Genomic DNA, 144,179 nt, shown 5'->3' on the forward strand with positions numbered 1-144,179 from the left:
GAATAGACTTGAGAATATAGACCAATGTTTAATTCATAATGGATTGAAGGGTCATGGGAGATCGGGCAAGAAACTGGAGTGGAGGCTGAGATAAGAACAAATGGTGAACTAGGCTCACGGGCCTGAATTGCCGACTCCTAATTCTTGTGACCGGCTTTCAATTTTGTTATACCGTTATGAATCACCTTTTGCCACTTCTTCCTGTTATTAGCATCACGGTCCTGTTGTCAGTTGAGATGTAACTTTAAAAATTAGCATTGAGTCATGTTAAGATCTCTAGATTGGATTGCAGGCATTTGCAAAATTTCATTCTGCTACAGAATGATATTTAGGTGGCCCAACATAAAAGCATTTGAAAAAAGTAATCCAGTCCACTTGTATGAAAGGTATAACAAACTCTGTCTTGAATTGTTTCTCTTCAGCCAATGTCTGGAGTCTTTTACATATACTTGAAAGGACAGAGGGGATCTAGATTTAACATCACGTGAAAGAAAGCACCTCTAATACACTATCCCCTTAGTACAGAAATAAAAAAATCAGCTTTGAGTCCGTGCTAAAGTCTCTAAACCTGATATTGTACCTTCCAATATCAGTTGCAGTTCAAAGTTCCTCAGACATCAATGATTAGGATGATCAAAAATCAGAAGTGGTGAAACAAATTCATAGATCCTAATCCTTTTACAGTCAACTACACAAGTTCAAAATGCAAGTTAAAATAAGTAGTCAACATTAAGTTAGGATTTTTTGATCAAGGTACAGAGATCTCTTAAAGTTGCACTTGGTAAGATCTTCATAAAACCTTTACCTGTGGGTGCACTTCTCACGTGAGGTATTTCTGACCTCCTAGGTTACCCAGTGCAAAATTTTACATTACAATAAAGGCAGTGCACAGAAAAACTCCAGGAACAGAGAATTTTGATCCACAGTAGTAATTATTCTTTCAATGAAATCATCCAATTAGATTTGGCAGCTGTAAAGAAACACCAATAATATGGCAGTGAAACCCTTTTTACATAAGTGTACCCTTTGAAGTCTGGTTGAAGATTTGTAGCTCGGGTGTCCGTTGTTGTGGTTCTGTTCGCCGAGCTGGAAGTTTTTGCTGCAAACGTTTCGTTCCCTGGCTAGGGACAGCTGAAACTGACACCCGGAAGCGGCAAGAACATCCATCAACAGACACATCGACCTGGACCCCACATACAAACTACTACAGCTGAAACTGACACCCGGAAGCAGCAAGAACAAACCACTATAAATACTGGAAGAAAAATCACAGCAGCGCTTCACAGGAGGCTCCAATAGCACTGATGATGTTCCCTAGCCAGGGAACGAAACGTTTGCAGCAAAAACTTCCAGCTCAGCGAACAGAACCACAACAATGTACCCTTTGACTGAAGCAGCACAGGTGACTTGCAAATGTCAAGTTAGCTCACAGTCAAGAATAATTTTATCAAGTTTATAAAATATATTGTAATAATTTTTATTATGTAGATTGCTTTGAAACTATAATACAACAGATTTGCTCAGACAAATTTTATTATCTTGCTGATAAAGAAACGTGTTAACATTTCACGAACAAATAAGGTGATATGATACATTCAGTTCCATGTTCCTATTCCTTTGTTTTTATTAAGTAATAAATTCAGGCCATGGATTTGAAAGATGATAGCAGGTCCACCCTTGGATCCCCAGTGAGATCATTCAGGAAGCCCCTTTGGTCCTCATTTTAGTCAATAACATTTCATTTATATGACATTCCTGCAAAGTAAAGTAAATTAAATAGTATAAAAAGGTTCTTGAGCAGAGAAGGTAACCATAAGAAAATAGATGATTTTGTATTTGACAAACTGGCTGCTTGAAAAAAATCATTTGAAAGTGATTGTTCAGCATCCACCATGGTTTTGGTGGACTGCACAGCAATAATTTTGCAGATAAATGTAATGTTGCAGTGTGTGGTAATCACAGACTGCAAAACTGTAGTAGTTAGTGATAGCACAGATAAAGTTGAATTATTAGGCAATTTAGTTAAATTTACATAATTTGATTGAATAATGTAACGCATAAATCAAATTGAGTTTAGCACAAATCAATGTTGATTCTACAATTACCAAACATGAGAATCCTTGCTCCTGACCAAACCATTAGGCCATATCAAAGGCCTAGTTTCCTGCAGTACTATATTCTAGCCAAACTGTTCCTTTTAACTCACTGACCTAGAGACCCCTTTCTCCTATTGCTGCCAAATATACCAGTTTACAAACCACCTACATCTGGTAACCAAGAGTCTAACTCCCAGCAAGAGGGAAATGGGGAGGCAAGAGAAGAGATAGAAACTACAGAAAAAGAGATTAAACAAAAGAACAAGCATTTGTAAATAGAAATACAAAAACAAGAGTGTGGAAGAAAACAAAATTACAAAGGAAGCAGCAAACAGGTTAGAATAGACAATTTAGAATCAACGTTGAACAAATATCAGTCTTGGTGCTTTTACGTTAAGGCAATCGTTTGGTTCCATGTAATTACTGAAGTCGTTCCCTCTCCTCTAATTAATATAAGCAAAAAGACATTACATCTCTGAAGTTTTAACAAGAGCTGATATTTATTTCTTTTCTATACTATTTTCCCCTGTCCCCTTTAGACATTTTCCAGAATTAGTCAGCTGGGTGCTTTGGTTCTCTCTCATTGGCAGATGCTACAACACATCTACAGTTTCACCACGCAATAATTCCTGGGCAATGACTCACATCTGCTGTTCCATGGCTGCATGGTCGTGCATCAAACACGAACTAGGATTTCTGCCTAATTAACTTAAAGCATACTAAAAAATCTGATTGTTAAGCGCTAAAGATTTTCTTTCAGTCTCCTTCTCATTTGTCCTTTCCTCCCATAATTCTCAAAGCATACCACTCTAAACTACAAATGACATGCAATATTTAGCCCTGCAAATTTTAACCTTTCACGAGTGACAAAAATGCATTACCTCTTTAAACTCTTTAACAGTTTTAAAGTACAGACGCTGTTTCTCTAACAGTTCAAGGTACTCATCATTCAGCTGGTCACGTCTCATTTTGTTTTCTTGCTTTTTCTTCTCCAACTTTTGGTTGGGGTGGAAGACAGGGTACAAGAAAGACCAACAAAATTAAAAGAGTGCAGAAATATGAAAGCACTAGTAAACAACTTGCAATTAGGATTTTATTATTTACAGCTGCAGGAGTTTAATTTAGATAACTGTGAGGTGTGGCAGTTTGGAAAGACAAATCAAGGTAGGACTTATACAGTTAAAGGTAAGGTCCTAGGGAGTGTTGCTGATCAAAGAGAGCACAAGTACAGGTTCATAGTTTCTTGAAAGTGGAGTCGCAGGTAGACAGGATAGTGAGGGTGGTATTTGGAATGCTTTTCTTTATTGGTCAGAGTATTGAGTACAGGAGTTGGGAGGTCATGTTGCAGCTGTACAGGACACTGGTTAGGCCACTTTTGGAATACTGTGAGAGAGATTCTGGTCTCCCACCATAGGAAGGATGTTGTGAAACTTGACAGGATTCAGAGAAGATTTATAAGGATGCTGGAGGATTTGAGTAACAGGGAGAGGCTGAATAGGAGGGGCCATTTTCTCTAGAATGTAGAAAGCTGAGCGATGACCTTATAGAGGTTTATAAAATCATGAGGGGTTTGGATATGGTAAATAGACAGGGTATTTTCCCTGTGGTGGGGAGAGTCCAGAACAAGAGAGCATAGGTTTAGGGTGAGAGGCAAAGATATAAAAGGGACCTAAAGGGCAACTTTTTCATGCAGAGGGCGGCACATACATGGAATGAATTGCCAGAGGAATAGTGGAGGCTGGTACAATTACAGCATTTAAAAGGCATCTGGATGAGCACATGAAAAGGAAGGGTTTAGAGGGATATGGGCCAAGTGCTGGAAATGTGACTAGATTAATTTAGGGTATCTGGTCAGTATAGACAAGTTAGACCAAAGGGTCTGTTTCTGTGATGTACATCTCTGTGACTCCAAAAGTATCAGTAGTGTTATGAATAATACAAGGAATACGTTGCCTTACACTTTCGATAATTGGAGGTGCTGAGTTTTGGGCAAAATATCAAATAGCTAGGCTAGCTCAGTAGGTAATACACTATCTGGATAGGAGCAGGTTCAAGTGTCCTGTCCATCATTTATACCTCAACTAGCATTACAAAATACATATCAAATGGTCATTCACCTCATTTCTAATTTTTGGGATCTTGACAAATGCAAACTGACTGGGAACAATTAAGGCATTTCAAAAAGTAATTAAATAGTGGTGAAGGATTCTGGGGCATTGATGAGGAAGTATTAATAAAATATAAGCTTTAGTCCTTTCTGGTGTCTAATGTGGAAGAAATTAGATCCACATAATTGGGTTACTGAAAAGTGACATGGACTCAGCTGGCTAAATGACTACCGTTGGTGCTGTAATGGGTTCATGACAATACTTCCTCCAGAATTCAAAGCAGCATTTTATTTGGCTCAGTTGGTTGCTACAGTTTCAATCATTTACTTTATTTGTAGAACTAATCTTACCTTTTCTTTAAAAAAAATACAATCACTACACTCTGCACTCTGGGTTTGCAACTTTGTTTCTACCCTTACCTCTAACACTGTTGAAACCTTTTCAATTCCATCATCATTCCATACTAACTGGCTTGGGTTTCTCTATTCCCTTTCTAACATTCATTTTTTTCCCCCAAATGAAAATTAGGGTGACCAATAGTTTCATATAGTATGACATAAATGAAATTTATTACCTTCATGCGATTTTGCTTAATACCTTCCACAATCTGTTCCATCTGCCGTAAAAACTGGTCTCGAGAAGCTGTAGCAGCCATAGCCCTGAAACATTTCAGAATAGACATTTATGAAAGCATTCCACAGTGCAAACAAGTGAGAGAACAGGTTCCAGATGCACGTTTAATGCTATTGGCTAATCTGACAGTTTCCTGTTGAAGGGCAAAGAATTAAGCTTTGTTCCTATTCTTCTTCACATGTAGATATTGTATTATTCTCCATATTTGTGCATCCAAAGAAAATAGGCAGATATTATATTACACCATCACTTGCTGCACTAGTAATACTAAACCACAATGTCCCGCAGGTTCTCCAATTTATCATTGTAAGGAATGTAGAAGGTTGACCTATACCAAGTTTAGAAGACTGGGGGTAATCTTATTCAAAGATACAAGATTCTGTAAGGATTGGATGAGGCAGCTGTCAACGTGTTTCCTCAGGAAGGTCTAGAGCTAGAGAGCACTGTTTAAAAATTGGTCTTCAATTGCTCAAGAATTGTTTTTCTCAGAGTGACTAGTTTTTGAAATTATCTTCCCCTAAAAAAGCAGAGACTGTGTTATTGACAATTTTTTTTAATCAGTAAGGGAGTCAAGGGATATGGCATGGCAGACAGGACATTGCAGTTACAGTAACTGGTAGGTCGTCATAACTTTCTTGAATGGGAGGGCAACCTTGAGGGGCTGAATGACTTACTGTTGCTGCTATTTCTTACCATCTTATGGGAATTCCTGAGATCAGAATCTTAGTAAGGAAATGTTAAAAAATATAGATCGGAAAAGAAAAACCACAAAGTATAGCATTGTCAATAAGGGGAGACTGGACAGCATTCCCATGGCCAGTTTTGCATTACTTAGAGGCAGCTAAACAGCACATTTTGGATGGATCTTTTCTTAATTGAACATGCTTCTGCCTTCTTTGTATTTGGTTCGTAACGACTCAGCTCAGTCACACAGTAAGTCGCCCAAGCATCTTGTCTAACCATTTAGCTTCATAGAACAATACAGCACAGAACAAGCCCTTCGGCCCACGACGTTGTGCCGAACATTTGTCCTAGCTTAAGCACCTATTCATGTATCTAGTTAAATGATTGCTGGCAAGTGCTGCTAAAAGCTTCTATTCTTAAAACAAAAACAGTTCACCAGCACATAACTAAAAACACAAAACTTTTACTTACTCAAGTTCCCAAAAAAGCCTATTAATTTTTTCATAATGCTTTTCATAGTTTTAGGGTAAAATTTTTCTGTTGATTAAATAGATTTCTTCATGCTTCCATTTGGAGCATATAAAGGACAGACAGGTCTAAGAATGCAGCATAATTAAGAAATGAGTGCTTATATCCTCAGTACAAAACAGTATCCTCATAGTGCATTCAATTTGCACAGTACTTACTGTTGGAAGTTATCATGAATGGAATTCAACAAGTTAACCTGGCAAAAAAGAAAGCTAAATCAGTTGTTCTGGCAAGGACTGTTAAAACATTCATGCAGAGTTCACAATTCTATTAAAGTTTTTAGTCCTTAATGAGCTTCATATTTTGTGATCAACAAACTTGCTCGCACCAAAGTAAAACACAGGTACAACTAATGTTAACTAAAATCCTCACAAAAAGAAAAGGTGCAGCAGTGGAAGCCCATCAAATAGCAGCTAGTCAACTATTTGTGAGCATTGTGAGGATGAAAACAATTAAACAACTTTGCCACTAATCTAAATCAGTCAACGCTCTAATATTTGTGGATGTAGGTTTGCTCGCTGAGATGGAAGGTTCATTTTCAGATGTTTTGTCACCATACTATGTAACATCTTCAGTGAGCCTCTGGGTGAAGAAACATCATTGATGTTACATAGTATGGTGACAAAACGTCCGAACTGAACCTTCCAGCTCAGCGAGCAAACCTACATCCAGAACCTCAACCTGAGCTACAAATCTTCTCAAAACTCACTCTAATATTTGTTTGAGTACTTTTGTAATATGAAAGCATACACCTACATTTATGATAGCCATTTAAACAATTTCAACAGCTATTAGGTTAGTGCAACTCCAGTTGTCAAGATGAGAGAAACAACTGGTCAAGCCCAACAAAATGAATTTTACTGAGCACTATGCAGTGCAGAACTTATAACGTAGTTTTCAATTTTCATTAATAATCTTGTCCCAGGGGCCCTCGTGCTACAGTGGTAGCATTCCTACCCGAGTCAGGAGGCCTGGGTTCAAGTCTCACCTACTCCAGAGGTGTGTAGTAACATTTCTCTCAACAAGTTAACCTGAAAAATAGGTTTTAAAAAAAACTTGTTGGTTGACTAAGTTCAAACCCCAAGGAGCAGGTGAATCGACGTTTCGGGCATAAGCCCTTCTTCAGGGCTTATGCCTGAAATGTCGATTCTCCTGCTCCTTGGATGCGGCCTGCTGTGTTTTTCCAGCACCACATTTTTCAACTCTGGTACTCCAGCATCTGCAATCCTCACTTTCTCCTTGAAATAGGGGTTAGCAGATCAACTTTCTGCAGGCAACATTTTTTCATGACAGCATATGTAAATTAACTACATTATTGCTAATGTTTAAGGTAGATATTCAGCAAATCTGAGAGGGGTTTGAACTTAGGAGGAGTGCAGATGCTGGAGATCAGAGTAAAAAAAAGCGTGGCGCTGAAAAAGCACAGCATGTCAGGCAGCAGCCGAGGAGCAGGAGAGTTGACATTTTGATGGACATTCCTGATGAACGGCTTATGCATGAAATGTTGATGCTCCTGCCCCTCGATGCTGCCTGACCAGCTATGCTTTCCAGCACTTTTTGACTCTAACCCCTACTTGAAGGTAAAGTTTCTAAATCAAGCTTAGAGACACACCACACAGAAGAGAAGCATTTAAACCATCATGTCTACTTTGGCAAAAAATAAAGAATGAGGAGGCTGGAACTTTGAAACAAATAGCTGAAGAAACTCAAGATCTGGCAGCATTTGTGAAGAGAAAACAATGTTTCCAGTCCAGTGAGCTTTCTTCCGAATAGATTGCATCTCGGAAAAGATTGGTTTTTATGCTGAAGTTTGGGGGGGCTTGCAGAGGGAGAGGAGTAAACAATAGATGGAGCCCAGAGGGAGAGAGAACGACATTTGGGCTGACAAAAGAATGGAGAATGCTTAGAACTGGGGAAAAGGAAAGCTAGTAACGGTCCCCATGTCGTGACATGTCTAATCAGGTTGATTAAAAATATCCACAACAGCATGATGTAGCTGCACAAGCAGTAAAATTGCTCTCAGTGCAGTGATAGCATTTCCAACTTCCAGCCAGAAGACCTGGATTCAAGTTTCACCCATGTCATAACACATCTGAATAGATCAATTACAAATGTCTAATATGAGGAATTTGTAGGGTCTTTGTAATGTGGTGGTTGCGTCCCTACCTTTGAGCCAGGTGGCACTGGTTCAATTCCACACTCCACAGATAACATCTTTGAACTGGCTGATTAGAAAATATCTACCCTGACGAACTCCTGCAGAAATATCCTAGAACTGAGATGATAGATCTCCAACAACCACAACAAACCTCTTTGTGGCAGGTATGACTTTAACCAGATATACTTTTCCCTTTGACTCCAAGCGATTCCAGTTTTGTTAGGGATCCTTGATGCCACACTATGTAAAACACAGACTTGATGATAAGGGCAGTCACTCTCATGTCACCTCTGGAATTCAGCTCCTTTGTCAATGTTTGAATCAAAGTTGTCATGAGGTCAGAAGCTGAGTGGCTTTGGTGGAACTGAAAGGAAGGATTTGTGAGCAAGTGAGCAAATACTGCTTCATAGCACTGTGATATGAACGATCATTCAGTGATGACTAATGGAGCACTAACTGGTCATATCAGATATGTCTTGCTTTTTATTTACATACCTGGGCAATTTCCTGCATAGTTGGGTAAATGCCAGCATTGTAGCGTATTGGAACAGTGTGGCTAGAGGGGCAGCAAGATATGGAGCATATATTTTTAATACAATTGCTTAATGTTGTCAGAGCCCACAGACTTTGCAGTATTCAGTGTTTCTAGTCTTTTACGGATATCACACGGAATGAACTGAATCGATTGACAACCGGTAATGTTGAGGTATGGAGGAGGCCAAGATGCATCATCCACCTGGCACTTCTGGCTGTAGATTGTTGAGAATACTTCAGCCTTATCTTTTCCATTGAAAGGCTGGGCTCCCCCATCAATTAAAATGGGAATATTTTTGGAGCCAGCTCCTCCAATTTCACTGGCTGAACGGATAATTTGAAATGTAGAACAGCACCAATAATATGGATTCAATTCCCACATCAGCTGAGGTCACCATGAAGGATTCTACTTCTCAACTTCTTCCCTCACCTGAGTCATGACGATCCTCCAGTTAAACTACCAGTCATTTTTCTCTAATGAGAGAACAGCCCCATGGTCCACTAGGACTATGGCAACTTTACCTTTATGACCAGACAATGAATTTAATCTTAAAAGTTTTGAATTAAAATTAAAAGTATCATTAGTAAACCTTTCTCAAAAAAATGTTTAATATTCCTACACACAGACCGTAACTGAAAATAATACATCACTAGATACATTATTAGGTGGTGTTTTATGGCTCCCAAAACACTTAATATTTATCTGCAGTCAGTATTCTATGCCAAATTCTTTTAATTCTTTGAAGGAATTTTCTTTTCCAAAGAATTAGCTGCTGGGGAAAAAAAAAGTAACATCACAGGAAAATGGTGAGATGATAGTATGGTAAGGAACTACCATTAGGGATGTCTTGAATAACAGTAGCTGATGATTAACTCAGAAGGGAAAGGCAGCATCCAAGGAATAGGAAATTCGATGTTTCGGGCATAAGCCCTTCATCAGGCTTATGCCCGAAACATCGAATTTCCTATTCCTTGGATGCTGCCTAACCTGCTGTGCTTTAACCAGCAACACATTTTCAGCTCTGATCTCCAGCATCTGCAGACCTCATTTTTTACCCAAAGATTAACTCAGAAGGACCAGGAATAAGTAGAAGTCAGAGACAGTATGATATCCTATTATTATTTATCACAGTTTAAGCATGTCAAAGTAGAATAAGAGAAAGGGAGAATAAAGTTAGGGAACTATCCTTAAGCAATTAGAAAAGTGAGCAAACAAGGCTAGGTCAGGTAGGTGCCTTTAGTAATAAGGCAGGGCCAGTGAGGTCAGCCAAATGCCAAGTACACCTGTCATACGTGAGAAGTTACAGATCCTACTAGCACCCTCGATGACTAGATATATGCAAGAAATGCTTCCAACTGCAGAAACCTAGAGCTCCAGGTTTCAGACCTTAAGCTGTGGCTGGATATACCAAGGTGCACCCGCGAGGCTTAATCTCAAATGGATAGCATACTCTGAGAAGTTGTCATCCTGCTGCTCAAGGGATTGGAGGAAAAGAGGGAATGGGTGACCATCAGGCAAGCCAAGAGAAATGAGCAGGTACTGCAGGACTCCCTGGGGTCCTGCTCACGCAAATAGGCGTTTGAATTTGGAAGCTGAAGGCACTACCAGTTTCTCAAGGGAGTGCAAACAGAACCAAGCTGCTGGAACCACAAGCAGACTGACTGTATATGGAGAAAGGAAAGAGGAGCAATAGTGAGAGGGAGTTTATGGTTAGGGGAACAGACAGGGGTATCTGTGGCTGCAGATGTAATTCTATGATAGCATATGGCTCCCTGGAGGCAAAATCAGTGATGTCACTGAAAGATTGCAAGGCATCTTGAGGAAAGGATGGGAAGACAGGGGTCGTGGTACACATTATTTTACCGATATGGGTAAAATAAGAAATAGTGTCTTGCATCAAGACTTTAGGGAGCTAGGTCAGTGCTAAAAAGCAGGACCACAAAAATTGTAATCTCAGGATTACTCCCAGTGCCACATGCTAGCAAATACAGAAATAGAATAGAGTGGATAAATGTGTGGCTCAAGGGTTGGCATAAGGAAGAACTTTAGATTCCCGGATCACTGGGACCCTTTCTGGGGGAGGTGCACCTGAACCAGAATGGACCAATATCTTTGAGGATGAGTTTGCCAGTCCTGTTGGGAGTAGTTCAAACTAGTTTGGCAAGGTAAGGGAACACAGAGCATTAGTACAATATAGATACAGCATATTAAAGAAACCAATGCAGAGAGTTTAGCCATGGTGAATTTCAAGGGAGTAAGACCCAAGTTCAATGGCCCCCGCTTTAATGAGTATCATAGGTGAAATAGATGAGTTAAGGATGTGGATTGACATGTGGAATTGTGATGTTGTTGCCATTAAAGATGTGGTTGAGGGAGGGGTAGAACTGATAATTCAACATTCCAAGGTATGTAATCTTTAGATGAGGCAGGGGAAAGTGTTGCATTACTGATTGAACAAACCATTACTGCAGTAAGCAGGGACAACATTTTGGAAATGTCTTCGAATGAAGCTTTGAGTGTCAAACTAGGAATAAAAAAAAAGGGGGCAGTCACACTGCTCAGAGCATAGAACAGGCGAGCAAAAGAGCAGGTATGTAGACCATTCACTGGAGGGTGCAAAAATAACACTAGGTTAATTAGCACATGCTACATAGGAATGGTGGAAAATACAAATAAATTGTGATTTGTATACGTGTGGGTAAATGCATAACTGGTGCAGTTCTTCTAAGTCAAGATCAGACGGTCTTAGAGTTGATGCCCTTTACAGAAAGGGAACATTTCAGTATTAAAACTGAGCTTAGCACCACTGGTTCAAAGATTAAGACTAAAAAATAAATCAGCTAGCATTCTGGTGGTGTATAACTGAAAGCTGCAAATGTGTTGCTGGTCAAAGCACAGCAGGCCAGGCAGCATCTCAGGAATAGAGAATTCGACGTTTCGAGCATAAGCCCTTCATCAGGAATAGAAACTATTCCTGATGAAGGGCTTATGCTCGAAACGTCGAATTCTCTATTCCTGAGATGCTGCCTGGCCTGCTGTGCTTTGACCAGCAACACATTTGCAGCTGTGATCTCCAGCATCTGCAGACCTCATTTTTTACTCGTGTATAACTGAAAGCCAAGGACAGGATTAGATGCAGCAGTGCTGGCCAGCATGAACAAACAGTTTTCCAAAGAGGTTATCGCTGTGTAAATTGATATAACCAGATCATAGCTGAAAATGTGTTGCTGGTTAAAGCACAGCAGGTCAGGCAGCATCCAAGGAACAGGAAATTCGACGTTTCGGGCCAGAGCCCTTCATCACTCGAAGATTATAACCAGATCATAGCAGAATTAAACTTTAGCAGTATTTTAGGTGACAAGTCAGAATTGGATGGGAAGGGTAAAAGGGAAGACATAGGACATCTAATGACCATAGTTCAGATTATGGAATTTCCAGTTTCTTTGCAACTACCTGCTGTCTCAACATGCTCTCAAACTTGCTTCATGTAATAATGTGGAAAATCTCATTTTAATGTAAAAACAATTACCTTTTAATTGCTTTACACGATGGTGAGGTGTTCAAGATGCTCTGCAAATCTGATATATGCAAATGAACTAGTGTGTGCATTTTCTTTCCTCATCCCCTTTTCTATGTTAGTGATAAGCTATGCATGGTTGAGATAGACCTCAGCTTTGTGCATGCTTATGCATACATTTAACTTTTGTAATATTAGAGGTCTTCTGCATGTGCAATCTTAACCTGGCAATTTCGGCAATAATATTTTTAGAAATTCATTTTTGGAATGTGGCATTGAAGCCAAGGCTAGAATTTATTGCCTATCTGCAACTGTTCTTCAGGTGTTGGTGATTCTTGAAGCACTGAAGTTCATGTAGTGTAAAAACACAATTCTGTTAAGTAGGGAATTCCAAGATTTTGATCCAGTGATAGCATGATAATGGTTCCAAGGCCCATAATATGTTTTGTAAGGAAACTTGCAGGTGGCAGCATTTCCCATGCACCTGCTGCAGTGAAGGTTTGAGGTTTGGAAAATGGCGAAACCTTAAGTTACTGCAGGGCATTTTGTAAATAGCACACTTGCCACTACGCTCTGGTAGTGAGAATAAATGTTTCAGGTTTAAATGATAACACCACCACCAACTTGTTTTCTCTCAAACTAAAAAAAAGTGTTTTCATATTAGCTCTGAATAACACAAACAAGAAAACATTAGTAACATAATTTTAGATTGGTGACTAATCTCTTAGGCATTTTATTATTTTTCACCTCCCAATGCACAGCATTCGCAGTACTTTGTTTTCTCATTGGATATAACTTTTAATTAACTTTGGATGAGCTTATTTGTCACAATTACTTGTGTTAAACCAACAAATAAAGTATGAAGCAAAGGTTGGTTTTGATTTCCTTACCTCTTTTTCCAAGTACACTTTTTTATCATCAAGTGTATTATAGAGTGTGAAGAATTGCTTTGTTTCCTTGTGAGTTGCTGCAACTACAATAGAACAAATTGGCACCAACAATAGATTCAAGGCTAACCGCATCAATTCCTACACGAGAGGAAATTACAATAGACTTAAAACTTCTAAATGCAAATTACTACTAAATGTAATCTACTGGTGAGATCTTTTAAAATGTTACTGGAAAGCTTTCTATAAACAAACATACAGGGAAGAGTAAGGAGACAATTCAATACTATAAAAATTCTAAATCATCAACCACATTTATATATATATAGTTTTAAGATTTTCTTAAACCATTTGAAACAAGCCAACTACAATTTTTTAAAAAAAAAGTTTAGATTTTAAAAGTTCCATTTTTGATTGGCTGAGGCATTGCCAAGGAGAATAGATAGTGAATGACTATACTTCAAGATTTTGTTTAAATTTGTGAAAAGCAAGTTCTCTTTGATTTGAAGACACATTCAAACAGGGAATGCACCTGAGAACAATTGAGCTCCAACTGAAGAGCTCCAATACCTGAACATGTTCTTTCTGCTTGCAGGAAGCACTTTGCATGCATGTACATAACTCTTAACAAGCATACATGAGCCATGTTGTAAACCGAACAGACAAACCTCAAATCACGGTTGTTCAGCAAAGGATGATGGTAGAAACACATTCTGATTTGATGTTCGAGTCTTGCAAACACAGGCTAGTTAATTATGCTTGGAAGAACATTTAACGTCAGAATGCTATTAGTGAAAAATACCACTGTGTTGGTACTATACAGAAGTAGTGTTAAATAGCTTATACCATGTCTTGAACAAATGTTCGAGACAATTTAAAACTTTATGAACAAAAGCTTGGGGAATTTTTTTTCCCTGGTGCATTCTCCATTGTAACAATTTGAGCACAATTTACTTTCCAATGAATCAGCACACTAATTTTTTTTAAAATACAGTATACACTGTTGTTCCCTTTGAAATCTGCATTTTTGCATCTGACCAGTTCAGTGCAAGACTAAGAGTTTTGACAGCATGTCTTTTATGGCTGCAATATTCAAACTTTGTACTATTAAGAAGTTTCACACTTCTTTGGATGAGCAGGATTTTAAAATAAAGTCCATATCCCTTCCTCACTCCACCTAAACTTTTTTCTTCCATAAAACTGACTATCTGCTTCCTTGAATCCCTTCTTTCCACAAACCACTCTAGCTAATTAAACACGATCACCATCAGCTATCTAAGCTCCATAATTGGCTTTACTCAATCATTTTTAAAACTTAACATACTTTCCAATATTTAAGTATTTACTCTTCATGTAACACAGATACCAAATAGCTAATAGGTAAGGTTGTAAGTTTGCTCACTGAGCTGGTAGGTTTGTTCTCAGCTGTTTCGTCACCATACCAGGTATCATCATCAGTGAGGCTCCGGTGAAGTGTTGGTGTTCTGTCCTGCTTTTTATTTGTGTGTCTTGGTCTCTTAAGGTGGGTGACATCACTTCCGGCTCTTTTTCTCAGAGATCGGTAAATGGGGTCCAAATCAATGTGTTTATGGATGGAGTTCTGGTCTGAATGCCAAGCATCTAGGAATTCCTATGTGTCTCCGTTTAGCCGGTCCTAGGATGGATGTGTTGGCCCAGGCGAAGTGGTGTCTTCTTCGTCCGTGTGTAAAACTATGAGCGAAAGTTGGTCATGTCTTTCGGTGGCTGGTTGGTGTTCATGTATCCTGGTGGCTAGTTTCCTACCTGTCTGTCCAATGCTGTGTTGGTTGTGGTCCTTGTAGGGTATTTTATAAACAAGTTACATCTAACAGAAAGGCAGGAAACTAGCCACCAGGATACATGAATATTAACTAGCCACCGAAAGACATGACCAGCTATCACTAGTATCTTTACACACAGACGAAGGAGGATATCACTTTGACTAGGACAACACATCCTTCTTAGGACAAGCTTAACAAAGACATGCACATGAATCCCTAGAGGCCTGGCATTCAAACAAGAACTCCATCAATAAACACATCGATTTGGATCCATTTAACCATCTCAGGAAAAGTATTGGAAATGATATCATTCACATAAATAGAAAGTGGGGAAAAACACAAGCACTTCACCAGAGGCTCACTGATGTTACCTCCCATGCTGACGAAACACCTTAGAACAAACCTACCTGCTCAGCAAGCAAACTTACAACCTGAACCTCAACCCGAGCTACAAATCTTCTCAAAAATCACAGGTAATAGGTAAATTAGTTAGTAATATCCTTGTGACTGTAACTGTAGCATAGGATAGCTTCCTCACTTTTGGATTTATCGGCCCTCTTCAAATAAATCAAATCACTCTAAACTACTCAAACATCTTCGTCTACAGTTTAATGTTGTAGAACTGTTCCTATCCTATGGCACTTTCATGCTATGCCCTATTGTTGCATTTCCTCAGATAGGGATCTTTCAAGGAGAGACTGTGATGTGCAAGTCTCAAAGGTTTTCAAAGCTACTTTCAGGAGTGCATTTTAAGAATCCCAGCCATTGTTTGGGAGGTTAAGTGTCAAGGACTTAGATGGGGCAGAGGTTTTGTTAGGTGCATCCAGGAAGGTTTCTTTAAACAATATGTAGATAGTCCAACGAGGAAATGGCCATATTAAACCTTAATTTGGGGAATGAATCTGGTCATGTGATCGAAGTTTCAGTGGGGGAGCATTTTGGGAATAGTGATAATAATTCAATAACTTAAGATAGTTATGGATAAGGATAAGAGTGGTAATTGAATGAAAGTGCTAAATTGGGGAAGGCTAATTACTACACTATTAGAGAAATTTAATTGGACCAGCTGTTTGAGAGTAAATCCACATCTGACACATGGGAACCTTTTAAATGCCAGTACATTATAGTTCAGGACCAGCATGTTTCTATGAGGATGAAAGATAAGGATGGCAAGATTTGGGAACCTTGGACAGCAAGATATTGAAAACAGAAACTGAAAAGCACTGGGAACATTGGAAATCAAAAACAAAAACAAAAACAAAAACAAATTGCTGGAAGAGCTCAACAGCACTGGCAGCATCTGTGGACAGAAATCAGAGTTCAAGTTTCAGGTTCAGTGACCCTTCCTCAGAACTGCTGGTCACTCTCTCTCTTTGAGCTCTATTTCCATCTATCATTTACTCCTTACACCTTTACCCCAACTCCATCTTCTGCATAAAAATCAACATTTTCCTTGCTACCATTAGTTCTGTGAAAGAGACATTTAACTCAAAGTTAAGTCTGATTTCTCTCCACAGATGCTGCCAGATGTGCTGAGCTTTTCCAGCAATTCTTGTTTTTGTCAAAGATGTTGAAAGTTTTATCAAAAAGAAAATGTGAAACATATATAAGGTTTAGAAACTGAATCGAACTAGGCCCCTGAGTATAAATGAAGCAAAAAAAACTTAAGAAAATAGGAGAGTTAAAAGAAGCAATGAAACATTCTTGACAAGTAGGATTAAGGAAAATATGATCGCATTTTGCATATACTTTAGGAGCGAGTGGGTAACTAGGGATAGGGTAGATCCACTCAAGGAGAAAGGAGGGAATTTTACACTGAGGCAGAGAAAGTGAGTCCTTGACATTGGTAATCACTGAAAAGGGCATAGATGATGTTAAATTTAGAGGGTCATGCTGATATTAAGGAAAAATATGAAAGCAGGTTAGTCCCCAGGGCCTGATGGGATCTATTGCAGAATATTGAAGGAGGCAGGGAGAAAATTGCTGAACCTTGACAGAGAGCTTTGTATTTTTTTTAGCCACAAGTGAGGTCTCAGAAGACTGGAGAATAGCCCATGTTGTCTCTTTGACTAAGAAAAGAAACAGGGTCAATCCAAGAATTATAGGCCAGTCAGCCTTACTTCAGTGTTGGGAAATTATTGGAGAAGATTCTTCAAGATAGAATTTGCAGAAGCATGGTCTGTTACAAATCATTAGCATGGCTTCATAGAAGGGAGGTCTTGTCTCAGACTTTTGAGGCAGTGACAAAGTTGATTGATGAGGTTTGGGCGATGAATGTATTCTACATGGACGAAAGTATTTGACAAGGTCCTTCATGGTAGCTTATCTAAAAGATTAAGTTGAATGTGAGCACAAAATTGGAACACAAAATTGGCTTGAAGACAGAGGGTAATTGTGAAAGGGTGCTTTACTGACTGGAGGTCAGTGAAGTGCTTGGACCTCTTGTTTGTTACGTATACACAAATGATTTGGATGAAAATGTAGGTGGCATGCAAACAACATGACAGACGGTGGTGAAGTGCTTGGAACACACTGCCATGAAAGGTGATGGAAGCAGATATATTAGTAAGGTTTGAGAGGCATTTAGATAGTCACATGATCAGGCAGGGAAGAGAGGGATGCAAACCATGTGCAGACAGATCGGATTAGTTTAAAATGGCATCATGGCACAGACATGGTTGAATGAATGGCTTGTTCCTGTGCTGTACTGTTTGGTCTATGTTCTGTAATTCGGACTTCAAAAACCTATTTACAATATTTTGCAATTCTATCAACATGGGCAAAGGGATGCAAAACCTTTCAAAAGCATCCTTTGTATCAAAAGCATTAGAAAAGTGCAAATTATTGTAAATATTAATTTCTAATTGTTAGTTGTTGGTCCAAATTATTTGATTTCCTTTAGACAAGTACATTGGATGAAGCACATTATTCTAAATGGTTGAAAACATGTTAAGTTTAAACACATACCTTGATTATAGAGTTCAATAAAGCGTTTCTGATACTGGGTCAATTCTGCTCTGCTTGGTACTTCATCAATTTTTCGTTGCAAAACAGCAATTTCCCTATTGCGTCGGGCCTGAAGGCAAGGAAACGTTGTTGAAAATTAACCTGGATTACAAATCTCAAAACTAGACACCCTACACAGTTACACAATAAGCAAATGTATACTTTGAACCAGTAGTTCAATGCCTGCTACTTTGAGACAACAGTGAAATCAGTAATCGGCAAAATTGACTTTGTTGAATTCCAAGAACACATCCTGAATTCTAGCTTGGACATACCATTTAGAAATTAGTCTTCTCAAATATCGAAGTTTAATATTATAACAAGTCAATATGTTGTGTGTGTGTGTGTGTGTGTGTGTGTGTGTGTGTGTGTGTGTGTGTGCGCGCGCGCGCGGGGTGGGGGGGAAGCAGATAACCAAAAACGGTCTACACTTCACACAGCTGATCTGATCTGTTCTGTGTATCTAGAAATTTCAGATTTCCAGAACTGACAATATTTCATTTTTATTTTCAGAACTTGTTTTGTGCTGTCTATCGCAACCAGCACCTTTCGGTTCATTATTTTCCTATGACTATGCTGTTTGTAAAAACCGGTGCTGCACTGATGTGACACTGGTCACTACATTACAAAGTGTCATGCTGTATGCGAAGCACATATGCCTGACAATTCAAAATTGTTTTCCTTACATTTCCAAACCTCCGTTTGGCTATGGTATGTTGGAAATTAAATTATGTCTTCCATCATTGCAGAGGTAATGTGGTAAAACTTTAACTTAATGCACAACAATACAATATGCATTGTTAAAACAATTGTAACTGACCTTTTTACGTGGAAGCTATGAAATATGAATATTTTTTGAATATACAACTATGCCAGAAAATTTGTCAACTGTCCATCAGGGAAGACAAAGAAAATTCCATGCTTGAGATGAAGTGAGTCAAATATTTATAGGAGGGGAACATCTTGCTTATTCTCAAACTAGGTCTTTTTGCAATATAGCAATTTTGTTTTGCAGCAGAATGTGCTAGATTAGTTTATACAAACTAAATTTTCTGAGAGGGATGAGACAAATTATGGCCTAGTGGCATCTTATGTAGGAATTAATTGATAATATCATAATTTAAGTGGCATATCCATCTTTAACTATCTGCTCCATTAAAGGGCAGCTATTTTGTCATTTCATTTTCACAACTATTCCACAAACACACTCTATAAGAGCATCTACACACCAAAAAAAATCATTAACTTTGAATCCTGATGGACATTTGATAATGTGGTTTCTCAGTTTGTTCATTTTTAGACTGTGGTGTTTGTGACTACTTACCAGCAATAGTCGTATTTTCTGTAATTTTTCCCTGTCTCCTTTATATTGTTCCTCTATAAGTTCACTATGTTCCTATTTAAAATTAAAACCAACTGGTTAAAGCAAATTCCAACAGGTTTAATATGCAGATCAGCCTGACACACCTGACCCTGTAGACTGATTATGATTCCTACACTGCTCCTCCACAGTGTGGTCCAGATTGTAACAGGTTTTATTCTACCTTCTTGTTTCTGTGGTTCTTTTTGTCAGTTACTGACCATTCAGCCACAGGAAGCAGTTTCTTCTCACTTAATCCACTAAAATCCTTAAATAATTTTGAACTCCATAAAAACCCTTTATGATTTTGAACACCTCTATCAAATTCCCTCCTAGATCTTCTCTGCTCAAAAGCGAGAACACCGTCAATATAACTGAAATATTTCATTCTTCCTATTATTTTAATTAGCCGCTGTATGAAGGGCCTTTGCATCCTTTCTATAAGGTTTGATTCCTAGAATTAGCCATACCAATAGATATTCACTAGGCCCCACCTGGATTAAAAATTCAGCACAAATTATGCTTCTGTTATTAATACTAAATTTTCTCTCAGTAATCAGATTGGTCAAGCTATGCACAAACCAGCATGGATCTGACAACTGTTTTAGAATTCCAGTAGAACCGGAGAGATCAATTCTGGTATCCTTTCATCTCCACAATCAAGTCCATAAGATGTTGGAGCAGAGGTGTGCCATTCAGCCCTTTGAGACTACACTGCCATTCAATGAGATCATGCTGACTTGATAACTCTCAACTCCACTTTCCTATCATTTCCCGATAACCCTTGATTCCCTGCTTGAAAAGCTGTTTCAGTCTTGACTTAGCAAACCAGCCTCAACTACACAGATTCACTATCCTTCAAGAAGAAACTCTTCAAGATCTCAGCCTTAAAGTGTAATATTCTGACATTACAGGAGAGGAGAAACAATCTTTCTGCATCAACCTGTCAAATTCCCTGAGAACGTGGTGTGTTGCCATAAGGTTGCCTCTTACTCTTGTATACCCCAAACGAGTACAGGCCCCTGTCTCAACCTGCCCTGACAAAGACAACCCTTCCACACCTGGTATCAGCCAAGTGAACCTTATAGGATTGCCACCAGTGCCAATATACCTGCCCTAAATAGGGGCTCAAAACTGGTCACAACATTCCAGCTGTGGTCCGACTCGTGCCTTGTGTAGTTTTAGCAAGACATCCCTAGTTTCATATTCCATTCCCTTTGAAATAAGAGCCAACTTCCAATTGCCTTCTCTATTATCTCGTGAATTTTGATGCTAGATTTTAGTGATTCATGGATAAGGATGCCAGAAACCCCCCTCTAATATTTAAATGATATTCAGCTCCTCTACTTGCCAAAGTGCATAACTTCACACTCATTCTACCAAGATTTAACCCACTCACTCAACTCACCTATATCCCTCTGTAGATACACCCTCACTACTTGCATTCCCACCTCATGTCATCTGCAAACTCAACTGTAGTACATTCACTTCCATTTTTGGTGCAATTGTAATATTTTCCCTCAACTTTACTGATCTCACCATAGGTATCTACAAGCAGCTTTGAACAGCTTTTGTTGCTAATCTGTCAGTTTTCTCCAATGTTTGTTGTATACTTCAAATTCATGATGCCTTCTCACTGGCACAATAATTGAACTCCCAGTCCAATTCAACTCTTCCCTTTTTCTGAGTTAACATCGATCACAGTCATATATTGGTCATGAATTTAGGAACAGTGCAGAAAGTTATTAGAATTTTAGCAAGAACAAAAATTCAGCTACTCTCCCAACTCCTTAGAAATATTATTGTTTTCCCTACTTGAAAAGAAGAGTGTACTGGTTGAAATATGGTACTATACAATATATTCTTAGCTAAAATAATTTGAAGCATAATCATTAATACAAAAGGAATGCTGTACAGTTAGTTACATTTCTTGGCAGAAAGATTCAAAACACATTAAGTTGAAATAATGCATATTCTATTAAGAAGAAATGCAATTTAAATGCAAGGGCTGCAAATACATGCTACAATTAGACTCATCTGTTAAAGATTTAATTGACTAGGTTCCATCTCATGGCAGAAGATTTGTGCAGGTAGAACCACCTGCAGCAACCAGCTCCTGCCACTTAAGAGTCAAGGGCTTTACTAGAACACAGCAAAGCCAAGAGAGAAGTAGACATTGGATAACCTTGAAATGCAAGAAAATACAACTAGGGAAGGAGCCATACTATATCTGGTATGGGGAATAGCCCAACCAGACTATCAAAGTTTCAATCGGGGAGCATTTCAGGAACAGTGACCACAATTCCGCAAGTTACTTATGGATAAGGAAGGAGTAGTCCTCCAGTGAAAATTGGGGTAAGGCTAACTACAGCAATATTGGGCAGGAACTAGGGCATGTAAATTGGAGACTGCTGCTTGAGGATAAACCACATTTGTCATATGGGAATCTTTTAATGGCCAGTTGATTAACATTCAGGACCAGTATGTTCCTGTTGTAAAAATAGAATAAGGCAGGCAAGATTCGGGAAACTTAGATAGCAAGAGAAATTGTGAGCCCAGTCAAAATGAAAAATGAGGCATACATAAGGTTTTAGGAAACTGAAAACACAAAGATCACTCGAAAAAAAAAACAAGAACTTAAAAACAGAGTTAGGAAGGTTTAATGGAGTTATGAAATGTCCTTGGCAAACAGAATCAAGAAAAATCCCAAGGTGTTTTGTACATATATAAAAAGCAGAAGGGTAGTTAGGGAAACGTAGCTCACTTAAGGATAAAGGAGAGATTTTATACATGGTGCCAGATGAACAGTGAGAGATCCTTAATGAATATATTGCTTTGGTATTTACAAAGGAGAAGGACATGGTGGAGAGTGAGACTAGAGAGGGGTATAGTGATAATTTAGTGCATGTTGACATAAAAGGTGATTTTGGGTGCTTTGCAAAGCATTAAGGTGGCCAAGTCCCTATGACCTGATAGTATTCTGAGACAGAACCTGAGGGAGGCAAGGGAAAACACTTTTGGTGCCTTGTACAAAATCTTTGTATTCTCATTTGTTCAACTGGGGAGCAATGGACAATCCAGGAGATTACAGGCCAATCAGCCTTATGTCAACAGCGGGGAAAATACTGAAGATTCTTAGAGCCAGGATTTACTCTCAGTTGGAACGGAATAGACCTATTAGCTATAGGGCAGCATAGCCTCGCGAGGGAAAGCTGTGACACAGTTTTTTTGAGAAAATGATAAAGACGATTGATGAAGGCAGGTGGTAGATGTTGTATACACTGACTTTAGCAAGACTTTTGACAATGTCTCTCACGACAGGCTGACAAAAAAGGCCTGTTTCCACACTGTAGTAATCTAATCTAATCTAAACCAAACAGAGAACAGCCAGGGAATTCCTCGAGGCATGGCACTTCTCGACAGATTCAAATGAATAAGCACATCGACCTGGACCCAATATACCGGCCACTGCAACGGACAGCTGGAACTGACAACCCGAAGTGGCAGATTCAAACCACTACAAATGCCGGAGGAAAGATCACAGAAGTGCTTCACAGGAGGTTCCCAACCACTGACGATGTCACCTAGACAGGGGAATAAATGTCTGCAACACAAATTCCCAGCTCGGCGAACAGAACCACAACATTTTCCCAGATGTCGTCCCACGTTTCTGAAGGGATTTACAAACCCAATTCCTGATTCCATGCTTTGGACAATTGTTCCATGTCTTTTGATACTTCATTGTGTAATGAGTGATAAAGAATGCTGACCGAGGGTGGACCCATTGGCCATAACACTCTTCTTTCCCTGTCCAATTTATAAGAGCTTTCTAATAATGTGGTCTTCTATGTATAATCTCGAATTTGGAAATATCGAAAAAGGTCTCCATTAAGTGCAAATTTGAATCATGGGAAAAGTACCTTCACAGCAGGTTAGCCACAGAACAAGAAATCTGTGACAAAAAACTTTCAAATAAAACTCAATGTCAAATAAATAGTCACCATTTTGTTGAAGATGGTAAATATTTAATTTGACTAAGTCATCTTTAAGCAGGGACTTACTGCAATTGTGTCTCTTTTTCAAATAGGAGGAGGCATAATGAACTAAATAACTCACTCATTCCAAGGCTATACAACTGCCAATAATTTAACAGATACCGATGCTGTAATTACATTGACAAAGGAGTCCTGGAGTGCAGTTTTTGGAGTTCAGGGGAGCGTAGGTCCAGCAAAGAAAGGTGAGTAACCAGAACAGGAGCAGGCATTGAGCTAGTCCATGTCAGAGTGCTGTTTAAGAGGCAGTTTCAGGGTCTGGGTGAAGAATGATGAAGAAAGAAAGAACGAATGGTGAAGAAAGAACGAACGAATGGTGAAGCAGCACTGTAGCTCAGCGGTTAGCACTGTTGCCTCTCAGCACCAGGGCCCCAGGTTCGATTCCATCCTCGGGTGACTTGTCTGTGTGGAGTTTGCACATTCTCCCAATGCCTACGTGGGTTTCCACTGGGTTCTCCGGTTTCCTCCCACAACTGGCCATGCTATATTGCCAGTAATGTTAGGTGCATTAGTCAGAGGGAAATGGGTCTGGGTGGGTTACTCTTCGGAAGGTCGGTGTGGACTTGTTGGGCCGAAGGGCCTGTTTCTGCATTATACAGAATCTAATCTAATCTAAGCCTGAAGTTCAATGAGACTTGATATTAACATCTTTGAGGTGGATGGAGGCAGGGACAGGAGAAAGAAGATTTGTTGAGAAGTCTTTGGGATCTGTTTAATGTATGCTGAGAGTCTTCAATCAGTTCATTATCCACCTTTATCACATGAATCCTGGGCATAACAAGTAAGTTTCACATATGTTGGGACATTGTGCTACTATTTTAATGTTGGAAAGTAAGGTTTACTGTTTATTCAAAAGTGAAAAGCTTTGTTTTTTTTTTAAAAGCAAGCACTCTGTATCACACACTTTACCCAGCTTAAAATAAAGAAGTTACTAGTCCCTTAGATTGTATTTAATAGACTGTAATATAATTTTAGCAGTCTGGTTTGGGATTGTAACAATTTCCAGGCCTTTTCTGATTCATGGTTCTTTTCAAAAGCAAGACAGGGGAGTACTTGGATAGGTTTTTTTTTCAACATCATCTACAAACATGCTGTGCTGTAAATTCTGCAATTCTGCAGATTTTTTCAATTATTTCCTAGCATAAAGAAGTGCAAGGATTGATAAAGATACTACAACCTACTCTGGGCTGTGTTAATTTCAGCACTTACTTAAAGGAAAGGAAAATGAATGAAGACGCTGAATTAGATATTATCATTTTCCAATCAAAGAACCTATTTAGATTGGTAAAGACAAGCAGCTCAAAACACAATTCATTTATACAGTACCACTTACCTTCTCTTCAGCATCCTCAGTCCCTGCTACACTCTTGAGATTTTTGATAACCTGCTGCAACCGAGCCATTTCTTCCTGAAAATAAACAGCTTCATAATGACACAAAGCAATCAAGGTGAAAAATCCTTTGTACCAAGTCATTCTTTGTGTCCATTGGTATCACCGGAAATTTTAGTTATCTAAATGTTACGTACACTTTAAACACTCAAATGAATTGTAAATAAAATACTGTCGTAACCTATGCTTTTGGCTTAATGTTAGATTATGGGCTTGAATCAGACACCCAAAAATCCTGAACAGCAGAGATGGAGGTTTCAGTCCATGAATACTGGATATACCTCAAACAAGGCAATAGTGCTATGCCGATGGGAGAAGACGAAGAGATGACCTTCTAACAGAAGAAATAATATGACTGTACAGAAGATCATGAAAGCTACTCAAACTAAGCATTGCTTATTTCTACAAAAAAGATAGAAGTTTAAAAATGACTTATTCTGCAAATTTTTGACTTCATAAATTGACATTTAATAAAGTGTATAACAAACTAACATACAACATTACATTACTGCAAATAAAAAGACCAGACTTTTATAATGAAAAATGTTTAGAAATGTACGGGTGCAGTAAGATACCTTCAATATGTCTTTGAATCTTAAGGTATTTGGTAACTGTCAATAGGTTATGACTGTATGCTAGGCTGCACAGGGCTAATGACATCAGATCATTAATTTTGTAGCAGATTACCAAGATTAAGTGATTGAAATGCATAGACTGATATAACAACTTTTAGAATAAGACAAATTACAACAATTTAAAATAGAGCCACCTGAACTATAACCTTAATACTTGATAACTCGCGGGCAGAATTTCAAATCTGAAAAAAGTTAGTTGCCATTTTTTTGTTGGGCGGGGTTGCAAAGGGAAAACAGGGAAGAGATTAAGAGTATTATATGTGTCCTGCATTTCTTGTGCAAAGCCAGTTGGATTGGTGTAAGATTAGCAAAGAAAAATACCTTTTAGTAAAAACTTCAAGGACCCGATATACATGGGATAGTTAAACCAATTTAAAGCTTTGGTCACAGAAACATAGAAAATAGGAGTTGACGACCCAGCCCTTCAAGCATGCTCTGCCATTCAGGATGATCATGGCTGATAACCCAATTCAGCACCCTGTTCCTGCTTTCTCCCCGTATCCTTTCATCTCTCTGAACGATATTCAACTCCTTTCTGAAAACATTAAATGTTTTGGCCTCAACCTCTTTCTGTGGTAGAGAATTCCACAAATTCACCACTCTCTGGGTGATGGAATTTCTTCTTATCTCAGTCATAAATGGTCTACTCCTTATCCATAGGCTCTGACCCATGGTTCTGGAGTCCCTGGTCATCAGGAACATCCTTCCTGTATTTGCCCTCTAGTCTGTTAAAAGTTTATAGATTTCTATCAGATCCTCTCTCATTCTTCTTAAGCACTGTGAAAATAGTCTGATCTGGTCCAGTTTTCTCCACGTCAGGTATGCTAATCTGAACAACCATACAAAACAGAACATTTTGAACACTTACCCGGCAATGATTCCTAAACTGCTGCTCCTGATCCTTTAGTCCCTCATTCATTGTGACCAACGCTCTCAACTTCTCCAGTATGCTAATTAGGAATAAAGTTTTATATTATACCAGTAATATATAAAATAATAAAAACAGAAGAAGCTCTAAGAATATAGTAGTCAGGCAGCTTCTGCAGAAAGAGAAACAAAGTTACCACTGGCTCTGATGAAAGCTGACCAACGTGAAATATCAAAATTGATTTCTCACTCTGCAGATGCTGCCTGATCTGAAGAATACTTCCAGTATTTTCTGTTTATATTGCAGATCTTCAGCATTCATGCTATTTTGCTTTGTGTTAAAAACACAAGCTAGAAAAAAAATGCCATTAACTTAAAATCACAGTTGTGGATCTTTATCAACTACAGTGGCTTGCTGTGTTTGTAAGGATGAAGGAAAAACTTTAGGTAACCCAAGAAAACAAAACTGTAACATTTATGTAACTACAACATAAAACAAGAATGAGAAGAAATGCAATCAAGGAGCTTCTGATATTAGGTTCGCTGCTCTTTAATTTGTGGTGTTCTTAAGTTCTCAATTGTTTCTTTTAAGTTTGAATAATTCACTCAGGCAGTGAAGAACACCGATTACCATAATGCAGATCATTGGTTAAAGCTAATTTTGGAATATGCTGTGCGTTTGTCATCTTCAAAAGGAACCTAGGCATACTGAATAATTATAAGACCACAGTTAGAAATGGAATACATTATTGGTTTCCACATTCGGGCAAAGATATTAAGGCTCTAAACAAAGTACAATATTGAAACATTAGGATATTGTCCAATATTTACAAATATTAGATTATTTACAGTGTGGAAACAGGCCCTTCGGCCCAACAAGTCCACACTGACCCGCCGAAGCGCAACCCACCCATACCCCTACATTTACCCCTTACTTAACACTACGGGCAATTTAGCATGGCCAATTCACCTGACCTGCACATCTTTGGACTGTGGGAGGAAACCGGAGCACCTGGAGGAAACCCACGCAGACATGGGGAGAACGTGCAAACTCCACACAGTCTGTCGCCTGAGTCGGGAATTGAACCCGGGTCTCAGGCGCTGTGAGGCAGCAGTGCTAACCACTGTGCCACCATGCCGCCGGGAAATATAAACCTGAAGATATATTTTTAAATCTAACTTGGTACAAAACAAAGTAGTAAGGTTGTTTTGAAAAATCTTCTAACTGGGAGAGGATGGGATTGGTTACATAAATGCAGATCATTTGTGTGGAGGAGGAGGAGGAGGAGATCTGAAAGAGGGCAGGCATATCTTCATGGAATTTTGATGCTGTGAATTTAATTTCTAAGGTTAATGACTCAGGCAGAAACCACATCACCAAACTAAATTGAATAGCTAGAAGAAAAATGGTTTGGAGTGCTATGGAAACAGTATGAGTAAAGTGATTTGCTCATGCAAACAACAAACGCCGACTGGATAGGTCAATATCCTGTTTTTGCGTTGTAATTTCTTTGCAAGAATGACTTCAAAGACTTTCAAGTCATTATTTGAAAATTAAATTTGAGCAGTAAAAAAATGATACAATCAAGCTCTTCATTCAAATTAAATAGCTTCACAGCTGAACTAATACAAGAAACACGAATAGGAAATTAAGTACCAATCTAACAGAACAGAAGGAATTCAAAATATTAAGAATTTCTGTTACAAAGTGGTGTCCATGTGAAATACACTAAATTGGAACATTAAAACACTACATGAATAATTACCTTCATTTTTGTAACATCTAACTTAAATTAATAACCTCTCAAGGGCAACCTGGAATTGGCAGCTGGCCTGGCCAGTGATTTTTCACATCCCAGAAATGAATAAAAAGATGTGCATAGATTATCAATTAACATATTTTAAAAGGTAAAAGCATGTTTGCTTAGGAGCAAAATTCAAGTACATCAGAATTAAAAGATTAAATAATTGAATAGCACAGCTAATATGCTTGCAGATGAAAGGGCATCAAACTAAGATGTTAATAGTTAACACTCCACAGGTGCTACCTCAGCTGCAGTGCTTTCTAACAGTCTGTTTTTATTTCCAACTTACACAGCAAAGCCAAATAATTCCTAACCTGCTACTACTGTGGGAATATAAGCACAGGAAGATAAACAAACATGGAAATCCTTAATTCACAAGGATAAAGCAAAACATGAAAACATTGAAAACTAAATGATATGGAAAGAGTACAATTTGTACTATACAATCTTAGATAAATTGGGTTGTTGGAAATGACTGACAATGCTTCACACTTGTGGTCATTATTCTCCAGCTCTCAGGCACAACTTCATAACTTTTTCAGGCCATAAGATGTACAAGTTCTAAAAAAAAGTTAAACTGTATTGATTCAATTATATCCAGGATTCTAATCATGATCCAGATGACTCATTTGTATTTGTTTCCTTTTAACACAAAATATGATGTATATATTGGGCAGCATGGTGGCTCAGTGGTTAACACAGCTGCCTCACAATGCCAGGAGATCCATTCCCAGCTCAGAACTGTCTGTGTGGAGTTTGCACATTCTCCCCATGTCTGTGTAGGTTTCCTCCAGGTGTTCCGGTTTCCTCCCACAATCCAAAGATGTGCAGGTCAGGAGAATTGGCCATGCTAAATTGTCCATGGTGTGAGGTGCATTATTCAGGGGTAAATATAGGGTAGGGAACTGGTTCTTGTTGGGTTACTCTTCAGAGGGTCGACGCGGATTTGTTGGGTCGAAGGGCCTGTTTCCATACTGTACGGAATCTAATCATATGCATTGGACAAAGTTGTTGCTAGAACTGGTTTTTTTTGCCCAGTCACAACTTTGTTGGACAAGGCTGAAGATAACAGGAAAATAACAGGAACTGGTATAAGCCTAAAACAGGGCTGCTACGTGAATGGAATTATACTGAGTCAGTCAGATCTGCTAAGAGTTAAAACTGCAGGCTCTATCAGGTAGGGTATAAATTTGGACAAAATGGTTGAGATTGCTCACATGTATGGATAAGTCCAAAGAAGGCATACATTTAGACAAAATGTTCAGATGGAGGTATGCATGCACATGACCAATGTAAAGTATGTATTTGGAACAGAGACTTATGCATAAAAAACCTGAAGAAACTCCTGGTTCAACAATACTTCAAAGACTAACATTGCAAGAAGGTATGCGAAAGGACTGCAGATGCTGGAGATAGAGTCAAGATTAGAGTGGTGCTGGAAAAATACAGTAGGTCAGGCAGCATCCAAGGAACAGGAAAATCAACCATTTTGGGCAGAAGCCCTTTATCAGGGATGGTTCCTGCCTGAAATGTCTATTTTCCTGCTCCTTGAATGCTGCCTACCCTGCTGTGCTTTTCCAGCACCACTCTAATCTTGATTATAAGAAGGTACCCTACGTCAGGAGGTGTGGTGAAGACGTTATATGGTTTTAACTGGCCACCTACAAACTGCCCCATGTAATAATGATTGGGTTTAGTTACAGAAATCAACGTATTGATAGATAGTGATTGAGACATTTCTAGTAGTTAGAAGTACTTAATAAATATTCTGTCGTTTTATAGAGCTCCAAGTTTCCACTGTATCTTTGTGGAAGAGTCGCTTCTCAGATAGGGGCAACAAACTTGTAAATGCAATCTTCTAACAGTTTTAATTCCACTGGCCTGCAACTACGGTATTAAGCCTTACCTGTCATGCATCATATGGATAACAAAAAGCTTTGAATTTTTCTGCAACCTACATGTCACATGTCCATTTTCTTCTTTTACAATTTTCTGAATTTATTTCCAAATTATTTACCAACGCTATTTGCATAGAAGTTACATTAATCTTTATAGTGTATGAAATTTAGGTATTCTTTTCAGCAGAGAGTCTGGGTTAAATTTTCTGTTAGCGACATATGCAATTCTGGAATTCTGCCTTAGCAGCTTGAGGACGCAAGGACATTGAATGCTTAAGACAGAGGTGGATAAATTCTTCTTCAGCAGGAGAATCAAGCTTATTGAGTGTAGATGAGAATTAGGAACTTGAAACGAAGGTCTGCCATGATCTTACTGAATCAGAACAGACTCAAGGTACTGAATAGTCTACCCCTGCTCCTGTTTTACACGTAAAACACCAATTGAATATATCAGCAGGGTTCTGTCTATGCTGCATGAAATAAAAATTGAAATTGTATTGAAAAGTAAAAGGTGCTTATCTACAAAACATATGAAGACTTAAAATATGCGAATATCACATACCCAGAATCAGCCTGGGATTCTGCAATTTCAACAGCAGACAGTTTTTTATCCAGTTTCTGGCCATAATTCACGACCTGGCAATAGAAAACCTCAGTGAGATGATATGTAAACTAAATACAATGAATGCTGAAAATAGGTCATGCAGTGTCTATGGAGAGAAAACAAGCTGATGGGTTGAAAAGTTGTTTTTTATTCCCCCCCACAAAGACCACAGATCTGCTCCTTTGGTTTTACATATAATCAAATAAACCTTCTAATATTTGTAAAAAATTTGGACAGTACATAAACAATATTGACAAAAATGCAAGCTATAACACGATTTAACATCAATTTTGTGGCATGGACAAATACATTTCCAAATCAGTGCAACTTTGACAGTTTCAATGCCCAACAGAAATTTTAATAAAGTGAACAAACTATCCAACATGCTTCATTATCCTTTCTGCCAACCAGCTTACAAGTTTATCCACTTTTAACCATTGCTTTTGCCAATAGCATAAACATCAGTAATCAGAAGCCCCACAGCACTAACTTGACTGGCAAAAATGACATTACATGTGGGTGAAAACATACATTTTATTTTAAACACAGTGGACTTTTTGGGTATGATTGCCACATGTAACAGAGGTTGTAGTAAGATCTGGTTAGGATGAAGGACTGAATAAATATTTGAACAAAAATAATTGCAGAGACACAGGGAAAGAGCCAGGAAGTGGGACTAAGAGCATTATTTTTCAAACAGACAGCAAAGACTTGACAGGTTGACTGAAAATTACTAGACTCCGTTTCAAGAAGGTAGATATAGCTCTTGTGATGAAAGAAATCAAGGGATATTGGGGAAGAGCAGGACTAGGGTACTGAGCTCAATGATCAGCCATGATCATATTGAACAGGCTCGAGGGGTCAATATGTCCTATATCTGCTCCTACTTTCTATGCTGGTATGTTAGTTACCTAAAACATAGCAATCTTACCTCCACCAGTTTTTTCTTTGCTTCCTCACAGGTAGCCTGAATCCCACTGCATTTCAATTGAAGCTATTTTTAAAATAATAAAAAAGTTCAATAATTTCAGTACATCATGGGGCAATAATATATACAGTGACTATCGTGATTCACGAGTTAACAGCTGCATTCTACATATTTGTAGTGAACACATATACAAATTATTCTGGACATCAATGGTCTTCACCAAAGTACTTTACATCTAACCTAATTTTGAGCTTATATCCCTCTCCTAATTTACCACAACCCACCCAACTCAAGTGGTTTAAAAATTTAGACTGACTAATCCTTCCATTACTTTAAAGACTGAGCAGACCTTGCAGAAGGCCTCAACAGCTCGTGAACTTCCACTAAAGCCTTGTTGCACTGGTAATGAAATGGCAAGCCAAAGAAATCAATGAGTACTTCACTAACTCTGGCAGTACAATCCCAACAGATTGCTTTCAATCAGCAGCTGTGAACTTACAAGCATGCCTGGAGTTTTATCAAAATGTATTATGTCACAATGAGGTCAGTTAACACTGTTGGTCGGATGGTTAGTTGGTGATGCTAACAACATGGGTTCAATTTACACACGAGATGGGAAGTTACCATGAAGGACTCTCCTTCTCAACCTATTCCCTCGCCTGGTTAGTTTATATTAGATTTACATCCAAAACAAAAAAAAAATCAAGTCTCAACTGTGCTTAGCTTTCGTGCAGCATGTTTGTAACAGGCATTTTGAATCCTACTGGCACTGGCTATCAACATTCACTAACTTTGAATCTGCTGTGCAATGTGTCACCTTCTTATTTTAAGTCTACATCATGGACATAACAGCACTTTAGGAAATAGTAACTACAAGTGATAAATGTTCCATTTCATTTTGCCAAAATTTTTTGATCACTTCCAATCTAACTTCCTGGATGCCTGCACACATACCACCCTTATAGCTTCTATCAAAAAAAAATTCCTTCTATTTCTAAAATATCATTTCTGCTTAAAGTTGCTCAAACCCTCATTTCGTGACTTTGTCTAAGTTGCTTCCTGAGCTCCACCCTTTTCCAAATCCAATTTATGTTCTCTTTCCTCTTTAACCTCCAACGGTTTCCATACTTCAACACACAGACTTCAAAAATTCTCATTTCAGTTATAAAATACTTAGCTCTTCTCCTTCCCATTTCTAAATATTCTTGTTTATTCATTTTGCAGTCTTCCTTCACTCTAACATTGATGGTTGACTAATCTAGAACATTCACCTTAAATTCCTGTTTTGCTGCATCTCAATCACCTCAACATCCACAAAGAACAGTTTTAATCTCAAACTAATTGTCATATTAGTCTTCAGCAAGAACTAAAACAAGTTGGGTCAATTTTGCTTTTTATATACAACCTATTAAAACATAAAACATTGATGAATTATATTTATCCTGCTACTATGTCAATTTAAATGGTTTAAAAAAAATCCTAATGCTCGAATTTAAGATGAGAAAAATCCACTTTGAAAATAGAAAACCAATAAGATCGTCCGATCAAGTTATGCACCCTAGTTTAATATAAAGGAATCCAAATCTAACACACATTATCCAAAACTGATTCTGTAATTATCATTTCAGCGTTTTGATCAATATGCAGTAAACTTGTGTCATGAACGAATTCAAATTACAGGAGAATTTCATACAAGGACTGGATTCAACAAACCTACCTCTTCCAGCTGTTTTGACTTCTGCAAGATTTGCTTATTCAGAGATGCGACTTGTCTTCGATGTTGCTGAGCAGCTCCAAGTCGTTCAGGACGATCCTCTGCTGAAAACTCAGATTGCTGCAATTATAAAAATTGCCACTTTACTTCAATACCTACTATCAACATCTGCTTACTTCCAAGTCTCAAAGATGCTGAATTAACTTTTGTCAAATGAAGTGATTGTAATGAATGAAACAAAAAAAAATTACCCAACTGATACTAAGATTTGCTTACAGCAATTCTGAATGTTTCCTGAAGCATAATCCTGCATGGTTTTATAAACTGGGAAAGCTCTATTTATTTTTGAATATATTGGAATCCTTAAGCTCGATAGAAAGTGGGCATTAAAATTGCCTGACAGGCTTCCCACACCTACAGTACTACTTCTTGCATCCATTCATGGCCACCTCCAATATCTCACACATACATGATCCCTCAGTACCATCATCCAAAAACAAGTATGTAGACAACATCCAACTCCAATGTCGATCTTAACACCTCCAGCGTCTCCAAATTAGATTTTATTCCCCAACTATCAGTTGTGTAAATGCAGGAAATCTTCTCCGATAGTGGGGATTCTGAAGCCACTTACTACAAACACTGTACCTAGCTACCAATCCCATCTCTCCCACCTGCAAATGTCAGACACTTTCAACACTGCTGTCAAACTTGACACCCCACTCCAGCAGCATTTAGAATCATAAGTAGAATTCTATCCTGCTCCTGTAACAGCCCAACACTGACTCTGATTCAGTTCATATGTTGCCAAAATCCTCAAACATCAGTCTTCATTATTCAAATGTATTACTAGTTAGTATTCCACATTCTATCCTCTGTAAACCAAAATTCACCCAAAGCTCTGCTGCACAAGTCTTAACAGAGTCTCCATGCAGCCTTCTAAGCTGCATTTACTAAGCTACATTGCTAAACTGTAAAATTTACATTGCTGCCTTCAGTAATAATTTACCCAACCAAGAAATTACCCATTGCAAAAATATAACATTTCTACTTTCCAGTGCAACAATCTTAGACTGACGTATCTTAAAATTACAATGGATTCAATTGTAAGAAATTCAATCAAGACTGTCAAAACAGATTTCACTTCACACCTTTGTTGTGACACGCAGGTGAATCTCCTAATTTGGTTGAAAATAACTACCCTATCATCAAATTCAGTCCATTCGTAGTTTAACTTCATATTTTACAACTTACATTGCCCCAGTGTTCCAACTCCAGGCTTTGCAGAAGAACACTGGAATTACCTCAAAACATCACCATAGCCTTAAATGAAGTAATTAAAAAATCTAGCTCCAGTATTCTCAATGCAAGTTCATTTATTATTCAACCTGAGGCTGTAGTTTTCTTTAAATACTATTTCAGATTATGTGCTAAATCAAATTCTAATCTGTTCATAAACACAGTCCTAAATCTCATGTCATTAACTTGTAGCAATCTGCCAGACTCCCAACCAAACAAAGCCTTAAATAAAAAAACTCTCCATATATCTAAATTTGCCATTTATAGCACTATGTACAGAGCAAATTGCCTATTCAAGACTAATGGCTTAACACTTATGAAATGCATTGGAATGCCCAAAGGATATAATAAGGTACCTTACCTTTTCAGCATATTCTGACGCAATCTGCTTAATCTCTTCTGACTGTAGCCCTACAATGTGACCCACTGTACTAGCAGTCAGTTTTCCCTGAAAGTCATATGGAGCAAGTATGTCAAGTCATGGTCCACAAAGATTCAAAAGATAGTTACAATTAATAAAAATCAACACTTACAAGTGGTAACAAGGGGTAAAACAGTTTTATGCCACTGGGCTACATTCAAACATGAAACATATTTTTATGATTTATACTATATGGCACTGTTAGGATGGAAAGAAAAGGCTACATATTTTACACCAGTCCCAATGGTAAATATTCTTAAGTTTCTAATATAATATCCTGACAGGGACAAAAGTAAATGTATGTGGAGTAACTAACTCCCGGCATTTAACAGGATATTTATTATTAGAATAGATTTCCTGGCTTTCTGTGATCACAGTCAACTGGTGCATTTTCTTTGACGTGGGAGAAAGGCTGAAGAGGCAGATTGGATTAGTACTGGAAGAAATTGCATGTGGCTATATTATTTCCATCAAAATAACATTATGGCACTTTCGAAAGAAAGCTTTCCTTAAAAAGCAGTAGTCCCTTCAATCCTTGGACTAAAAGTAGATCGGTATACTCATTAAAGGATGCAATCATTGAATTCTCCTTACATAATCATTATAGAACATAAAATATTACAGCGCAAAACAGGCCCTTCGGCCTTCGATGTTGCACCAACCTGTGAACTAACCTAAGCCCATCCCCCCTACACTATCCCATTATCATCCACGTGCTCATCCAAGGACTGTTTAAATGCCCCTGTGACGGAGTTAACTCATTGGCAGACAGGGCATTACACGCCCTTACCACTCTCGAAGTAAAGAACCTGCCTGACATCTTAAACCTATCACCCCTCAATTTGCAGCTATGTTCCTCCTATAAACAGACGTAATCATCCTAGGAAAAAGACTCCACTGTCCACCCTATCAATCCTCTGATTACCGTGTATGTCTCCATGAAATCTTCTGTTCGCCTTCTTCTCTCCAATGCGAACAGACCCAAGTACCTCAGCCTTTCCTCATAAGACCTTCCCTCCAGACCAGGCAACATTCTGGTAAGAGTTAGGTTGGAAGCTGAAGAGCAGGAAGGGTAGAGTCATGATCTCAGGTTTGCTACCGTTGTCACGATGAGGAACAGTCAGCGAATGCAGCTTAACACATGGCTGCAAAGCTGGTGCAGGAGGGAGGGCTTCAGATACCTAGACCATTGGGATACCTTCTGGAGAAGATGGGACCTGGACATGAAGGATGGGTTGCATCTGAACTGGAGGGGTACAAATGTCCCGGGTGGGAGATTCGCTCGTGCAATTTGGGAGGGTTTAAACTAGTTTGGCAAGGGGATGGGAATCAGAGCCACATGTCCGAGACGGGGTCAGTTGCAGACAGGACAGTGACAGGATACATTGAATCTATCAGGAAGGTTTCTCACGCGATGAAACAAAGGGACCGGTTAAAGTGCGTCTGCTTTAATGCAAGGAGTGTCCAGAATAAGAGTGATGCACTTAGAGCATGGATCAGTACTTGGGGCTACGATGTTGGGGCCATAACGGAGACGTGGGTTTCACAGGGGCAGGGATGGTTGCTTGGGTTTAGAACGTTTAAAAAGAAAAGGGAGGGTGGAAAACAAAGAGGAGGGGGTGTAGCATTGCTAATCAGAGAGTGCATTACAGCTACAGAAACGAAGGTTGTTGAGGAAAGTCTGTCTACTGAGTCAGTATGGGTGGAAGTTAGGAACAACAAGGGAACAGCCATTACTCTGGGGGTTTTCTACACACCACCTAATAACAGTAGATGGATTGAAGATCTCATAGGTGGGCAGATTCTGGAAAAATCCAAAAGTAGCAGGGTTGTTGCTATGGGGAATTTCAACTTTCCCAATATTGACTGGAACCTCCTAAGTGCAGATGGTTTGAGTGGAGCCGTTTTTGTCAGATGTTCAGGAGGGTTTCCTTACTCAGTATGTAGACAGACCGACGAGGGGAGAGGCCATTTTGGATTTGGTGCTCGACAACAAGCCAGGACAGATGTCAGATCTCACTGTGGGAGAGCACTTTGGTGAAAGTGATTACAACTGCCTCGCATTTACCATAGCCTTGGAGAGTGAAAGGAGCAGTTACCGAGGGAAGAGATTTAATTGGGGAAAAGGAAATTATGGACGCTATCAGACAGCAGTTGGGAAGTACAGACTGGAAGCAATTGTCCCACAGAAAGAGCACAGCAGACATGTGGAGACTACTTCAGGAGCAGCTGTTGCGAGTTATGCACAAATTTGTTCCTCGGAGAAGGGGTAAAATTCAGGAACCTTGGACGATTAGAACAGAGGAACTTCTTGCCAAAAGGAAGAAGGCAGCTTACGTAAGGTGGAGGAAGCAAGGATCTAGCACAGCTTTAGAGGATTACAGGCTTGCTAGAAACGAGCTCAGAAATGGACTGAAGAGCCAGGAAAGGGCACGAGAAGGACTAGGGAGAACCCAAAGTTTTACTCATATGTGAGGAATAAGAGAATGGATCAGGGAGAAGGTAGTGCCGATCAGGGATAGCGGAGGGAACTTGTGTGTGGAGTCTGAGCAGATAGGGGAAGCCCTAAATGAGTTTTCTGCTATGGTTTTCACCAAGGAAAGGGAACTTGTTGTAAATGAAAACTTAGAGGAGCTGGAATACAGTCATGACCAGATCAAGATTGATGAAGTTGATGTGCTAGAAATTTTGGAAAACATTAAGATGGTTAAGTCCCCAGGGCCAGACCAGATGTTTCTTAGGCTGCTCTGAGAAGCGAGAAAGGAGGTTGCTAAGCCGCTGGCGAGGATCTTTGCCTCCTCACTCTCCACGGGAGTCGTACCGGGAGTTTGGAGAGAGGCAAATGTTGTTCCACTTTTCAAGAAGGTTAATAGGGAAATCCCTGGCAATTACAGACCAGTCTTGCGTCTGTAGCCAGCAAAGTTGTGGAAAGAATTCGGAGGGAGAGGATTTAAGACTATTTGGCAAAGCATAGTGAGATTAAAAGCAGTCAGCATGGCTTTGTGAGGGGCAGGTCACTCCTCACAAATCTTATCGAGTTCTTTGAGGTGGTGTCAAAACAGGTCGATGACGGTCAAGCAGTGGATGTGGTGTATATGGATTTCATCAAGACATTTAATCAGGCTTCCCACGATAAGCTCATTCGTAAAATCAAGTAGTAGGGGATACAGAGAGATTTGGCTGGCGGACAGAAGGCAGAGAGTGGTTGTAGATGGAAAGTATTCTTCCTGGAGGACAGTGTTGAGTGGGCTCTGTTCTTCAGCCTCTGCTCTTTGTAGTTTTTATAAATGGCTTGAATGAGGAGGTTGAGGGGTGGGTTAGTAAATTTGCAGGTGACGCAAAGGTTGAGGTGCCATCGATAGTATCGAGGGCTACTGCAGGCTGTAGTTCAACATAGACAGGATACAGAGCTGGACTGAGAAATGGCAGATGGGGTTCAACCTGGATATATGCGAAGTGATGCATTTTGGAAGGTCGAACTCGAATGCTGAATATAGGATTAAAGACAGGATTCTTGGCAGTGAGAATGAACAGAAGGATCTGGTGTGCAACTACATAGATCCCTCAAAGTTGCCACCCAAGTGGATAGGGTTGTTAAGAAAGTATATGGTGTTTTGGTTTTCATTAACAGGGGTATCAAGTTTAAGAGCTGCGAGGTTTTGCTGCAGCCCTACAAGTCCCTGGTGAAACCACACTCAGAATATTGTGTCCAGTTCTGGTCACCCTACTATAGGAAAGATAGAAGCTTTGGAGAAGGTGCAAAGAAGGTTTACCAGGATGCTGCCTGGACTGGAGAGCTTGCCTTATGAAGAGAGGTTGAATAAGCTCGCACTTTTCTCTCTGGAGAGGAGAAGGAAGAGAGGAGACATCATCGAGGTGTAAAAAATAATGAGAGGTATAGATAGAGTGAACAGACAGAGAATTTGCCCAAGGGCAGGATTGACTGTTAGGAGAAGTCATAGTTTGAAGATATTATGAGGAAGGTATAAAAGGAGATAGAGAGTTGAGAATGCATGGAATGCGTTGCCAGCGGTGGTGGTAGAAGCAAAGTCATTGGGGACATTTAAGCGACTGCTGGACGTGCACATGGATAGCAGTGATAGCATTAGGATTAAGTCTCGGAGCAACATCGTGGGCCTAAGGGCCTGTTCTGTACTGTACTTTTCTATGTTCTAAATTTCCTCTGCACCTTTTCCCATGCTTCCGCATACTTCCTGTAATGGGGTGACCAGAACTGTACACAAAATTCCAAGTGTGGCCACACTAGCTTTTTGTATAGTTGCAACATGATATTACAGCCCTTTAAATCATTCCCTCTACCAATAAAACCTAACACATCGTATGCCTTCTTAACAGCACTATCAACCTGGGTGGCGGCTTTCAGGGATCTATGTGCATGGGCACCAAGATCTCTCTGCATATCCACACTAGCAAAATTCTTTCCACTGACCCATTACTCTGCCTTCCGCTATTATTCCTACAGTGAATCACCTCATTCATCTCCACTGAACTCCATTTGCCACCTTTCAGTCCAATTCTGCAGTTTATCCAAGTTCCCTTGCAACCTAAAACATTGTTCCACACTGTCCATCACTCCACCGACTTCAGTCTCATCTGCAAACTTACTAGCCCACCCATCTGAGCCTGCGTCCAAGTCATTGATAAAAATGACACAGCAGTGGTCCCAAAACAGATCCTTGTGGCACACCACAATTAATCGGACTCCAGGCTGAATATTTTCCATCAACCACCACTCGCTGCCTTCTTACAGAAAGCCAGTTTCTAATCTAAACTGCTAAATCACCCAGAATCACCCAAGGGTTAAGAAAACCTTGGTCTTTTGGCTTTCACAAACAGGGGTATCGAGTTTAAGAGCTGCGAGATTTTGCTGCAGCTCTACAAAGACCCTGGTGAGACCACGCTTAGAATATTGTGTCCAATTCTGGTTGCCCTATTATAGGGAAGATACTGAGGCTTTGGAGAGGGTGCAAAGAAGGTTTATCAGGTTGCTACCTGGACTGGAGGGCTTATCTTACGAAGAGAGGTTGACTAAGTTTGGACTTTTCTCTCTGGAGAGGAGGAGGAAGAGGAGTGGCCTGATAAGAGGTATACAAGATAATGAGAGGCATGGATAGAGTCAATAGCTAGAGACTTTTCCCCAGGGCAGGATTGACAAGGGGGTCATAGTTTAAGATATTAGGTGAAAGGTATAGAAGAGACATCAGAGGTAGGCTCTTTACGCAGAGAGTTGTAAATGCATGGAATGCATTGCCAACAGTGGCGGTGGAAGCAGTCATTAGGGACTGCTGGACATGCACATGGACAGCAGCGAATTGAGGGATGCGTAAGTTAGGTTAGAAATAATCTTCGGCACAACATAGTGGGCCGAACGGCTTGTTCTGTGCCGTACTCTCTATGTTCTAATCCCAAGCCTCTGCATTTTCTCCAAAAGCCTACCATGTCAAACCTTATCCAAGGCTTTACTGAAGTCCGCATACACCACGTCAACCTTCATTCATATCCTTGCTCCTCTTATCTGTCTCTTCAAATCCTTCCTAGCTAAACTGTAACTCTCCCTCACCTCATCTGAACTATCTTGTCTCAACGATACATAAACATCCTTCTTCCACCTAAGACATGCAATTTGTTTAGTAAACCACAGTTCCCTTATCTTACCAATTCCTCACTGCCTGACAGGGACATACCTATCAAGGACATGCAATATCTGTTCCTTAAACCAGCTCCACACTTCGATTGCTCCCATCCTCTACATTTTGCTATCTCATTCTATGCATGCTAGGTCTTGTCTGGTCACATTATAATTGCCCTTCCCCCATCGAGAACTCTTGCCCTGGCATATATCTATCCCTTTCCATTGCTAAACTAAACGTAACCGAATTATGGTCACTTTCTCCAAAGTGCTCACCTAAAACTAAATCAAACACCTGGCCTGGTTCATTACCAAGCACCAAAATCCAGTATGGCCTCCCCTCTTGTCTGCCCTTCGACAAACTGTCAGGAACCCTCCTGAACACACTGGACAAAACTGATCCATCTGATGTACTAGAGTTATAGCATTTCCAATCGATGTTGGGGAAGTTTAAGTCCCTCATAACGACCACCCTGTTCCTTTCACTCTTACCCAGAATCGTTTTGTCGATCCTCTCCTCCACAACCCTGGAACTCTGCGGAGCCTATAAAAATCTCCCATCAGTGTAACCTCTCCTCCTGTTTCAAACCTCAGCCCATACCACCTCAGTAGGCAAGTTCTCGTCAGAAGTTCTTTCAGCTACCATTATGATGTCCTTGACTAATAAGGCCACATCTCCCCCTCTTATCACCTTCCCTGTTCTTCATGAAAGATCTAAGCCCTGGAACCTGCAAATCCTAGAAACTTCTGACCCTGCTCTATCCATATCTCCGAAATGGCCATAACATCAAAGTCCCCGGTATCAATCCACGCTGCAAGCTCACCTGCCTTATTCTGGATACTCCTGGCGTTGAAGTAGACATACTTCAAACCAACTCACCGTCTGCCAGCACACCCCTGTGACCATGAAATCCTGTCCCTGTCCTTCTTACTCACATCCTCCTGTGCAGTGGAACTCACCACAGATTCCCATCCTCCTGCTGAGCTAGTTTATATCCACCCAAATAGCACCAGCAAATTTCCCACCCAGGATATTAGTACCCCTCTGGTTCAAGTGAAGATCACCCTGGTCATAGGTACCTGCTTTGCCAGAATGAGCCCCAATTATCCATATATCTGAAACCCTCCCTCCTGCACCATCCCTGCAGCCACACGTTCAGCTGATATCTCTCCTTGCTCCTCGTCTTGTACGAAGAAATAAACAACAGAAACTTATGTTTACAGAGCCAATAAAACCAAGAAACATCCCAAAGGAATTTCAGAACTGGGAGGAAGACCCAAAATTAACTGGACACAACATTAGGAGGCTGGATTGAGGGTGGAATGAGTATTGGATCTAATGGATTAGAGAGATTGGGAGTGGGAGCTGGGGGTTAGTTGGTAACAATGGTCATCAGACCAAACAATCAATCCAGTGAACACACGAATGACAGTTTGAGAATCTGAATACACAGTTTAGAAAAACATCACTTGGTACCACTAGTAGCCATAATAGTGCAATATTTATTTCTTCACTAATACACATTACAGAGGAAAACCTACATCCTTTATTTGTCTCACTCATTTGTGACTCCAGTTCCATTTCAATGTCACAACCTCTTAACTGCTCTCTGAAATGGCCTAGTAATATTACGTATCAGCCAACAGCAACTAAAGATGAACAATAAACACTTTTACTAGCAACAGCCACTTCTCAAGGGTGCATTTGAAAACAAAAAAGGTGTAGACATTGAATGTTAACAAGGATTACAAACTAAATCTGAATTGCTGACAGATCAAATGTTAAAATATTCGACTGAGATTGGGGTGGCAAAAAGTCAGCACAAATGTAGTCTGTAGTATCAGTGATGAACTGGAGTATGAGCAGAATATTTTGAAGTACTGCCTCTAGTAGGCAGTGTTTCTAATCTGATTTTTTTCAGTATTTGTTAACTTTGCAGTGCTGTTTGTTAAATTAATAAATAAAAAAAACTTTAAAAGTATGACAGCCCCAACAATGGTACATGCAGAAGTCTTTGCATCAAATGAGATGAAGCAAGTAGAGTTAACGAACGTAGAAGCAGATAGCTTTTGGGATTGCAAGAATACAGACTGGAAGTTGAACTTGTGTAATAAAGAAGTTTGGGTGTGCAAGCAATTTAGTTCGACCAATAATGCCACAGACTTTGAAAAGCATAAAACAGAAAGCAAGAAATCAAAATATAACTGAAAAATGTTATACATACATAGGTGGTTATGGCAGCAACTGTGGAGATAAACAATTAGCTTTTCAGGTCTATGATCTTTCATCAGAACTGGGAAAAGTCAGAAATATTGTAAGCTTTCAGTAAGGGGTGGGTGGCCTTTGCACCACACCTACCATAATCTGAGTACATACAGGTAGTTTCGGGATAATGCATGTTTCGGTAGTGTGATTTAGCCATAACCACACTGAAGAATTAGGGAATGGTATTTTGAGGAACTTACCTCTGCTGGCAATAGCGCAATTCCAGCAGAAATCTGTTCGTGCGTTTCATTCTGCACATGCACCAATGTCCATGCCATTCTGCACATGTGTGGAATGTGCCATTCTGCACATGCACTGATGTCAGCTGCTGACACAGCAGCTGTAAGAGGTATTGTACAGAGAACAGCTTTCTTACATTTTTTCAATACACTGATAAACTTACTTTTATTTTGTTAAAATATAATTTTAACCTTCATTCAGGTTGAATTATACTGTGTTAAATTTTTGGATGATTTCAGAGCGACTGAGAGTGATAGTGGGGTTGGGGCAAGCAAGCAAAAACTTTTTCCATAGGCCCCATTATTTCTATTAAGCAAGATTTCGCTGGAATATAACAATGGTTTTATAGAAGAACTACCTGCATCACATTTTCTGATTTTCAGTCAGAGACATACTTTGCTTGCAATGATATTTCCAATTATTGGAGGAACTAAATGCATCTCAGTTGTGAAAAGTTATATGAACTAGAGTGGAAGAAGTGCTGACGTGATTTTAATTCAGCAATTTCCTACCCACCTAAATGATTTCATGATCTCAAAAAAAAATAAGACTCAAGACAAAATACAGAACAGGAGAGAAATCTGGAAAATGCAACATGATACAAAAATGAACATCTACTTAACAACAGATTCAAGAAACTATTATTGCAGAATAAGTGTTTAATTAATTATAAAGTACTATTGTAGAAAGATCTGGATTGAATGAATGATGCACTCCTATTCACTGGAAGAAATAAAAGCAAATTAAAAATGGAACACTCTTTGATGAGTACCAGAATAGAAAACAATGATTTTTGTTAGATTTTGTAATGCTACTGTATTGAAAAGAATATGAAGTGCTTCCAAAAACTCACCAATGTCCTAGGGAAACTTACAGGTGAATGAGTTCAGATACAAAAAAAAGGTATTTCAAATTGTCTATATGTAAAACCCCAACAAAGTGGTAAATCAGTTAGCAGTGTACTGATATCAAAAAACAGAAAAATTCTGAATTTTATAAGATAATCAAAATTTGAGATTAAAGGAGTGTAGAATCTTCAGATTCTACAACTACTCTTAGGTTATTTGAAAGAAAACAGATAATTCTTAACCTTGTTAGTTCCAAATATAGCACTGAATTTCTATTTAGCTCCCAACCCCTCTATGTTACCATCAAATGATTTTGTTATGTAGCTTATTTGTAAAAATTTGATGAAGTGATGTAATATACAAAAAAAGTCATTATGTCTAAAAATCAAGGATTAAAAAAAACTCTCTTTCATAATATATACACAGAAGGCATTTTAACACTTAAATCCATTACCTCTTCAGTTGCCATCACTGTCATTCCAGTCATCAGTTTTTTAATGCGAAGCTGTAGAGAAATATTAAAAGTGAATAATTCATCCAGAAATTAATCTGTTAATATTTTCAGCAGTAAGAGGTGTTCTTTTTGTACACGATTCAACTTTTGACCAATCCAAATTCCAAAATCAAATAGTTTACCTAACATTTTTAGCTAGTTACTCTAATCCCACATCAAGTAATTGACTTGTAATGTAGAAGAGCAAACTGCTCTATACATGTTAATTCTGCTTTTTCCGTCTTTGCATCATCTGTGACTGTAACTTTATTCTGCATTGTTCTGTTACCCTGATGCATTTTGTATGGTAGGATCTACCTGTATAGCGTGCAAAACACCACTATTTGCAGTATATCAGTACGTATGACACAATACATAACTCAAAACTTGAACAGTTTGATGACGTCAGATGTATGTTCAAAAACCTCAAACATAAACTGGGGAATGAGAATAGTGGAGACCGATTGGTGTTTCCCCAGGGCTTGAGCAGTCCCAGATTTACCAACCTCGATTAAACTTCTATCCCCTGCTGTTTAGAATGGAAACCCTCCTGTAAAAAATTCATGTTTGCAAATTAATCCAGATGCCCTGGTGCACAAATCATAAAAGATTTGCTGTGGTTCTGTTCGCCAAGCTGGGAATTTGTGTTGCAGACATTTTGTCCCCTGTCTAGGTGACATCCTCAGTACTTGGGAGCCTCCTGTGAAGCGCTGCTGTGATCTTTCCTCCGGCATTTGTAGTGGTTTGAATCTGCCGCTTCCGGTTGTCAGTTCCAGCTGTCCGTTGCAGTGGTTGGTATATTGGGTCCAGGTAGATGTGCTTATTGATTGAATGTGTGGATGAGTGCCATGCCTCTCAGGATTCCCTGGCTGTTCTGTTTGGCTTGTCCTACAATAGTAGTGTTGTCCCAGTTGAATTCATGTTGCTTGTCATCTGCGTGTGTGGCTACTAAGGATAGCTGGTCGTGTCGTTTCGTGGCTAGTTGGTTTTCATGGATGCGGATTGTTAGCTGTCTTCCCGTTTGTCCTATGTAGTGTTTTGTGCAGTCCTTGCATGGGATTTTGTACACTACATTGGTTTTGCTCATGCTGGGTATCGGGTTCTTCGTTGAGAGTGGCTGTTGGTTTGTGTGCTGTTATGAGTCCTAGTCGTTGCAGTAGTCTGGCTGTCAGTTCGGAAATGCTCTTGATGTATGGTAGTGTGGCTAGTCCTTTGGGTTGTGGCATGTCCTCGTTCCATTGTCTTTCCCTTAGGCGTCTGTTGATGAAATTGCGCGGGTATCCGCTTTTGGCGAATACATTGTATAGGTGTTCTTCTTCCTCTTTTTGCAGTTCTGGTGTACTGCAGTGTGTTGTGGCCCTTTTGAATAGTGTCTACACTACAAATGCCGGAGGAAAGAACACAGAAGCGCTTCACAGGAGGCTCCCAAGTACTGAGGATGTCACCTAGACAGGGGACAAAATGTTTGCAACACAAATTCCCAGCTCGGTGAACAGAACCACAACAATGAGCACCCGAGCTACAAATCTTCTCACAAACTTTGAATAAAAAAGATTTGTATGTAGATACAGCACAGAATTCGGAAAGCTAATTCAGTGTTTTCACTTAGTGTGAGGGGAATTGAATTCAAGAGTAGGACGTTATGCTTCAGTTATCCAAGTTACTGTTAAGACCACATCTGAAGTACTGTCCACAGTATTGGTCACCTTCTTTGAGTAGGAATACAAGTATACTGGAAGTAGTTCAGATGGTTTCTGACCAATATCTAGGATGACAGCGTTGTCTTATATCCAAAGGTTGGACAAGCTAGGCTCTTGTCTGCTCAAGTTTGGGTGAGTAAGAGGACGTCAGAAACAAAGATCCTGAGGGGTGTTGACAGTGGAGAGGTGGCGAGGACGTTTCCTTTATGGGAGAATCTAGATTCTGATCACTGTACAGAACTCTTGCACATTTTTAACATAGAGGAAGATGGATTCGTGTTAAGCAAGAGGATGAAAGGTTATTCGAGTAGGCATGAATAATCGATTTGAGATTATAATCATATTAGCCATAATCATTCATTTGTGTAGCAGCCTTAAAAGGGCTGAATGGCCTACTCTTCCTTCTTGAAAATATGCAATCTACTCACTACAAACCAATGAATTTACCTGTTACTAAACCAGCTTAACATGCTAAAAGCTATTAACATAAAGCTAAAACAATTCTAATTTTTTTGAGTGTACAGTCTGGCCCTCAAAGTCAGGCAACACAGTCCAACTTGCACTTTATTTCCTGCTCTACTCTATTTGAATTCCATTGTTCCAGTTTTAAAAAAGTACTATCAACAAAAACTACTATCTAAAATGAGAAAAATGAGAAAAAAAAACAACGTGAATTTGAATTTTATTTGCTGCCTCTGCTTTTAACTGATGGTATAGTTGAAGAACTATGTAAATATATTTGGAAAAATAAAAAGGCAAAAGTTTAAAGATAATTCTCATTACAAGGCTGTACGCACAATAAAGTACCTCTTCATCAGCCTGCAGATGATCTTCCTCAGATACGTCAGTTGCTAGTTCGGTGCCCAGCGCTCCTCTGTTGCTCTCACTCTAAGACAAAATTTTTTTGTGCAAATGAGCAATGTCTCTTCAAAGTGACACGCAGAGAAAGATAAGAATCTGGTCATGTTAGTAATAGAAGATTACCATTTTCCTTTCTGGCAACTTCAATTCAAGCCTGAAGTAAGACACTAGAGTATTTAAGAATACAAATAGTTGATACCCTACTAAGATGATGACACTTTACAAATTAAAAAATTGTCACAAACTAGCACTCCCCAATCTTCAACTAAAATTCAGTGGCACTGGGAAGAAACAAAGATTAAAATTTCCAAAATATCTCTTACTCTGGGAATCTAAGATATAATGAAGAAAACTCAATATTTTAACTGAAAAGAAACTCAAATTAACGGATGGTCTTTTTTATGCTGAACAAAGCAAACAAAATGAAAAATTCTCAAACTACAGTATGTAACATTATGAATAAACATGATACATATTTAATTCTCACCTTTTCAGTTTTTGACTGTTTGCTGAAACCGTACTTACTAAAGAAAGATGGAGAAAAATTATCAATATTAAATAAGGACATTCTTCAGATGATGAAAAACACAATTAGTTGAGTACCATACACTGTATAAGTAGGGTTCTGGAAAGCTCAAGATGTGCAGTATTAGTGTCTCAACCACTGGGACGGGAGATTTGCTCTTAAGAAAAGGTTGATTTAATTAATATAGATCATATTCAGCATTCAAGTGCTGTAACAATCACTGTTATTCTCGCACCATTTAAAAACAACTTCAAAGCCGATCTAACTTTAAACAGTTAAAAAGCAAAACAGCTAATTTACCACCCCCATCCACCCACTGTACTCTTTGTTACCTTCCCCGGCCCTCCTCTCTGACCTATCACCTCCATCTCCACCCCCATTCACCTATAGTACTCTTTGCTACCTTCTTCCCAGCGCCACCCTCCCCCCTTCCCCACCCACCTTTCTCTCACCACCCTGGAAGCACCCTGCCACCATTCCTGACGAAGGGCTTTGGCCCGAAATATCGATTTTCCTGCTCCTCGGATGCTGCCTGATCTGCTGTGTTTTTCCAGACTCTGGTTTCCAGCATCTGCAGTCCTTACTTTTGCCTAGCTAATTTACATAGTCAATTGACCACTTGCCATACCATTGCTTTCAGAGCCAATAACAATCTTGATTACTTATCAATGGAAATATCTGCACACCGAGAGAACCAAGACAACTACAAATGCAAGTGAAAAGTTAAAATAGTATCATATAATCACTGCAGTCAAAGTTAAAAATTTCTGTGGTTCAGTGAATTCAAGCACTAAACTGCATTTACCCAGTAAGCAGAGCTCTGCGCAGTATAGAAACATAAGCAAAATCTCAATGCAATATATTGGCAGGTACAGTGAAGAACATAACTATAAACATAACATAGATCAGTTGCTGGACATATTGAGTACCAGTCAAAAATTAACACATACAAAGATAGATTATTTAAATTTCAAACTTTTAACTGGTGTTTGGAAATCTATTTTAATTTCTTAAAATGGCAGAATAAGGCAAGATTTCTTATATGACAAAATATGACGTTTCATTACTGCTAAGCAACTATGTTCCTTATACTTCCAGGGTACATATCAAAATCTACTGTAACACTGTTGCAAATAATATAGGCTTTTCTTGTAAACTGTGGATAGCTTTATTATTTGAGTCTATTTCCAAATTGAACAGACGACAGTAATAATTTAAATAAGAAATAGCTTTCATTCTGCCAATGATCAAAGTCAAAGTAATAACCTTTGACTCTGATTTTGCCACAATAGTCCTTGCCATGGTCCTCCCAATGTTACTTAACAATACGATATTGGAGTAGAAGGCAGCCATTCAGCCAGTCAAGTCTGCTCCACCATTTGGTGAGATCATGCCAGATATAGAACAAAGAAAATTTACAGCCCAGGAACAGGCCCTTCGGCCCTCCAAGCCTGAGCCAATCCAAACCTACTATCTAAACCTGTCGGTCAATTCCTAAGCATCTGTATCCCTCTGCACCCCAGCTACTCATGCATCTGTCCAGACACATCTTTAATGAATCTACCACGCCTGCCTCTAACACCTCTGCTGGCAAAGCATTCCAAACACCCACCACCCTTTGTGTGAAGTACTTGCCGCGTGTATCCCCCTTAAAAACTTTCCATCTCTCACCTTGAAAGCGTGACCTGTCGTTATAGAATCCTTCACCCTGGGAAAACGCTTTCCTGTCTATACCCTTCATGATTTCGTAAACCTCAATCAGGTCCCCCTTCAATCTCCTTTTTCCTAAAGGAAATAAACTTAGCCTACTCAACCTCTCTTCATAGCTAGCACCTTCCACACCAGGCAATACCCGTGTAAACCTTCTCTGCACTCTCTCCAAAGCGTCCATATCCTTTTGGTAATATGACGACCAGAACTGTACACAGTATTCTAAATGCAGCTGAACCAATGTCTTGTACAATTTTAACATGACTTGCCAGCTCTTATATTCAATACCCCATCAAATGAAGGCAAGTATACTATATGCCTTCTTGACCACTCTATCCACCTGTGCAGCAATCTTCAGGCTACAATGGGCCTGCACTCTCAGATCTCTCTGCCCATCAACTTTTCCCAAGGCTCTTCTGTTCATTGCATAACTTGCTCTAGAATTAATCTTGCCTAAATGCATCACCTCACATTTGTCTGGGTTGAAAACCATCTGCCACTTTTGCATCCAACTCTCCAGTCTATCTATATCCTCCTGTATTCTTTGGTGGAGTAGCAGAAAGCCTCAGGGACTGTCAATCTGCATGTCATCTGCAAACTTGCCAATCATACCAACAGTGCCCTCTTCCAGATCATTTATGTATATTACAAACAATAGTGGACCCTAACACTGACGCCTGTGGAACACCACTGGCCACCTTTCTCCATTTCAAGAAACTCCCTTCAACTACTACACTCTATCTCCTGTTACTCAACTAGTTCTTTATCCACCTAGCGAGAACACACTGCACACCATGTGACTTCACTTTCTCCATTAGTCTACCATGGGGAATGTTATCAAACGCATTCTTAAAGTCCATGTATATGACATCAACAGCCCTTCCTTCATCTATCAACTAGGTCACTTTCTCAAAGAACTAAGATGGTAAGGCACAATCTCCCCCACACAAAATCATGTTGCTTATCACTTATAAGCCCATTCTTTTCTAAATATAAATAGATCCTATCCATCAGCACCCTCTCCAGCAACTTCCCCACCACCGTCAGGCTCTGGTTACCCGGAATATCTCTACCACCCTTCTTGTACAGGGGGACAACATGAGCAACGTTCCAGTCCTCCGGCACCTCACCTGTATTTAAGGATGCCACAAAGATATCTGTCAGGGCCCCAGCTATTTCCTCTCTTGCCCCCCTCAGCAACCCGAGATAGATCCCATCTGGTCCTTGGGATTTGTCCACCTTAATAACCTCTAGCCTACCAAACACATCCTCCCTACTTATGCCAACATGATCCAGACTAATCAAACTTCTATCTCTAATCTTGAGATTCATCATGTTCATCTCCTCAGTGAATCCTGATGCAAAGTAATCATTCAGAATCTCACCCATTCTCAGGTTCGACACACGGCCTTCCTTCATTATCCTTTCTCTAGTAACCCATTTGCTCCTTATATAAAGATAAAATGCTTTGGGATTCTCCTTGCTAAAGCTATTTTATGACCCCTTTTAGCCCATTTGATTCCTCATTTAAAACTTGTCCTGGATATTCCTCCAGGGCCTGTTCTGTTGTTAGCTGCCTAGACTCTATGTACGCTTCCCTTTTCCTTTTGGCTAGTCGTACAATTTCTCCTGTCATCCACGGTTCACGAATCTTGCCCTTCCTATCCTTTGCCTTTAACAGGACATGCCTATCCTGCACCATCTTTGAAAGCCTCCCACATCTCAAATGTGGACTTCACTTCAAGTAGCTGTGTCCAATCGACATTTCCCAACTCCTGCCTAATTTTGATATAACTGGCCTTGGCCCAGTTTAGTACTCTTCCTTTAGGACCACTATTTGCAAGTATTCTAAAATTTAGAATTGTGGTCACTGTTCCCTAAGAAACCCCCCACTGCAACTTCTACCACCTGCCCTGACTCGTTCCCCATTACCAGGTCCAATATGGCCCCTTCCCTCGGATTATTGCAATACTGCTCTCAAAAACTCTTTGTTTATCTATTTGTTCTTCTACCTCATGCTCTCTGTTGGGAGGCCTGTAATACAGCCCCAACAATGTAACTGCACCCTTATTTCTCAGCTCCATCCATAATGCCTCACTACCTAAGATCTCCATAGTGTCCTCCTTTAGCACAGCCGTGATATCGTCCCTGACCAGCAATGCAACTCCACTCCCTCTTTTACTTCCCTCCCGGCCCTGTCTGAAGTGTCTATATGCTGGAACATTTAGTTGCCAATCATCATACCCTTCCTTCAACCAAGTCTCTGTGATTGCAATAACGTCATACTCCCAGGCACCAATTCAAACCCCAAGTTCATCTGTCTTACACAATATACACCTTGCATTAAAGTAGATGTATTTCAAGCCATGTGCCCTTTGCCTACTCTTCCCTTTATTAATGCTATCTTCATAATTCTTCCAGTCTCCACCTCGCTGCCTACTTGTCTTCTCTTCTGGTTCCCAGTCTCCTGCCACATTAGTTTAAAACCTTCCCAACAGCAGTAGCAAAAATTTCCCCAAGGACATTGGCTCCGATCTGGTTCGGATGTCGACTGCCCAGTTTGTAATAGTCTCACCTTCCCCAGAACCGGTCTCAATGTCCAACAAATCTGAATCCCTCCCTCCTACATCATCTCTCAAGCCAAGTGTTCATTCTGCCTTTTTTTTTCCATTTCTACGCTGGCTAGCACGTGGCACTGGTAGTAATCCTGAGATCACTACCTTTGAGGTCCTCCTCTTTAACTTCTCTCCTCGTTCCCTGAATTCTTCTTTCAGGACCTCATCTCGTTTTCTACTTCTATCCTCGGTGCCTATATGTACCAAGACAACTGGCTGCACATCCTCCCCTTTTAGAGTGCTCTGCAAATGATCAGTGACATCCCTGACCTGAGCACCTGGGAGGCAACATACCATCCGGGAGTCCCGTTTTCGGCCAGAGAACCACCTATCTACTCCCCTCACAATAGAATTTCCTATGACTTATGGCCCTAGGAGTCTTTTTCCCACCCTTCTGAACAGCAGTGCCCGCCACAATGCCATGATCTTGACAACTGCTGCCCTCTCCTGGTGAGCCATCTCCCCCAACAGTATCCAAAACTGTTTCGGAGATGACCACAGGGGACACCTGCACTGCCTTCCTACTCTTTTTCTGTCTTTTGGTCACCCATTCACTATCTCCCTCAGCAATTCTAATCTGCGGTGTGACCAGTTCACTAAACGTGCTATCCACGACCTCCTCAGCATCACAGATGCTTCACAGTGAGTCCATCCACAGCTACACAGCCATCGTGGTCAAACAAGAGCTGCAGCTGGACACACTTCTTGCAAGTGTAGGAGTCAGGAACGTCAGACACGTTCCTAAACTCCCACATCAAGCAAGAGGCACATGTCACGGGCCTGAGGATCCCACCCCCCCCCAAAACCACCCCACCATTGTAAGTTTAGCTTTATGTAAACTAACTCAAACCAAGAATGCTCAAATCCTCAACTCCTCTTTTCTGGTCTTTTACCCACACCTCTTGAGTCATTGGGATGAAAACATTGGGATCGGAGTCTTGAACATATTTAGTAATCAAGCATCTGTCGCTCTTGGTGCGAAAAAATGCCAGAGATTCACTACCCTCAGAGAGAACTTCCTCCACTCCCCTCAAGAAAAGCTGTACTCGGGAACAACCTAGTAATCCTTGTGTGGACTGCTTTTAATGACTAAGTCTTTTCTTTGATTAGATGTCCCAAACTGTTCATGATATTCTGTGGTCTAACTAGTATTTATATTGGTTTAGCAAAACTTTTACACTCCATTCCCTTTGAAATAAAGGATATTTTCATGTGCCTTCCATTTAATCTGCTGAATTCACATACTAGATTTTTGTGATTTAATCATAAGGAGCCCGGAATCATGTGGTACAGCTTTCTGCAGCCTCTCTTCAGTTAAAAATTCATTTCCTCAATTCTATCCGCAAGAGCATAACCTATTTTTCCAACATTCTTTTCCATGTGCCAAGATTTTGGTCATTAACAACCTGCCTATAACTCTTTGCATTCCTTGTGCATCCTCACCAGCTGGTCCCTGTGGTGCTCTACAAGTTACAAGCTGCAATCCTGGAAGGGTCCCCCTAACGCTTATCATCACTGCATCTTCTTTCAGTTAGCCAGTCCTTTTTCCATGTTAGTATTCTATCCCAACACTATGGGCTCTTATAAAGTATCCTTGCGCCCCTTTTCTGTACAGTTAAATTGGACTTCTGATTGGTTCCACTCAATTGTCTAGTGGCAGCCAGGAAATCTCCCATAATGGATGTTCTGGAGTCCATTACCTCTTGAATCAAAAATCTGTTTTTAATCCTTCCTTACTTACCATTTAGTTGTAGTCATTCATATGGATTCAGAATCCTCACCAACACACCTTTCAGGCCTTCAATGCTCGTTGTCAAGTCCGTTTTACAAATAAATAATACTGGATGAGCCACAATTTTATCCAAATAATTCAGCAACTGCCTCAGAAGAACTAGACTGTTTTTCTGATTGAACTAGAACCAATAGCTGCTTGGTTTGTTGCAGTTGTACAGGACATTGGTTAGGCCTGTATTAGGGGAATATTGCGTACAATTCTGGTCTCCTTCCTATCGGAAGGATGCTGTGAAACTTGAAAGGGTTCAGGAACAACTTACAAGGATGTTGCCAGGGTTGGAGGATTTGACCCAAAGGGAGAGGTTGAATAAAATATGGCTGTTTTCCCTGGAGTGTCAAAGGGTGACCTTATGAAGGTTTATAAAATGATGAGTGGCATGGATACGATAAATGGACAAAGTTTTTTTTTAAATCTGGGGTGGGCAGTCCAGAACTAGAGGACATAATTTTAGGATGAGAGGGGCAAGATATAAAAGAGACATAAGGGACAACTTTTTCACTCAGAGGGTGGTACATGTATGGAATGAGCTGTCAGAGAAAGTGGTGGAGGCTAGTACAATTGCAACATTTAAAAGGCATCTGGATGGTTATATGAATAGGAAGGGTTTAGAGGGATATGGGCCAAGTGTTGGCAGGTAAGACTAGATTGGGTTGGGATATTTGGTTGGCATGGATGAGTTGGACCAAAGGGTCTGTTTCTGTGCTGTACATCTCTATGACTCTGGCATCTTGATGCATTTAATCAAGCCAAATACCCAGTTAATTTTGAAATCTCCATACATCAATTTCTGGTGGTAGCAATCTCCATACCTGCCTTAGCATATTAGATGCTGTTACACCTACATTTTTTTGCCTCCAGACTTGATATTCAAATATTCACCTGGTCACACTCATCACCCACTTTTCTCAAGGAGGAGTTCATCCAATACTCTCCTGGTAGTACCCTAACCTAACCAAGTGCTGCTGATTAATGTTGGCACCTTGTCCATGAAGTTCTAAAACTTTAAAATTCTCATGCTCAATCATTCATGGCCCTACCTTCCTCTAAAATTGCCTATCCCTAAAATCCTTCGAGAATTGTGCTTTTTCACCTGAAAGTTTTAATACCTCATTTTACCAATGGGAGCCACATGATCTGCATTGAGCACATTAAACCATAAAACTTCCGCTCTTTAAGATAGTCCTATTTGACTAAATTTTAGCTATTGCTCCTAACAGTATCTTGAATTCATGTCGATTCTCAGATGATACTCCTGTGAAGTAGCACAGGACATTTTACAATTTAAAAAAAGGTACTATGTAAAAATGTTAGCTGTTTCAGGCTTATCTTAAATTGAGAAACTAATAGCAAATTCTGATACCAATAATGAATGTAAAGTTTCAAAAATATGTACTAGCATTTTAAGTTTGTGGTAGAGGTAACTTTGAAAAGAAAATTAAAGCTAAATACTCACATGAGGGAATCAGGAAAGCTAAAGAAAATGAAGAATTAAGAAAACAACAAAAGGAGTAAGTAAAGAATAAGAGTTTTAACATAAAGCAGGAAGAATAAATTGTAAGAAATTGAAAGATTTGATAGTCATTCAAAATCAGTAGTTTTGAAATACAAATAAAAATAGTACCAAGGAAAGAAAATACCTCAATATGAAGATAAGCTACAGTTTAAAATAAATTATGTCATTCTAATAGCTGTGAATAGCGCTTTAGTTTTGACAACTGATGCAGGTTAGACATTTTCAAACTGTGACATTACAATTCAGTGGCATGTTTATATGAAGTTAAGGGATTCTCTCTCTTTCCACAGAGTTAACAGTACTCATTGTTATCAAGTGTGAAAGTCTACACTAAGAAAAATCACTTGAATAATAAGTACATTATGTTGAGTTGGTCAACTCCCTGATCATTCCACTGACCAAGAAAAGGTAAAAGTCTAGTAGTCAAGTTTATTTAAATAGTGCACAAGAATAAATTCAATTGGTTTGAAATGCAAAATTTTCAAGTGGTGGATAAGCAACACCAATGTTTTTTAAACAAACAAAGTGTTTCTAACCACCTCACAGGATTTCTTCAGCTGTACTTGCCCAGTGAGTTTAGTTTTTAACCTCTTCATAAAAGAATGATTAGATTAGATTACTTACAGTGTGGAAACAGGCCCTTCGGCCCAACAAGTCCACACCGACCCGCCGAAGCGCAACCCACCCATACCCCTACATTTACCCCTTACCTAACACTACGGGCAATTTAGCATGGCCAATTCACCTGACCCGCACATCTTTGGACTGTGGGAGGAAACCGGAGCACCCGGAGGAAACTCACGCAGACACGGGGAGAACGTGCAAACTCCACACAGCCAGTCGCCTGAGTCCGGAATTGAACCCGGGTCTCAGGCGCTGTGAGGCAGCAGTGCTAACCACTGTGCCACCGTGCCGCTCACAAATGCTTAAAATAGAACTCAGAAAACATTTTCAGTTCATATGCACCTCAATTTAATAAAGTTAATAGTACTCAGACTACCGAATTCAGACACTTCAGATCTGTCCAAGTTTAAAATCAAATTCTGTATGCATATTTTATGGCAAGCATCTTTGTTAAAGCATTTCTTATTGAAAAAAACATTTTAATGAATGTACAAAGTATATTATTCAGATTGCCAAATCACGGTCCCCAAAGAAGAATCATAAGAGCCTATACCTGGAACATTAACTTCTCTTTGCGCCAGATGTAGTCCGACTCAAGCATTTCCAGATTTTGTTTTTACTAACATGTTTTTGGAGCAAATTTTTGTTATTACCATACAAAATCAAAATGATCTATTCTTAATTGCAGCTACCAAGCAAACTGAGAATTAGACAAAAACGTAGCCATTAGATGCACGATAAATGATTTTAAAGTGTTTTCATTTCTGTGATGTCTATATAAGCACACCTTGGTTTAAGTGGGAAGAAAAATATTTCTGCCTGCAAGATCTGGAGTAAAAGAGCCTGTTAATTTAATCTAATATGCAATATGTTTGAACGACACAATAAATAAACAAACTTACTCAAAACATTGACACAGACTGGAAACTGCAGAAATGGGAGAGTATGTATACAAGTACCCGGTACATAGAAAATTTCTTATTACTTATGCTGCCCCAGTGGTTTGTAGCATATACCTCACGCTGTTATTTTGCATTAGTAACGTTTAATCAGAATACTTTTGCACACCTCGGATTCATCATCCGGGCATCCTTGACAATTTAACTACATTGCTACAATTAGCTTTATTGCCTTGCAGATAGTAGCAAATTAAGCAGGTCATTCCTACATTTGCCATCCAGTTAAGGACAATAGGCCATCCTCCTGGAAGTGGAAAGTCCAAGGGCAAATCTGCAAGACCTGTAATCCCATTTAGTGAGGGGCCATTACTGAAAGAGCAAATACTAAGGTATCTCAAACTGAAGAGCTTGTAGGTTTCTAAAAAGTGAAGATGCAGAACTTTAGGACCAGTGTTGAGCAAACTCTTCACAAGAAAATGTTTAACCCCAGCTTCAATGATAGGGCTCTGTGACAGATGCAGACACAGCAGTTGCTAAGGTCCGACTCACCAGTGCAAGACAGCGTCTGATGCCCTGCCAGTTTCCTGAGAGCCTGTATGCCTCTCCTAAGATTTCAATGCTGTGCACAATTAAGGTCAACCTGCCTTGTAATCTGCTCTGATTAGGTAGTTAACAGAGCCAGTCTTAGGGAAGAAAATCCAAGACAAGAATATGGTTGGAAGTGGACCCAAAAGGGCCTCAAAACATTTTTCCATGGCCTTCCTCTTTGAAGGATCCTGAAATATAAAATTTTCAAATGACTTATCCTAGATATGTTCCTAACAATTTCAGCATTTAATATCTATGACTAATTGATTTTGAGAAAACATTGGTTAGCCACCATCTTGACAACTCAGTGGCTTGCTGGCACATTTCAGAAGGTAGTTAAGAATCAATCACATTACTAAAGGCATGGCATTACATGGCAGAACTGAGTAAAGACAGGAGATCTCTTACCCTAAAACAAAAACCAAGTGGGTTTTCCAAGAATTTGATAGTCACATGGTCTCTATTACTTACAATATCTTTCTAATTTATATTTAAATAACTTAATTTTCTAGCTGTGATACAATGTGAAAGCATTTTTAGAAATCAGACCAGGATTGCATTATTAATTCAGTAACCGCTATGTCACTACTGTTAATGTTCAATTATCCACAATACTCTCCATTGCTACTGATGGTTTTGCACAAAATGAAGTAAATTAACAATAGTCCTAAAACTGCTCTGTGAAAATGATTATTCAGGTCTCTGTGTATCCACAAAACCATATTAATGTTCCACTAGTGATGTGAATAGCATTAAACAGCCAGGAAATAAAACTAGGAAGTGAAATTCTGTATTAAAAAATCCAAAATAGACTAAGGATCTCTCAAAGTATTACTGATCCATAATCAGCAACTGTCACAAGCAGTAATCCATGTGAAGAAAAATCAAAACCGTGGTAAAACAATCAATCATAAGCATTCTAGCTCGCAAGTGGAACCATACAAGAAGTGAAGTGCGTATAACTTGTATGCAATGCAATGCAACTAGAGGTGATTTACCAACCCAACTGCAAATGGGCTATGATAGATTGAAATATTAATCTTAAACAGAATTAGAACTAAATTAAAAGTTGAGAAATACTGCAGACATTCCAGGTTATATCCAAGATGGGATTCATAGATGTAATACCATTTGGCGTAATAAACTTATTAGTGAATTCTTTGCTGGAGAAAATGAAACAATCCACCAAGCAGGTTCTCAGTGACTGCTATTGGTCCAGAATTAAACAGGCTGATCTAATTACACCTTATTTCTGTGTGCCTCAGAAAAACTTTGGAATTAGCCAGGTTAAATGAGAGGTTATAAGGATAGGGAGGGGATGCTTGAGGGGCTTGGCACAGACTCAATGGGCTGAATGGCTTCTTTCAACACTAAGGATTCTATGACTCGTAACTTTTCCTTATGAGAACAAGCAGCAAATTTGTTGTACTGGGAATGGCAATTTGCAAACTGGTTGCTTAAAATAATTATAAAAGTGTGACACTGATTAATAAGCAGTAGTTATTGTCTATAGGGAGCTTTACAACACTAAGATTGTGACACTACATTTTTAAAGCCATTTTCCCTCAGGAAAAATGAATGACATCATGATTGATCACTGAAGCAGAGATGTCCATATTTTCTCTGCTGCTGCTGTACAGTTATAGATTCTGACAACCAAAGCAACAATTGACTTTGGCTAAATGTCTCATCTTCTCCATCAAGGATTGAAAGAGTGACTTAGTTTCTATATAAATATGCAAAAATTATTTTACTTGAATTTATTAGTACAAAATTCTTGAAAATAGCAGCAAAATATTGCCACCAGGTGACCAGCTTTAACCCTTTGTTGTAGGTCAGGTGTATGTATCTACCAATACGTTGGTTAATTCAGGTCAATTAAGTGCAAACTTACTATGAGAGAAAGCCATGATGGGTGTAATAGCAAACAATTGTAATAAAATAAGCTGTAATATCAAATTTTAATAAACTTAATTCAGCTTGATTGCACCATTCAGAATTTTTATAAAGGCTGAAGTAAGTGCTACATTGGTAAATCACTTGTCCTCAATTTGAATAAGTTCTAGCTTGAAACTGTTCTGGTTGTCAAACAGAAAATGATTGTTTACCTGACTGCATGAAGATCAACACTAAAAACAGATATTCTGCCATTAAAAACTTAAAATTTCAGGGACGGTATAGTCTGCAAATCTCACCGGCCAAATTCCAAGAGAGTGGAATGGACTCTGGATTCTTCATCCACCAACTCTTCTGCTGCAACCAACCGTTTGTACTTGCGTTGTGGTTTATAAACATCCTTTGAAATTAAAATAATTCAATGTTCTAGTATACATGCAAACAAAACAGCCCAGCTTTCAATGCAATAAAGCTTCAAAAGGTACAACACAGGTTTTATCCAACAAATTTCAACACAGGATATACGATCAAACGTTTGATGAATTACAATAAGTTTACAAGACAAATTTTAAAATGAGAGCTACTGGATGCAGGTTAGGATAAAGGCAATGGAGTGAGCTTAAATTTATGTTGGGTGGACAATGAGAGGTAGATCAGAAAAACAATAGAATACTCAAACCTGGAATCAGCCAAAAGGATTCAGATGGAGTCAGGTGATATGTTGGTGGAAGGAGGTGATCTTAAGCATAGATATATGGTTAGAGACTCATTTTGGATTTAGATACAACACCAAGGTTGAGGACAATCTCATTTAGCCTCAAGCACTTGCCAGAGGGGGATGGAATTGCATGGCTAGAAAATGAGAGTGTTTGTTGTGTGCCAAAAGATTATGGCTTTGGCTCTCCCAATACTTAGTTGGAAGGAATTTCTGTTCAAGCAATGGTGAATGTTGTCTAAATATTGACGATCAAGAGTCTGTGAAAGGACAGGGCAAGTTAAAATGCATGCAAAGTCAAAATGGAAGGAAATTAATGCAATTGATCCTATGTTAATTATTTGATTTCAAGTGATTGAGACAGTCAATGAATTACTCATTTTTCACATGACTGCATCCCAGAGTTCTGATGAAGGTATCTAAGGAGATTATGGAGGCAAGGTTAACATGCAATTCAGTTTGCAAATAGGAAGTCAAATGCAATATCAGCATTTATTTCGAGAGAGCTAGAATACAAATGTAGAGATGCATTGCTGAGGGTGGAAAAGGCTCTGGTCAGACTGCATTTGGAATATTGAGAGCAGTTTTGGGCCTGTATCTAACGAAGGATGCGCTGGCCTTGGAGGAGGTATACAAGAATGGTCCTGGGAATGAAGAGCTTTTCACAGCAGCGGTTGAGGACTCTGCGTCTGTACTTTATGGTGTTTAGAAGGATGAGGGGGAATCTCACTGAAACTTACAGAAAAGGCCCAGGTAGAGTAAATGGGGAAAAGAGGTTTCCATTGATAGGTGCAACTAGGACCCATGGACACAGTTTCATAAGTGAAGGGATGACCCTTTAGAACTGAGTTGAGGAATTTCTTCAGTCAGCAGGTGAAGCACTCAGCCTCCACAGCCTTCTGTGGCAATAAGTATATTTAAGACAGAGATAGATAGGTTCTCGATTAGCAAGGGGATCAAAGGTTGTCGGGAGAAGGCAGGAAAATGTGGTTGAGTAATATATCAGCCTTAATCAAATAGCGGGGCAGACTCAGTGGGACAAATTGCCTAATTCTGCTCTTATATCTTATAGTCAGATCTAAGAACATAACATTAACAAGCTTTGCAACAGAACTCAAAATCTACAATATCCGTTCCCAAAACATCAAGCATATTAGAAAAACCTATTCCTGATGGATATAGCAGTATATTTTAAACACAAAATTAATGCATAAATATTTCCAGCACAACATTTTTACTTTTAAACCAGTTTTCTTTGACAATTCAATCCTATAAGCAATAGGTGGGTGGAGCTGTAAAAGATGTCCTTCACTGCACTGCCTGCTCTTGCTATAGTTTTTATGCTGATTGAAGAGAGCTAGATAAAATTAATAGGTAGGAACAAATTGAACGTTCAAAGGAAACAGTCAGGCAGTTTGCAAAAATAGCATGCTCCAGAAGATTGACTGAAAAAGCAAGTTTTCGGCTTTACTAGCATTGCTAAGATTTGCTTTAGAAAGCAGAGGAAGTTCACAATGTCCCTTTGGAGTTTACATTTGGTAAAGCCTTCAATTATCAGAAGGAAATGTCCTTTTGGAATACAAACCATACAATAGTTTATCTAATACATCTTTCATAACAGCAATTTAAAGTGTAATTCTTGCCTTTACAATAGGCAGATACATCATTAAAATTTATCAAACCACATTTACATTACTCAAGTATCAGTGTGATTATGTCATCTTATAGTTAAGGTTTTCTAGAAACAGAGCTTTATTGGGTCCAAAATCTCTGGTTTCCACGTCGCTCTGCTCCATCACTCCTCTCGTCAATCACCTCTCTTTCACTACCTTCCACACTGCCTATCTACATGAAATTAAAGAACTGTGGATACTGGAAATCACATACAAAAACAAAACAGCGAGACAGACACAGATTTGCAGCATCTGTGGACCGAAAGTAGAAGTAATTTGTGGGGCCCAGGGACCACTCTTCAGAGCCGTTAATTCTGCTTTCTCTCCAGATATGCCAGAGCTGCTGTATTTTCCAGCAATTTCAGTTCTTGTGCCCACCTACATGCGTCTTTATTCAATTATCCTACACGGTTTCTTTTGGGTCATTTGAGAAAACCCCAAAATTACTTCCCCCTTGAGATATCAACTCTTCTTCCCCCTCAACTTTAGAACTAATTATTTTGTCCGATTGTATCGGTCATGATTCAGTGTGTGATTGACTAATCCTTTTAAAGGAATAAATGCAATGCAAGATAAATTACACAAAGAATAGCTGCATAAAGTACACTTGAGTGCGAGGATATCCAAGCAGAATTTGAAAATAAATAAAAAACTTTCCAAATGATAACGGGCACAGTGGTTAGCACTACGGCCTCACAGCGCCAGAGACCCGGGTTTGCTTCCCACCTCAGGCGACTGTGTGGAGTTTGCACATTCTCCCCGTGCCTGCGTGGGTTTCCTCTGGGTGCTCCGATTTCCTCCCACAGTCCAAAAATGTGCAGGTTAGGTGAATTGGCCATGCTAAGTTGCCCGTAATGTTAGGTGAAGGGGTAAATGTAGGGGAATGGGTCTGGGAGGGTTGCGCTTCGGCGGGTCGGTGTGGACTTGTTGGGCTGAAGGGCCTGTTTCCACACTAAGTAATCTGCAAATCTGTAAATAACAGTGATACATTAATTTGCATAATACATTTTTCAGTAACGGAATTGGGAGGGACACAGATGAAAGTCAACTTTTTTAATATAAAAAAAGGAATTTCTACTCACAGAAACTTCGATGACTGTTTTCATAGCCTTGTCTTTGCGCTGCTTAAAGTCATCATCCTATTACAGAAAAATTCAAAAGAAAGTTTTATGGCATGGACTTTAATACAGCTGATGCCAAGCATCTTAAAGTTTCACTAGTTATTTCTAATAATAGAAGCAACTCAACAGTGAGTATTTTGGTGATGAATGTTTTGATCCCTTTTGTTTATTTGGAATTAGTTTCTGAAATCAGCAGACAAACTTTCTACAACTAAATGACGAGTACACAGTCAGCATTTCGGTGCATTCAACAGAAACAGGAAGTTGTTTTGAGCTGGTTGCAAGATGGAGGCAGTCTGTAGTGAAAGGGATTCAGACTGCAACAGTTCAGGAGACTTACGCTGGCATATGTCACTGGTATTGTGTGTGTATGGTGGCGAATGTAAGCAGATCTCTGAAAAGTGTGCAAAGTACTTTATTAAAGTTACTACTTGGCAAAACAGGGACATGGGAACCCACTGGGAATTTGTTAGCAACACTGAACACTTTATTGCAAAGATTTAATTCTGAGAAGAATGTAATGTGATCAGCATAAAGAGGAATGGCCCTCTCTGTAATTCAATGCATGTTACTCACAGAAATAAAACAGTTTACTCAAGGCATTTTTAGTCAATTTGTGCATTAAAGGCTTTAAAATGTGAAAATTCATTCTTATTCTAAGTGCAAGTCAATCGCTTTTCAAAGAAAATTGGTCTTTACAGAAATTTTAACACTTTCAAAGGATAACAGTTTCAAATTTTCCAATGCACATAAGGGAGGAGAGTGGTGGTTTAAAGAAGAATTTGATCCAAGCTGATTTACTAGCAAATATCCTCAAGGGATATAGTTTTACGTTTTAGATAAATTTGGATTTTAGATGAAGGTCTTTATAGAGAACTGATTGAAATAGCTGTTCAAAGGTTCACATACTTAGTACATACAGATTTAAAAGAGTGTAGTTACCAGATTCTCTCTCCTCTATTATTAATGATTTTCAGCACTTATCTCTACTTTTGATTTCAACTTTCTAGTCAAACATTAGAACGTAAAGTGAAAAAAAACAAAACAAATGGGAAAATTTACACATCTTCAAGTGTAAATTTACACTATAACAATAATGTTTAAAAAATGGGAAACTCACCTCAAGCAGACTGTGAGTTTTTTGAAATTGAGAAACTGAAAAAGATCGAATGTAATCTCCCATCTCTTCTCTGGTCTCAATTGCACGTTTTACCAACCACTTGAAAATGAGAATAATGGAGGTGAAGTGTTACTCAGCAAAAATGTAATGTTTTTCTCATTTGCCTCAAAAACTTATCCAAGATTACAAATACAGTAACAGAATTTACAACTGCCAACCCAAAGGTTTCAGCTAATGCAAGTCTACCTTCATAATAGCTGTTTTAGCATAGTGGTAGATTCAGAGAGAGAAAACAGAGAGCGCCAAAAATTGTTCATTTAAAAAAAACACTGAAAATAATGACAACTTGCTGCTGATTGTATGCAAAATCTTGTAGGATAAATGCACTAAGATTATGGGTCTTTAGAAGGATTCTCTAGTGAGATAGTACTCAAAGCAAACAAAGGGATTTAGAATAAAAACCCTTAAATTTTAAAACAGAAACAAAAGCATTCAAAATCAACTAGAACAAATCTAATCTAAATCTATAAATGTAGGGGTATCGGTGGGCTGCGCTTCGGCAGGTCGGTGTGGACTTGTTGGGCCGAAGGGCCTGTTTCCACACTAAGTAATCTAAAAAAATTAGGTATTTCTACAAATTTTGATGAACTCTTCTTTGAAGATACACTAATGCCTCAAGGAATCATGACCGATGATAGAAAGTGAAGCAAAAAGTGATTTAAAATCAACTTACAAATTGGTAGTTTTTGCTACCTAATAGTATGCAAGTGCTTTTAATTTAAAGTAGCACTGGAGTCAATCACAATTTTATATCAGATATATGACAAACATGATTCAATTATGGAGCCACTCGAAATTTCCATGAAAAATGGCTTTTTAATCTTTAAAAGAATGAATCACATTTGTTGAGGTAACAGTAGCAATAGTTTCATGTCAAACATTAAGAAACACAAGTAATTCTTATTTTCTGAAGCATTGGGCTCATTACAAGAATGCTGCAATATTCAGAACAATTAAGTTTTTTAAATTACAGAAATTATCTTTATTAAAACTGACAACTGGTCAGAAACAAAGTCCTTACCTGAACAACAGGGAATATGTGTATGAAATCCAGACCCTGGATCTGATGTGGTTCTAAACGATGTGGACACTTCATAGTTGGCAAAACAGACACAATCTTTTCTGTCAATGCTCTGTGTAAAAACATAATGCAAAAATAACCTTCCAGTCATATTATAAGGTAATTACAAGATAACCGGAGAAAAGGTATCCCATAGAATACTAGCTATTAAGAAAGAGGATTGAGATTTTAAACTATGACATAATTCTGTTTTATAGCATTCATTGAAATCTCATGCAGTCTTTCAGCATACAAATGTGATGTTATCTGAACCCTATATTCATGTCCACAGCCCTCTAATGATGATTAATTCTGTTCCAGCATTTCCGACTAGCTGATAAATCCTAGCTTCCAAGCCCATTTGCTTAACGTAACACTTCACTGTATCTTGTCTAGTCTTTAAAATCATCCTCAAAACCCAAGTAGATGTGTTTTTTTGTCAACTTTTCATTCCTAAGAATATATAAGGCAAAACACATTCTTATGAGCAAAGCATCAAGACATTTTATAACATTCAAATTTTCACAATAAGGCAAGTGATTTTAGTCATTGTTTAAACTTCAGCTATTATATTTCATTCAACCATGAAGATTAATCAAAATATTTTAAGCAACTTACATTTTCTGACCAATTGTAGAATTTTCTTGAAAAAGCAAATCAACATCAATATCAAAGCTGCATGTTGTAATACACCACGTCATCCCACCCACAACCTGTGAAGAAAATGAAAGTCATACTTTTCCCAAAGTTATAAAATGAACAACAAATAACTTTATACACAGATATAATAAGCAAAATTTCTTGATATGGAACAAAATCTATGAAGCAAAGCTTGTGTTCCATTTTATATTTCTGCCCAACATTCAAAAATCCATAAAGTTAAAACAGCAATTTTCAACATAAAAATTGAGCACAGGTACCCCCTCTTTTTCTTTTATGCAGGCATCAATTTTTATCGAATAAAAATAATACTACATTATGACATTTAAATATGAGCTGTGATTGATCATTATGACGTGGCTAGCTGGCAAAAAAAAGTCACATTAACTTATCAATTCCAACACACTTCGACTTCTGGTCACGAATTAGAGTAATGACAACATATTTACAACAGTGAAATTATTAATTTGGTAGGATAGGAAGAGAATTGAATTTACAATTCTCACCTTGTCAAATGGTGATAATCCTTTAATTCTTGCCCTGAAGTATCCAGCAGCAACCAGTAATTCTAAAATTTCTGTCAATTTTATACTTTGCTCCTCATCTTCACGAGTTTCAACCTGTAAAGAGAAAAGTCTGATCATTACTGTGACAAAAATTGCACTTCATCGTCTTAATTTAAAACTCCAGTGTTGTCAATGGACCGGTAATTAAGGTCCTTGTTTCTTGACTGGCTGTGGCATAGACACCCTCAAGTTAAACCCATCTGCAGTCTGCTTTCTCAGAGACCAGCCTATGGTCCTCTGGGAGTAGAGCAGCTTTAATCCAGAGACCCAAACCAACACACTTAGGAGAAAAACTAATTGCTGAAGAAACTCAGCAGGCTTGGCAGCAGTCGTGGAGAGTCTAGATTAGGATGGTGCTGGAAAAGCACAGCAGTTCAGGCAGCATCCGAGGAGCAGTAAAATCGATGTTTCGGGCAAAAGCCCTTCATCAGGAATACAGGCAGACAGCCTGAAGGGTGGAGAGATAAAGAGAGGAAGTTTGAGGAGAGAAAGATTGAACATGGAGGCCAATCCAACTCTTCTTTGGAACTGAAGGAAATTAGAATATTTTATTTTATTTAATCATTCATGGGAAGTGGGCATCTCTGGCTAGGCTAGCATTACCCATCACTAGTTGTTCTTGAGGTGAACTGTCTTCTTGAACTACTGTAGTGAGTTTCAGGACTTTAACCCAGTGACATTAAAAGGAGTGTCAATATATTTCCAAATCAATGTACAGAGTGGCGTGGAGGGGATTACCTCTTATACATTCCCCGAGCCAATGGATCAGTAATCCATGTGGAACGCTAACTAGATGAAACACTGAGGGTGGCAAAGACAGGGAATGTAGCCTGGTGGGGCTGCAATGTTCACTAAAAGGGGTGGTTCAACAGCAACAATGACTGAACTAGATAAGACATACAAGACATCCAGTAAAATCATGGGGAGTCAAATTTAGTTAATATGAAACTCCAGTTGTGGTTACAGATCCTTCCACCCAACAAGCCCATACCGACTCTCCAAAGAGTAACCCGCCCAGACCCATTCTCCTATTATCCTAGATTCACCCCAAATCAATGCACCTAACCTACACATCTCTGAACACTACAGCAATTTAGCATAGACTATTCATCTAACCTACACATCTGAGTTTGGACTGCATCAGTGGCAGCAAGCTACCCAAGCTCAGATTCTAGCAAACCTTTACTTTTCTGGGGTGAGCATGGCACTTGAGGACTGGCCACTTTGTGGTTGGTTGGGTTTGCAGGCAGCAGCAAAAAGGCATCACAGAGTCATTGACAAGGTGGAACCAGCATCAAGACTTGCAATTCTGATGTTGTTTGGTCTGGTACAGGTGACAGAAGAGAATCAGCACAGTGGCAAAAGATAGCATCTGAACAGTGGTGATTTTAATGTTGTTTGGGTCTGGTGTAGACATTGGTGAGGCAGTGGAGAGAGGGAGGGCGACGCAGGCATTGATGAGGTGATGCTGGATCAGGACTGATGCACTTTTAAACTATCTTTCTTTCTTTCTTATTCTTAAAACTATTCAAGCACTGGATCCTGAAAAAGCTTTTACCATTACTAAATTACACACTACCAACATGCTAGTAATCACTGACCAGAAACTGAACTTCATAATACAAGTACTATGGCTACATGTCAGAAACTAGAAATCTTGCAGCAACTGATACAGCAAAGCTTGTCCACTCACAGCAAGGCATAAATCTGAAGTGCGATGGAAAACTCCCCCACTTGCAGCTTTAACACTCAAAGGTGACACCATCTGGGACAAAACAGCTCACTTGATTGGCACCATGTCAACAAACATTTACTCCCTCAATCAATCAGCAGTTGGGTGCACCATCTACAAGATGCATTGTTGAAATTCACCAAGATCCTGTAGACTGCACTTCTGAAACTAATGAACACCAGCACCTAGATGGAGAAGGTGAACAGATACAATTGCAATATTCAAAAGACATTTGGATAAGTGTATGAATAGAAACGGTCTGGAGGGATATGTGCCAGGAACAGGCAAATGGGACTAGTTTAGTTTGAGATCATGCTTGGCATGGACTGGTTGGTATCCATGCTGCATAATTCTGTACAAAACATGCTGGAGAAATACAATAGGTGTAGCAACATGTTTTAGAATTCAGTTCCAAAGAGCCACAAAATGAGCTTGAAACATTAAATTGGTTTCTCTCACCATAGATACTGCCAAGTTTCCAAATGTCCTATTTTCATCCCAGATCCCCATCTTCCACTGTACTATGCTTTTTTGTTTTTTTTCTGCACATAGATTTCAAACAGTATTTTCATATTTTTATTTGCTGTACATTGCTCCTACAATTAAGTTTGCTTGGAACGCAATCATTTAAACCATTCCTCTTCAAAGTGAGCACAGCTAACGGCTGAGCAGACAGATGCATCAGGGTGGGTAAAAACAATGAATGCAGATGCTAGAAACCAGATTTTGGATCAGTGGTGCTGGAAGAGCACAGCAGTTCAGGCAGCATCAGAGGAGCAGCAAAATCAACGTTTTGGGCATCAGAATGGCACGGGTAAAAAATGAGGTCTGCAGATGCTGGAGATCACAGTTGAAAATGTGTTGCTGGTTAAAGCACAGCAGGTCAGGCAGCATCCAAGGAATAGGAAATTCGACGTTTCGGGCATAAGATGCTGCCTGACCTGCTGTGCTTTAACCAGCAACACATTTTCAACATCAGAATGACACTCCTGGTAAACAGGAGAAAGTGAGGACTGCAGATGCTGATGAAGGGCTTATGCCTGAAACGTCGATTCTCCTGCTCCTCGGACGCTGCCTGACCTGCTGTGCTTTTCCAGCACCACACTCGACTCCCCGTAAACAGCCCAGCAAGTGGAAGGGAAGCGTCAGGCCAATGCAAGCTTAGCTAAAAGCTGCCAGCAGACAGCAAGGCCCCTACACTGGGAAAGTAGCATCCTGAGCCTCTTCGGGCGGACTGCATTTCCATTCTCCCAGCCCCAGATAACAACAAGGCGGACCAGCTGCGGGCTACAGCAAAAATAATGCAAATATAGACTCTTCCTGCAGGGCCTCCCGTTGCTGAAGAGGAGAGTTTACCCCCTGGACGTTAGAAAGGAGACTCCGCACCTCGATAACGTTACCCTCCTGGTCGTACTGTGGTCCCAGCTTAGAACCCGTTCGAAGCCGAGAAAAAACCGAAGCAGCCGCCATGTCTGCCGACGCACCACGTGACCTAGCCGCCGCACCGCACTGTGGGATAGCTGGTGGTGTTGATCACGTGAGCGCGACACGTGGGTGGTGACGCGCATGAGCTGACAGGTGGGAGAGTGAGTGCCTGTCCCTGAGCATCCGTCTCGCTGCCCCTGTCTATTTACATGGAGGAAATTTTCTTTGCATTCAAAATTGAACCTTTAAAGTGTAATTAGGTGACGAAAGAAACGATATTCCTTGTGGATGTTTAAATTAGGACCAAGGATGTAAACAGTTGACCTTTGAAATGTTTATTTTTTTACAGTTCTATATTTGGGTACCTCCAGAAAATGCTTACAAAGGATCCTGAGAGAACTGTAAGAGCTTTGTAACTACACCACATAACCCCAGAGTCCAACAAGTGACGATGTTACATGGATGAAAGTCAAAATTGGGCATGGTAGTTTAAACTGCTTAATTGTCCATAGTGTCCAGGGATACATAGGTGAACATAGAACATTACAGCACACTACAGGCCCTTTGGCCTTCAATGTTGCGCCAACCTGTTATACTAATCTGAAGCCCATCTAAATGACACTATTCCATGTACGTCCATATGCTTGTCTAATGATTACTTAAATGTACTTAAAGTTGGCAAATCTACTACCGTTGCAGGCAAAGCATTCCGTACCCTTACTACTCTCTGAGTAAAGAAACTACCTCTGACATCTGTCCTATATCTATCACTCCTCAATTTAAAGCTATGCCCTCTCGTGCTCGCCATCACCATACTTGGAAAAAGACTCTCCCTGTCCACCCTATCTAACCCTCTGATTATGTTATATGTCTCTATTGAGTCACCTCTCAACCTTCTCTCTAACAAAAACAGCCTCAAGTCCCTCAGCCTTTCCTCGTAAGACCTTCCCTCCATACCAGACAACAGTCCTAGTAAATCTCCTCTGCACCCTTTCCAAAGCTTCCACATCCTTCTTATGATGCAGTGACCAGAACTATACATAATACTCCAAGTGCACCTGGACCAGAGTTTTTTTCAGCTGCAGCATAACCACATGGTTCTGGAACTCAATCCCTCTATTAATAAAAGCTAAAACACTGTATGCCTTCTCATGTTGCAGTTGTATAAGACTCTGGTGCGGCCGCATCTGGAGTATTGTGTGCTGTTTTGGTCGCCATACTACAGGAAGGATGCGGAGGCATTGGAATGGGTGCAGAGGAGGTTTACCAGGATGTTGCCTGGTATGGTAGGAAGATCGTATGAGGAAAGGCTGAGGCACTTGGGGCTGTTTTCATTGGCGAAAAGAAGATTTAGGGGTGACTTGATAGAGGCGGACAAGATGATTAGGGGTTTAGATAGGGTTGACCATGAGAACCTTTTTCCACGTATGGAGTCAGCCATTACGAGGGGGCATAGCTTTAACTTAAGGGGTGGTAAGTATAGGACAGATGTTAGGGGTAGATTCATTACTCAGCCAGTCGTGAGTTCATGGAATGCCCTGCCAGTAGCAGTGGTGGACTCTCCTCTTTATGGGCATTTAAACGGGCATTGGATAGACATATGGAGGATGTGGGCTAGTGTAGGTTAGGTGGGCTTGGATCGGCGCAACATCGAGGGCCAAAGGGCCTGTACTGCACTGTATTTTTCCATGTTCTATGTTCTTAACAACCCTGTCAACCTGGGTGGCAACTTTCAAGGATCTGTGTACATGGACACTGAGATCTCTCTGCTCATCTACACTATCCCTGCAGTCGTCAGGGGTAAATGTAGACTAATAAGGTAGGGAAATGGGTTTAGGTGGGATACTCTTTGGAGGGTCGGTGTGGAGTTGTTGGGCTGAAGGACCTGTTTCCACATTGTAGGGATTCTAACTAAGTCTAAAAACATGAAAACTAGAAACTGATATCAAATAAATTAAGTATGTGAAGGTGCACATTGTTAATTTATTACTGAATGGTATGGCATGATAGTCGATACATAGGACTTTGTTCCCGCCTCTGTAACTGGATCCTCGACTTCCTGATCTGCAAATCATAATCAGTCATAGAGATGTACAGCACAGAAACAGACCTGGAAACAAACCTGTCCATGCCAACCAGATATCCTAACCTAATCTAGTCCCAATTGCCAGCACTTGGCCCATATCCCTCTAAATCTTTCCCATTCATATACCCATCTACGTGCCATTTAAATGTTGTAATTGTACCAGCCCCCACCACTTCCTCTGGCAGCACATTTGTCACCACCCTCTGCATGAAAAACCTGTCCCTCAGGTCCCTTTTAATTTTTTCCACTCTTGCTCTAAACCTATGCCCTCTAGTTCTGAACTCCTCCAATCCAGGGAAAAGACCTTGTCTATTTGCCCTATCCATGCCCCTCATGATTTTATAAACCTCTATAAGGTCAGCCCTCATCCTCTGATGCTCCAGGAAAAACAGCCCTAGTCTATTCAGCCTCTCCCTGTAGCTCAAACCCTCCAACTTTGGCAACATCCTTGTAAATCTTTTCTGAACCATTTCAAGTGAAGGAAAGCATATCAAATGCTTTCTTCACTATCCAATCTACCTACAACTCCACTTTGAAAGGACGATGTACCTGCAAGGTCTCTTTGTTCTACAACACTCCCCAGGACCTTACCATTAAGTGGATAAGTCCTGCTCTGATTTGCTTTTCCAAAATGCAGCACTTCATATTTATCTAAATTAAACTCCATATGCCACTTCTCAGCCATTGGTCAAGATCCCATTGTACTTTGAGGTAACCTTTTTTCATTGTCCACTACAGCTCCAATTTTGGTGTCATCTGCAAACTTCCAAATGATATCTCCTATGTTCACATCTAACTCATTTATATAAATGATGAAAAGCAGTGGACCCACCACTGATCCTTGTGGCACACTGCTGCTCACAGGCCACCAGTCTGGAAAGCAACTCTCGACCACCACCCTCTTTCTTCTACCTTCAAGCCAGTTCAGTATCCAAGTGGCTAGTTTCCCCTGTATTCCATGATATCATAGAATCCTTACAGTGTGGAAACTGGCCACTTGGCCCATTAGGTTCACACCAACTCTGAAGAGTAACCCACCCAGACCCATTCCCTTACACTATAACTCTACATTTCTACTGACTAATGCATCTAAACTACACATTCCTGAACACTATGGGACTTTTTAGCATGGCCAATTCACTTAACTTGCACATCTTTGGACTATGGGAGGAAACCAGAGCATCCAGAGGAAACCTATGCAGACACAGGGAAAATGTGCAAACTCGACACAGACAGTCATCTGAGGCTGGAATCGAATCCAAGTCACTGGCACTATGAGGCAACAGTGCTTATCACTGAACCACTATGCACCCATTGTGGCTAACCATTCTACCATAAGGAACTTTATTGAACACCTTACTGATGTCCATATAGATCACATCTACCACTCTGCTCTCATCAATCCTCTTTGTTACTTCTTCAAAAAAACTCAGTCAAGTTTGTGAGACATGGTTTCCCATGCACAAAGCCATGTTGACTATCTCTAATCAGTTCTTGCCTTTCCAAATGCATGTAAAAGCTGTCTCTCAGGGATTCCCTCCAACAACTTGCCCACCACTGATGTTAGGCTCATCGGTCTAATATTTCCCAGCTTTTCTTTACCACCTTTCTTAAATAGTGCCATTGCGTTAGCCAACCTCCACTCTTCTGGCACCTCACCTGTGACTATTAATTAGCCAAATATCTCAGAAGGGGCCCTGCAATCACTTTCCTAGCTTCCCACAGAGTTCTAGGATACATCTGATCGGGTCCTGGGGATTTATCCACTTTAATGCATTTCAAGACCTCTTGAACATTTTTCAAAATGTCATCATCTATTTCCCCACATTCTAAGTCTTCCATGTCCTTGTCCACAATAAATACTGATGTAAAGTACTCATTTAGTATTTCCTCTATCTCCTGTGTTTCCACATATAGGCTGCCCTGCTCTTTGATGGGCCCTATTCTTTCCCTAGTTACCCTTTTGTCCTTAATATATTTGTAAAACAACTTTGGATACTCTTGAACAGTGGCAGTGGGCAGCACGGTGGCACAGTGGGTAGCACTGCTGCCTCACAGTGCCAGAGACCAGGGTTCGATTCCCGACTCAGGAGACTGACTGTGTGGAGTTTGTACATTCTCCCCATGTCTGCGTGGGTTTCCTCCGGTTTTCTCCCACAGTCCAAAAATGTGCAGGTTAGGTGAATTACCTGTAGTGTTAGGGGAATGGGTCTGGGTGGGTCGCACTTCGGCAAGTTGGTGTGGACTTGTTGGGCTGAAGGGCCTATTTCCTCACTGTAAGTTATCTAGTCTAAAAAAATTGTCAAAGCCATCTCATGTCCCCTTCTGATTGCCCTCTTAATTATGCTCCTACTGCCTTTATTCTTTTCTAAGGATTCACTCACTTTCTGCTGTATACATTTGACATATCCTTCCTTTTTCTTAACTAAAACCTCAATTCCCCAGTCATCCAGCACTCCCTACACCTACCCACCTTGCCTTTCACCCTAACAGGAATATACTGTCTCTGGACTCCCGTTATCTCACTTTTGAAGCCTTCCCATTTTCCAGCTGTCCTTTTACTTGCGAACATCTGCCCCCATCAACTTTTAAAAGTTCTTGCCTCATATTGTCAAAATGAGCCTTCCTCCAATTTAGAACTTCAACTTTTAGATTTGATCTATTCTTTTCAGTCACTACTTTAAAACTAATAGAATTATGGTTGCTGGCCCCAAAGTGCTCCCCCACTGACACCTCAGTCACTTGATTTGCCTTATTTCCCAAGAGCACGTCACGTTTTGCAGTTTCTCTGGTAGGTACATCCACACACTGAATCAGAAAAGTTTATTGTACATACTTAACAAATTCCTCTCCATCTAAACCCCTAACACTATGGCAATCCTAGTCTACGTTTGGAAAGTTAAAATCCACTACCACAACCACCCTATTATTCTTACAGATAACTGAGAAATTTGTTCCTCAATTTCCCACTGACTATTGTGGGGTGTATAATTCAGTCCCAATAAGGTGGTCATCCCTTTCCTATTTGTCAGTTCAGGATAGGCGACAACCCATCCTCCACAATTATTCTCAATATCGATGCCCTGCAAGGCTGCTTACTCAGCCCCTTACTACTTGTACACACAACTGTGTGGCCAAATTCAGCCCCTAATTCCATTTACAAATTTGTAATGACACTACCCTAATGGGTCAGATCTCTAACAAGGAGGCAGAGTGTAGGAAAGAGATAGATATCTTAGTGGCATAGTGTAAAGAACAATCTCTGCCTCAATGTCAGCAAAATGAAATCAACTTCACAAAGTGAAATGCAGGACACATCCTTGGTCTGTATCAGTGATGCTGAGGTGGAGGTGGTCAAGAGTTTTATGTTTCTAAGAGTAAACATCATCAATGATCTATCGTGGTCCATTCACGTTGACACTCCAGTCAAGAAAGGACACCAGTGGATGAATTTAAAGCCAGGCTCACCTCTGTTTTACAGTGTCATGGCTCACTCCTACTATACCTGACTATTATTTACAATCTGAAGGTTTCTCAGTTCAGTGAATGGATTGCTTGGTGTCCTCGGGCAAGGCAAGGTATTGTGGTGCCTACCTCCTAATCAACACCTCATGGTGCTCAGATGTGGTGACCCTCAGATGTGATGACCCTCAGATGTGGTGACCACTGCCCGAACAGAGAATGTGTTGCAGTAAAGTGCCATTCCTATTACCTACCATGCAAATTCACCTCAGTTGTCCTGGCAGCGGTCAACATTCACTCCACGTGGAAGTGAAGAGTGCACTTGATGAAGTATACAGCACTACAAACAGTCTTGAGACAGAATACCCAGAGACCTTGTTCATTGTAGCCTTCAATCAGGTCAAACTCAAGAAAGTGTTACAAAATAGCATCAACATGTCTCCTGTCCCATCAGAGGTACAAACATCCTTGATCACTGCAGTACAGCCATCAAAGACACCTACCACTCCATCCCACGCCCACATTTTGGAAAATCAGATAACAATGCTGTGTTCCTCCTTCTGGCTTAGGATCAGAAATTAAAGCATGAAGACCCAGTGCAGAAGGTCATGCAGGGTTGGTCTGAGGCAACAGAAGTGCTTCTATGGGTCTGCTCAGAGTCGATAGAACTCGTCCATATTCAAAGACTTAATGGCCAACCTCAAGAAATATGCCACTATTGTTATAGACTTCATTAGGAAGTGTGTAGATGACTGTGTGCAAAGAAGTTGATCCCAATATTCCCCAACTAGAAACCATGGATGAACTGGGAAATGCATTCCCACTGAAGTCCAAATCTGAGACTTACAAGTCAGGCAAACCTGACCTATACAGGAAATCTGGGTACAACCTTTATAAGGCCATCAGAGATATCAAGAGGCAAAATGAAACTAAGCTTGAAATCCAGACCAATCACACGACAACCATCATCTGTGGCAAGGCTTACACGACATAACAAGCTACAAAGTGAAGTTGAGCATATTTGCGTGCAACAGTACATTCCTACCTGAAAAACTCAATGCATTCTATGTTCACTTTGAACAGAAGGTCAGTGAAACAATGCCACCTATCCCAACAACCTCAGATGCACCTGTACTCACAGTAACAGCCACAGACGTTAGAACCACCTTCTTGAGAGTGAACCCACAGAAAGTGACTGGCTTGGGTGGAGTCCCTAGCTTTGCACTCAGATCCTGTGTAGACCAGCTGACTGCAGTACTAGCAGACACTTTTAATCTTTCCTTCCTACAATTTGAAGCCCCCACCTGATTCAAGAAGACTAACACCTGTCCAGTGCCAAATGAAAAACCATGCAGAATGCCTCAATTATTGAAATTTAGGGGCATGACATGGCATCTTGTAGAAATATTTAAAATTATGAATGGAATAGATAAGATAACAGTAGGGAGATTGCACTGGTGGGTGAAACTAGAACTAGGGAGTATAGCTCCAAAATAAGGAGGAGCAGATGTAGGACTGAGTTGAGGAGGGACTTTTTTACCCAAAAGGTTGTGAATCTATGGAATATCCTGCTCAGTGAAGCAGTTAAGGCAGCCTTCCTGAATGTTGTTTAAGGCAAAGGTAGATTTTCGAACAGTAAAGGAATTAAGTGTTCTGGTTAGTGGGCGGGTAAGTGGAGCTAAGTCCATGAGTAGGTCAGCCATGATCATATTGAATGGAGGAGCAGATGGCCTACTGCTGCTCCTATTTCTTATGTTCTTATGTTAGTACTATGAAGTGCTTTGTCAGGTTAGTCATGGCTTACATCAACTCCAGCCTCCCAAATTGTGTTGACTATTTGCAATTCACTTACAGGTGAAACAGGTTCTTGGCAGATGCCATCTCCCTGGCCCTACACTCATCCCTAGAACATCTGAAGAACAAGGATATCTACATCAGGCCTTGTCCTGCCTTCAACACCATAATTCCAAATAAACTCATCTCTAAGCTCAGAGACCTAGGTCTCAACTCCCCCTTCTATAACTGGATCCTAGACTTCCTGATCCATAGACTGCAATTATGAAGAATAGGTGACAACTTCTCCACCATAATCCTCAACGCTGGTGTCCTACAAAGACTGTGTACTCAGCCCCCTACTGTACTCTTTACGTACTCATGACTATGTGGCCAAGTTCCACCGCAATTCCATTTAAAAGGTTGCTGACAGCACTACTATATAAGTTGGATCTCAAACAACGCTGAGACAGAACAGAAGAAAGAGTTCGAGTATTTAGCAGAATGCTGTAAAGACAACAATCTCTCCATCAATGTCAGGAAAACAAAGTAGCTGGTCATTGACTTCAGAAAGCAGAGTGGAAGGCAACCTCTTGTCTGCATCAATGGTGCTGAGGTGGAGATGGTCAAAAGCGTCAAGTTCCTGGGGTAATGATCATGAACAATTTGTTCTGGTCCACCCACGTCAATGTGATGGTTAAGAAAGCACAACAATGTCTCTACTTCCTTAGGAGGCTAAGGAAATTTGGCATGACACAAGGACTCTTACCAAGATTTATAGATGCAGCCTTCCATCTATTGACTCCCATCTATACTTCCTGCTGCCTCTCAGACACAACCAACATAATCAGAGACCCACCCCACCAAACTCTCTTCCGTCAGGCAAAAGATATAGAAGTTTATATACACGTACAAACAGATTTAAGAACAGCTTCTTCCCTGATGTCTTTCAGATTCATGAATGGACCTTTCATATATTAGAGTTGAACTTTCTCTGCACCTTTTCTGTAGCTATAAATATTCTGCATTCTATTCTATTATCCTGATCCGAACATCCAAAAACCGAAAAGCTCTAAAATCCGAGGGTTTTTTGTGAAGTTTTTCTCTCATTAACAAGGTTAAACTGTCACATTCTGAAAACCGAAGCATTCCGAATTCTGAAAATCGGCTGGTCCCGAGCATTTAAGATAAAGGATCTTGTACCTGTACGTATGTATATATGATTTGTCTGGTTAACACGCAAAACATTACTTCTTGCTGTGTCTTGGTACATGTGACTGTAATAAATCAAATAAAATCAATTGCAAGTTGGAAAATACAGATTCTTCTCTCTCTAATTATATCTCTCCATTACTTTCCTTGACCTGTTTGATAGATTATTTTGACAGACTGTCATCCAATATGAAGTTTTGAAAAAGCTGCAATTTTTCCAGCTAAACAAAGTCACAATTCTTGCCTTTCTTTTTATCCTGGTCACTGTATCAGATTAAATCAGACTTGTCACAACTTCACATCACATTGAGTTATGCATTGAACTTGCATCCTCATTTCCTCTGTCACTCAAAATGACAGCTCTTATTTTCATAACATGGTTCATCTCCACTCCTATATAAGTCCTAACTCAGAGACTGGAGGACACTGCACTGCAAGACCAAGGGAGTACTGCAGTGTCTGAGGCTTTAACCAACGTACAATTTGCTTTTTCAAGTGGGTGTAAAGATCAATGGCATTTTTTTAAGGTTTTGTCCCAGTGTCAATTTTCGTCCCTTAATAGACATCACTAAAAAGAAATTGGTCATTTATTGCTGTTTGAAATATTGCTGTGTGAAAATGGCTATTGCACTATCCTACATTATATCAGTAATTGCAACATTGATTTTTCTTTGCCTCATGAGCAAGGTTGTGCTATTTCATGGACACCACATACATTTATTCCAGTAATGTTCCTCAGTTTGCTTTCTGTTCTCTACATCAAATTCCAAATACTTAATCCTTTAAAACTAAGATAATCAAGATCTCTAAATTAAAACAAAGAATTATATGGATGCTGGAAATCTGAACCAAAAGCAGAAACCACTGCAGATATTAAGCAGGTCTGGCAGCTTTTCTCTGGTGGAGAGAAAGCAGAGTCAGTGTTTTGGGTCCAGTGTCTTATCATCAGAACTGCTTTTGTCAAATCAAATTCTCTGCTGCCTGTATCCCTCCTCCTCTTTCAGCCCTTTTATCACTAACCTACATTAGCTTTCAGTTCCCTGATGCGTGAAATATAAATTTCTCATCTTCATATCGGTGATCATTCATGGCTTGGGTCTTCCCTTTCTTTGAAAAATACAATGGCTTCAGAATCTGCACCACCAAGCCCACTTTAGAACTCTATAATGTGCCTGATTTCCAACCTGGATTAAATGCTATGTTGCATTCTGTGTATCAATGAAGATGTTTAAAAGCCATAGGCCTTATGCCATTTTACACAATAACCTATTGTACCTGTTTAACTTCTGCATTTGAACAATGGTCCAAAGTTATGTAACAGGAGGTAATTTGGAGTGGACAATGGATAGAAGAACATGGAGGTAATTACTTTTGCTGGAATCAGAAAACAAACCTGTTCTTCCTGTATATACAAGAAGGATTTTCAAAATGTATTAATAAAAACTTGAATTTAGTTCCCAACTGTAGTAGCCCCTGAATAACTTGATCTGGCCAGACCTATTGGGAGAGTGGAGTATCATGTGTACTTAAACAATGTGTGGAGCTCTGCTCTGACAATCATAAAATGTCCACTATTTGAAAACCATATCAGTCTTACAATTGGGTCGATAGGAGAGAGAGAGCGAGAGTGAGAGACAGAGGAGGAATGGGAAAGAGAAAGCGGAATCAGAGAAAGAGGGGGGAGGTCAATTCTATCAATATTAATTTTAAGTAGCACGACATTCTCACTGAGGTGGCCTTAGACTCAATTCTGAGCAGGTATTTATTAGTTTGCAGTTGTGCTGCATTCTTGTGTACTTTCCAAAAGTTTTTTGACAATGTAGTTCTGATGTTCATTCTTCTTAGTCAAAAGTGTCATGCTGGAAAAGAACAGCAGGTCAGGTAGCATCAGATGAACAGGAATTCATTTTCCTTAGCCCATAAAAGAGATAACATTTCTTGGGTAAGTATTACATGTCGTGAAATAAAAACAGAATTGGAAAAACAAAGCAGGTCTGGCAGCACCTGGATAAAGTGATAGGTTTAACATATGACACCAAATATGACACCCGCCTCAGGCGACTGACTGTGTGGAGTTTGCACATTCTCCCTGTGTCTGCGTGGGTTTCCTCAGGGTGCTCGGTTTCCTCCCACAGTTCAAAAACATGCAGATTAGGTGAATTGGCCATGCTAAATTGCCCATAGTGTTCGAGGCAGGGGTAAATGTTGGGGAATGGATCAGGGTGGGTTGCACTTCGGCGGGTCGGTGTGGACTTGTTGGGCCGAAGGGCCTGTTTCCACACTGTAAGTAATCTAATCTAATCAAATGTGTATCTCAGGATTTGAAATGTATAACGTTCTTTGGTCTGCTGTTGTTGCTGCATCTCCAATCTCCCTTAACATTTCCTGACCTGTCCTTCTGTTCCATTTGCTGCTCTCCCTTTTTCAACACCATAAAATCCAGAATGTTTTCACCTCCCTTCACTTTGGGCTTGAAATATTAATTGTTTCTGTCTCCGAAGTTGCTGCCAATCTTGCTGAGATTTTCCAGCACTTTCTGTTTGTATTTCAGATCTCTATCGTTCACAGTTTTTTTTTTGCTTTTATTGTATGTAATGACTTATAAATATAAATATTTTGTTTCATTGGTGTTCAATCTTTTTTAAAAAGAAACTTTTGCCTCAGGTAATGTTTTCGATCTTTTATGTGAATGATTACAAAGCTTTCTGTGTGTGAACCTTTGCAGTGATTGACAGAAAATTGCAGCTGAATGGGTAGCAATTTCAGTTAGCATGGGAAGTAATACTTCCCCCAGGATCAAATACTATACCCGACAGTGGACTGCAATGTCAATCAACTTCATCTTTGAAGGTTCAATACAGCAGATGCCACTGCACTTTTATAAAGCAAGTTTATTTCCCAGAACATGTAAATAAAATACAACTTATGATCACTATACTTTAAAACAGATACTCAGTTGTTCTAGGGGTATGATGCTAAATCAGGAAAACCTATCAAACCAGAAATTGCTTTTGATTTTTCCATATTGTCATAATAATGTGATCTCATCATATTTTACCATGTGCCTTGTATATTGGGATTATTACAATTCATGCCTAGAGTGTCAGAGACAGGGCAGCAGTGATTGACATTTTCCCACTGAGACAAAATGCTGTTAAAGAAATCGGTTTTGCTATTTGTCACAAGTGTCAGACAATTTAAAACCCCAGAGAAGAAAAATGCTCGAGGGCAGAGTTATGAGGATCTTACAGGCTGAGTGATAAGGGATTGGACTGCATTCAACTTGTCTTAAATAATATGCAAATACCACAGCTGATGCATATGAGGCACAATGTATAATGCAATAATAATTGGAAAAAGACTGACTACATGGCATTTTCCTGCCCATCTTCTAACATTGACAGAGAAACTGATAACATTCTAGAAAAAATGGTTTAAACAACATTTTGAAATATATGCAGAACAATCCCTTGGAAATTCACTATCCCCCACATTAATCTTACAATTGAAGATGGTGACATTTTCTTATGCACAGATCAAGCAGTGCAGTAAATTCTGGATAGCATATTTAGATTAAGTTATAATATAGACATTTTTGTTGACATAAACCTCATCTCCAAGAAACACTACATAGCGTTGTTTATTTATTTTTATCTATTTATATGATGTAGACGTTACTTGAAAGACCAGCATGTATTATCCATCCCCAGGAGTCATTGAGAAGATGAAATTGAGCTGCCTTCTTGAATTGATGCAGAGTATGTGTTGTAGATACTCTCACAATGATGTTAGGGAGGGAGTTCCAGGATTTTGACCCAGCCATGATGAAAGAAAAATGATATAGTTCCAAGTCAAATGGTGACTGATTCAGACGGAAAGTTGTAGATAGTAGTGTGTGTATGTTTACCCTTTATCATTCAAGATGGTAGAGGATGCAGATCTGAAAAAATATGATTTAAGAAGCCTTAGTGAGTTGCAGCAAAATATCTCATAGTTAGTACACAGTGAGGATGCCAGCAGGGAGTGAATATTTTAGGTGATGAATAGAGTGTCAGTCAGGAGAGTTGCTTTATTCTGGATAATGGTGAGGTACCTGAGTGATGTTTGAACTTCGCTCAACTCAGCAAATAGACAGAATTCCATCACACTCCTGACACGTGGACAGTGCTTTCAGATATTAGACTCTTACCACACTATTCATGGTTACTCCAATTTGGTTTTTGGTCAACAGTGAACAGGATACTCATAGATCCATAGAAAATCTACAGCACAGAAAGAGGCCATTATCCCATCATGTCTGCATCGACTACAGAAACTAGCCTTGCAGTTACAGATCTTCAGATTCAGATCAAGATTCCCCTTAAGTGAATGATGTTTCTATCTTCCCACCATTGGAATCCAGGCTCACCATCCTCTGGGTGAAAACATTTTTCCTTATGTCCCCTCTATTTCTTCTATCATCTACCTTAACTTTGTGCCCCAGGTGATTGAGCCATCAATTTGGGGAAACTGATTTTTATCAAAACCCTTCATTATTTTGTACACCTAAATTCATCATCTTCACCCACCTTTGTTTTAAGAAAAACATAGCCTAATTGATCTTTCCTCATTGCTGCAATTTTCAAGCCCTGGTAACATTCTTGTAACCTCTCTCTGTATTCGAGAGCAATTATACCCTGCAATGCAGTGACCAGACTGTACACAAATTTCAGCTCTATCCTAAAATGTATCTTGTATAGTTCCAGTATTACATACTACTTTTGTATTCAATACCATGCCCAATGAAGGAAAGCATCTGATAGTTCACCAGGGCAGCACCCTTCAGCTACTTCATCAACGATTTCCTTCCATTATAAAGTCAGAAGTGGGGGTGCTCACTTTTGATATTCAGGCTTGAGCTGACAACTGGCAAGTAACATTTGCACCATACAAATGCCAAGCAATGGCCATCTCCAACAAAAGAGATTAACCAGTGCTCCTTGACATTCAATGACATAAGTGTCACTGAATTCCCCACTATTAACATTTGGAAGGTTACTGTTGAACAAAAACTGAACTGGATTAGTCATGTAAGTACTGTGATTACAAGAGCATGTCAAAGGATAGGGACCTTGCAGCAACTAACTCACTTCCTGAAATCCCAAAGGCAGTCCACCATCTACAAGGCACAAGTCAGGACTGTAGTGGAATGCATCTCACTTATCTGAATGAATACGGTTCCAATAACAGTTGACACTCTCCAGGACAAAACAGTGTGCTTGCTTGGCACCGTACACACCCTTTACCACCTACAAGATGCATGGTTGAATTTCACGAAGGGCTCTTTCAATAGGATCTCCAACTCACAAGCACTGCCATATAGATGGACAAGAATAGCAGGTACATGAGAACACCATCATTTATCTGCCTGTTCCCCTGCTATAAATCATTGTTAATTTAATGCCACTGGGTCAAAATTCTGGAACTGCCTCCCTCATGAACCAAAATGGATGGCTAACAGTTCAAGAAAGCAGCTTGCCCAAGCTTCTCAGGGTAAATTAAGAATGGGTAGTAAATGTTGACCCAGCCAGCGACATCCACATCACATGAGTGACTAAAGAAATGTCTCTTTACCAATATGTCTTCCTGTTTTGCCAATTTCAGGGACATGTGGACATCCATTCCAAAGTTTTTCACCTCCTCTAGCCATCTCAATAACCTCTCATTTATTGTGTGCTCCTTGCTTTGTTGGCCATCCTCAATGCATAACTTTTCTATTCTCCATCTTGAATTCAATTTGTAACTTTTCCACCCACTTAACCAAACCATTGATTTCATCTTGTTAATGATAGCATCTGCTTCATGATCAATGTCCTGGTCAATTTTTATGTCGCATGAAAATTTACCAATCATGCTTCCTACATTTAAGTCTAAGTCATTAACATTTGATACAAACAGCAAAGGACCCAAATTTGAGTCTTGTGTAACACCTCTGGAAACCACTTGCCATATGCAAAAAAAAAATTGTTGATCATTAAATTTATTTCCCATCATTAAGCCAATTTAAGATCCCGGTTGACACATACCCTACTTCCCGTGATCTTTAAATTTTCACAATCTACCATATGGGACCTTGTCAAATGTCTTACTGAAATCCATCCACCACAGTACCTTCATTAATCCTCTTTATTACCTACTCAAAATAATAATTTAAGCTAGTAATATCAAGCTTTCCCTTAAAAAATATTGTGGACGATTTCATCGAACCATAGAATCCTACAGTGCGGAGGCAGGTCATTCAGCCCATCAAGTCCACACTGACCCTCCAAGAGCATCCCACCCAGACCCACCTCTCCACCCTATAATTGTAATTCTGCAATTTCCATGGCTAACCCTTGGTTGAGATCAACTCTTTGTACTAGAACACCAACAAATTTCGATTGGATCAAAGAACATCTTTCATGGAGCTGATCATCCTCCATGTGCAGTCATCATTTATCTGGTTGTATGTCCCAAGGAGAAGCTCACAGAGTCCTGTGTCACGGAGCTAATCTGGAGGAACTTTCAACAAAACCAATGTATCTCGCTCCAGACCTTCTTTGCAAAGGCACTCTCCAAAGGAAGATCCATGACAGTCTTTTCTTCCCCCACAATAATTTTCAGGGCAGCATGTGGTGGCGGAGAGATCCGTATGTACATGAAGGATCTCACAGGTAGTGTCCTTCTCACCAACAGCCAAGCCATGTCTTGGAGCTTGTTAGAGAATTCTTTTGATGAGACATTCTGCCAAATGACTTTGACAGTCTTCTCAGGGAGCTACCTGACAGAATCAGCCCTCTTCCTTTCCCACAGTGTCCCAAGGGTGCTACATGCTGACCATTGCTAGATGAACATGTGGTATGTCCCACCTCTCTACTTATAGGTTTTAGTTTCTTAAGGTGGACGATGTCATTTCCAGTTCAAGGGAAGGTAGATGGGATCTAAATTGATGTGTTTATTGATGGAGTTCTGGTTAAAATGCCATGCCTCTAAGAATTCACACGTGTGTCTTTGTTTTGCCTGTCCTAGGATGTGTGTGTTGTCCCAGTCAAAGTGATGTCTTTCTTTATCTGTATGTATGGAAACTAGTGAGAGTGGGTCATGTCTTTCTACATGGTGTCTGTCAGTGCGTGATCAATTTTTGATCTCCAGCTAGAGTGGAAGATTGCTCAGGTGACTGCAGTGGCACAGGTTCGGGAATAGGCCAGACTTGCACCACATACAACAACACTGAGAGCATGTCACACACTATGATCAATTTTTTTTACCCGCAATAGAGAGCAAACAATGCTGTGTTTTGCCCAGTTTCTGCCTCACCTTGGTAATACATTCCTCCTAAGTTTTTGCATGCGCCCAGACCCCTCTGAAACATTTTCCCAGCACCATTAGATAATCTGACCTGACAGTGAAGGAGATAAAGAATTGGTTGGCCCAATTCCCAAAGAACATGGCCTTGCTCTTGCCTTGATTGACCTCAGCACCTGAGGTCAGGTCAAACTGAGCACTAATGCTCATGAGTCTGCACACTGAAAGTGAATCTGAGCAGCAAACACCAATATCATCTATGTACAAGGGGGCTTTGTCCTGCAGACCTCTAATATCTGGAATAATCATCCCTCTCAGGCTCACATTTTTCCTGCTGGATTTAGCAAAAGGCTCAATACAACATGCAAACAAGGTAGGAGAGAGTGGGCAGTCCTGCCTGATTCTATTTCTGATCAGGAAGCTTTCTGATTCCAATCCATTGATTGAGACTACACTACTGATGTTGGCATACAGCAGTTGGATCCAATTGCAGATTATCTCCCCAAAGCCCATTTTGGAGCATATATCCATGTTCTTTGTACAGAGTTCTTTGAAAGTAAGGTCATAGGTGCACAGGATGGTTAAGAAGGGGTTTTGGACCAGATAGCACAGCCTCTGAGAAAGGGGACAACCTACTCAAACTGAGATGAGGAGAAATATCTTCAGCTAGAGGGTGATTAATCAGTGGAGTTCACTGTCATTGAGGGCTGGAGAGGCCAAGACACTAAGTATATTTAAGTCAGAGATAGGGGTGGCACGGTGGCTGAGTGGTTAGCACTGCTACCTCACAGCACAAGGGACTCACGTTCAATTCCAGCCTCAGGTGACTGTGTGGAGTTTGCATGTTCCCCTCATGTCTGCGTGGGTTTCCTCTGTGTGCTCTGATTTCCTCCCACAATTCAAAGCTGTGCAGGTTAGTGAATTGGCCATGGTAAATTGCTCATAATGTTCAGGGATGCATAGGTCAGGTGCATGAGTCAGGGGTAAATGTGGGGGGCTGGGCTTGGGTGGGATACTCTTTGGAGGGTCGATGTAGACTTGTTGGGCCAAAGAGCCTGTTTCCACACAATAGGGATCCTAATAAGTTTTTGATTTGTAAGGGGATCAGGGGTCATGTGGAGAAGGCAAGAGAGTGGAACTGAAAAACATATCAGCCATGATTGAATGGCAGAGCATATTAGATGGACCATATACCCTAATTTTGTTCCTATAACTTAAGGTTTTATGAACAAAGTAAGATCCTCCGTGTTAATTTCCAGGAGTTAATGCTAAATTTGTGTGAGTTTTCTCACAGACTCACCAATTAACAGCCTAACATTGTCACAAATTCTTACCTCTTAGATACAGTCCCACACAGCACCATCACATCCCTGCATATGTCCTTACCTATCAACAGGATCGACAGAACCAAAGTGATAGCTCAGTGTTATACAGTTGGCAAGAAGTTACCCAAGAGTCATTGGCATTTACTGCATGGAAGTTCATGGTATCAGGTCAAATATGGGCAAGAAAAACTACTGCTGATTACCATCTATGCCCCTTTTCTTGGCTGATGAATCGGTGCTGCTCCATATTGAACACCATCTGGAGAAGCACTTGAATGTCCATTAACAAGAGTGGCTTAGCAACACCAGCGAACATAGTTGCTAGTATGGGAGTCAAACTGGTGATGAAGGAACCGACTAGAGGGAAAAAAACATACATGACCTAATCATCTGCCTGCCCCAGCTGTACCTGTCCATGTCAGGATCAGTAAGAGTGATCACTGTACAGTCCTGATAGATACAAAGTCTTGTCTATGCATTGAGAATACCCGACTTTGTGTTACATGGCAGTATCACCAACTTTTAAATGGCATTGACTCAAACATACTCCAACATAGCCTATAACCTCATGACACTGCATATCCCCCACTCTACCACAACTAATAAGCCAGGGCATCAACCTGTTTAATAAAGAATGCAGCACCAGTCCAACCTAAAATTTAGGTCTCATATGAGGAAGCTACAAAACAGGATACAACTTACTGCTTATTCAAATGGTATGCAAGTGATGTACAGAACTAAGTAATTCCACAGCTAACAGATCAGATCTAAGCTTTATAGCCCTGCTACATCTATTCATGACTGTGGTGAACAATTAAACAGCTTGCTGAAGCATGAGGTTCCACAAATATCCTCATTCTCTATGATGGGGAGCCCAGTAAAACAGTGCAAATGATAAAGCAGAAGCATTTGCAGCAATCTTCACCAGAAGTACTAGGTGGATGATCTATCTCAGCTTTCTTCAGAGGCCTACAGCCCTACAGATACCACTTCACATGATATCAAGAAATGGCTGCAGGCACTGGACACTGAAAAAGCTTTGGGCCCTGACAACATTATGGCAATGGAAATGAAGAAGTGTACTTCTAAATCTGATGCATCCGTAGTCAACGTATTCTTGTGCAGTTGCAACACTTGTCATGTAGAGAATTACTCAGATATGTCTTCTACATAAAAACTAGGACAAATCCAACATGATCAATTACTGCCCATGCAATCAGTCTACTCTCAACCTCTGGACATAACAGGAGGCATCATTAACAATGCTATCAAGCCGTGCTTGCTCAGCAATAACCTCACTGATGCCCAGTTTAGGATCTGCAAAGACCACTCAGCTCCTGATGTCGTTACAGCTTAATCCAAAAGTGGAAGAAAGAACCAAATTCCAGAGGTGAGGTGACTGTGACTCACTTTACATCAAGACTACATTTGACTGAGTGTGGCATCAAGGAGCCCTTGCAAAATTGGAATTACTGAGTATTAAGGTTTAAACACCCATTGGCTGGAATCAAAATTGACACAAAGGAAGATGAATATAATAGAATAGCAATTTATTGTCATTTATGTCTATGAAAATACATTGAGATATGTATAAGTTGCCACAATCTGATACCATTTTAATTATAGAAATTATAAGAAGAATTAATCTAGACTAATTTAGGGCAAAGTTAATCTTTTATTCCTGCCACAACTCCTGGGTTTCTAGAGTGGCCATGGGATGCCACCATCGAAGCAGTCCTGAGGCTGCCAAAGCAAGGATTTCCAGAACAGACACACTGCGCCACCACCACTGAAGCAAATACTAAAGCCACTGCATTGCTGCCATAGCAAGGATGGCAGACTGGGCCCAGCCAGTTACAATGTTGAAGCATTTGCCTCTTCAGTTGCTGCCCGAAACCATCACATTGCCATCATAGCCGTAGGAATAAACCAGAACTTCTATAGCCATTGCTGAAACTGCTGCACCACACCAAATGGAACAGACCAGACCCACCAACGATGAAGTCTTTGATAAAGCCGCGATCACTATGGCCATGAGGAATAGACATCTCGATCCACTACACTGTTGCCCCAGCAGCAGACCCTTGAAAAAATATCTAGTACCATTTACACCATGCAAATGCCTGAGAATGACATCTCCAACAAGAGAGAATCTAACTATCACTTTTTGACTTTCAATTGCTTTGCTACCATTGAATTCCTCTCTTTCAATACTCTGGCAGTAATCATTGAGCAGGTAATGATCTGAACTAACCATACAATAAGGGCTACAAGAGCAGGTCTGAGGCAAGGAATTTTGCAGTAAGTAACTCACTTCTTAATTCTCCAAAACCTGTTCACCATCTACAAGACATAAACCAGCAATTTGATGGAATATTCACCATTTGCCTGAATGAGTACAACTTTGTCAATACTCAAGGATCTTGACACTATCAGGGACAAAGCAGTTAATTTAATTGGCACCACATCCACAAACATCCATTCTATTCACCACTGATGGTCTGTAGTAGCAGAGTGTATCATTTACAAGTTACATTACAGAAATTCACCAAGGGTCCTTAAGTAGCACCTTCCAAACCCCTGAACACTATCATCTTCAAGGACAAAGGCAGCAGATACATGGGAACCCTAGAATTTGTACCTTCATGTCCGAGACACTCACTATCCTGAATTGGAAATATATCTTGACTATAGTTGGGTCAAAATCCTGGAATTCCTTATGTAACAGCATTGTATATCTATCTACAGAATATGGTCTGCAGCAGTGTAGAAGGTAGCTCACCAACATCTTCTCAAGGACAATATGAAATGGACAATAAATGCTGGCCCAGTCAGTTATGCCCCATCCATGAATGAATGAAAAAAACAACATGATTTTTTTTAAACAGTTCCTCTAAGAACTACTACTGACCATGCAATCATCTTATGGCATAACTGAGGTTGTCATTGGCAATTCACAACAGGACAAGACAGTAAACCTGCTTGGCTCGGGATTTGATGGAAACCTTTCTGATTCTCAAGTTTAAAATTGTGCTGGTGATGTTTGTTTTGATTTTTGCTTGCTCCAGGTGAATGAGGAAGTGGCCTCCAAAAGACCCACGCACGACACTATGTGCCCTCTGTGCACAGGCAAATTTATCACTGAGCAGTATGCCTGGTCAGGATGGGTTTGCAAGTCTAAAGCACACTTGATTCAATTGGTAATGCCTTTGGACAGAATTTTGTAGTCACATTCAGTAGTGTGAAGGGCCACCAATTTCTAATTCCCACACTTTCTGCCACCATTCACTACTTCTTTCAAATTGCCTATTTCAAGCTCCTCTTCTTGGCTGCTACTTCAGGTGCTGCTGACTGGCTGTCTCAAAGTGTCCACTCACCATTCAGGGCTGGGAAAGCAATCACAAACCCTGTATATTGTTCCTAACCCATACCCAAGCACAGCAGTGCAGCATCCCTACCAGCACAATGGCCCCTGCACTAATCTCTTTGGCACTTCATTGCATACAATTGCTGAACTGAAAATGACCTATTTATCTTGTCTATTTTCTGTTCATTAATCAATACTCTATTTTTGTTCCCAATACAATTAATTCACCAGAAGGTTTAATTTCCATTTCAACGCTTCACTGTAAAAATCAAGTTGAGACTCCAGTTCAGTATCGAACATTTTGAGTGAAATCTAACTTCAGATCTCCATCTGCTTATGTGGCTAGATGCAATTGATTACTGCTTCTCTTTTTCTTGAACACGGTGATTGCATTTGTGGTTTGCTAACAGATTAGATTCCCTACAGTGTGGAAACAGGCCCTTTGGCCCAACAAGTCCACATTGATCATCTTAAAAAAAATCACCCAGATGCATTGCCCTCTGACTAATGCATCTAACACTATGGTCAATTTAGCATGGCCAATTCACCTAACCTGCACATCTTTGGATTGTGCAGTCATAGGAAACTAAGCAGAAAGTGCAAACTCCACACAGACTGTCACCCTTGGCTGGAATCAAACCTGGGTCCCTGGCACTGTGATGCAGCATTATGCCACCTACAACACTTTGAGACATTCCAGAAGATTATTTTGGAAGATTGCCACCAAGTCATCCATTATCTTCCCAGCCTCCTCTTGTAAAAATTTAAAATGCAGGCCATCAGATTCAGGGGACTTGTCAGCCTTTAATCCATTAATTCTCTAACAAGAGTAATTATTTTAAATTCTTTCCTTTCTCTATTGAATCTCCATTATTTTTGTGATACTTTTAGGATCTTCTAAAGACAGACATAGATACTTGCTCAAAATCTCTACCATGCTCTTGTTCTTCATTATTAATTCTTCAATCCCTTTTTCTAAGGCATGAACATTTACTTGGACTATTCCTTTCTCCTTTATTTCCTTGTGGAAGCACCTGTTGTCAGTTTTTACATTTCTTGGTCATTTATTCTCACATTCTAATTTTGTCACCTTTTTTAGTCATACATTGCTGTTTTCTAAAATTTTTCCCAATTTTCTGGCATATATTTGATACCATTCTTAACTTCATTAGGCAGTTACAGACAATTCAAATTTCCTTCTCAATGGAGTTGACTTTTATTGAGTTACAAAGTAACAGTTTTCACTGTTTAACCATAGTCTTCCATATTGATTTTTTTTTCAGTCTATTCAGTCACCGCTGTCTCCAGTCATCTGTAATTATCTTTATTTCTTTGTTGTTCTGTTTCTGATCCCACACCGTTTGGTGCTGGGCCCACTGTTGTTTGTCATTTATGTAAAAGATTTGGATGAGAATATGGGAGGCATGATTCGTAAATTTGCAGCTGATGCCAAACTTTGTGGTATAGTGGACAATTCTCAAGGCTATCTAAGAGCACAATGGTATCTTGATCAACTGGGCCAATGGATCAAGGAATGGCAGATGGAGTTTAATGCAGCTAAATATGAGATGTTGCATCTTGATAAGACAAAAAAGGGTCGAATTTACACTATTAGTGATAGGGCCCTTGGGAGCATTGTCAAACAAGGAGACCTAGGGGTGCAGTTACATAATTCCGTGAAAGTGGCAGGATAGGTAGACAGGGTGGTGAACGAGCCATTTGGCATGCCTACTTTCATCAGTCAGAGCATTGAGTACAGGAGTTGGGACATCATGTTGCGGCTATAAAGACATTGGTAAGGCCACAGTTGGATTACTGTGTACAATTCCGGTCGACCTGCTGGTCTCCCAACCTGCCTCGATCCTCTACAATCTGCCTACTAACATAACAGCTCCACAGCTGACGCCATTTCCCTAACCCTGCATTCATCCCTGGAACAGCTGGACAACAAGGACACCTATGTCAGACTCCTGCTCATTGACTACAGCTCCACCTTCAACACTGTTCTCCCCTCCAGACCGATTTTAAACTCTGAGACCTAGGTGCCTACTAAGGATGAGCTCTCAGCCTCCTTATGTACTCCCTCTACACCAATGACTGTGCTGTCAAATTCCGAACGAATGTCATCTAGAAGTTTGTTGATGATAACGCTATGGTAGGATGGATAACAAACAATGATAATGCAGAATAAACAGGAAACAGAGGGCTTGGTGACATGATGCAATGATAACAACCTCCCTGTCAACGTCAGCAAAACAAAAGAACTGATCATTGACTTCAGAAAGAAAGAAGGAGAACATGTCCCCATCTACATCAACAGAGCTGAGGTTGAAAGGGTTGGGAGCATCAAGTTCCTAAGAGTGATGTTAACCAACAATCTGTCTTGGAGCTCCTGTGTAGATGCAACTGTCAAGAAGTCACAATAATGCTTCTTCTTCCTCAGTCAGCTCAGAAAATTTGTCATGCCCACAAGGAACCTCACCAACATCTACACATGCACCATAGAAAGCATACTGTCCAGGTGCATAACAGCCTTGTATGGCAACTACTCTGCCCAGGACCATGAGAAACTACAGAAGATTGTATGTGCAGACCATCATGTAAGACAACCTTCCATCCATGGACTCCATTTACACATCTTACTGTAGCAGAAAGGCTGCCAATATCAAAGACCCATCCTATCCCAGTAATGATCTCCTACAACCTCTTCCGTCAGGCAGAAGATACAGAAGCTTGAACACATGCACCGGCAGTTCAAAAAAAGCTTCTTCCCGGATGTTATTGGACTGATGAGTTAACTCACTAACCTCAAATAATGCTGATCTTGTTAATGTTGATCTTGCTTAGTGATAACATGTAACCTGTATGCCTCTTTCCAAAATTTTTTTTCACGTTATGATCTGTATGTCCTTGCTTACTATGATCTGCCCGACTTGCTTGTCAGCAGAGCTTTTCACTGTACTTAGGTACATGTGACAATCAATGAAATCAGTCAAAGTAATAAATCAAATCAAAACATCATGGGAATGATGTTATTAGACTGGGGGGATGGATGCAAAACACGATTTACAAGAATGTTGACTGGAAACTTGGGTTAAAAGGAGAGGCTGAATAGGTTGGGACTTTTATCCTGAGAATGTTAGAGGCCAAGGGGAGACCTTAGAGAGGTTTACAAAGTTATACGATGCAGAGATAAAGTGAATAGCGGGGAGGTTGGAGGGCGGCACAAAGTTAGAGAGCACAGGTTTAAGCTGAGAAGGGAAAGATTTAAAAGGCACCTGAGGAGCAATGCTTAAACACACAGAGGGACGTGCAAGTACACAACATAGAACAATAGGGCGCAGAACAGGCCCTTCATCTCTCGATGTTGCGCCGACCTGTCTAAGTGTATAAAACAAGCTGCAGAGGAAGTGGTAGAGACAGGTACAATTACAACATTTAAAAATGATTTGGACAGATAGGGTTCAGAGGGATACGAGCTAAATACATGCAAATGGGACTAGTTCAGTTTAGGAAACATGTTTGGCATGGAGGAGTTGGGCTGAAGGTTCTGTTTCTGTACTGTATAACTCTATGACTTTATGCTCTCTTTACTACAGTGTTGGGAGTTTCATGCTGTACCCTTTTTGTCTCTTCATGTTCCTCTCTTACTTTAAGATATTTTTCAAACAAGATTTTCATCACTATCCCAATATTTTCTCCTCAGCAACTATTCTTGACTTATTACACCTCTGAGAAATTCCTTGAGATGTTCTTCCAAATAAAAGATGTTGCTTAAATGAAAGTTGTTTGACAAGAGATGTTTGAGATGTCATGTTATAGAATTATATAAATTAGAGTATCACACTAAGTTAATTGAAATAGACAGTTTCAACTAGTAAAAAGGTGGGCAGCATGGTGGCACACGCCTCACAGCGCCTGAGACCCAGGTTCAATTCCCGCCTCAGGCGACTGTGTGGAGTTTGCACGTTCTCCCCGTGTCTGCGTGGGCACCCCTCCAGCTGCTCTGGTTTCCTCCCACAGTCCAAAGATGTGCAGGTCAGGTGAATAGGCCATGCTAAATTGCCCGTAGTGTTAGGTAAGGGATATGGGTGGGTTGCGGGTCGATGTGGACTTGTTGGGCCGAAGGGCCTGTTTCCACACTGTAATCTAATCTAAAGGTAATTTTACAAATATCAGGAAATTCTTCTTCACAAAACTAATGAAAAATGTGTGGAACCAAATGATTAATAATTGTTTAAAACACAATTGGAAGGGACATTGTGTGTGATGTTATGGGATTGCTGAATGAATGAATGAATGAATTTCCCCATCTGTTTATTGGACCAGGAAATATGTACCCTGCGGTTACTTGGACCTAACTGTACATCAGGTTGTTCTTTTCTGTAACCACTAGGTGTCACTTCATACCTACTATATCTGCAAAGCTCCAGTGTAAAGTTACCAAAAAAAAGTTTTTTGTTTTGTTTTACACGTCCCATTTTTCAAATACAGAACTGTATTAATTGTGACTTAACAATTAAAGCTAATATGGATCAAAGTGAGGTGGAAGAGCAAAGGGATCTCAGGACACTGACACACAAATCACTACGAGTAGCAAGCAGGTTAAAGCTGTAAAATACAATCACAGGTTGATCTCTGCAGGTTTGAATACAAAAATGAGGATTAATGTTAAGAAGTGATGTACTTGTCTATCATAAAGAAGATATAGAGGGAAGGGCAATATGTAAAAGGAAGATCTTTAAGGTTGATACCAGAAGTGAAAAGTTATACCTATCAGGAATGATTGAAAAAAAACTCTTTACTCTCGAAAAGAGAAAACTGACAGGTGACCTGATAAAAGTCAAATAAAACAAATGTGAAAAATACTCTTATTTAATTTAAACTGAATATATATTTTTCTTTAATCACTTTTACATTTGCAATGACATTATTTTGTATTTTTGTATAATACTGCACTTAATTAGTATGTGAATGTTTAGATTAGATTAGATTAGATTAGATTAGATTACTTACAGTGTGGAAACAGGCCCTTCGGCCCAAAAAGTCCACACCGACCCACCGAAGCGCAACCCACCCATACCCCTACATTTACCCCTTACATAACACTAGGGGCAATTTAGCATGGCCAATTCACCTGACCCGCACATCTTTGGACTGTGGGAGGAAACCGGAGCACCCGGAGGAAACCCACGCAGACACGGGGAGAACGTGCAAACTCCACACAGTCAGTCGCCTGAATTGAATAGATTATTCCTGTAATCAATGGATTATTCAGCCCATCGAGCGTGCATCACCATTCAATATGATCATGGCTTATCGTGCAATCTCAGTATCCCATTCCAACCATTTCCCCATACCTTTTTATACCTTTTGCCGCAAGTGCCATGTCCAGCCCCCTTTTGAAATATCTAATGATTGGCCCCAACAGCCTCCTATGATAGAGGATTTCACAGGTTCAGGTGAATTGGCCATTCCACATTGCCCATAGTGTTAGGTGCAATTGTTATTGGGTAAATATAGGGTAGAGGAATGGGTCTGGATTGATTATTCTTCGGTGGGTGGGTGTGGATCTGTTGGGCCAAAGGGCCTGTTTCCATACTGTAGGGAATCAAATCTAATCTAAATAAAAGGTTCACAACTCTGAGTGAAGAAATTCTTCCTCACCTCAATCCTTAGATTGCGACCTCTTGTTCTGGACTTCCACCACATTGGGAACATTCTTTCCACATCTAGCCTGTCCAGTCCCATCACGATTTTGTATGTTTCTATGAGAATCCCCCCTCATTTTTCTAAGTTCTACAGAATAGGTAAAAACAGATGCTGGAAACCAGATTCTGGATTAGAGTGGTGCTGGAAAAACACAGCAGTTCAGGCAGCATCCGAGGAGCAGGAAAATCCCTGCTCCTCAAATGTTGCCTGAACTGCTGTGCTTTTCTAGCACCACTCTAATTCTAAATTCTACTGAATACAAGCCCAGCTGACCCAGTCTATCCACATAAGTCAGTATTGCTATCCCAGGAATTTGTCTGCTGAATCTTTGCTGGAATCCCTCAATAACAAGAAGTTCTTCCTCAGACTAGGAGATCAAAACTACACACAATACTTCAAGATGTGGCCTCACTAAGGCCCTGCATAATTGCAGCAAGACATCCTTACTCCGATACTCAAATCCTTTTGCTGGAGTGGAGGTGTTTTGCGAAATGGGCACCCAGTCTGTATTTAGTTTCTGCAATGTAGAGTAGGCCATATTGGGTGCAGTGAATACAATACGCAAGATTGGACGAGGTACAGGTGAAATGCTGCTTCACCTGGGAAGACTGTTTAGGCCCTTGGATGGTGACTGAGAGGAGGTGAAGGGGATGGTGTTGGACTTTCTCTGTGGTTACTTGGGAAGGTGCCATGGGAAGAGGGGATGGTGTTGGTGGTCAAGGAATGGATTAATTTGTCTAGGAAAATACAGATGGGGGAATGAGGGGAAGATGTGCTTGGAGGTGGCGTTCTGCTGGAGTTTTCTGAAACGGCATCTAATGATCCTTTGACTGCACAGTCTGGTGGGATGAAAAGTGAGAACAAAGGGGACGCGATTACACTGTTGTGAGTTATGGGAAAGCACATAGGTAGGAACACAGGTGATAGGTTGGATGCAGTTGAGGGCCCTGTCAACTACAGTGGGCAGCAAACCATGGTTATGGAAGAAGGAAGCCATGTCAGCAGGAAGGTAGCATCATCCGAACAATATAACAGTCTGGTCCTGCCACTGTTTTCCAAGTGCTCAGCTACTAAATCTTTTATTACATGTTTTTAATAGTGCATTAACAATCCCACATGATATTCTATTATCAGATTGTGGGAATTCTACATTAGGCCCGATTTGACCCCCCACTAAAAACCAGACAATTTTCCCACTGCCAGAAATTGGATGTGGTACTCCTGCTTAATTTGCCTGACTCTTTGGTAATCATGCAACTCTAGCAGGCTCCATTCAGCTCAATCCCATTTGTATAATTCTGATGCAATTACCTAATATAAAGCATAACTCGTGCATGAATCCAGGACATATGTTGAGAGACTAAATAAATACCTCTGTTTCTGCTTTAGTTGAGTCATCATTGCACACTAGTAGATATATTACACCAACATATTTGGGAGTCTTTCTCGCTAAACCACTTCCGACCTGCTGTTAATGGAAGTATTCAGACAGAATTAATCTGAAGATGTATCTTCAAGGTTTTAAATGAGGAGGAGGACTATTTCTTTTGCCAGCTTATTCCACTATGCAATTGTATTAGGAAGCAAGATTGTTGAAATGCTATCTTAGAAAATAAGTACTTCAGCCAATATTTGTTTTACAATCAACATCACAAAAAAGGTAATCTGATCATTAATACATTGCTGTTTGTGGGAATTTGCTGTGTACAAATTGGCTGCTGCATTTTCAACATTATAATGATAAATAATACCTCAATGGTACTCCATTGGGTGTAAAGAGGTTTGAACTTTATGATAGTCATAGAAATTACAATATAAATTTACGTTTTTCTGATTTAACCTTTGTTAGTTTTCCAATTGTTGCAATGCCTTCTCAATTATGTGCTCTCTAGTTGGCTCAATAGTTGTGAGGACTCTTTGTGACTCTAAGAACATTGAAACACACTAACAGATTAAGTAGTGTCGTGACTACTAACCAATTATGTAATGCTTCTAATTGTTATAAGATATCATTTTTAGGTAGTGAACAAATAGTAAATATAATGTTGTTATTTCTATTTCAATTGCTAACTTTCTTTTAGATGGCTTCACTTTTTTTGTATACAGAAGAGGTAAGCTGCAGACAGGTTATTCGGCTGTGACCAGATTTACCTGAAAATTTTACCCACCAACTGATGTTATACTTTGCCTTGTCTTAAAGTTTCTGGATTTCATCACTTGCAAAACAAAACTAAATGGATTCCAGTGAGATATGCAGTCAACCTGACGCCATGACCTGTGACAAATCCACACCTTTTTTTGAACCTTGACATTGAACAGAGTACTAATCTCAGGGGTGTGATGACATCCTTGTCAATGTGAAATGATAATAAATCAACACATTTAATCAAAGGCCAAATCTGAGACTGAAGCATTGACAGTAGTTTGGCAGATAATAGAAATTCAAGACCATCTGTTGGAGTTACTAACAGAATCAACTGTGCAACCTTATTTTAGATTTCAGTCTTTTTATACTGGGAACTTCAACAAGTGTTCATCCTTCTATGTTCTGTTATCATACTGTACTTGAAACCTTCCTTTTTAAACAAGTTGCTAATATTCTAATTCATAGAATGGTTATGCACAGAGAAATAATGCAAGACTTATTATATAGGTAATAAAAACAATAATGGAGAAAGCTTTCAGCATCAATGGAGAGAGAAACATAACAACTTTAGCAACATTAAAAGTCGACTAAATTAATGTTGGAGGGATGTGCTATAATCATTTTCCTTCAACAGAGAAATATTTGGTTAATGCATATTAGTACTTTTTATAATGATATTTTTATACAATATTAGATAAATTTGAAATATGTGTCATGGTAACATTACAAGAAAGGAGTGAAATTATGTTACAAACAATTCTGAGTAGTTTAATAATATTCCTTCAACTTTATGAAACATTACTTCCTTGGAACATGCGTGAAGTGCAATACCCTTTATAATGTGGAGAAATAATGGTGATTTCTTTCTGTATGCTTTTGTTTGTTAGTGAAATGGGGCAAACCATGAGTTTTAGACTTCAATCAAGCAAATTGATAATGAAACTTGTGCTGAGGTATGATATCAATGACATTTGGGCTCTGTTTTTGTTATAGAAGGTTTTAATAAACAGTATAACATTACATTCACATAATTTTAAAGTACAAATATAAATAAGCAATGTACTTCAGATGTATTACCCTTTTAGTATTAGTATTATGCCTGAAGGGACAAGAACTGGACATTGTTACAGGTAGGTAATGGGCCTACACCTACCAACACTGCAGCCACAGGGAAGAGTCATCCCAGATAATGCGAGATAAAAGTAATTGATCACAGATTATAAGGTTACATTCAGAGTGTAAATTATCATGAGAATATTTTGGTCTAGACTTTAAGACTACATTTTGACATAAAATGGTGCTCTGTTAGACTAGGAAACAGGAAAATTATATAGTCCTGTGTGCTTGTTCTTTGTCTTCCATACCAATTATTTGCTTTTATCTTTATCAACAGTTCCAATATTACATTAAGTATCACAACATTGAAGTATAGTTCAAATAAGTCAGTTAAGTGGCACAAATGCAAACACTTTTGGTTTCTTGGATCATTCCACAGAATGCTGGTATAGTTTGCAATAATTTGATTTTATTAGCATTGAAAGTAGACAGATAAAATATATATAACAATGTTTATGAAAACAATATGAAGTAATAAAATTCACTCTGCACAGTTCTGGAAAGTCCTTCAGGTGCTATAAGAACTTAAAATTACTTACAGGATATGTATTAACATGTTACGTGTCTTTTTTTTGTATCTTCAACAATTTTCTGGATTTTTAAATTGATTCTTGACTGACAATTTCTTAAGGGCATTGATGGTTTCATATCATACAAAATTTGACTTTCACAAGAACTGGATCAGTCGCATGTGAAGACAGCATCTGCGATTATCAGTATCATAGTTTTCCAATTTTCTGTCCAATAAAACATCAAAAATTGTCTCATTACTGTGATTTTACAAAAATTGTCTCTACTGATATACTGCTATGTCCACTTCCAACAAACTTTCAGCCTCTTTGTGGTCTTTACAATTTAGTTCCATGCTCCATTCTTTTTGTTGGTTGCTTCATGGCTGCCATTGTGATCTTTTTTGATCATGGCTTTTTTGTAGCCTAGATTTATCTTATTTAAATGTTCTTTAATTCAAAGTGAGAATTGCAGAGGTTTGAACAATTTATATGCATATGCACATATCTCTACCATTAAATGCTTTTTGCATCTAAGATTAAAATAATATGTGTAGTTGTAGCCATTATAAGCCTATTGGTTTTCCAGTGGGAGAGGTACAAAGCTTATCTAATAATGATTAGATTCCCTACAGTAGGGAAACAGGCCATTTAGCCCAACAAGTTCACACCAGCCCTCCAAAGAGTAACCCACCCAGAACCATTTCATACCCAATATTTACCCTGACTAATGTACTTAACACTATGGGCAATTTAGCATGGCCAATTCACCTGGCCTGCATCTCTTTGGATTGTGGGAGGAAACCAGAGCACCCAGAGGAAACCCATGAAGGCACGGGGAGAATGTACAAACTCCACATAGTTGCTAAGTCTAGAATCAAACCTGGGTTCCTGGTGCTGTGAGGTAGCAGTGCTAACTACTGAGCCACCGTGCCAACCACAATGTGCCAGGCTTCTGTATGTAGTATGTCCAGGTACAAAGACAATAGTTGTGATATTATTGCTGGTGATAAATTAAGAGTATTCAGATTGAATTATTCTATTTTGCTAGAAACATTCAAAACTACATAACAGTATGTAACAGTGAATGGATTTCTTATGAGCTCATGTGAAAATGTCACAAATTGAGATACACACTTTCTTTTCTGTATAAGCCAGTCCATAAAGCAAAAATATATAGTGCTAGAAATGCACAGCTGGTCAGGCAGCATCCAAAGAATAGGATAGTCGACATTTTGGGCATAAGCCCTTCATCAGGAATGACTTGTGGGTTGGGGCTGAGAGATAAATAGAAGAGGGTGGGGACTGGGTGAAGGTAGCTTTGAAAGCGATAGGTGGATGAAGGTGAGGGAGAAGGTGATAGGTCAGAGGGGGGAGTGATGAACAGGTCCAGAGGGTAGTGCCAAATTGGAGGCATGGGACTGGGATAATGTGGGAGGAGGGGAAATGAGGAAGCTGTTGAAATTTACATTTATTCCATGTGGCTGCAGGTTCCCAAGGCAGAGTCTGAGGCATTCCTCCTCCAGGTGTTGGGTAGTAATGGTTTGATGGTGGAGGACGTCCAGGACCTGCATGTCCTTGACGGATTGGGGTGGGGAGGGAGTTGAAGTGTTCAGCCACGGGGCGGTGGGGTTGGTGGGTGCGAGTGTCCCAGAGATATTCTCTGAAATGATCAGCAAGGTGTCCTGTCTCCCTGATATAGAGGAGACCACATTGGGTGCAACGAATGCAATAGATGACATTGGTAGAGGTACAAATGAATTTCTGGTGGATGTGGAAGGATCCTTTGGGGCCTTGGACGGAAGTGAGGAGGGGTGGTGTGGGTGCTGGTTTTGCACTTCCTGTGGTGGCAGGGAAAGGTGCCAGGAGTGGGATATAGGCTGGTGGGGCGTGTGGACCTGACCAGGGAATTGTGGAGGGAATGGTCTTTTCGGAATGCTAATAGGGGTGGGGAGTGAAAACTGGGAGTTTGCTGATACTTTCAAATTTGAGAGTGGAACAGGAGCAACACTGAGGGAATTTCAGCCTCATATTTTAACCACTTCAGTCAGGTTTCCGTGCAGGCTACAAAAGTACAGTGACTCTTGACGCTGATCAAGCTCACATATAATGTCAACTGTGACATTCCCACTTTATTTTAGATTTTGCTGCTGTCTTTCATTTGATTTCTTGTGCTATTCTCCTCCAATGCCTCTCCTGCACTATCCCACTGGAGAATTACGCCGACTTGGTTCTTCATTTCTCAATCCAGGGTATCTTCTGTTCTGGCTTTCCTTTCTGTCCTTGACATAGAAGATAGAACATAGAACATAGAAAAATACAGCGCAGTACAGGCCCTTCGGCCCTCGATGTTGCGCCGACCAAATCCTACCTAACCTACACTAGCCCAATAACTTCCATATGCCTATCCAATGCCTGCTTAAATGACCATAAAGAGGGAGAGTTCACCACTGCTACTGGCAGGGCATTCCATGAACTCACAACCCGCTGAGTAAAGAATCTACCCCTAACATCTGTCCTATACCTACCACCTCTTAATTTAAAGCTGTGTCCCCTAGTAACAGCTGACTCCATTAGCGGTAAAAGGTTCTCAGTGTCTACCCTATCTAAACCCCTAATCATCTTATACACCTCTATCAAATCTCCCCGAACCTTCTTTTCTCCAATGAGAACAGGCCCAAGTGCCTCAGCCTTTCCTCATACGATCTTCCTACCATGCCAGGCAACATCCTGGTAAACCTCCTCTGCACTCGTTCCAATGCCTCCACATCCTTCCTATAGTATGGCGACCAAAACTGCACACAATACTCCAGATGAGGCCGCACCAGAGTCTTATACAACTGCAACATGACCTCAGGACTCCGGAACTCAATTCCTCTACCAATAAAGCCCAGTACAACATATGCCTTCCTCACAGCACTATTTACCTGGGTGGCAACTTTCAGAGATAAAAAGTTGGCATGTTGGCACAAGTGTCTGTGCCTTTGTCACCATCTGAACTTGAACATTCCAATACTGTCCCAAATGTCCTGCACATTTCCATTAACTTTAATTCAACATTCAATAAGTTCCACTCATGCATTATTTCTAACTTCTCCAATTCACATTGGCTCCTAATCCATCAACCCTCCTCTTGTAAATAGTCTCTCACCTCCCAATATCTCCTTTTGTTCAACTATCATTTTCACTTGATTATGCCTCTCTAAAATGCCATGCAATATTATTTCTACAATTAAGACATGATTGATATACATGGTGAGCAAACTCTTTCTACTCCTCTACAGCTATTAGACTCTCACTATAAAGAACAAATTTTCAATGTGACCTTCTCAGATCCAAACTGGAGGACCTCTTTACTCTAAAGAATTCAACATGAGTCAATTAGTTCATTTGGATGGACAGATAACAGTACAGGTTCAATTCCTGCACCAGCTCAAGTTACCAATTAGGACTCTCCTGCTCCACCCTTCCTCTTGCCTGAGGTGTGGTGACCTTCAGGTTAAACCACCACCAGTTTTCACTTTCTCCAATGAGATAGCAGTCTATGATGCACTAGAACTATGTTACCTGTTAGATGATATTGTTCTATCCATTCACTGAGACAGTCTAGGTACCATTGTAACTTCATACTTTAGGGATCATAGGATCCATTTTGCAGGTGAAGAAAGCATAAAAACAGATTTTTGAGCTAAAATCAAGCTGCAAAAGTAAACTACTCATCCAATTTAGAGTTGTAACTGTAAAGAACGACCTGCTGCTATCTATAAACAGATATGACTTTTTCATGTCAAATGATTGTGCCTGACAGTAGATCTGACATCTGTTTGTGTAACATTTTGCCTGATCATACCTAGCTGTCTGCGAGCTAAACATGCTCTTTGGTTTCAAAGTGATAAGTCTAATAAGATCCATGTGATCATGAGAGATTGCCCTCTTCTGTCCATGGTAAAGAGATGCAGTTCTCTTTCTTCTGACCAAAAAGTACCTTGCGTAAGTGATTTTTTTCTTCGCCATTATTAATCCGTTTTGCTTTCTTGCTGTGGAGGAGCTTAAATTGCTTAATAGTTGTTGAGGCGCTGGCAGTACTCTCAATCCATTACAGTTTGTAAGTTTTCGCTAATATTATGGTTTGTTGTTTTTGAACACTGCCCAATGTTCCACAGATGTGGGAGCTATTTGTGTGCCAAATCCACTGCCTTTTCATACTACTTTGATGAGTAACTCAATTCCAGTCTTCCTGAAGCATACTTTGTCAGTTACTTTGTCGCATGCATTTTTGAGCTGTCACTGCCAATAGAAAAAATGTCCACTCATTGAGAAAAAACTAACTGACTCATTTCCAGACCTTTAAGCAGATTTATTTGCATGATATAACTTTGTTTTAAATAAATGACTTAAATGATGCCAGTAGCATTACGTTAGCTTTAGCTGAAGTGAAATATACAGTACTTGGTATTAATTGAGAATAACACTGTCAAATCAGATCCAAACCAGTCACTGAGACACAAATCAAAACACGTTTTTTGGATAGCTACCCAGTGTTATCACTCTGTTTACAAACCAGTCACAGCTGTTCCTTTATATCTGTCCATTACATCTACCAGTCAACTAGGCAATCAATCAATTAATACCAGCTCCTTGCTACTTACAATATTAACAGATTCTCCTATTTAAAACTTTTAAGGCTTACAAAAACAAAATTCTTGATGCTGTTGAGGTGCTATTGTACTGTTCCTACCTCTGGATCACAAGACCAGGTTCAAGTCCAACATGCCTCAGCAGATTGATTAAAATAACTACAAATAATCTGTAAACAAAAAGTGATGGAAATTAAACATTTTCTATGTTTTACCTTGTAATACAACTGAACAGTAACAAAACTGTTTATTATTCATATTCCACGCAGTATAGTCAGCCTTCCATATCACTTTTCAGAGACAAAGAAAATTGAACCACAAATTAATCCATACAAAATTGGATATCTCTTCATATTTTTAGAATTGAATTGAATTTATTGTCACATGTACCGAGCACAGTGAAAAGCTTTGTCTTGCAAGCAATACAGGCAGATCACAGAGTTTTGTAGCATAGTTAAGTAAATAATAGGTAAACAGCGGCAGAAATAAGAACACAAGTACAGGCGAATGTTAAGAGTTTGAGAGTCATGCCACCAACAATTCCTCCTCAACAATTCCAATAATTGCTTGGAACAAGCATCTATTTTATAAATAAATTTGACAACTAGTGACTTGCATCGTCCAACTTGATTTTGGAACAGAAGAAGAAATTTCTTTTCTTTCTAACATTTCACAACTTCTGCATCATAAAACCCTTGCTTCTTGTGATAGCCCCAGTCTGTTCCACAAACCCTGTCCTTAATCTCTACCCACACACTTATCTTGTCTTGGATCTACCAGTACAAGATTCCGCCCTCCTATGATCAGAATTCTTCACAGAAGTTTACACTCTTTTTCAAAGAGCTATGATTCCTTCCAGAACCACTTTCAGATCCAGTACTGTGTTTTCTGGCCTAACACATCTTTACCCTTCATTTTGCCAATCCATTGTCACTCACCAGATATCTATTGAAAGACGAGCAGCCCTAGTGTCCATGCCATATTTAAAAGTCTGCTGTGCACCTGGACAGATATTTGCATTCCATAGCTGCCCTGCTCAGTCAAGGACATTTTTTAAAAAGGTGATGAAGAAGAGTAGGATGATGCTGTGACTCTTCAGTAGGATCCTGGAAGCCCTGGTCAGGGGAGTGTGCAAACGAGACCGTGCCAGCATGTCCTGGCAGCCTCATTCCCTGTTGCACTTGTGCAGAGAATAGTTTGCCAGGATTATGCAGCACAATTTGCTTGGGTTACACTGCAAGGTTCTCAAAGAACAATCTAAACATCAAACATTTACCTTTGGGAGACTTACTGTTTGCTCCAAAATGTCAGTCATGGAAGTATGAACCGATTGTGTCCATGCTCAGCCTCAGTCAGAGGATTACATAACAGAGCCATTAGCCATAATTTGCAGAGAGTAGCCCTTACCTCCCATTGATAATCCTCCTAAAGCACCTGTACCTTAAATGAATCAGGAACCAGCTCTCAAGGATCTCATGGCAGCTCCTAAGGTATGATGTGGTATTGATGGTCATAGATGGCTCACACATTGATGGAATGGAAACCTTTTTTTATTGGTGAAATCAGCTTCACTGTAATATCGCATTTGCAATGCAACTTGTGCACTGTAAATACTACCCTGTAACTGGGGACAGATAGCTATATTGGCAAAGCCTGCTGCCCTGCTGGGGAAACAAGAGGAAGCACTGTGATTGGGAACTATTTACAACCCTGATATATTTGTGGATTGAGCAATGAGAGAGTCCACACAAGTGGAAGCTGCCAGTTACAGTAAGGTTTAGTGCTGCATTCTCCTTGATGGCCACTGAATTAGGATAGTCGCCCATGCCTTTATATTGCAAGTTCTGTTTCAGCAGATGACATAATCGATGACAGTGTCCTGTGACATCTTTTGTTTGTGGCTACTCTGTCTCTCTCATATGGGAGAAATGGCATCCAGGGCAATACACTTGCACCTCCTTCTGAAGGATCTTCAGTAATGACTTGTTCATGTGGAAGTTGTTCAGTATTCACTGCAGGTTAATGCTGGCCCTGAGTTTGCTGGTACATCTGTTTCACTTCAATATCTTTGCATATCCATTGCATTGCAGCCATCATGACAATGACCCCTCCAGTACCTGGACACTTGGTCATGCTTCCAACAGACTCAGAAATGGAATATAAGAAACAGGACAGTTGTCACTTTTAAGATCACTTTGTTTATTTCTCTTTCATAGAAATAAGTCTCTCTAAGCTGCAATGACTACAGCAATATGGACTGTTCACTCTCATCATCCCAAGAATCTGACAGCTGCTTGGTGCCACAGTGGCTCAATGGTTAGCACTGCTGTCTCACAGTGCCAGGGACCTGGGTTTGATTCCAGCTTCGGGCGATTGTCTGTGTCGAGTTTGCACATTCTCCCCATGTCTGTGTGGGTTTCCTCTGGGTGCCATGGTTTCCTCCCATAATCCAAAGATTTGCAGGTTAGGTGAATTGGCCATAATAAATTGCCCATAGTGTTCAGTGATGTGTAGGTTATGGTGGATTAGTCAGGGGTAAAGGTAGAGTAGAAAGTGAGGTCTGCAGATGCTGGAGATCAGAGCTGAAAATGTGTTGCTGGAAAAGCGCAGCAGGTCAGGCAGCATCCAAGGAACAGGAGATTTGACGTTTCGGGCATAAGCCCTTCTTCAGGAATGAGGAAAGTGTGTCTTTCCTCATTCCTGAAGAAGGGCTTATGCCCGAAACGTTGAATCTCTTTCCTTGGATGCTGCCTGGCCTGCTGCGCTTTTCCAGCAACACATTTTCAGTAAAGGTAGAGGAATAGGGTAGGACAATGGGTGTGAGTGGGTCGGTGTGGACTTATTGGGCTGAAAGGCCCATTTCCACATTGTAGTGATTCAATTCTATTCTATGATTAGATCCTGTTCAAGCCCCTGGACTGATAGCAAATTTGCCTTGACTTCCTCTGCCAGCCCCCCCGACTCCAGGTTGCCTGCCTGAGGATTACTGCTCTTTGACTTTGAGTCATGGCCATTTGGAGAAGATCTCAGTGTGGTTGCCATGGAAGCTGCTAGCACATTGTCAAGGTCTGACATTGGCTTAACATGATGTTGCACAGCAGCATATCCACTCCCATGACTGATGGCTGCTCACAACCAGGAAAAACTGCCTGTCAGAGTCAGAGTCAGAGTCAGAGTCACAGAAGCATACAGCATGGAAATAGATCCTATGATCCAACCAGTCCACGCCAACCATGTTCCCAAACTAAATGAGTCCTGTGCTTGGCTCATATCCCCTGAAGCCTTTCCTATTCATCTATTTATCCAAATGTCTTTTAAACATTGTAACTGTACCTGCATCCATCACTTCCTCTGGAAGTCCATTCCACTCACAAACCATTCTCTGTGTAAAAATGTTTCCTCTCATGTCCTTGCTAAATCTTTCTCCTCTCACCTTAAAAAAATGCCCCTTAGTTTTGAAATCCCCCAGCCTAGGGAAAAGACCCTAGCTATTTACCTTATTTATTCCCCCTATGATTTTATAAACTTCTCCAGCGAAAAAAGTCCCAGTCTTTCCAGTCCAATTTTATAACTCAAACCCTCCATTCCTGGCAACATCCTGGTAAATTTTTACAGAACCCTCTGTGAATCTCTCAGCTCTGGCTGAGGAGGCAAACTGCAGAAAGGCAAGATGAGGCAATGCAAAACAAGGCAAGGTAGGGCAAGGCAGAGATGGTGTGAGCAATCAAGTAGGCACAAAGTGAATGAACACTGAGTGCAAATGAGGAGCTCAGCGATTCACTCTGGCTCAGTCAATGAGATTGGTCCCTGTTCATGTTTGTGAAGTGTTTGCAAGAAAGGTGCAGCTGTATTGCAAAATATAGGATTAAAGTGCAGAACAAAATTGTAAATGAGTGGACATGCAGAAAAGCTCATACCTATCTAACAACAGAGGACAGGGGATATGGGCTGCCACTGCCAGTGAGCATGCCCTGAGTTGCTCGTGACTGCTACGACGATAGAAGCCCAGAGGATATACCAACTCTGACTTTCATGTCAGGAATTGTCAACATCTAGTTTCTAACTGAAGGATGCAAGAATGGGCAATTGCATCTAAATAAAACAAGTTTGAGGTATAATGACATGTTAATACTTGCAAATGGATGCAAGTAAGCTTTAGGCTGCTCACAAGCAAGATTTGTGTCTCTTGATTAACACTTGGTTAGACAATTGGACATTTTGCTCTTTACATAAAAAATCTCATAATCATCAATCTCTTTCTAGTTCTCCAACTTTCTCACAAACACCTTTGCATTACAGTGAGTTCAGAATGTTGCCATTTCAAAACCTGAAGCAGGTAGAACACTCAATTTTTAAAAATCTTATTTTGGTTCTTATGATTTGAACAATTTAGGTAATATTTTATCCAAGCTTCTCCACGGACTGGCTGTATATCCACTGTGCAATAACGGGCAATTTTAAACAAATCATTGAGGGGCCGGCTGCTTTGTTGACTGGGCTAGTATCTATTGTCAGCCTGTAACTGCCCTTGAGAAGATAGTAGTGAACTGCCTTTTGAAACTGCAATTAAATAAATCCATGTTTAAAACTCTCATTGCTGGACTGAAGCTTTTGTAGCTAGTATAATTCCCTCTGCCTGATCAATATCATCATCTTCACCATCTGAATCTTCCATGTCTTGCATAATTTTGAAAACCATGTTTTTCTATTTATTTTTCATTCATTGTGTAATGGGATTTCAATTCAAATGTAAACCACGTGTTGACTCCATCATGGGCATTCCTGGGGTTCATTCTTCTCTTGTAGTTCCCTAGTCTGTTGGTAAGGTTAGGATTAAACACCACTAGTTTCTTGCCAAAGTTGCTTTCATGCATTGCAATTGCATGACCCAGCTAAGCTGTTCACCTTTTGCTGTGGTGTGTGTACAAAAAAGGTTGAGTCACAATACACCAGCAGATGGTGCTCATGTTCCACTAACACATCATCAGGTGAAACCTGGCTGATGGAGAACTGACAGCTTGCTTCACACCAGGTTTGATTATTTCTAGCATTGATGTTTCCTGGTTGTCAGTCAGGTTAAATTATCCCCTTAAGAATTCTGGTTTTGGACAAAGATCATTTTTTTTTTGCATATTTCATCTTTTAATAAATAAAAAGACAACACATAAATTATCAAGTACTTTTTAATTTAATCATGAATTACACAAAATACTTTATGATCCACAGTCATCCCTAGCATATATACTTAAGGGGCTTTGTAGTTTAAGCCATAATTTATTGATATTGTATAAAACAAATTAATTGTCCTGGCTTAATTCTGTTTATTTAAATGAATAAAGCTGATTCTCATGTAGCAATTTCATTGAAGTAATCAAGTTTTTGAATCCCATTTTCAGTGTTTGATAAACAAATCACTTCTTTATTAAAATTGAAAAATCTTGCCATCACAATTGCAGACACAATTCTCACTTGGTACTAACAAAAGAACAGTTGCTGCAAGGCAAATGGACTGAAATCGATTATCCAGTTGCTTCCATTTTATAACTGAATAATGGGAACCAAAATGACCAATTTTTCACACATATATTCTGAATATAGAACAGTACAGCACAGGAACAGGCCCTTTGGTGCATTATGTCTGTGCTGATCATGAAGCCATTTTAAACTAATCCCACCTGCCTTCACATGGCCTGTATATGTCTATTCTCTGCTAGTACATGTGTCTATCTAAATATTGATGGGATGGAGGAAAATATCCTCTTCATTGGGCTCAATGTGGGCTACCTACTGGGTCTCCCAGTGGCATTAGCCACTGTTGTGACTAAAGACATCTGCCTTTAAAAAACACCCCTGTCCCAGGGTCAGTGGCACTTGCCTGATTAGCTTCATTATCATCTGACCACCCATAGTTGCAAGGTGTACAAGCTTGCATCCTTTTAGCTGCTACAAAATTAGCAGCTCTCAGTCCCACTAGTACACTCCAGTTGAGGTGACATTGCTTTGAATACTCTGTCTTTGTGTATGCTTTGAAGAGAAAAACACAAAATGTATTTGCAGTTTGGTATACAATCTACAGGAGGGGTAGCTGCTTTTAATCAAGTAGCTCTTAACCCCTTAGTACGTCAAGCAGTACTCTCTGCATGAGACTTCTTCAGGTGTAATTTGCAATCAGTTTGTTTCCATAGCAGTTAGAGAATGATACAGTCATAGAAATGTACAGCACGGAAACAAATGCTTCAGTCCAACTTGTCCAAGCCGACCAGATATCCTAACCCAATCGAGTCCCATTTGCCAGCATTTTGAGACTTATCCTCTAAACCCTTCCTATTCATATACCCATCCAGATACCCCTTAAATGTTGTAATTGTACCAGCATCCACCACTTCTTCTGGCAGCTCATTCTGTACACACACCACACTTTGCATGAAAAGGTTGCCCCTTAGTCTGTTTTACATCTTTTCCCTCTCATCCTAAACATATGCCCTCTAGTTTTGGACTCCCTAACCCAGGGAAAAGACCTTGTCTATTTACCCTATCCATACCCCTCATGATTTTATAAACCCCTTGGCCTCTGATACTCTATGGAAAACAACCCCTATTTAGCCTTTCCCTATAGCTCAAACCCTCCAACCCTGGCAAAATTCCTGTAATCTTTTCTGAACCTTTTCAAGTTTCACAAAATCCTCCTGGTAGGAGTGAAACCAGAACTGCACACAATATTCCAAAAATGGCCTAACCAATGTCCTGTACAGCCGCAACATGACCTCCCAACTCCTTTACTCACTACTCTGACCAATAAAGGAAAGCATACCAAATACCTTTGTCACTATCCTGTCCACCTGCAACTCCACTGTCAATGTGCTATAAACCTGCACTCCAAGGTCTCTTTGTTCAGCAACACTCCCGATGACCTTACCATTAAGTGTGTAAGTCCTGCTAAGATTTGCTTTCCCAAAATGGAGCACCTCACAATTATCTAAATTAAACTCCATCTGCCACTTCTCAGCCCATAGGCCCATCTGATCAAAATCCTGTTGTAATCTGAGGTAACTTTCTTCGCTGTACACTACACCTCCAATTTTGGTGTCATCTGCAAACTTACTAACTGTACCTGTTATGCTTCATATAGATCACATCTACCACTCTGCCCTCATCAATCCTCTTTGTTACTTCTCCAAAAACTCAATCAAGTTTCTGAGATATGATTTCCCATCCACAAAGCCATGTTGAAAATCTCTAATCAGTCTTTGCCTTTCCAAATACAAGTACACCCTATCCCTCAGGATTCCATCCAACAACTTGCCCACCACTGACATCAGGCTCACTGGTCTATAGTTTCCTGGCTTGTCCTTACCACCTTTCTTAAATAATAGCACCACATTAGACAACGTCCAGCCCTCTGGCACCTCACCTGTGACTACCAATGATACAAATATCTCAGTAAGAGGCCCAGCAATCACTTCTCTAGCTTCACACAGAGTTCTAGGGTTCATGCCCAAAGATTAATTCAAATGGATTGATTTGGTTGATTCATTTGGTGCATCTCTGATCACAAAAAGTACAAATGGAACTCCCTCATCACAATCATCTGGATACTCCTGACCATAAGCCCTCAAAATGGTCTTTAGTGTTTGTCTAGCGCTCCCTGCGATTCCAGACGATACATAATGGATTTGAATTGCTTTATTCCCAAGTTATCCATAACCTCCTTGAATAGTTTGGATGTGAAGTTTTATTCTTGATCTGACTGGAACTCTATTGTCAGTCTGTATCTAGTAAAAATACTAAGTGATTCTTCAAAAACCCTTTTAGCTGTGATGTTGCATGATGGGATTGCCTCTGGAAATCTGGTCAATACATCCATTATTGTTAATAAATACTTATTCACACTTTTTGTTTGAGGTAGGGGACCTATGTAATCAATCAAGAATCTTGTAGAAGGTTCCTCAAATGCTGCAGTAGTGGTTTTCTGATTAGCTGACATGTATGACATGTCTGAGAAAATTCAACTACATTTTGTGTAGTCCAGGCCAGTAAAAATGCCTTTGTATTTCAGCCTGTCTTTTCTTCACCCCTAAATAACCTCCAAGTGGTAGCCCATGCACCACTGGCAACACCTCCTTTCTATATCCTACTGGCAAACCAATTGGATGAATTGTTCATCCAATTTCTCATCTGCTTGAATGTATGATGGTTTCCATTTCCTCATTACGACATCATTTGTTAAATAATAATGTATGGGAATGCATTCGCTTTCTTTCTCAAAAAATGCCTTTTGATATAACTGTTTTAATTCTTCATCTTTCTGCTTTAATTCTATCAGCTTAGCTGAGCTAAAAATACTGGCATGTTTACCTATTTGCTCCTGCTCTGTTTCACTTATATGATCAAAGAAAAGTTTCTGTTAACATTATGTCACCTCCCTTATCTGTGCTTTTTGATCTCTCCTGCTTCAACTTGTGCCTCTGTGAAAATGTGATCACACAATCAGAGAAAATTCCTGGAAGAACATTCTTCCTGTCTTCAGTTTCCTGTGTCACCACTGGCTTTTCAACTCAAGTATGCATCACACTTACCAGTGAATCAGCTATATCATTTGCAAGGACAGATTGTATTCCTGGAGCTGAGAGTTTGTCCAGTACTCTTACTGCAAATTCTCCACTTTTCTCCGGACTTTCTAGCCACACTTTACATGATTGAGCACTTTTTGTCTCACAATGACTTCCTTTTACCAGTACCTTTTCTGGCAATACTTCCTCCGGAGTGCATGTCTCCTCATTCTTCAGCATTACAGAAGCAGAGGATCCTGTGTTCCTTAACATTGTACCCTCCTGACCTATTTCTCTTGGCCTATGTGAATAAACTTTACCCTTGCATGTATTTTTTTTAAGCAGATCCAGCACTTTCTCCTTAACCAACCTCTGAGCATCTTGTACACTCTGAGGCAGTTGTCTAACTTCCCTTGTGCATTTTGTTACTAGTCCAACAAAACTTCCAGGCTTGTCTGGTTTTCCTACAGCTCCTTGCCCACCAACACTGTAATTACAATGTGGTAAATTATCCTTATGATCTTCACAGAGATCTACCTTTCCCTTTCCATGTGCTCCAATTTCTCTCCCTCATGGACTGAAATTGATTCTGGAAGCCAAACCATGTTTTATGGACCAGCTCATAATCATCAGCCACTTCAGCTGCTAACCTTACTGTTTTAACTCTCTGCTCTTCCACATGAGTTTGCATGACTTCCTCACTGAGCCTACCCTCAGCTTTTATCCCCAGCCTCTTAAGCTGACTTTCCCTTTTAAGTGTCGGTTTTTGAAGTTCAAAAGCACTCTCTTTTTCTTTCTCTGCTCTCTCTTTTCCTTTCTCTTCTGCTTTTAGTCATAATTCAAACTGTTTCATTTCTGCTGCCCTTTCCTTAGCTCTGAGCTACTGCTGTAATTATCTCTCCTTTCCTCACAGAAGCAGGCAGTTCCAATTCCAAATTCTCTGCTAATTCTTGCAACTTGGTCTTATTCACTTTTTGCAAATATTCCAAAGACACCGCATCCACATTCAGAAAACTTTTGGCGACTGAAAGAGCCATTCCAATCTCAAGCTTTGTCTACCCAACCAAACCGCCACCCAAAATAAAAACACTCGCACCTACCACTTGCTGTTTAAAATCCCGCAAAGAGCCCCCAATCTGTTATGGACTAGGCCAGACCACTCAAGACATTCTTAATCAGGCAGCCCCAGACCATAACTTTGCAATTTGTTTCAGTAAGTTTACAGTGAAAATTACCCTGATTAAGTTAGCAAGGTTGACTACTAGATTTTAAGACAGACAAACATTTATTCACAAAATTACACAAAGAACAGAATAAAGAATCCCTACAGAATTCAACCTATCCAACTAGACTTAATTATTCTGATCCAAATATACACAACAGTCTCAATAAGCAAACTCTCTTTAAACAAAAACCCCAGTAGAAATGGAACACATGCTTACAGATTGAAGTTGAAGAGCAGAAAGAGAGAGAGGGAGAGACAGTATCCATGCAGCTCCTTGTTGAACTCCTCGCCAGGTCAGACTGAACTAAACTACTCAGCTCAGCTCAGCTAGAGAGCTGACCACTCGCTTTTCTTTATACAGGTCACTTCTAAAACATGACCACTTTGGCCTGAAGTCTCATCTATTTACATATAGACACAAGGCTTCTCAAAATCCTTTTCATCTCTGTACCACATCAAACTGATCGGAGCCGGGTCTGGTTTATTACACCTCTGAAAAAAATCAAAGGCAGAGTCTCCTTGAACCAAGGATCAGCTTTTAGAAACAAAAGGGACTAGCTTTTGATAGCTGACATCTCAGACACTTGCCCTGCTTTATTTCCCAAGAGTCCTGCACAAGATGTCCTACCAAGACAAATTCAATCCTGCCCCACATACAGAATACAGGTTCTGTGGTGCTTGGTGAGAGCAGAGATCTGGAAGTCCTGAGCTTTGAACTGGCTTAACTCAGTCATTTTGCTCTTGGAAAAGGAATGCATGAGAGCTTCAGCAGCTTTCTTCATGACTGAGCAGCCCTCTTCAGGATCTACTCTTCTCACCCCACATGAAGGAGGGAGTAGAAAAATATGCCCTTAATATAGCCTGTTTCACCGCCAACCTGACTGAAAACCCACATCCAGAGGGCTCATCTACCTGCCTGTGGAAACCAAAGTCAAACTCAACCTCATTTGGATGGCTATATGAATAGGAAGGGTCACTTGACTTTAAATGTTAACTCTGATCCCTCTCCACAGATGCTAGCAGACTTGCTGAGCTTTTCCAGTAATTTCTGTTTTTGCTACCATTCTTCATCTTGTCAACAACAATCTTCCTAGTAGTGTAGACATTGTCTACAAGATGGATGAGAAACCTTTTCAAACTCAACTACTGAAATCCAAGAAGAAGATGACACCAACTTCACTTGTGAAGCCTCAGTCTGCGGATAGCAATATCACCTCTGCTCTCTTGGAAGGGAATCTTCAAGCCATGCTTTATGTCTTTGCGGAAACATACCAAAGAATTGGTCTCAGCCTCAACCTGAAGAAGATGCAAATCTTTTACCAATCTTCCCAAACATGAAACATTTCCCTTATCTGGGGAGCTTCCTCTCATGTAAAGCTGACATTGATGCAAAGATTCAACATGGCATCCAATCTGAGAGTGCCACCTTCAGTAAGGATAAGAGTCTTGGATGTTTGTGACCTCTGTGCTGATGCCAAGGTCCTTGTGTATAAGGCAGTCATTCTTCCAACTCTTCTCTTTCTATCTGAAACACGAACTACCTCAAGACCTTGAGAAGTGCCATCAAAGCTGTTTGAGATGAATTTTCAATATCATTTGGGAGGGCAGGTTTACTAGATTCAGTGTCCTTGATTTGGCCAATAGCACCCGCATCAAGGGCCTGATCATTCAAAACCACCTCTACTTGGCCTGCTAGATGCCTAGGAAGCCTGAATTCTAATTACCCAAAGCAAACCTTCTTCACCCAGCTCAAAAAAGGCCCTCGAATGAGAGAAGGACAATGGAAGTGTTTCAAAGATTCCTTGAAGGTTTCCCTCAAGAAATGCAACATAGGTGTTAACACTTGGGAGACCGTTGTTCAGAAGAAACTGACTTGAAGGAAACTCCTGTCTGAAAGGACATAATTCTTTAAGAACACCCATCAGCAAGAGGAAGTACAGCACATGAACTGAAGAAAGGTATGTCAACGATCTCAAGACCAAGGAACAATTCTGCCTCCTGGAAACATCAGCTAAATTTACCATCACTGAGTGAATGCCAGTGATGAGTTTGGAATGCACAGCCTGGCGGTATTGTGGAAGATCAATAGATTGGCTCCGAATCATAATACTCAGACAGCTGATGCAGACACAATGGCAGTAACAGTCTTTTTCTGCACTGTAACAATCTTGTGATTTATAGCAAATCATGTAAACGTACACACTTATGATCAGATGAATAAGGAGAAGGTGTAGGTCATTCAACTCTTTGAGATTCTTCCACCATTGAATAGATCATAGCTCGTCTGGTAAGGCTGGTTGTTTGCTAATGCCAACTTCTGTGGACAAAGGATTGAAAAGGATAATGTCCATAAAACATGAATGTTATGGTGGAGGCAAGGGTTTGATGAAAATCTCAAGAAGCAATGGGCAAGGAGCTGATGCTGTTAGATTACTACTCTGACTTTCATGTCAGGAATTGGTGCTATCTAGTTTCTCAGGAAAGAAGAAGAGAATAAGAACACCTATTGAAATGAGATAAGATCAGTTCATAATGAGATACAAATACATGGAACTAAGGTATTTGCCACTCATTAGTGAAATTCTAAACTCATTATTCAAACCATGAAAGAAAAATCATAACTTTTTTTTCTTGAAGTTGAGAATCTGAGTTCTTTTTTGTTTTTGCCATATTTTTCCATTTTCCTTACCATTGCCCACTTGGTAATATTCAAGGGAGCAGAAAGTTCCATTCATATGACAATTATTTAAACCTCAATTGAAATGTTCTCAAGATCCACTCAAATGATAGGTAATAAATAAAGAATTGCAAAGCAAAATTATGAGCATACTCACTTTTTGCAGAACCTTTTATTACTTGTGCATAACCTTAATGCTGGAAGACACACTAAATGATTTTAGTTTTTTCACTATTTTAATTAAAATTATGATGATGCATCAGGTTTGCTATCTTTCTTCTTCAGATTATCAGTTATTAATTAAAGAATGCAGCTCATTCATTTAATATAACTCCTTAATCATAAAATTATTACAGTGCAGAAGGAGGCCATTCAGCCTGTTGTGTCTACATCATGTCTCTGAGCATTTTAACTTTGTGCCAATCTCCTGCCTTTTCCTCATAATCCTACACATTGTTTCTATTTAAATAATTATCCAATGCCGTCTGGAAAGCCTTGGTTGAAATTACCTGCACCTCCAAGCAATGGATTCCTGACTACTACAACTACTGAGTGGGTGAAATTTTCTCCCTTCATATTTACTTCTTTTACAAAACAGTTTAAAACTTTGTCTTCTAGTTCTTGATCTATTTACAAATTGGAACAGTTTATCCTATCTGTACAGATCCTTCTTGAAAACACTTGATTTTGGAAACATCACAACTCTCTGATTACATCATTCCTCTTCATTTCAGATCTAAGTGGCATTCCCCTTATTTTTAAATTGCGTCCCCAATTCTTATTCCCTCAGCCAATTTTGAATCAGTGTTGCTACTCTCCTTTTTACTCCATGACCAATAGTTTCCCTCACAAGCCTGTTGTTGGGTATTGTATCAGACACCTTTTGGAATTCCATGCAGATAGCATTAACAACTTCCCTCTCATCAACTTTCTTGGTTAGCTCTACAAAAGGTTCCAGCAAGCTCATCATAATATTGAAATAGTTGAATGATAAACAAAATAACATTTGCTGCTAGTTAGCCATTAATATTGCAAGATTTTGCAGAACACATTTCTAAAGGGAATACGTTATAGATGGAATAAATGGAATAGTGCTTCTGACAGTGCTTCACAAAACCTTTTAAACGTGTGTGTGAAAGATCATCATAACTTACAAATAGTTGAAATGCCTGTGAATTATGTGTCTTTTTTACTCATGAAAGAATTCTCGTAATGCACCGTCACGAGTACGATATCCAATGCATAATCACACAAATCTCCCAATAACCTCAGAATAAAAATGCTGACTTTATTCAACAACTGAAAGTGAAACCCATTATCCACTTATCAGTCTGGGCACTGCTTCTCAGCAGGACAGCCAAATACAGTGACGTGCAGACAGAGTCTTAAAACTCTCTAGATTATCAACAGTAATTTTAGGCAATGCAAAGGAAAAAAATACAGCCCGTGGAGGACTAGAAATTGATTCTGGTTGAAATTCAGAATGACAGATTTTCCCTAGACTGTAGAACACAGTTAAAGAAATGAAGTGTCTGTATTACAAGAGATAGACAGACTATTAATATGAAGAGCTTACATAATGGACTGTGAATCACTTCAGATAATAGAGATGACAAAACGTAGAATGACTGCAAAGTACTACCAGATTCTATTAGAAATCTCCTTTTTTTTATATCAGTTATTTTGATTCCTAATATTCTGCTTTTTCCCCCTGACCTTGTCAGAATGCAATTATACAGTCCAATATTTGATTCAAGTGCAATAGCAATCAAATGACATGGCATGTTGGAAATATTTCTATCAGATGAGAGTAGATTTTGTTAATTTATTTACAATTCCCAAAACAGCCTTTTACATTAGGATGTATGTGACATGTTAAATACATAATATGGTATTATTAAATGTATGATTTTAGATTTATTTTCAGAAATTGTGCAAAACTACGCACTTTGATTCAAGAAAATATACTTCAAATATTAAACAAAGGCCCAGTTAGTCCTTTAGATGTGGAATTAAAGATTCTTTTGTACAACTTCAAAGAAGAACATGGAATTCATTAGATGTGGTGGCTAACACTCCTCTTGCTGTCCGTACCATTACAAAAAATTACACAGTCATTCATTTGAATCATTTCTGTGATCTCTTTCTTAGAAAATGCTAGCTCTCATATTGTCAATATATTGGTTAAGATTCTGCTTCAAAATATTCAAGACATATTTCAGACATTTCTGTGATTCCTAAATAATGTTATCTAAATGTTTACTTTTTTTTTCTCTATTCAACTCTGATTATAATGGAATTATCATTTCTACTAAGAAACGTTATTTGAATAATACATTAATAGATTCATCTTGAGTTATATATTTCAGGAAGTGTGTTTCTCTCAAATTCAGGCACTGCACACAGACCAGCCCTCTTGGCCAGTCAGTTTTTTTAGAATCAAGCAAGATTTCAAAGGTCTTGGAGCAGTGGTAGAACAGAGGGACTTACACGTATAAGCACAGAGGACATTAATCTTCATTCAAGGTTAATAATGTTGTAAAACACCTTAATAGAATTCTAGATTTTATCTCAAGATGCAGAATATAAAAGAAATGAGATAATGATGATCAGGCATGAACTTTAATAGACTTTAGTTACAATGGTGGAATATGCAGGATTGAACTCCACACTCTAAGAAGAGTATTCAGATTTTAAAGATGATAAAATGCAGATTCACTAGGATGCAGTCAGGTATAGCTAACTAAAAAATTTTAAAAATACCTTGAAATAGCGAGGATTTTTCATTAGAACAATGCAGATTACTGTGATGTAATAATTAGATTTATAGAAGATGGGAAACATAGATTAAGGGGATATAAGGAGCTATAGATGTAAGGTGAAATGTAATACATTTTAGAACTGATGGTGGGAGAAACCCATATGACGTTAAATTTGTGGCTATTCTCCATGTATGAGGAAGAAATTATTAAAATTAGATTGCATAGGAATTTGAAAAAGTGGGTTATGGGAATAGAGTACGCAAATTTAATTAGTCTCACATGGAGACTAAACAGTGATATGACTGTTTGTTATAGAAGAACATAGAACAGTACACCACAGTACAGGCCTTTTGGCCCTTGCTGTTGTGCCAGCGTTTTATCCTACTCCAAGATCAGACTAACCCACATACCCTTCATTGTACTAACTTCCATGTGCCTATCCAAGAGTCACTGAAATGTGCCTAATGTATCTGACTCTACTACCACTGCTGGCAGTGCATTCCAGTATCTACCACTCTCTGAGTAAAGAACTTACCTCTGACATCTCCTCTAAACCTTCTTGCAATTACCTTAAAATTATGCCACCCCATGATACAAATTTCCACCATGGGAATAAATATCTGGCTATCCATTCTATCTATGCCTCTTAACATATTATACACCTTTATCAAGTCACCTCTCATCCTTCTTTGCTCCATTGAGAAAAGCCCTTGGTCTCTCAACCTTTCTTTATAAGATATGTCCAGGTAGCATCCTGGTAAATCTCCTCAACACCCTCTCTCAAGCTTCCACATTCTTCCCATAATGAGGCAACTAGAATTGAACACAAGTGTGGTCTAATCAGGACTCCAAAGGGCTGCAGCATAACCTCGCGAGTCTGAAACTCAATCCCCCTGATAATGAAAACCAACACAGTATATGCCTTCTTAACAACTTATTCAACCTGGGTGGCAACTTTGATGGATCTATGGACATGGACCCCAAGATCTCTCGGTTCCTCCACAGTGCCAAGAATGCTGTCTTTAACCCTGTACTGTGCATTCAAATTTGACCTTTCAAAGTGAATGACATCTCAGTTTTGCAAGTTGAACTCCATCTGCCACTCATCAGCGCAATATTGCCTCCTGCCAATGTCTCGTTGCAACCTAAAACAGCCCTTCACACTGTGCACAACTCCATCAACCTTTGTTTTATTGGCAACATTATTAATCCACCCTTACACTTCCTCATCCAGGTCATTTACAAAAATCACAAACAGCAGTGTTCCCAGAACTGATCCCCATGGAATACCACTGGTCACTGAGCTCCAGGCTGAATACTTTCCATCCACCATCACCCTCTGTCTTGTGTTGGCCAGCCAATTCTGTATCCATACACCCAAATTTCCCTGTATACCATGCCTCCTTACTTTCTGAATGAGCATACTATGGGAACCTTTTCAAATGCTTTGCTAAAATCCATGGACATCACATCCATTGATCGACCTTCATCAATGTATTTTGTCACATCAAAGAATTCAATAAGGTTTGTGAGGCATGACCTGCCCCTCATGAAGTCTTGCTGACTGTCTCTAATCAAACTATGGTTTTCCAAGTAATCATAAATCCTGTCTCTCAGAATCCTCTCCAATATTTTGCCCACCACTGCCGTAAGACTGACTGATTTGTAATTCCCAGGATTATTCCTATTCCTTTTCTTAAACAAAGGAATAACATTTGCCACCATCCAATCATCTGGCACAATGCCAGTGGACAGTGAGGATGCAAAGATCATTGCTAAAGATGCAGTGATTTCTTCCCTCACTTCCTTAGTATACCTCATCTGGCCGAGGGGATTTATTTATCCTTATGTTTTTCAAAATCTTTAGCACATCCTCCTTCCTAACATCACCTTGTTCTCACATATCAGGCTGTTTTACACTGCCCTCAGAAATGTCAAGGTCACTCTCAGTAGGGAATACTGAAGCAAAGTATTCATTAAAGACCTCTCCCACCTCCTCTGACTCTAGGCGCAAGTCCCCTCCACTATCACTGATCAGCCCTACCTTCACACTGGCCATCCTCTTGTTTCTCACATAAGTGTCGAAACTTTAAGGTTTTCCTTAATCCTACTCACTAAAGCTTTTTCACGCCCCCTTCTAGCTCTCCTAAATCCATCCTTAGTTCTTTCCTGGCTACCTTGTAACCCTCTAAAGCCCTGTCTAATCCTGCCTCCTCAACCTTAAGTAAGCTTCATTCTTCCTCTTGGCTCAATGCTCCACATCACTTGTCACCCAAGGTTCTTTCAACCTTCCAGCTCTTCCTTGTCAGAGTGGGACAAACGTGTCCAGCACTATCAGCAGTTGCTTCTGAAACAACCTCCATATTTCTGTTGTGCATGTCCCTGAAAACATCTGTTCCCAATTTAGGTGCCCCAGCTCCTGCCTAATAGTATTGCAATTCCCTTTCCCTCAATTAAATACTCTCCCATACTGTCTGCTCCTAACCCTTTCCAGGAGTATAGTAAAGGTCATGGAGTTGTGATCATTATCACCAAAATGCTCTCCCACTAAGAGATCTGAACCTGGCATGGTTCATTGCCAAGTACCAAATCCAATATGGCCTCCCCTTACGTGGGCCTACCTACATATTACGTCAGGAACCCTTCCTGGACACACCTGACAAAAACTGCTCCATCCAAACTATTTGAACTATGTAGATTACAATCAATATTAGGGAAGTTAAAGTCACCCATGACAACAATCCTATTACTTCTACACATTTCCAAAATCTGCCTCCCAGTCTGCTCCTGCATCTCTGTTGCTATTGGGGGTGTTTGTAGAAAATTCTCAATAAAATGACTGCTCCTTTCCTGTTTCTGACTTCCACCCATGCTGGCTCTATGGACAAACCCTCCTTGACAATCTCCCTTTCTGCTGCTGTGATACTTATTCCTGATTAGCAATACCACTACCTCACATCGTTTACCTCCCCCTCTATTCCTTTTGAAACATCTAAACCTTGGAACATCCAACAACCATTCCTGTCCTTGTGATATCCAAGTCTCCATAATGGTCACAACATCATAGTTCCAAGTAGTGATCCATGCTCTGAGATCATCACCCTTATTCATGATATTTAGAGTCATGGAGTCATAGAGATGTACAGCATGGAAACAGACCCTTCTGTTTCCATGCCAACCAGAAATCCAAACCCAATCTAGTCCCACCTGCCAGCACCCGGTCTATATCCCTCCAAACCATTGTTGTTCATATATCCATCCAAATGCCTCTTAAATATTGCAATTGTTCCAGCCCCCCCCCCTCCCCCCCCCACTTCCTATGGCAGCTCATTCCATACACACATCACTCTCTGCGTGAAAAAGTTGTCCCTTAGGTCTCTTTTATATCTTTCACCTCTCACCTTAAACCTATGTCCTCTAGTTCTGGACTTCCCGACCCTAAGGAAAAGACTATTTATCCTATTCATGCCCCTCATAATTTTGTAAACCTCTAAGGTCACCCCTCAGCCTCTGACACTCCAGGGAAAACAGCCCCAGCCTGTTCAGTCTCTCCCTGTAGCTCAGATCCTCCAACCCTGGCAACATCCTTGTAAATCTTTTCTGAACTCTTTCAAGTTTCACTCTTTCCAATTGGACAGAGACCAGAATTGCATGCAATATTTCAACAGTGGCCTAACCAATGTCCTGTACAGCCGCAACATGACCTCCCAACTCCTGTACTCAATACTCTGACCAATAAAGGAAAGCATACCAAATGCCTTCTTCACTATCCTATTTACCTGTGACACCACTTTCAAGGAGCTATGAACCTGCACTCCAAGGTCTCTTTGTTCAGCAACACTCCCTAGGACCTTACCATTAAGTGTATAAGTCCTGCTAAGATTTGCTTTCCCAAAATGCAGCACCTCACATTTATCTGAATTAAACTCCATCTGCCACTTCTCATTCCATCGGCCCATCTGGTCAAGATCCTGTTGTAATCTGAGGTAACCATCTTTGTTATCCATTACACCTCTAATTTTGGTGTAATCTGCAAACTTACTAACTGTACCTCTTATGCTCATATCCAAATCAATTATGTAAATGTCAAAAAGTAAAGGACCCAGCACCGATCCTTGAGACACTCCACTGATCACAGGCCTCCAGTCTGAAAACTAACCCTCCACCACCACCCTCTGTCTTCTACCTTTGAGCCAGTTCTGTATCCAAATGGCTAGTTCTCCCTTAATTCAATGAGATCCAACCTTGCTAATCAGTCTCCCATGGGGAACCTTGTTGAACCTACTGAAGTCCATATAGATCATATAGATCACATCTGCTGCTCTGCCTCATCAATCTTCTTTGTTACTTCAACAAAAAAAACTCAATCAAGTTTGAGAGACATGATTTCCCATGCACAAAGCTATGTTGACTATCCCGAATCAGTCCTTGCTTTTCCAAATACATGTACATCCTGTCCCTTAGGATTCCCTCCAACACCTTGCCCACCACCGAGGTCAGGCTCACTGGTCTATAGTTCCCTGGCTTGTCTTACCACCCTTCTTAAGCAGTGGCACCACGTTTGCCAACCTCCAGTCTTCTGGCACCTCACCTGTGATTATCGATGATACAAATATCTCAGCAAGAGGCCCTGCAATCACTTCTCTGGCTTTCCACAGAGTTCTCGGGTACACCTGATCAGGTTCTGGGGATTTATCCACCTTTAACCATTTCAAGACATCCAGCACTTCCTCCTCTGTAATCTGGACATTTAGCAAGATGTCACCATCTATTTCTCTACAGTCTGTATCTTCCATATCCTTTTCCACAGTAAATACTGATGCAAAATATTCATTTAGTATGTCCCCCATTATCTGTGGCTCCGGCACACTTCAACCCATCATACTGGCTGCACCTTTGCCTTTTCAATTGCTTATTCCTCCTCACAGACTCTCTGCATGCTGTATCTGGCTGCTCAATACCTACTCCATCATCTGACCTGTAGCTCAGGTTCCCAACCCCCCCTGCCAATCTAGTATGTTGCAACTCCTATGGATTTCCACAGATATGTCTGTATTATATAATAAACTAATGATAGAATTAGACCCTTAATTGGGCATGAATTGTCCACTTAAGAACTTCAATCAGTGACAGGATGAAAAAGCCATCCATGGGTCTCCCTGCCAAGAATTTAATTAGGACAAAGCTGGAAAGGTGGATTCACCATGCTCCCATTTAATTAAGTATCTCCTGACTCCAGACTTGGCTTGGAGGCTGACATTAAATTCCACTTATTAACTCTTGTTTGTCTCTGTAAATACTGCTTGAACTGTTAAGTATTTCCAGCTATTTAGTTTTTATGAAGAAACACAACCTTCAATCACAGTGCCATCACAAAACAAAAGATGAACTGCAGTAATAGAGTCTGGATTCTGAACAGACCACAGCCATTTGTGAATGTACCTGATAGCCAATTTTCACATGTACTCTGAACAAAATCTAGGTAATACTGACATTACATAATGAATGCCAAAGTTCATATAAACAACTCTGTATTCTGAATTGGATGACTGGCCACTTTACATTCTCATTCTGTAAAGCCCAGAATGTGAAAATTACATTAATTGATCAAACTAGTTTTCCAAAAAGAAAGGTTAAAAGCTTCTTTGAAGTCGACAAAACATTTGCGTTTTCATTTCAAGATTATTGCTGTCAGTTTTATATGTAAATAAATAAAACAGCACTTATTTAATAAATCCTAAGAAAACGTTTGGCTGTATCATTACCACGTTTAATGAATGAAAGAATGCAGGCCTTAATCTTCAGTGATATGTTTTGTAAAATGTCAGTGGAAGAGAGAAATAGAAAATGCCCAGATTAAACAGCTGTTGTACACCTTTTAGCAAATGGCTGTGGAACAACATTGGCAGAAACATCGAATAAGAATGTTGTTACATTGATTGAGATGTAATAGAAAAGGGGAATAAAAAGGAAGAGCAGGGGAAAGCACTATTCAGTTGTGATGAAAATTTAGACTATCAACAAATTAGTTTTGCTCATTGACCTTTTGGTAAAATAAGCAAAAACTAATTTCATGTATTATAATCCAAAGTTCATTTCTGTGTGAATGATTGTAAAATATTTCAAAAGCTGAGATTTTATGTAAAATAATGAGATGACATTTGCTTTTTGTTTGCACTTATTCCCTCAGATGTTGTCTTCTTTTATCATGCTGCTCTCACATCTGTGTCCCCGGTTTTCCTTTGCAAGCCACATCCCTTTCTGTCACAGAGTTCTTTCCCATTTCTATTCTGTCACACAAGCACAGATTGGGTGTTCTGTTCATTCTGTAGCAGTATCTTGCCACTTATTTACCTCAGCAGCTGGTGTGAACAGGTGTGCAATGAATTCACTGCATCATTAATTTAGTCCAACATCAAATACAAGAGTGAAAATCTGTTTGAGTTTGTACTCAATCTGTCAGAGAATTGACGACTGAGTCATTGAATGAAAAATTGTTTGCGAGCAAATTTTATTTTCATTTTTTTGTTAGACCCGATTATCTCAAACATCAAATGGTGGAACAACTCACAAGAGGTGAATCAGCACTGAATCTTTTAGGCTTTGCTGTAGAGTCAAAATTACTATTCTTATGATTTGAGGATGAGGACAAATATGCTGAGAAATGACAGTCCATTGGGAACCACAATGACAAAAAATAACTAATTATAAAATATGGTTATTTAGGAATTGGTAATTATTGTAAGTTGACGGTTTTAAAAGTCTTCTATAGATTTGGTCTTTGAATATAATTGTACAAATTGAATTGTATCTGATGTAAATGGAAGCTCTATTACATTTCTAAACCTTTAATCTCAGATATTTCTAGGCTTTAAATCATATTTCATATAGAGATTCTAATTAAGTAGCTCTACAGACAAAAATACAACAAGGAATATTTGTTCAATTAGGGTTTTTTTTAAATTTCATTCACAGGATGAGGGTAACACAGTTAATGACTCGCTCATTGTTCAGAGGCAATTATGACTCAACCACATTGCTGTCAGCTGGAGTAAGACCAAGTAAGGGTGACAGTTTCCTTCCTTAAAGGACGTTCACAAACCAGATGGGTTTTTCCCAGACAATCAATTCACGGTCATCATTACACACTTGATTCCAGATTTTTATTGATTCAAATTCCACCATCTACTATGGTAGGATTCAAGCAGGTGACTGAGATGTCAGTGGGGGAGCACTTTGGGGCCAGCGACCATAATTCTATTCGTTTTAAAATAGTGATGGAAAAGGATAGATCAGATCTAAAAGTTGAAGTTCTAAATTGGAGAAAGGCCAATTTTGACAGTATTAGGCAAGAACTTTTGAAAGCTGATTGGAGGCAGATGTTCGCAGGTAAAGGGACGGCTAGAAAATGGGAAGCCTTCAGAAATGAGATAACAAGAATCCAGAGAAAGTATATTCCTGTCAGGGTGAAAGGGAAGGCTGGTAGGTATAGGGAACGCTGGATGACTAAAGAAATTGATGGTTTGGTTAAGAAAAAGAAGGAAGCATATGTCAGGTACAGACAGGATAGATCGAGTGAATCCTTAGAAGAGTATAAAGAAAGTAGGAGTATGCTTAAGAGGGAAATCAGGAGGGCAAAACGGTGATATGGGATAGCATTGTCAAATAGAATTAAGGAGAATCCAAAGGTTTTTTACAAATATATTAAGGACAAAAGAGTAACTAGTGAGAGAATAGGGCTCCTCAAAAATCAGCAAGGTGGCCTTTGTGTGGAGCCACAGAAAATGGGGGAGATACTAAATGAATATTTTGCATCAGTATTTACTGTGGAAAAGGAGATGGACATATAGACTATAGGGAAATAGATGGTGGCACCTTGCAAAATGTCCAGATTACAGAGGAGGAAGTGCTGGATGTCTTGAAATGGTTAAAGGTGGATAAACCCAAGAACTTTGTGGGAAACTAGAGAAATGATTGCTGGGTCTCTTGCTGAGATATTTGTATCATCGATAGTCACAGGTGAGGTGCCGGAAGACTGGAGGCTGGCAAACGTGGTGCCACTGTTTAAGAAGGGTGGTAAAGGCAAGCCAGAGAACAATAGACCGGTGAGCCTGACCTTGGTGGTGGGCAAGTTGTTGGAGGGAATCCTGAGGGACAGGATGTACATGTATTTGGAAAAGCAAGGACTGATTCGCGATAGTCAACATGGCTTTGTGTATTGGAAATCATGTCTCACAAACTTGATTGAGTTTTTTGAAGAAGTAACAAAGAAGATTGATGAGGGCAGAGTAGCAGATGTGATCTACATGGACTTCAGTAAGGCATTCGACAAAGTTTCCCATGGGAGACTGATTAGCAAGGTTAGATCTCATGGAATACAGGGAGAACTAGCCATTTAGATACAGAACTGGCTCAAAGGTAGAAGACAGAGGGTGGTGGTGGAGGGTTTTCGGACTGGAGGCCTGTGACCAGTGGAGTGCCACAAGGATCGATGCTGGGTCCTCTATGTTTTGTCATTTACATAAATGATTTGGATGCAAGCAGAAGAGATACAGTTAGTAAGTTTGCAGATGACACCAAAATTGGAGGTGTAATGGACAGCAAAGAGGGTTACCTCAAATTACAACAGAATCTTGACCAGATGGGCCAATGGGCTGAGAAGTGGCAGATGGAGTTTAATTCAGATAAATGCGAGGTGCTGCATTTTGGGAAAGCAAATCTTAACAGACTTATACACTTAATGGTAAGGTCTTAGGGAGTGTTGCTGGACAAAGAGACCTTTGAGTGCAGGTTCATAGCTCCTTGAAAGTGGAGTCGCAGGTAGATAGGATAGTGAAGAAGGCGTTTGGTATGCTTTCCTTTATTGGTCAGAGGATTGAGTACAGGAGTTGGGAGGTCATATTGCAACTGTATAGGACATTGTTTAGGCCACTGTTGGAATATTGCGTGCAATTCTGGTCTCGTTCCAATCAGAAAGAGGTTGTGAAACTTGAAAGAGTTCAGAAAAGATTTACAAGGATGTTGCCAGGGTTGGAGGATCTGAGCTACAGGGAGAGGCTGAACAGGCTGGGGATGTTTTCCCTGGTGCATTGGAGGCTGAGGGGTGACCTTATAGAGGTTTACAAAAATTATGAGGAGCATGGATAGGGTAAATAGGCTTATTCTTTTCCCTGGGGTCGGGGAGTCCTGAACTAGAGGGCATAGGTTTAGGGTGAGAGGTGAAAGATAAAAAGAGACCTAAGGGACAACTTTTTCACACAGAGGGTGATATGTGTATGGAATGAGCTGACAGAGGATGTGGTGGAGGCTGGAACAATTGCAACATTTAAGATGCATTTAGATAGGTATATGAATAGGAAGGGTTTGGAGGGATATGGGCCAAGTGCTGGCAGGTGGGGGTAGATTGGGTTGGGCTATTTAGTCGCCATGGATGGGTTGGACTGAAGGGTCTGTTTCCATGCTGTACATCTCTATGACTCTATGACTCAGTTCCCCAGAATGTTATCTGGGTTGCAGATTAACAGTCCAACAATTACATCATTAGGCTGTGACCACACCCCCTCTTAAATGTTGCATACTGGGTGGAGACACACACACACACACACACACACAGAGTTAGAAATTGAACTTCTAACACAGTAAACACCTGTCATTTATTTATCTCAGCAAATGGCATGAATAATTGTACAATTACTATGTAAGTATATATTCATAATTAATGCAAATTTCTATCAACTTCTCTTTAGATCTCTCTGTCAGTGTTCATCAACAGCTAGAAAAGCAGGAAGGCAGCATCATGTGTGGTTTTTGGGAATACTATTCTGGGATTAAACATTGGAAGGATACAAGGTCAAGGTTGGTAAGAGGGACAATTTTGACTCTACCTGCTTGGCATGAAGGGAATCAGGAGAAAGTGAGGACTGCAGATGCTGGAGATCAGAGCTGAAAAATGTGTTGCTGGAAAAGCGCAGCAGGTCAGGCAACATCCAAGAAGCAGGAGAATTGACGTTTCAGGCATAAGCCTTTCTTCAGGAATCGGCTGAGTGGGAGAATCAATGTACAGTAGTGAACATTTTACTCATGACAGTCACTTTATAGTTGGCAATCCATTCGACAGAGAGTGGGTGGGGGTGCAGGAAAGGGTCGCAGATGGGTGAGAAGGAGGGTGCAAGGTGGGTGAGAGGGCAAGGTGATAGGATACCATGTGAGGGAAGGGGTCGTTATCAAATTATTTGTTGGAATAGGTTAAGGGGTGAGGAGCAAGCTATCAGTTCTAGTCATATTGGTTTGGGAAAGGTTATCAGGGCTGGTTGGGTTGAGTTGGGATGAGGTGTCCGTCAAATGGGAAAGATCAGGTCTGGCCAAAACAGTAAGGCAGATTATTATCTGAATGGTGATAGATCAGGAAAGGGGAAGGAGTGACTAGACATGGGTTTCCTTGTACACTGGACACTGAAAGTAGGCATGCAGGTGCAGCAGACCAAGAAGAAACCAAATGAGATGCTACGCTTTCAGGTATGTAAATATGAGAAATGGCTTCCTGGAATTGTACAGGACCTTGGTGAGATGACACCTGGAGAACTGTGTGCAGTTATCTGAGGAAGGATGTTTTGGTTATGAAGGCGGTACAACAAAGATTTCCCAGACTGATTCCTGGGTTGGCAGGATTCACTCTAGTTTAGAAGGATGGGATGTGGATCTCATAGAAACCTATAAAATTCTAACAGGATAGACAGTATAGATGCAGGAAAGAGGTTTCCAATGACTGGAGTTCAGAGCCAGGGCCATAGTTTAAGGATACAGGGTAGACCATTTCAGACTGAGATGAGGACAAATATCTTCACTCAGGCATTGACAAGCCTGTGGAAATTCTATGCACAGAAAGTGGTTAAGGCCAAAATATTTAAAGTTTTCAAGAAGGTTCTTCTGGCTAAAGGGGTCAAAAAGTATTGGAGAAAGTAGGAACAGAGTACTGAGTTGTATGATCAGCAATGATAATATTGAATGCTAGAGCAGTGTTGAAGGGCTGAATGCTCTACTTCTGTTCTTATCTTCAGTGCTTCGATAGTTCTGCATATTGGGGGAGAGTTATCAAGTGTGAAAGTACTGTCAGAAATCATTGAGGAGGTTATGGAGATTGTCAGTGGTGAGTCATGGTATCCTAAGTAGAAGTCATAGAGTCATAGAGATGTACAGCACAGAACCAGACCATTCAGTCCAACTCATCCATGCTGACCAGATATCCTAACCTAATCTAGTTCCATTTGCCAGCACTTGGCCCATATCACTCTAAACCCTTCTTATTCATATACCCATCCAGATGCTTTTTAAATATTGTAATTGTACCAACCTTCACCACTTCCTCTATCAGCTCATTCCATACACACATCACCCTCAGTGGGAAAAAGTTGCACCTTATGTCTCTTGTATCTTTCGCCTCTCACCCTAAACCTATGCCCTTTCATTCTGAACTCCCCCACTTCAGGGAAAAGAGCTTATCTATTTGTCCTATCCATACCCCTCATAATTTTATAAAGAGTAAAGAGTAATTCTTCTAACTGGATAACTTATATCAGCCAGGACCCTCTGAAACCTCTAAATCTAGACTAGCTGGGAATTTCTTCATTGAGTTTTCAGACACGAGGTAATTGACTCATGGAACTTTAACTTTTCAGGCGATATTCGTTGACCTAACTGCATCAGGTTTTCTGCATGGTGCCCCTGTGCAAATGTAGTTTATCCTGATGAAGTGATTATGGAATGGCAATGGAATTTCTAGGCTACCATTTCATGATCTGTCTTGTTAGCCACTACAGTACTTGATCATTTGGCCAATTACATTTGAATGATACATTTTAATGTGAGGTAACTTAATTAATGGAATGCAATCATGTGTGATTTTACAGCTTTCTCTCATTGGTGTGTCAATTTGGCATTCAACAGAAATTCATTGCAGCTTTAGATGTAGTACAATATTGCCAGTATTACAATGATCACAATATAAATCTAAGAATTGTGAATACAAAGGAGAAACTACTAACTGAATTGTCACTTGAATTTTTTTTTGCTAAACTGATTTTATAAATATAATTTATCCAAAACATTTGCATACTTTCATTGTATTTTCCTGCTGTCTGCAATAAATGTGACATAGTTTGTCATGTCAGATTTCTGAGGTAAATAATGACATACAGAATTGAGACAGCAAAGCACTCATGACTACAAATTTAGTTAAATACAGTTTTGATGTATCATTAGTTCAATATTTGAATTATCATGCTATTACTGAATTGCAACTTCAAAGCTCAGATATTTAGCCATAATGAAAGCGATAATGCATTATGGGATGGTTTTAAGCACACCACAAATTAAATAACGTTTAAAGCAGTGATTTGTAGGCAAGGCAAATTGTAAAACCTTCCCATTTCCCACCCATTTATAATGCACTAAGCAGGAAGAACCTTGTGTGATGAGGGGTCTGCTTCCACATTTTTAGAATGAAGCTCTCTAATCTAGTGATGACAGGTGTAAGATTAACTTTGTTAAGCATCTACTCATTCATGCAAACTAAATTAAATTAATGGAACAAATTTATTCCATAATTAAGATAAAAATTCACGTCAGCTGTAACCTTGCTGTACACTAATTATGTAGAAATGATTTATCATCTGTTCTAATCTGAATATTAGAACTCACCTCATTGATAACTGCATCTCACTTTAAAAAGATGGAACCTGATTAGCACTGACAGAATATGCAGCCAGTCTAGTGAATGCCTGTAAAGGTAATGGAACCTGTAAGGCTTCATTAGAGTTCCATATATCACTCAGGCAGTTTGACATGGATGTGCAATAATTTTTTTTCCCAATCCATCAGATTTTGCATATGGGCTATGATTAATCTTTTAAAGAAAAAAGTGTAATGGAAAATATTGATGTTGCATGACATACAAGTGGAACTTCTGTTGTGCGTACGTATGCCAGTGATGCATTGTGTGGGACCTTATAGCCATTAAGACATAAGCCTTTTGCCTACAGCAAAAAAAATACATTTGATAATATCTGTTTTTCAAGTAGAGGAACTTACAAAGTTTAGAATTTTTGCTTGTTTTATCACAACCTAGACTACCAACAAAAAGAAAATGACTTTTTTTATATCATCCAGTAAAATTGTGATTAAAATAATCTATAAGTTCTCTAATGCAGTTGCAGTTTGTCTTTTAAAATTGTGATTTATGATTTTTAATAGATAGCTAATAATGTGATATTGCGTGCCCGATAGTAAATTGATCATTCAGCTTGTTAAATTTGTTATTATTTTATGTAACAAAGCATTGCTAAACTCTCATTGTGCAATGAAAAATGTAGCCATTTCTGTTTCACCTAAAGGTGAAAGACTATAGTTAGAGGAACATAGCATAATTCAATGCTTATTTAACTACAAAGATTATTTTGTAGCAGAGAACAGTGGCTCAGCAAATGGTAGTGAATCTTATTCTGTGTATTAAGAATAAGATGCAAGTTTGTGTTGAATTCCTGTTCTTAACTGTGTTGTTGTGTATGCAGGAAAGCTAACTGTAAGAAAGAGTAATGATCAGAGCTGATCATTCCAGGTCACTTTCATGGTTTAAAAGTATACAAGTAGAACTAGCTTTTCAGTTCAGACTGTTTATTCAAAAGCGCGAGTGGTAAACCAAAGTCAATGAAACAAAGAAGAAGGAAAATGAAACCAACTACCAACAGTAATCTATTTTATACGTGTTTTATGGATTAAATACCTCTACCAAATTCAGAGATTTGACTTTTTTTCGAATAGATATGATTATTAAATTAGCCCCGATAGAAGGGCTCTGGAGAAATGTAACTGTCGCATCATTAAAACCTGATCTGAGGGGTGAACAGAGCAAATCAATTACACTGTTTGGAACCAAGGATAACTTTACATGCGAGGTTATCGTAAAAATTGCTAGCAATTTATTTTAAAGAAGAAAGTTCTGTTTACTATGTCTTTTTTTAAAAATCTGTTATCCACGTAATAAAGTATGAATTGGAGGGTATTTGCATATTTAATTAATTTTCATGATATGGACATCCCCTCTGCCCTGAAGGTCTTCAACCATGTCCTGCCTATCTTCTTTTCCACCTATCCACTCCACCCTCACCCCCCCCCCCCCGACCTATCACCTTCATCCCCTCCCCCACTCACCTATTGTACTCTATGCTACTTTCTCCCCACCCCCACCCTCCTTTCACTTATGTCTCCACCCATCAGGCTCTCTGCCTATATTCCTGATGAAGGGCTTTTGCCCGAAACGTCGATTTTGCTGCTCCTCGGATGCTGCCTGAACTGCTGTGCTTTTCCAGCACCACTCTAATCTAGACTCTGGTTACCAGCATCTGCAGTCATTGTTTTTACCTATCGTGAGCAATACAGATAGATCTTATCCATCCTAGCTGACCTGCGAAGATGATGGTGGATTCTCTGCTTGAGTCATTGTAAGTTCTTGTCATTCTTTACAACAGTTTGGTGGAAACCAGGTAGCTTTCTTAAGCATGTTAATTAATTAGTTGTGATTTTACAAATAGATTTACGGTCACGTTTATTTTTATTTAGATCACCAGCCTTTAATGTTAATTTTCTTTCCATCTCCACAGATGCTGTTGAGTACTTACAGCACTTTTTCTTCTCGTTTCACATTTCCAGTAGCTGTGGCATCCCACTTTTGTGTTTGTTCAAGTTTTTATTTAACTGAATTCAAAATCTCACACTGCCATAGCAACATCTGAACTCACATTCTGCTGGCTTAATAGTGCAAGCTATATGTTTACTGGTCCAGTAGCCCAACGTCCACACCACTGCACCAAATTACAGAGCTTCTGAACTTTCACTAAACTGTTATTTTGGGCAGCTGGATATGGGAGTATTTCTTGGCCAACGAGGGATTTAGTGCAGAACTAACCAGGCTTGGTAATACTTTGAGGATTCCCTTGGGTTATGGAATAAATGAACCTATTACTCACATTTCTCAGTTAATTTCTATGCTGTCTCCTATCCTTTGGTCCCTCAATACTGGCAGGCACGTAACCACAAAACAGCAGTTGTTCAGTTACGTTACTAAACCTGTCAAAGATGAAGGTAGAACTATCAGCTATGCTGGATTTGCACCACAGAGCAACAAAAAAAAAGTTTATGTGTAGAAGTAAGATCCATTGAGACATATTACAAATAACCTTTGATAATGGAATAATAAGCAAATAATGATTTTGTCAGTTTGATTCTCAGACTAGATATGTGACAATGCCATTTGACACAAATAAAGGTCATTGCATTGTTTCTAGGGCTTCTAGATTTCTTCTGCCAAATGCACACTAGATGAATGAACAAATTCCTGCAGAAATTCAACTCAGAGGCTAATAATAATTAATGTGCTATTATGATAAAATTAAGCAATAATACATTAGTTTAGTTGAATTGTATAAATACAAGTCTTTTATTCACAAATTGTAAATAATTTTCATTCACACTGAATTCCAGATTTAACTGCTAAAAGTACATTAAAGCTAACTTTTTGTCTCTTTTTCGATTTAAGTAGACAACAAGATGAGGCCACTTATGCTATGTTTAAAAAATGGATAGATAACTGATACATTATTTGTATTTCATTAAGAAAATTTCACATAATAAGTAAAACCCCTGTAGAGAATGCACATGCAGAGATACATCATTTGACTTTGTGACTGTATGCATCAGGCCAAAAGTTAATTACAGACATCCAGAGGTCAGTTTGTGATTATTTCAGATCACAGCCACTAATAGGACAACAACATTGCCTCTACCAGAGCTTTTGACAGAAGATTTATACCAAGGGTAATGACATTGGTACAAATAGTGCTGATAAAAAGACCCTTATATTGGCCTAAACAGAATGATGAATGGGGTACATGTCCACTCACACATCTCGCTATTAGCTGCTATGCTCACTGTGTCACTGAACTGGAGGTTACAGTTAGTGACTTAAAGAACCTGGGGCATACCTTCTGTATATGTAAACTATTCTTTTTAGACACATAGAGCAGTAGCAATACAAACAAGTATTAAAAGGCAATAAATAAATCAAAAAATGCATAACAGCAAGCAGTTTGAAAACAATATTTGTTGAACTTACTAAAACACTAAATTCAGTTGAGAGAGCAGCATAAAGGTAGATAACATAAATAAATCTGTTATCCTTTTTTAGATAAGACAATTCATAGCATTACACGGATGGCTTATCTCAAAGCAGACAATATTGTACACCATCTAATTTTATGATAAACTAAGGCTAGGAGCAGGGATGTTTGACTATCAGTCTTATTACAGACTACATTTGAGTTTCAAAATTACACTGAACAGGTCTCGTGATTTCAAAGCTTCAGTGAGCTACAAAATATATTGCAATAAAAAAGGCAATCTGACACATAGCATGGAGTCTGTGATACCTTTGACTGTATTAATCTTGGAACTACATTTCTATCTCAGAAGGAAATCCTACAACAGTCAATACATATTAAACAAAATGGACAAGATCTCATTATAAGTTATAAATAACGGTCTGAATTATTAGCCTAAATAGACACACATACCTGTGCCTTGTGCATGAAACAAAAAGATGATAATGTGCACCTTTACTGCATTGATTAGGTGTCTCAAAATATCTTTTGTTCAAACACAATGGTTGCTACAGAATTGCCAGCACAGTTACCTATGGTAAATTGAATGACTTGCTTTTTTTAGTAACAGGATTATTATATCATATACAATGTATTATTCTGCCGCTGCAAGGGAAATGCTTTTAAATAGATTAACCCTTTAAGACAAGAAAGAAAATCCAAAGCAAATTCAAATTCAATTTGATTTGTTTGAGGGATCCTTGCAGAATGCCAAGTCGCAACTCAGAGTTTTGCATCATAACTCCGTGGATGTCTCAATACGCTGACTCCATGGAAATTGTCCTGGAGGTTTAACCTTCTGTTGGGTAATTTCCATTCTCTTTGGGAGCCTCAATGACTTCTTTGCCTCTCTGCCCTGAAACCCTAATTTCCTACTGAGCCCCCCAATCCATGCTCCAATTCTGACCCTTTGACCCATCCCGAACTCCCACCTCCCCTTGACTTCTGAGACCCAATTCAGCTAACCAACTCCTCTCTGGACCTGAAGACAACCACCCTCCTCCCCTCTCACCCCCTCATCCCTACCAAACCCCCCTCCCCAGAAACACCAATTCAATCCTGATCCCTGACTCCACCCTCACCCCCATTCCCCCCAATTTGAATACTCACCTTACTCACCTAACTGCTACCCTAACCAACTACCACTTTCCCAAGCTGACACCCTAGCCTTGTACCCTTTTATCTCATTCCCCTACCTTACACAATGTATCCATTTACACATCTACATATTTATTATGGTCAAAACGTCTGCAGCTGGAAAAGCACAGCAGGTCATGCAGCATCCAAGGAACAGGACAGCTGATGTTTCAGGCATAAACACTTCATCAGGAATGTAGGGAGGGAAAGGGGCTTGGGATATAAATAGTAGGCAGCTTGGGGCTGGGGAGAAGGTAGCTTGGAAGGTGATAGGTCGATGTGGGGGGGGGGTTTGATAGTGATAGGTCAGAGCGGAGGGTGGAGTGGATAGGTAGGAAGGAAGATGGACAGGTGGGACAGTTCAACAGTTTGATGCCGAGTTGGAGGGTTGGATCTGGGATGAGGTGGGAGGGACAGGAGATAAGGAAACTGGTGAAATCAATGTTGATGCCATGAGGTTGGGGGAGGCCCATGATTTGAATGTTCTTAGCAAAGTGGGAGGGGGAGTTGAAGCGGTTGGTCACAGGAAGGTGGGGTTGCTTAGTGCATGTGTCTAAGAGATGTTCTCTGAAATGTTCTGGGACACACACACCAAACAGTTCCATCACCCTGTGGCCAACCACTTCAACTCCCCCTCCCACTCCACTAAGCATGTCCTGGGTCTCCTCCACTGCCAAATCCAAACCACCCGTGCCTGGAGGAAGAACACCTCATCTTCCACCTAGGGACCCTCCAACCACATGGCATCAACATTGATTTTACCAATTTCCTCATTTCCCCTATCCCCACCTCATCCCAGATCCAAGCCTCCAATTTGGCACTGCCCTCTTGATCTGTCCCACCTGTTCAACTTCCTTTCCACCTATCTGCTCCACTCTCTGCTCTGACCTATCACCATCACCCCCCCTCCATCTGCATCTATCCATTGCCTTTCAAGCTACATTTCTCCCAGCCCCACACCCTTCTTATATATCTCCCAGTCCCCTTCCATCCCCTCCACATTCCTGATGAAGGGCTTACTCCCAAAACGTTGACTGTCCTGCACCTCAGATACTGCCTGAACTGCTGTGCTTTTCCAGCTCCACACTTTTCTACTCTGACCTCCAGTAAATGAACCTAACTAGAATATGAGGGTGACTGCTGTAAATAGAACATGTAGCATGTCTCCCTTTTGATTATCCTTTTCCAGTCCCTGAGATGATCTGATGGGATTGCTGCTCCTTTGAAGATTTGGATGATCATTTCCTGAAATTAGAACATGATGACCATTTGTATGTTGGATGCTGATGCAGCAGGCCACAGCAGAATTATGTGGCCTCAAAAGCAAATGCAAACTCTGTAAGCTTACCATATCCAGATAAGAATAGTGGTTAACAATTATGCAGCTATCAAAAAGGAGTGCTTTCATGACCATTACTTGTCTCATCTATGGTGTGGCTAAGTGTAAATAACATAGACAGCTTGAAAAGCAAAATATAGGCCCTCTGTCTGTGGATCAGTTGGAATGGATCAAGGGATCTGCCAAAAGTAACCAGATGACAGTCATCTGCTCTGCCATTCCATCTCCCCTATCTTTCTCTCCAATCAATTTTAAAACCCACACTAGAGCATCAAGACATTCTGTTCAGATGATAGCCAATGACTAGGCATGATGGCTCACACAGACAAGAAGGCTCACAGCTGCAATGTGCCGTTACATCCCTCACAAGAAGATTTATCCCTATTCACTTGAGCATTGTTTTGTTCCCTGCAAACAGCAAAAAGCTCTGTTATAAGTATGTAAAAACAAAAATAATAAATGCGATTTATTGCATTAATTATTTTATACAGAGAAAATGATTTGTTGTATTCACAGGGGGAGCTCTGCAATTCTTATAAAATGGGAAGATGACTTAACAGCAAATACATTGAGAGTCCCAGCAACAATATAATCCCACTCCATCTCATTTGGTCCCCACCAGCATAGATGTCAGAAGCTAGCCAATTTAATTTATTCCATGTGATGTTAAAAATTGACTGAGATTATTGGACACAGTAATGACTATGGGGACCGATAAAATCCTGACTGTAACGCTGAAACTCTGTGTGCCAGTATTAGTGATCCTTTATAGTCAGTACGGCCATATACATTGAGATAGACAAGGGTTCTCCCTGTCCTGTCTCCCTCAGGAATCGACAGAATACAAATTTGAAATCTGATGCACCTGAATTCCTCCAACACCCTGTCCGTTCCAACTTCTTTTCCCTCATGTGTGCTGTACTTCTGAATGAGGTATAGATTGAGCTTCTCACCTCAAAGAAATTTAACTCAAGTTACTTGCACTGGCATGAACTTAAAAAGTGAAAGTCTTCATTTAAATAGCGGGAAAGATAGATGGAGGAATAGATAGGAAAGCAAGATGGAACTACTTCATTTTGAGTGTAGTAGTAATAAAGAATAATTGCCATTGAAGCTTAATTAAGCCAATATTATGAATTGATATAAATAACTAATTAGAATTATTTATGAAAAAGAATGAAATTGATAAAGAAAGGTATAATCTAAAGCAATCAAAAAAAGGATGAATTTGACAGATTGTTCCTCATTTGTCAACTTTCCTGTATTTCAAGAATCTCCAACTTGTAAAAAAAAATCAAGCTGCTATTGATATGAAATACAGCCAACATTTAAGTGTTATTTTAGAAAAAGAGTCATAAATCATTTGGTGCATTCATTTGTACAAATACCACATACAAATGCACTCCAAACTGCAATAATGTGACCTCAGAGTTTTGACATGTTACGGTTTGGAAATAAATTTGAGCTGACTCATACTCTTTTATTACAAGTGATGCATAATTATATTTTCATTTCTTGGGGTGTTTTGTTACAAGTGTAGATTTTTTTACTGAATCTTTTAGATGGGCATTAACTAAAGTTCAACAGATCATCAGCAACATAATACCCTAAGGCTATTGCTGGAAGGACAGTTCATAACATATAGTGCATTGGATAAAGTTACAGACAATAGAATGTCACGTGAAAACATTAAGCAATTGTCTGATGTGGCTGAGAGAATAAATCTCAGTTCTGTAAATGTTGGGTTGCTACAGTCTTACTGCACCATAGAACTGCTGTCTCATTAGAGAGACAACTGATGATGGGTTAACCTGAAGGTCACCACACCTCAGGCAAGGGAAGAGGTTGGGAAGGAGAGTTCTTCATGCTAATCCTAGCCAGTGTAGGAATTGGAACCCACTGTTGCACTTACTCTGCTTTGCAATCCAGCCATTTCAGGTAACTAAGCTAAGCAACTTCATGCATCATAATTGAAGAATTGAATGTCTACAATATAACCACAAGATGGCAACATTTTCATTGTAATGCTGTGTCTTTAGTAGAAGCCAGATGCATGGTACCATACTCCAGAATATTTCATTTGACTACAAGTCAAGCTGCGCATATTTTAAATGGTATCTGCGGAGAAAGCTATTAGACTATGCTTGTAATCTCCTGGGGTTGTAGGGTGAATCATATTCAAGTGCTGAGTCAGAAAGGAGGTACATTCCAAGCTTTGTGATGGACATTTTTCACATGCTCATTCCACTGGTGCCTGATAAGGATAATTGAAATTTATTGTGCAGTGCTTTTACTGGTTGCTTTAGTCAGAGGCTGTGCAATTTCATTAAAAAATTACTAATAGATTATATGTGGCTTTCATTTTTACACATAAAAAATGAAGGAAGTAACATCTGGTGTATATTTTCCTGTAAGTAATTCATCTGCCAGAGGCCGAATATTTATTCATTTTGGATATAATATGAAATGTGCATGTTATGCAATAATTTAAAGACATTTTTGTTGCTGGTAATAATACTTTCCATTTGTAAATGAGATCACACCTATATAGATACGATGTACGAAATTTTATACACTTCATATAATTTTCATTGCGTGATATATATCTAGCAATGTCACAATACAATTATTCAATCAATTTGTTCAGCTTGGGATTAAAATAGGAGAATAAAATTAAAGCATTTAACGAATTGAATTACAGCTCTAAACTCCTTCCAAAAATTTCCCAATGTTTTCACAATATAAGATTTGTTATTTATTTTTAAAGATTTAGTTTTTAGGCCATCATGTTATAGATCCCCTGGTCATAATCACATCAACAATGCTAGGTAAAAAGACAAATTAATGGTAGCGACAAAAATACTGAAGGTATGGGACATTCCTTAGAAATTAGATTTTCTTTCCTAATAATATAGAGAAAATATTTATTCCAATATGTGATGATTCACTATTGAGTAATTTTCTTTTCATATGTATGACCATTATGGATGGGTGTATAATCATGTAAGGTAAGAGTGAAAGAAAATGTATGTCGATAGCTGCTTATTTTGAGTAAAGCAAACAATAATTCCAGTTTTATATGGATAATGATATTTAATTTTTATGCACCAAAAATTGCTAGTCATTTATGCTTTGTTGTATACTTATTCAATTTGCATTTGTTAACAAACATTATTGTACGTATGAAAATATCAGAATGATTGAGCCATTAATTTAAAAAAATTGAGAATGCTAAATGTATCACAGTAACAAAAGTATAACATCTGTTTCACATTGTGTCAAGGTTACTCATCCTTTACTGTATTTTGGATAGCAGCATTATTGAGAAAAAATGCCTCTTGGCTCTGTAGCAGCAGTCTGTGTCAATCTCTTGCTTTTCTCTAAGGAAAAGACTTTCATTGGCTGTGGTTGGAAACGGGGCAGACAGTTTTATTACTCTGGTTAGCTGCATTCATTTTACAGAAAAGATAATTACATGCAGTAATAACAAATTGATTATCAACTGATTAGACCCACCCAATAGCATTACGGTCCTCAGCAAAGGAATTATTTTAAAGTGTGAAGAAACAATGAAATCAAAGTGTGACTGTGACTAGCATGATAATTAAAGTGAAAATTGAACGTATTCATTTATTTGTACTAAATGTAGATAAACACGATTGGTCTGGTGTACGAAGGTAAATGAGATCATACTACTGAATGACATATGCTTAATGTTCAACATACAGCTATAAGTGATTTGTTAAAAAGAACGATTATGTAAGAATACAAATATAATTGTGTAAATAATAAAATGAACATAAATTAATATATCCCTAAAATTACAGCTAATAAAGTCACCCTTAATACAAAGCAGTGTTTTTTTGCTTTAATTGGGCTAAGATAAACATTTAACTGAAAAATAATACTTTGCAAGTGTAGTCTGAAAAAATATATAATGGAAATGAAAGTACTATTTTCTTTAAAGCTAGTTTATCTCACTTATGTCAATTTTAATGGTTATAAAGAGCTTTTTGGGAATTTATTCTTATGCCATTAGAATCTCTTGGTATATTCTAAAAAATGACTCTTTTGGGGTTTCCAAATTCAAATTCAAAATGTCTAGATGAATCCTCTATTGGAACATATACTCCTACATCCTGTTTCCAATAACTTTGATAGTCCCTCCCCAAGATATGTAAAGCTTTCTCCCAAAGGAAATGAAAGTTCTCAGGTTTGAAGGTCCATCATCTGTCACCAACCAGCTGTTCTGGGTTCTGTTTTCTTTTAAAAACAATATAAAAGGTGAAATTTCTTAAGATAATATGAGCTATAGTAACAGGCAATGGCTTAATTTTATGAAGAGGGTATTGAAATCCTACCACAGGGTCCAAAGGCAGAAGGTCATCTTTTTCCAGGGGGCAGTGGAATTGGAGGGTGGCATTTTGTCTCCATGGATCAGCCTAGAGGACTGGTAGCTCAACAGTGCCACTGCTTCCACTCAGAGCAGATAGGTCTATCAGGAAAGCTACAGGTGGGCAAATCGTGGCATTGAGGGGAGTGTAGGGTTGTCACAGAGCACCCAGTGGTGCATTTGCCCTGGAGGAGTGAGGATTAAGGGGTGGCAAGGCCTTAATGAACCATCGAGTACATGGAGTGCTTAAATTGGAAGACACCTTGGAAGGTGCTGCTTGGTATGCACTCCTGGTGCAGAGTGAATGCCTATGGGTTTAGCTATTAATTTTCCACTTAGATTGCTTAATTGATTGACAAGTGGACGACCACATCACCAAAGGTTTCCTGTCACTAGTAATATGACACTGTAGCAAGGAAACAATCCTGACGATCACCCTTGTCATATTTCTATATTGTCATTTCTCTACCTCTCAGGGACATGCCAATCGACTGAGACACTCAACCCTAAGACCACACATACAGGCCAGAGTGGACACTTAACAGTTACATGCATTAAACAGGAGAATTTTACTGTGAGTAGAATCTTCCCAGCCCCTGATCAATGCGGGTCTTGCTAAGAAAATTAGGAGAATCACATGTGATTGAAAGTGGAGGAGCTTTCTGATGTCAAAAACAAAAAAAAAATCCATTTTGCAACAATATGCTGAAAAAGGAGATCAGATTCCCACTAGTGAGTTGTAAGAGGCCTACTTACATGCATTTATAAGCATTAATATCCTCATCATAATATTCCCACCCATTGGATATAAACTAGATAGTGACAATTCCAGACACGGAAGGTAGAAAAGTAGCCTGGCAATTCCAGGTCATCAGGTGCTTCTCCAGTGCTCCATTAGTCACCAGCATCTCAGAGCTTGTTCTATGGACTGCACATGCACTTCCCCTTTTCACCAGGACCTTCAAGTGTTTATTAGCAAGCTGGAGTTACCAATTTCCCTCTGTCGTACATGTCTGGGACAATTGACAGGGAATAGGCAGGACTGCCCTGGACTGCCAGTATTTTACCACTCCACAGCCATCCTTTAAAGATGGGATCAACACAAGGATTCCCAGGAGATCTCAGAAGTGGCCAATGCTTCCATCTATGACAAATGGAAGGATACAATGAGTGGGGCACGATAGGGGCATGCCGCTGAGGCAATGAGGATAGTATGAAAAAACCTTCCTCAGGGGGGTGAAGAGAACCCCCACCCCCACCCCACTCTCCCAGGAAATACACAGAAATGACACTGAATCAGTTTTTGGTAAAGTTCAGCCATACATTTATTGCATATAAGGCTGTGAGAGAAGAAACCTTCCAGATGAAGACTGGGATTGTAAATGTTATCTTGCTACATTTTGGCTATTGATTGTAAAGGGCAGAGTTGTGGACCTTATGAGAGAGAGAGGTATCTTTATGAAGGGTACACATTAGAACGTGTGTTTCCTTCTCCTGCCTGTCTGACATAATGAGGTCTCAAAATGGCTATCTCCCTCTGATCACCCTGCACAGATTTGGTAGGGCCATCCACAAGTCCATTCCTTCCTGTGCCTATCTCTTCAACACTTCAACATTTGTATGAACATAATTCTCCACAGCAGATCTTTGAGATTGTTAACAAAAAAATCTTGAGGAGGGCTCATGGTTTAACTACAAAAAACATGTAAAATTTGCAGCGGCTCAACATTTCCAAATGAACAGGCTCCCAAACAGTGTTTTTCAATGTCTGGGAACTCAATTTTGTTGAATTAAAAAAAATCTGATCTCTTCATGGATCTTGAGGTCTGCCCATGGTTGGTATTAAATAAGTTGATATGGCACGTACAAGGTTAAAGGTGGTGAGTGGGGCTACATAGGTTATTATTAATTATCATTAGATTAGTATAGAGGCTATAATGA

The 144,179-nt window shown here is 39.7% G+C and overlaps 1 protein-coding gene across 1 annotated transcript; it reads right to left on the minus strand.

The window, feature by feature from the left end:
* Positions 1-1,494: 1,494 nt before the first annotated feature.
* ccdc93 (coiled-coil domain containing 93) lies at positions 1,495-69,360 on the minus strand. The gene is made up of 23 exons (XM_060827848.1): positions 69,242-69,360; positions 66,064-66,177; positions 65,516-65,610; positions 64,859-64,970; positions 63,778-63,876; positions 62,619-62,675; positions 59,448-59,548; positions 47,470-47,506; positions 46,929-47,009; positions 44,383-44,433; positions 34,865-34,951; positions 33,208-33,324; positions 31,494-31,556; positions 30,521-30,594; positions 26,257-26,338; positions 24,697-24,771; positions 19,276-19,347; positions 17,913-18,021; positions 13,150-13,232; positions 6,208-6,245; positions 4,779-4,863; positions 2,978-3,091; positions 1,495-1,755 (listed from the first exon to the last, which is right to left on the minus strand). The coding sequence occupies exons 1-23, from the start codon at positions 69,323-69,325 to the stop codon at positions 1,699-1,701; spliced, it is 1,887 nt and encodes a 628-aa protein (XP_060683831.1). The 5' UTR covers positions 69,326-69,360; the 3' UTR covers positions 1,495-1,698.
* Between the last annotated feature and the right edge of the window lie 74,819 nt (positions 69,361-144,179).

The sequence above is a fragment of the Hemiscyllium ocellatum genome, chromosome 7 (genome assembly GCF_020745735.1).
Source record: "Hemiscyllium ocellatum isolate sHemOce1 chromosome 7, sHemOce1.pat.X.cur, whole genome shotgun sequence".
Lineage (NCBI taxonomy): Eukaryota > Metazoa > Chordata > Chondrichthyes > Orectolobiformes > Hemiscylliidae > Hemiscyllium > Hemiscyllium ocellatum.

Coding starts and splice junctions, on each gene's coding strand:
- ccdc93 (XM_060827848.1), bottom strand. CDS start 69,325: ATGGCGGCTGCTTCGGTTTTTTCTCGGCTTCGAACGGGTTCTAAGCTG. Junction 44,434..46,928: donor ATCTGCAGGCTGATGAAGAG/GTACTTTATTGT, acceptor ATTTCTCTACAG/CTTCGCATTAAAAAACTGAT. Junction 13,233..17,912: donor TATTGAACTCTATAATCAAG/GTATGTGTTTAA, acceptor GTTCTATTGTAG/TTGCAGCAACTCACAAGGAA.